The sequence below is a fragment of the Salmo salar genome, chromosome ssa22, assembly GCF_905237065.1.
Source record: "Salmo salar chromosome ssa22, Ssal_v3.1, whole genome shotgun sequence".
In the NCBI taxonomy this organism is placed as follows: domain Eukaryota; kingdom Metazoa; phylum Chordata; class Actinopteri; order Salmoniformes; family Salmonidae; genus Salmo; species Salmo salar.
The window spans coordinates 57,908,804-58,047,252 of NC_059463.1; the positions used below are offsets into that span (position 1 = coordinate 57,908,804).

Here is a 138,449-nt window from a genome sequence, read left to right on the forward strand (position 1 = left end):
TCTCCTTCCACATCCCTTTATATATAGACTCCTATGGATTCTCCTTCCACATCCCTTTATATATAGACTCCTATGGATTCTCCTTCCACATCCCTTTATATATAGACTCCTATGGATTCTCCTTCCACATCCCTTTATATATAGACTCCTATGGATTCTCCTTCCACATCCCTTTATATATAGACTCCTATGGATTCTCCTTCCACATCCCTTTATATATAGACTCCTATGGATTCTCCTTCCACATCCCTTTATATATAGACTCCTATGGATTCTCCTTCCACATCCCTTTATATATAGACTCCTATGGATTCTCCTTCCACATCCCTTTATATATAGACTCCTATGGATTCTCCTTCCACATCCCTTTATATATAGACTCCTATGGATTCTCCTTCCACATCCCTTTATATATAGACTCCTATGGATTCTCCTTCCACATCCCTTTATATATAGACTCCTATGGATTCTCCTTCCACATCCCTTTATATATAGACTCCTATGGATTCTCCTTCCACATCCCTTTATATATAGACTCCTATGGATTCTCCTTCCACATCCCTTTATATATAGACTCCTATGGATTCTCCTTCCACATCCCTTTATATATAGACTCCTATGGATTCTCCTTCCACATCCCTTTATATATAGACTCCTATGGATTCTCCTTCCACATCCCTTTATATATAGACTCCTATGGATTCTCCTTCCACATCCCTTTATATATAGACTCCTATGGATTCTCCTTCCACATCCCTTTATATATAGACTCCTATGGATTCTCCTTCCACATCCCTTTATATATAGACTCCTATGGATTCTCCTTCCACATCCCTTTATATATAGACTCCTATGGATTCTCCTTCCACATCCCTTTATATATAGACTCCTATGGATTCTCCTTCCACATCCCTTTATATATAGACTCCTATGGATTCTCCTTCCACATCCCTTTATATATAGACTCCTATGGATTCTCCTTCCACATCCCTTTATATATAGACTCCTATGGATTCTCCTTCCACATCCCTTTATATATAGACTCCTATGGATTCTCCTTCCACATCCCTTTATATATAGACTCCTATGGATTCTCCTTCCACATCCCTTTATATATAGACTCCTATGGATTCTCCTTCCACATCCCTTTATATATAGACTCCTATGGATTCTCCTTCCACATCCCTTTATATATAGACTCCTATGGATTCTCCTTCCACATCCCTTTATATATAGACTCCTATGGATTCTCCTTCCACATCCCTTTATATATAGACTCCTATGGATTCTCCTTCCACATCCCTTTATATATAGACTCCTATGGATTCTCCTTCCACATCCCTTTATATATAGACTCCTATGGATTCTCCTTCCACATCCCTTTATATATAGACTCCTATGGATTCTCCTTCCACATCCCTTTATATATAGACTCCTATGGATTCTCCTTCCACATCCCTTTATATATAGACTCCTATGGATTCTCCTTCCACATCCCTTTATATATAGACTCCTATGGATTCTCCTTCCACATCCCTTTATATATAGACTCCTATGGATTCTCCTTCCACATCCCTTTATATATAGACTCCTATGGATTCTCCTTCCACATCCCTTTATATATAGACTCCTATGGATTCTCCTTCCACATCCCTTTATATATAGACTCCTATGGATTCTCCTTCCACATCCCTTTATATATAGACTCCTATGGATTCTCCTTCCACATCCCTTTATATATAGACTCCTATGGATTCTCCTTCCACATCCCTTTATATATAGACTCCTATGGATTCTCCTTCCACATCCCTTTATATATAGACTCCTATGGATTCTCCTTCCACATCCCTTTATATATAGACTCCTATGGATTCTCCTTCCACATCCCTTTATATATAGACTCCTATGGATTCTCCTTCCACATCCCTTTATATATAGACTCCTATGGATTCTCCTTCCACATCCCTTTATATATAGACTCCTATGGATTCTCCTTCCACATCCCTTTATATATAGACTCCTATGGATTCTCCTTCCACATCCCTTTATATATAGACTCCTATGGATTCTCCTTCCACATCCCTTTATATATAGACTCCTATGGATTCTCCTTCCACATCCCTTTATATATAGACTCCTATGGATTCTCCTTCCACATCCCTTTATATATAGACTCCTATGGATTCTCCTTCCACATCCCTTTATATATAGACTCCTATGGATTCTCCTTCCACATCCCTTTATATATAGACTCCTATGGATTCTCCTTCCACATCCCTTTATATATAGACTCCTATGGATTCTCCTTCCACATCCCTTTATATATAGACTCCTATGGATTCTCCTTCCACATCCCTTTATATATAGACTCCTATGGATTCTCCTTCCACATCCCTTTATATATAGACTCCTATGGATTCTCCTTCCACATCCCTTTATATATAGACTCCTATGGATTCTCCTTCCACATCCCTTTATATATAGACTCCTATGGATTCTCCTTCCACATCCCTTTATATATAGACTCCTATGGATTCTCCTTCCACATCCCTTTATATATAGACTCCTATGGATTCTCCTTCCACATCCCTTTATATATAGACTCCTATGGATTCTCCTTCCACATCCCTTTATATATAGACTCCTATGGATTCTCCTTCCACATCCCTTTATATATAGACTCCTATGGATTCTCCTTCCACATCCCTTTATATATAGACTCCTATGGATTCTCCTTCCACATCCCTTTATATATAGACTCCTATGGATTCTCCTTCCACATCCCTTTATATATAGACTCCTATGGATTCTCCTTCCACATCCCTTTATATATAGACTCCTATGGATTCTCCTTCCACATCCCTTTATATATAGACTCCTATGGATTCTCCTTCCACATCCCTTTATATATAGACTCCTATGGATTCTCCTTCCACATCCCTTTATATATAGACTCCTATGGATTCTCCTTCCACATCCCTTTATATATAGACTCCTATGGATTCTCCTTCCACATCCCTTTATATATAGACTCCTATGGATTCTCTTCCCCTCTTGTATTACTTTTATATTATTATTCCTTTTTTTTTATCTTTGGGTGAGTTCAAAATGGCACACTAATTCCCTTCATAGTGCCATACTTTTAACCTAAGACCCATAGGGCTCAGGTCAAAAGTTGTGCACTATTATATAGCGGGAATAGGGTGCCATTTCGAATGGATACTTTGTCTCTGACACAGCACAAGTTTTGTGGTTTGTTTCGCTGTGGTGCAAACCAACAGATTTTATTTTTCTTTAGTAGACATTAATTTAACACAAATGCCCACTTTTTAAAAAAAGGTTAAAACAAATAAACAAAATCCCGTTTTTTGGAAGATAGTGAGCTGCTTTGAAAATATATTTATTTTGGCATCTTGAAATAGTTTTTTCCCCTTCCATCTAAAAACTACTTTGTCCCTCCAAAGCATTTTTTTTTTTCCTGGGTTAATCAACCTGAACAATGTATTGTTGGACAATAACACATTACAAAGCCCTGCCAAGCAGACTGATAAAGAGACCCCCCCTTCCCAACAGGTGGAAAAACAATTATCATATTTTTCCATATTAATTAGAGTTTGAAGAAAAGGTCTTGAATAAATACGAATGAATTTGGAACTCTGGGGGTAAGAAAACAACAACAATTTTTAACAGTTGTGACGAGGAGAAGTGTGACTTTTGCGGGAGTCTAAATTTTCTCCATAATGCCAAAAAGAATACACATAGAATTGGTTCTAGAATTGGTTCTAGAATCAGAATAGAATCCTCATGCATGTAGTAGATAGATAGAACTCTAAACCAATAGAAAACCAGTAATTCTACAGTGTCTGTTTTTCAACATTGGATAGTATGTGTTGAAATTGAGTATTTAAAAAAAATAATAATTACAGTTCTGGCCACATCCAAGTCAGTTCATGTGCTTGTGTAGCAGTAGAGAATATTAGTTAGACGTAAAGATACGATATTAATAGCATCCTAGTGCTTTGTAGTCAGAGTAGAGTAGCAAAGTGTTCCTGGTAACTTTCCCCAAATCCCCAGAAGTCCTGATAAGCAGGAAATCCAGAACCAGCCTATTTCATCCTCTGAGTCTGGGAATCTTCCAACTGGGATGTGGAAAACCTGTGAATTTTGAAACCCTGTCAAAGAAAATAAACTAAGACGAGACCTGCAATCGTGCCAGAGCAGAGAAGAAGAAAATAAAAAGAATCCACATTGAAAGAAAATATGTATCAAAGTGACTTATGGCTACAGTGCACCATTGTTCAACCAATCTACACAGAGAGAGAGAGACATCCTAACAAACTGAGTGACACTAGACTAACAGGTGAGTGGGCTGGGGGAGGACAGAGAGAGGACAGAGGAGAAGAAGAGGGTGAGAGTGGTGAAGAAGTGGAGTCTCTCTACTATCATTCTGCTACATGTGCTAAGATGGAGGACAAGGGTTCACTGTGTATCGGTGGTGAGAGAGAGTAGCAGACCTGGGTTCAAATACGAAAAATCTTTCAAATGCTTTTTCTTTAGCGTGCTTGCCTGGAGGGCCAGGTCATAGGCGGGATTTGCAGTTTTGAGACTATTCTATATTGGTTACATTTTGCCAGGCAATAGGGTGCAATTTCAGACATACCCCTGGGTTTTTATTTTTCAATTACAACCCTGCTAAAAGTATTTGAAATGATTTGAATACTATTTGAAGCCAGGTCTCTAGTCTGGCCCTTGACGTGACTTAACCGCCCCCCAAAAAGAAAACTAGAAGTATAAAAATAAGAAAGAAATAGGCTTTCAATACACCTTCTACAGCGCAAATTAAAACGGATTATAAAATGAGAGCAAGGCTTAGTTTGTAAAACAAAGGGGGGCGTCAATGTGTCTGGACTAAAGGATATGTGTTATACAGTGTCCGAATGGTATACCTGGGCTGGGACGGGCCTAACTACCCGACTCTGGTAGAGGGAGGGAAAAATAAACAAAGAAAAAAACGTTGAAATAATATTATATCCACCTCATTTTCGAACGCTTTTTAAACATGGAAGCCAAACGCTGAAACTATGGATACAACTTCCTCAACATTATAATTTATATCATCATTTTATAAAAATAAAAAAATCCCTGCATTACCATGTTCCTGTTAGCTGACACACCATTTTACCGTCCTGCTAATGTGCCTGGGACCTTTTAGGCTAAACTGCCGAGAACAAACCCATAACTGCTCCAAATGGTTTCCCCAATCAGGCAGGCCAGATGCAGTTATTTCCTAATGAATATGCATTCAAAAAAACAGCAGGCTTTTGAAGAGTTATTCAAATGACATAGGCTATTCAGTGTAGTTTTACAACCAAAACTAGTTTACTACTCACATGAAACTGGATATTCACTGCAGTATTAAGCCTTACACTGAGCTTATGAATTATTGGCTAATATGCATACGCTTCTAATTTAGGGTCCAGGCTACATCTGGAGCCTGTCGGTCTTCAATACGGAGAGAGAAAAAAAATGGATGAAATGTATGCATTCACTACTGTAAGTCGCTCTGGATAAGAGCGTCTGCTAAATGACTAAAATGTCAAATGTAAAAATTGTTGTGTGGCGTAATGATGCACCTGTCCTCTCCGCTGCCACGGCTATTCCTCTATTCGAAGTCCCAGGAAAAAAAGCCAGACAACAAAAGCTTGTTGCTCACTTATTTCCTTTAGCCTACTGATAGCCTATTGGAGGAGAGATTGCACCCTTGTTTGCTGAATGTAAAACAGCATTAAAACGGGCGGAGTGTAGTGAAAAGGAGAAGCTGCATACTTTCCTACAGTAGGCATATCTCAACACAGGGCTTCGTCCTGACAAAAAAATAGGTCTAACACCATACGCGTGGCCTGTTAATGTACCTTTCTGGACGAATAGACCCAGACGGTTACGTAAAAATGACCTAGGCTGTTATTTCGGACAGGAAACAAAACAGGAAGTGTGAGCGGTTATTCAAATGAGCCTACATCACTACAGCCTATGGACAAAGAAATGTATAAAACCGGTGTTCTCACTAGATAACAATAATACATTCCTCATGGCACTGTTGTTGTTGTAGCACAGGTAGAATAATATTATTGTCTGAAGATGTAGGACTGATCAATAGTGAAGCTTTACGAGTCGGGGACCACAGAGCACAGCCTGGAGGAACGAACCGTACGCGTCTGCCCTTTCATCATCTGTTCACTTATTTTTCTTGCACTTTGGCAGGTTAATATCTAGCTAACATTTTCCTTCTTCCTTCAGATACAAATCACTAGCCTCACTCTTCCAGAAGTACATGTGCGCAACAGGCTATAGGCTACGCAAGCCTCTCCGCAATACGCCATGCCTCTTCTCGTGAAATGCCAGGAAAAGCTGTCGCTTTTGTAGCCTATAGGACATTTATTTCGATGCGTTTTTATTCTAGACCTAATAGCCTATTTGGGGAAAGAAATAGCCTTGATCTTGCTAATTGCTGAATGTAAAACAGGCCTAGAGCATATAAAATGGTGAGGAAAGTTGAAGAGAGACCGTGGCATTGGTGGGATCACTTTTGGCCACGTGATAACATTGCTCTGTACTGATGCATTGCAAATAGTTGCACAGGACAAACAGAGATGAGAACACAGGAAGACTCTTTCCCCCCCCCCCACACACACACACACACACAAAAAAATGGAAACCACTTGAGCAATGAGGCAATGACATGCTGTAAAAGATGTGCAGACTAAACAGCGTTTGTTGTTGAAATGCTACATTTAAATACGAGTTAATATATTGTTTTTCCATTAGGCGGACATGTACATTGAAGTCGCCTATTATTTGCGGTTCTCACTATGACAAACACACCCTGAAAGCACTGAAAGGTCTTGTGTTACCACTTTATTAATAGCGGCGTGCAGTAGGATACGTTGATCAGTTGATTGACAGGTGTAGGACTGTAAAACGATAAAACAAACTTCCCTCTAGCTTGGATGCTCACCAACGTTTTATAGTTATGTAGTCTATAGTTTATCATAGTTATTGGCTTGGTGGATGGCCCGGGCCTTAACTCTGCCACAACAGAACCATCCTACCGGTAGATCTAGCTAACGTCGTTATCACAACAGAACTAGCCTACCGGTAGGTCTAGCTAACATTATTATCACAACAGAACTAGTCTACCGGTAGGTCAAGCTAACGTCGTTATCACAACAGAACTAGCCGTACCGGTAGGTCAAGCTAACGTCGTTATCACAACAGAACTAGCCTACCGGTAGATCTAGCTAACATTAGCAAACTCAAATTCAATAATATAACATTACACTTGTTTACTTGACTTTTATTCTCTTTGACTCAAATAAATTACTCTGGCAAGTTTGCCACTGGCGCACAGCAGTAGGGAAGTAAAGTGGAAGTCGAATCAATCACTTCCGTCGTTTGGCTGTGCCCGTGGCAACGTTCGAAAATGAGTTGGATACCTTTAAATTAAACAGTCGGTGGCTCTATTAGAACGGAATAAGCAAGATACTAACTGTAAAAAGCAACATAATAAAACTGTGACCTGTTGATAAATTAGATGACCACGTTGAGACACAAGAGCTGTGCTGTATTTCAATTGAAGCCTGAAGGCTGGGGCCTAGTCCCTATGTAGTGCACTACCTTTGACCAGGGATACCCATAGGGCTCTGGTCTTAAAGTAGTGCACTACATTAGGGTATAAGGGTGCCAATTTCAGAGGTACCCTGGGTTTTATTTATTTTTCAACCTCTTATCAAGGAGGGAAAATAATTGATTAACCCTTGCTTTCTTTACAGTAACGCTTTCAGGACAAACATCAGCCTGTAAGCAAAGCTGCTCATCTATTAAACCCCTGATAGGACTACAGCTGTATGGAGACTAGGGACTACAGCTGTATGGAGACTAGCTGTATGGAGACTAGCTGTATGGAAACTAGGGACTACAGCTGTATGGAGACTAGGGACTACAGCTGTATGGAGACTAGGGACTCCAGCTGTATGGAGACTAGGGACTACAGCTGTATGGAGACTAGCTGTATGGAGACTAGCTGTATGGAAACTAGGGACTACAGCTGTATGGAGACTAGGGACTACAGCTGTATGGAGACTAGGGACTACAGCTGTATGGAGACTAGGAACTACAGCTGTATGGAGACTAGGACTACAGCTGTATGGAGACTAGGGACTACAGCTGTATGGAGACTAGGGACTACAGCTGTATGGAGACTAGGGACTACAGCTGTATGGAGACTAGGGACTACAGCTGTATGGAGACTAGGGACTACAGCTGTATGGAGACTAGGGACTACAGCTGTATGGAGACTAGGGACTACAGCTGTATAGAGACTAGGACTACAGCTGTATGGAGACTAGGACTACAGCTGTATGGAGACTAGGGACTACAGCTGTATGGAGACTAGGGACTACAGCTGTATGGAGACTAGGGACTACAGCTGTATGGAGACTAGGGACTACAGCTGTATGGAGACTAGGGACTACAGCTGTATGGAGACTAGGGACTACAGCTGTATGGAGACTAGGGACTACAGCTGTATGGAGACTAGGACTACAGCTGTATAGAGACTAGGACTACAGCTGTATAGAGACTAGGACTACAGCTGTATAGAGACTTCCCTTCCCCAAGACCCCCCCACTGTCCTTTTACACATATTGACGTATACACAATTCAGTCTCTGTACCAGTCCCACAGCAGAGACAGTCTCTGTACCAGTCCCACAGCAGACACAGGGGCTATGTCCCAAATGGTACCCATCCACTTTATAGTGCACTACTTTTGACCAGAGCACTATGGGTTTCCCTGTGGGCCCAGGTCAAAAGTAGTGCACTATAAAGGGAATAGGATGCCATTTGGGCCTGAGAAAGGACCTGGACTTGCCCTGAGCAGTGGCTTCACTACCTTCAAAAACCAAACCTATCCTGTGCCTTTTCTTCAATGCAATACTTCAGTTGGCCACTCAGTGGCGACAAAACCCACAAGGCAGACATTGCCCTTTTTATGTTTCTCTCAGAGGAATGGCAGCCATTTCTGTCCAGGAGGGTTGATAGGATACACACACGGCTGTAGATGCTCCCAGTCAGAAAGGAGTGACATTTACAGTCCAAGGTCACGGCCTTTCACCTTTACTGTCAGACAGTAGCATAGACATACCCCGGCCTTCCATCCATTCCATCACTGCTCCATCAGGTCCGCCTTACTGCAGATCGCTGCTCCATCAGGTCCTCCTTATTACATATCGCTGCTCCATCAGGTCCTCCTTACTACAGATCGCTGCTCCATCAGGTCCTCCTTACTACAGATCGCTGCTCCATCAGGTCCTCCTTATTACAGATCGCTGCTCCATCAGGTCCTCCTTATTACAGATCGCTGCTCCATCAGGTCCTCCTTATTACAGATCGCTGCTCCATCAGGTCCTCCTTACTACAGATCGCTGCTCCATCAGGTCCTCCTTACTACAGATCGCTGCTCCATCAGGTCCTCCTTACTACAGATCACTGCTCCATCAGGTCCTCCTTACTACAGATCACTGCTCCATCAGGTCCTCCTTACTACAGATCACTGCTCCATCAGGTCCTCCTTACTACAGATCACTGCTCCATCAGGTCCTCCTTACTACAGATCACTGCTCCATCAGGTCCTCCTTACTACAGATCACTGCTCCATCAGGTCCTCCTTACTACAGATCACTGCTCCATCAGGTCCTCCTTACTACAGATCACTGCTCCATCAGGTCCTCCTTACTACAGATCACTGCTCCATCAGGTCCTCCTTACTACAGATCACTGCTCCATCAGGTCCTCCTTACTACAGATCACTGCTCCATCAGGTCCTTACTACAGATCACTGCTCCATCAGGTCCTCCTTACTACAGATCACTGCTCCATCAGGTCCTCCTTACTACAGATCACTGCTCCATCAGGTCCTCCTTACTACAGATCACTGCTCCATCAGGTCCTCCTTACTACAGATCACTGCTCCATCAGGTCCTCCTTACTACAGATCACTGCTCCATCAGGTCCTCCTTATTACAGATCACTGCTCCATCAGGTCCTCCTTACTACAGATCACTGCTCCATCAGGTCCTCCTTACTACAGATCACTGCTCCATCAGGTCCTCCTTACTACAGATCACTGCTCCATCAGGTCCTCCTTATTACAGATCACTGCTCCATCAGGTCCTTCTTATTACAGATAATGTGCTTTTCTTGCTCCAAAACAGAATCATTGAGGACAGGGTAGTGGGTAGTAGCACTGAGGGAGAGGAGGAAATCTGAAGATGTGTCAGTTAGTCTTCTCCTGAACCACCATCATCATCTGTACATCCCAAACGGCACCCTATTCCCTACATAGTACACTACTTTTGACCAGATCCTTATAGGAGTAAGGTTTCCCTTTTTTGGATGCACCCTGGGATTTATTTTAAAAAATTATAATAATTCAAGAGAAAGACGCGTTAGCACCCTATGGGCCCTGTTCAAAAGTAGTGTACTACATAATGAATAGGGGCTACCATCCATTTGAGACACGGCCAATTCGTCAGTCCCAGGTTCGGCTACTACAGGTTCTCCTCTCGGAGGCCCTCTAGGATCTTGATGAGGCTCTCCAATCCAAACACGTAGCCCCGATCCGGCCCGTCGTGCACCGTCTGGTCGTCGCGGAAACCTTTGAAGGTGCTGTGGGCAAAGTCTATCATGCGGACGTCCACACTGATGCTCGGGCTAGAGGGGGGTGGTAGTGGGGGAGCGTGGGGGTCTGAGGGCTGGAGAGGCTCCTGGTGGAGCTGCTGTGGCTGTAGAGGGGCTGTGACAGGGGTGGGGGGGAAATCTGGTGGAGGTGGTAGGGCCTGGGGCAGCTGGAGAGGGGCTTCTGTCAGTCCATGGGCCCCTTGGAGGACTACGCCTTGGAGCCTCACTCCTAACCCTGGTCCTTGGAGCCCCACTCCTAACCCTGGTCCTTGGAGCCCCACTCCTAACCCTGTTCCTTGGACACCTTGGAGCCCCACTCCTAACCCTGTTCCTTGGACACCTTGGAGCCCCACTCCTAACCCTGGTCCTTGGACACCTTGGAGCCCCACTCCTAACCCTGGTCCTTGGAGCCCCACTCCTAACCCTGGTCCTTGGAGCCCCACTCCTAACCCTGGTCCTTGGACACCTTGGAGCCTCACTCCTAACCCTGGTCCTTACCTTGGAGCCCCACTCCTAACCCTGTTCCTTGGAGCCCCACTCCTAACCCTGTTCCTTGGAGCCCCACACCTAACCCTGTTCCTTGGAGCCCCACTCCTAACCCTGGTCCTTGGAGCCCCACTCCTAACCCTGGTCCTTGGACACCTTGGAGGACTCCGCCTTGGAGCCCCACTCCTAACCCTGTTCCTTGGAGCCCCACTCCTAACCCTGGTCCTTGGCTCCCTGGGTTGACTGTCACCTCCTTCTCCGAGGGCAGCTCAGCTGCTGGTTGCGGTGCTGGTGTTTTTTGGTTTTCCAAGGGCTCTGCCGGGGCCTGTGGTGGTGATGCTGCTTTCTGCTGCCAGGTCTCCTGTGGTGCTTTCTGCCAGACGTAGGCCAGCTCAGGCTCCTTCCCCTCATAGATGATGAGCAGGGAGGATGAGTAGAAGCGGTAGGTGGTCTGTCTCTCCAGAATGGCCTTCAGGCTGCGTAGTTTGCACAGCATGGGCTCAAACAGGTCCTTCCTGAGCGACGCCCCGTTGTGCAGGTATTGGTGGAGGGCGTGGCGGAAGCCCTCGATGGACAGGCTGCGGCCGTAGTACTTGTTCCTGCACAGATAGTGGCCCGTATCCATCTGGTACACCTGGACCATAGAGAGAACAGAGGTTACACCTGGACCATAGAAGAGAGAACAGAGGTTACACCTGGACCATAGAGAGAACAGAGGTTACACCTGGACCATAGAGAGAACAGAGGTTACACCTGGACCATAGAGAGAACAGAGGTTACACCTGGACCATAGAGAGAAGAGAGGTTACACCTGGACCATAGAGAGAACAGAGGTTACACCTGGACCATAGAGAGAACAGAGGTTACACCTGGACCATAGAACAGAGAGAACAGAGGTTACACCTGGACCACAGAGAGAACAGAGGTTACACCTGGACCACAGAGAGAACAGAGGTTACACCTGGACCATAGAGAGAACAGAGGTTACACCTGGACCATAGAACAGAGAGAACAGAGGTTACACCTGGACCATAGGACAGAGAGAACAGAGGTTACACCTGGACCATAGAACAGAGAGAACAGAGGTTACACCTGGACCATAGAACAGAGAGAACAGAGATTACACCTGGACCATAGAGAGAACAGAGGTTACACCTGGACCATAGAGAGAACAGAGGTTACACCTGGACCACAGAGAGAACAGAGGTTACACCTGGACCATAGAGAGAACAGAGGTTACACCTGGACCATAGAGAGAACAGAGGTTACACCTGGACCACAGAGAGAACAGAGGTTACACCTGGACCACAGAGAGAACAGAGGTTACACCTGGACCATAGAGAGAACAGAGGTTACACCTGGACCATAGAGAGAACAGAGGTTACACCTGGACCATAGAGAGAACAGAGGTTACACCTGGACCATAGAGAGAACAGAGGTTACACCTGGACCATAGAACAGAGAGATTAGAGGTTACACCTGGACCATAGAAAGATTAGAGGTTACACCTGGACCATAGAGAGATTAGAGGTTACACCTGGTACTACACAACACACAGAGGCTCCTTCCCAAATTACACCCTATTCCCTACATAATGCTCTGGCCAATAGTAGTAGTGCACAATGTAGGGACTAGGATGCCATTGGGATGCAGCCAGAGAGTGCAGAGGTTAGACCTGTAGCATTAAAACAGTCATTGTGATTTACGTTAGAGAGAGAACCAAACCCATACGTAAGGGAGGAGGCCATGTGAACCTGGACGTTGGGATCAATGCTGGGGCTATTGTCCCTGCTCGTGTACCAGCGCATCATACATTGTAAACAAGACAACCACGCCGTCCGTCCCCCTCCTGTAATTCACGGTGTACCTCTCAACGTGTGTGTTGGGATCGAGGTCAGAAGGTGAATTTCAGAATAAAAGTATCTAGTAATTGTCCCAGTCGTCTCTTATTTGTAACTTGATAGGATATTCAGAACCTCTTCGGTTCTGCTCAGTTTACCGCTGTGGGATCTCTCTGTGTCAGCACAGGTGTGTTAGTATGTCTTCATATTGATCCGACTGAGTAAGGGATCTATGACGCAGTAGCTACTGTGTAAGCAATCTACCTACCTCATCCCCATATTGTTTTTATTTACTTACCAGTATCACTACTTACACACCATCATCTGCTCATCTATCACTCCAGTGTTAATCTGCTAAATTGTAATTACTTCGCTACTATTGGACTATTTATTGCCTCATCTCCTCACGCCATTTGCACACACTGTATATAGACTTTATTTTTTTTTTCTATTGTGTTATTGCCTATGTTTTGTTTATGTGTAACTCTGTGTTGTTGTCTGTGTCGAACTGCGTTGCTTTATTCTTGGCCAGGTCGCAGTTGTAAACGAGAACTTGTTCTCAAATGTTCTACCTGGTTAAATAAAAGGTGAAATAAAATAATACAAGTAAATAAACTGATACCCAAAGAGAACATAGAAGGTGGAAGGAAGCAGTGTATTGGGCATGTATTCTAAGTGGTAGCGTATGCTGGTATGTTTTCTGTTGTCTTGGCTAGATCGCCCGTTGCAAAAAGAGAGCGTTAAAAACTTTCAGGTGAAATAAAGTTTGAAGAAGAAAAAAATATAAAAATAAAAACCACCATAGAAAAACTTTGGGCTCACCTGCATCCCACAGACACGTACCCCCAGGGTGGCGGAGGTGCTCTGCTCACACTTCTGCATCTGTCTGGCTGCTTTCTCCTCCGAGGCATCGTCCCCGTGCTGCCGCGTGCCCATCTTCAGGTCCAGGATGCACGGGTAGCTGAAGTGGTGAACCACGTTCTCCAGGAGCAGAAACTCTGGGAGGGGTGAGAGGTCAAGGAGACAACACTCTATTCGAAGGTTAATTATCTAAACGTTAAAAAAAAAGTAACTCAAGGAAGTCCCTCTCTCTCTCGTCGGGGACTCACACCCTGCCTGTGACTGCAAATCAGTGGCAACCTCAGTCCGATAGGTCAATACATCTTTACTCTTCAAGGTTAAGAGCTTGGATTCTTGAGTGGGAGACCAGGATTCAGATCCCACCAGTTACACAGGGGAAGTGTCAGATTAAAAATGAAGTCAAAGTCTCACTTAATTTGATTCAATAGTACTCTTGTAATAGTTTAGTTGGTTTAACACAGCATTTCATAGTTTAGTTGGTATAACAGAGCATAGCCCATCATGGATTCATCTTCCTGTGTTCATAGCTTACTGTATAAAGAGCCTGTAGATGAGTAACTAAAGTATTTTCTGAGATATTACACACACACACAGACACACACACACACACACTAGCTAATAGAGTTAAAAGGACATGGAGGGGGTGGAGTTGAGTCCAAATAACAGAGCAATAACAAACACTATTCCCTGGCTGGATTCCCCCTTGTTAAATCTGTCATATTTAGGTGTACTGAATAGAGCCAAATATAACAAACGTCGGTGGCCTATAGAGTAGAAAGACATTTGGGAGGAGATCAAGTTGAGACGAGGCAACCTGGGGCGGCAGGTAGCCTAGTGGTTAGAGTGTTGGACTAGTAACCGAAAGGTTGCTGGATCGAATCCCCGAGCCGACAAGGTAAAAATCTGTCATTCTGCCCCTGAACAAGGCAATTAACCCACTGTTCCCCGGTAGGCCGTCATTGAAAATAAGGATTTGTTCTTAACTGACTTGCCTGGTTAAATATAATTTAAAAAATGAAGCGCCAAACACCCAGCTGGCATCCCAGAGAGTTAAGCTGTAGATGAGTTTAATACTGTAGACTCATACCACCCACATACCACCCAGCTGCCTGTCTTTACCTAGATCACAGCCTTACAGCCAACAGTCTTCCACTCCACTACATCACAGCCAACAGTCTTCCACTCCACTACATCACAGCCAACAGTCTTCCACTCCACTACAGCCAACAGTCTTCCACTCCACTACATCACAGCCAACAGTCTTCCACTCCACTACATCACAGCCAACAGTCTTCCACTCCACTACATCACAGCCAACAGTCTTCCACTCCACTACACACAGCCAACAGTCTTCCACTCCACTAATCACAGCCAACAGTCTTCCACTCCACTACATCACAGCCAACAGTCTTCCACTCCACTACATCACAGCCAACAGTCTTCCACTCCACTACATCACAGCCAACAGTCTTCCACTCCACTACATCACAGCCAACAGTCTTCCACTACACTACATCACAGCCAACAGTCTTCCACTCCACTACATCACAGCCAACAGTCTTCCACTACACTACATCACAGCCAACAGTCTTCCACTACACTCCACCACAGCCAACAGTCTTCCACTCCACTACATCACAGCCAACAGTCTTCCACTCCACTACATCACAGCCAACAGTCTTCCACTCCACTACACTACAGCCAACAGTCTTCCACTACACTCCACTACAGCCAACAGTCTTCCACTACACTCCACTACAGCCAACAGTCTTCCACTCCACTACAGCCAACAGTCTTCCACTACACTCCACTACAGCCAACAGTCTTCCACTACACTACAGCCAACAGTCTTCCACTACACTACAGCCAACAGTCTTCCACTACACTACAGCCAACAGTCTTCCACTACACTACAGCCAACAGTCTTCCACTCCATCACAGCCAACAGTCTTCCACTCCACTACAGCCAACAGTCTTCCACTACACTACAGCCAACAGTCTTCCACTCCACTACAGCCAACAGTCTTCCACTCCACTACAGCCAACAGTCTTCCACTCCACTACAGCCAACAGTCTTCCACTCCACTACAGCCAACAGTCTTCCACTCCACCACAGCCAACAGTCTTCCACTCCACCACAGCCAACAGTCTTCCACTCCACTACAGCCAACAGTCTTCCACTCCACTACAGCCAACAGTCTTCCACCACACTACAGCCAACAGTCTTCCACCCCACTACAGCCAACAGTCTTCCACTCCACTACAGCCAACAGTCTTCCACTCCACTACAGCCAACAGTCTTCCACTCCACTACAGCCAACAGTCTTCCACTCCACTACAGCCAACAGTCTTCCACTCCACTACAGCCAACAGTCTTCCACTCCACTACAGCCAACAGTCTTCCACTCCACTACAGCCAACAGTCTTCCACTCCACTACAGCCAACAGTCTTCCACTCCACTACAGCCAACAGTCTTCCACTCCACTACAGCCAACAGTCTTCCACTCCACTACAGCCAACAGTCTTCCACTCCACTACAGCCAACAGTCTTCCACTCCACTACAGCCAACAGTCTTCCACTCCACTACAGCCAACAGTCTTCCACTCCACTACAGCCAACAGTCTTCCACTCCACTACAGCCAACAGTCTTCCACTCCACTACAGCCAACAGTCTTCCACTCCACTACAGCCAACAGTCTTCCACTCCACTACAGCCAACAGTCTTCCACTCCACTACAGCCAACAGTCTTCCACTCCACTACAGCCAACAGTCTTCCACTCCACTACAGCCAACAGTCTTCCACTCCACTACAGCCAACAGTCTTCCACTCCACTACAGCCAACAGTCTTCCACTCCACTACAGCCAACAGTCTTCCACTCCACTACAGCCAACAGTCTTCCACTCCACTACAGCCAACAGTCTTCCACTCCACTACAGCCAACAGTCTTCCACTCCACTACAGCCAACAGTCTTCCACTCCACTACAGCCAACAGTCTTCCACTACACTACAGCCAACAGTCTTCCACTCCACTACAGCCAACAGTCTTCCACTACACTACAGCCAACAGTCTTCCACTCCACTACAGCCAACAGTCTTCCACTCCACTACAGCCAACAGTCTTCCACTCCACTACAGCCAACAGTCTTCCACTACACTACAGCCAACAGTCTTCCACTACACTACAGCCAACAGTCTTCCACTCCACTACAGCCAACAGTCTTCCACTACATCACAGCCAACAGTCTTCCACTCCACTACAGCCAACAGTCTTCCACTCCACTACAGCCAACAGTCTTCCACTCCACTACAGCCAACAGTCTTCCACTACATCACAGCCAACAGTCTTCCACTCCACTACAGCCAACAGTCTTCCACTCCACTACAGCCAACAGTCTTCCACTACACTACAGCCAACAGTCTTCCACTACACTACAGCCAACAGTCTTCCACTCCACTACAGCCAACAGTCTTCCACTCCACTACAGCCAACAGTCTTCCACTACACTACAGCCAACAGTCTTCCACTCCACTACAGCCAACAGTCTTCCACTCCACTACAGCCAACAGTCTTCCACTACATCACAGCCTTGTGCTACTCTGTAGTAAAGTTGTTCTGGTCTAGAATTGTTCAGCATGCTTTAAACCCCAGGCATATGTGTCATCATAGCGATCATTCTATAGGTCTAAATTAAACTTCCTTGGTGATTGGGCCAGAGGACTACATCTGGATCGACAAAACAGATGGCCTGGTAAGACATGGACATTTAACTCCACTTTCAACCACTTTTGAGAACCGAAAAAAACAAACAAAAAAAAACAATTCAAACAGTCAATCCCTTTAGGTTTCTTAACGTTTGAAGTCAAATAAAACCATTTAACATGTAGGAGTCAAGTCTCAGTTCAATTTCATTTTTAATCTCTTTTTCCTCTCTGTTTTAATTTATTTTGCACACTGAGCAAGAAGAATGTGTGAGCACAGTGGAAAGTCTAATCTACCCCCTGTCGTCTCTAGTTTCTGCTGCCGCTGTACATGTGAGAGAGACTCAGGACAGTGTTTAACATGGGGGCTCACGTCAGCTAAGAATTTCAAACAAAAGACAGTCAGGTACACAGTGAACTTGAACTAAGCGCCTAAACAATCAACCACCCACTCACTCACTCGCAGGCCATCGTAGAAACAGGACACTTCCAAAATGGCACCCTATTACCCTACATAGTGCAACTACTTTTGACCAGGAACCATAGGGCTCTGGTCAAAAGTAGTGCACTACGTAGGGAAATAGGGTGCATTTGGGACAAACACACAGAGACTAAAGTTGAGGAATTCCCCAGATTGTTAAGTACAACATGATATTATCTTGTGATAATATTTGGTTCCTGCGGTGTGGTGGTCAGTGAAAAACCTGACACTACATTGACAGTTGGGAAAGAAGGGTGCAGCTCTCGAGAAGTGCCCTTGGTGTGCTTTCCACATTTCGGGAAGCACCTCAAACTCCAGGCTTGTGTCCCAAACGGAACCCTATTGACTATAGAGAGACCAGCGTTCCATTTGGGACAAGAGGTCGGTCTGGGCCCTGCCTTTTCCCACGGCCTACTTCGACAGGTCTGTTAAGGACAGCAGTGTTGTAACCCTACTCGTGGAGTCAGATGGTGTTTGTTTAACTTGACCAGGTCATTGGTCAACTCCCCTGTTAGCACTTTCCCTCTGTTTATTCTTCCATTGCCGTCTATCCTTATCTTTTCCCCCTCACCCTGTCTGCTTAAGGTAAGTGTGAATAGATAACTAAATTAACTAATCAATGAGGGAAATGATCAGTCTCAGTTCCAGGTACCTAATCATGGAAAGTTTAACTTAACCCAGTTAGCATGTCCCCTCTGTTTATCTACCATCTAACACCGTCTATCTATCCGGTTAGGCAACAACATGGAAACAGGAGACTGATGGCTCCTCATTGATTGGTTGAGTCAGTCCCAGACACCTCAACATGAGGACCGTAGTGATCAATATGGAAAACATAACCTCATTATCAAGAGCATTGAGCAAATTGTGCATCCTGTTCCTGAATAAGTAGAAACATCTTCCTGGTACGTGATTCTGCTGAGCTTCCAAACGGCTGTCTGATTTGTCTTACTATACTAACTAAGAACTCAGCAGATATGACAAAGCATTGACAGATCAATAGACGGCTAAATAGGTTTTGATGCCGAGTGACGCAGCGGTCTAAGGCCCTGTATCTCAGTGCAAGAGGAGTCACTACAGTCCCTGGTTTGAAACCAGGCTGTATCACATCCGGGCCGTGATTGGGAGTCCCCATAGGGTGGCGCACAATTGGCCCAGTATCGTCCGGGTTCGGCCGTCATTGTAAATAAGAATTAGTTCTTAACTGACTTGCCTAGTTAAATAAATAAAAGGGATACTGTAGAGCTTCCTGTCCTTGGACTCTGATCTCATGCGACTGAGCTGCTGCCTGTGACAGCGGAGGCTCCAGGGGTTATGGCTGATCTTCTCTGAGCCCAGGCCGCTGTTATTATCCAGCATCTGGAAGGGAATATCACTGTAGATCTGGAGATCTAGACGAGGACTCTTCAGTTCCTGGAGACTGGGTGGGGGGGACAATAAAAACACACAGGACAACAGGGTTAACACAGGAGAGAGCGCTGGTTAACTACAGCGCCACATGGCAGTGTGGATCTGGAGCCGCAGGTTAACTAACAGGTTAACTACAGCACCACAACATGTCGGTGTGGATATGGAGCCGCAGGTTAACTAACAGGTTAACTAACAGGTTAACTACAGCACCACAACATGTCAGTGTGGATCTGGAGCACCAGGTTAACTAACAGGTTAACTAACAGGTTAACTACAGCACCACAACATGTCAGTGTGGATCTGGAGCACCAGGGGCCTCATGTAGAAACGATGCCTATCTACAAAAATAGACCACCCCCCCCCCCCCCAAAACATGCAAAAGTTGTCATTTATAAAAACTGAATAGATGTGAGAATGTGCTTCACTTCCTGCTAACTCTAGACCGTGTGTACGCTCGGTGTCTAGCGGTTGAAGCATTGCATTGCAAGCAGGCCGTAGATTAGTATTTGGTGCAGACGGGGGATATATGACGACATGCCTATTCATAACTACAACAACAACGACAGGTAAATATAATAACATGTAATCATTGCAAAAAATAGTTAGAAATATGAATCTATTTCCTATTTCATTTCCATGATCATTTCAGAATAAATTGATCACTTTTTCTAACTGATGGTTCATACTGGTGTAGTAGTCTACAGGCCTACAATGTCCTCGTTTCGTTGGACCCATTTTACAGTAGTAAATAGAACAACTACACTGAACAAAAATATAAACTCAACATGCAAATGTTGGACCCGTGTTTCATGAGCTGAAATAAAAGATCCCAGAAATGTTCAATACGCAGAAAAAACAAATTTCTCTCAAATGTTCAGCACGAATGTGTTTACATCCCTGTTGGTGACCATTTCTCCTTTGGCAAGATAATCCATCCACCTGACAGGTGTGGCATATCAAGAAGCTGATTAAACAGCATGATTAAACATCATTACACAGGTGCACCTTGTGCTGGGGACAATAAAAGGCCACTAAAATGTGCAGTTTTATCGCAACACAATGCCACAGATGTCGCAAGTTTTGAGGGAGCGTGCAATTGGCATAGTGACTGCAGGAATTCCACCCCAGCTGTTGCCAGATAACTTAATGTTCATTTCTCTCAGCGGGCCTGTCCTACAGGGCGTCTCAGCGGGCCTGTCCTACACGGGCGTCTCAGCGGGCCTGTCCTACAGGGCGTCTCAGCGGGCCTGTCCTACAGGGCGTCTCAGCGGGCCTGTCCTACAGGGCGTCTCAGCGGGCCTGTCCTACAGGGCGTCTCAGCGGGCCTGTCCTACACGGGCGTCTCAGCGGGCCTGTCCTACAGGGCGTCTCAGCGGGCCTGTCCTACAGGGCGTCTCAGCGGGCCTGTCCTACACGGCGTCTCAGCGGGCCTGTCCTACAGGGCGTCTCAGCGGGCCTGTCCTACAGGGCGTCTCAGCGGGCCTGTCCTACAGGGCGTCTCAGCGGGCCTGTCCTACAGGGCGTCTCAGCGGGCCTGTCCTACACGGCGTCTCAGCGGGCCTGTCCTACAGGGCGTCTCAGCCGGCCTGTCCTACAGGGCGTCTCAGCGGGCCTGTCCTACAGGGCGTCTCAGCCGGCCTGTCCTACAGGGCGTCTCAGCCGGCCTGTCCTACAGGGCGTCTCAGCCGGCCTGTCCTACAGGGCGTCTCAGCGGGACTGTCCTACAGGGCGTCTCAGCGGGCCTGTCCTACAGGGCGTCTCAGCGGGCCTGTCCTACAGGGCGTCTCAGCGGGCCTGTCCTACAGGGCGTCTCAGCGGGCCTGTCCTACAGGGCGTCTCAGCGGGCCTGTCCTACAGGGCGTCTCAGCGGGCCTGTCCTACACGGCGTCTCAGCGGGCCTGTCCTACACGGCGTCTCAGCGGGCCTGTCCTACACGGCGTCTCAGCGGGCCTGTCCTACACGGCGTCTCAGCGGGCCTGTCCTACACGGCGTCTCAGCGGGCCTGTCCTACACGGCGTCTCAGCGGGCCTGTCCTACACGGCGTCTCAGCGGGCCTGTCCTACACGGCGTCTCAGCGGGCCTGTCCTACATGTCTCTCCCTTCTGTGTGTAGCTCCTGAACAACACACAGGAACACAGGTTAACAACTAACGCAGTCCACCAAAACACAAACCCAGGGGCATCACAACATATTCAACTTAGTTAGCCAACCTACATTATTCCCATATGAACAAATCAAGCAACTGGTTCCTACTCACTTCTCAGTGCTGTCACTCTCGTGCGGTAGCCTTTCCTCTTTGATCTCAGAGGTGGAGCGGTGGAGGCTGCGTCGGGAGTGTTTCCTCCGGGGTTGGTCCCTCTCCGGTAGGTCCTCGTGGTCCAGGATCTCGCTCTCCACGTACGGGTACGCCACCAGGTTGATGTATCCGTCAATATCCCCCTCAAAACACACCAAAACCATGCCTAGAAAGAGGTTGGGTGGGTAATTTACACAATTACATTTGAAATATTTCTGTATATACTACAATGTTTAAATTTTGAAAAATTAAATTGGAAAATCTGGTGAAAATCTAAAATGTGTACGGAATAAAAATAAGCCTGTGTGAAATATTTTGATGATAATAAGAGAAAGACTGATGAGATATAATGTGCTGTCAGAAACCTGAACCTAGAGGAAAATACCACCAAGTGTGTAAGATAAGCAGGGAAAGGGAAACGATATGGGTTCAGGTTTATAGGAGATAGAGGTGAATGTCATCTCATCTGGCCAGGCAGTCTGTCACAACAGTCAGGGTTAGGGAGAGGTTGAGAGGGAACAGGAGAGGTAGAGACACACACAGAGACAGAGAGAGACAGAGACAGAGACAGAGACAGAGACAGAGAGAGAGAGAGAGACAGAGAGAGACAGAGAGAGAGAGAGAGAGAGAGAGAGAGAGAGAGAGAGAGAGAGAGAGACAGAGAGAGAGACAGAGAGAGAGACAGAGAGAGAGACAGAAGACAGAGAGACACAGAGAGAGACAGACAGAGAGACAGACAGAGAGACACAGAGAGAGACACAGAGAGAGACACAGAGAGAGAGACAGAGAGAGAGAGAGAGACAGAGAGAGACAGAGAGAGACAGAGAGACAGAGAGACAGAGAGACAGAGAGACAGAGACACACACAGAGAGAGAGAGCGAGAGAGAGACAGAAATAGGACTCATCTATCTCCTCTTTGATTCATTCTAGAGTGGTAGAGAATGTCTAGGTGAAAGATTACAGTAGAGAGAGACAGGCAAGGTGGGGACAGAGTGGGTAAATGATGCAAGCCACTCAGAGAGAGAGAGAGAGACAGAGGAGGGCGAGGTAGGGAAAGGTAGGGTGGGGGCATTTCCTGAAACTTTCTGAAGAGATAATGAGAATGCCCGTCTGTGGGTGTGGGGTGCGAGCGTCGACCGCTTTGTGTAGCCGTTAGCGATGATGCTAATGAAAACAGTCTTCTGGTTGATGGAAAGTCTTTCCCAAAAAACGTCTCTATTAAATTGTAGTTCAGACGTAGCCTTGTCAGTTTTACAAACTCTACCAACACGTGGTCTACAAAAACACAGCTAGGGCAGGGAAGGATGGGGTACGGCAGACCGGGGTAGGGTTGGGGTGGAGTAGGGAAGGGTGGGGTACGGCAGACCGGGGTAGGGTTGGGGTGGAGTAGGGAAGGATGGCAGACCGGGGGTAGGCTAGGGGGAGTAGGGAAGGGTGGGGTACGGCAGACCGGTAGGCTAGGGGGAGTAGGGAAGGGTGGGGTACGGCAGACCCGGTAGGCTAGGGGGAGTAGGGAAGGGTGGGACGGCAGACCGGGGTAGGCTAGGGGGAGTAGGGAAGGGTGGTACGGCAGACCCGGGGTAGGCTAGGGGGAGTAGGGAAGGGTGGGACGGCAGACCGGGGTAGGGTTGGGGGGAGTAGGGAAGGGTGGGGTACGGCAGACCGGGGTAGGCTAGGGGGGGAGTAGGGAAGGATGGGGTACGGCAGACCGGGGTAGGGCGAGGCATGGCGGGGTAGGGCGAGGCAGGGCGGGGTAGGGCGAGGCAGGGCTGGGTAGTGCGGGGTAGGGCGAGGCAGGGCGGGGCAGGTGTGGGGAAGTATCAGGTTGGACGGGGAAAGGCAGCAATGGGTAAATGCTTTTAGATAGCCTCTGCTCTCCTGCTGACTCTTGATAGATAGAATGCATAGATGGATGATTGGATGCATAGATGGATGGATGATGGATGATAGATAGGTGGAGGATGGGTAGATGGATGATAGATAGGTGGATGATGGATGGATGATAGATAGGTGGATGATGGATGATGGATGGGTGGATGGATGGATGATGGATTGATGGATGGGTGGATGATAGATAGGTGGAGGATGGATGGGTGGATGATAGATAGGTGGAGGATGGATGGATGGATGATAGATAGGTGGAGGATGGATGGATGGATGATAGATAGGTGGAGGATGGATGGATGGATGATAGATAGGTGGAGGATGGATGGATGGATGATAGATAGGTGGAGGATGATGGATGGATGATAGATAGGTGGATGGATGATGGATGGATGATAGATAGGTGGAGGATGGATGGATGGATGATAGATAGGTGGATGATGGATGGATGGATGATAGATAGGTGGATGATGGATGGATGGATGATAGATAGGTGGAGGATGGATGGATGGATGATAGATAGGTGGATGATGGATGGATGGATGATAGATAGGTGGAGGATGGATGGATGGATGATAGATAGGTGGAGGATGGATGGATGGATGATAGATAGGTGGAGGATGGATGGATGGATGATAGATAGGTGGAGGATGGATGGATGGATGATAGATAGGTGGAGGATGGATGGATGGATGATAGATAGGTGGAGGATGGATGGATGGATGATAGATAGGTGGAGGATGGATGGATGGATGATAGATAGGTGGAGGATGGATGGATGGATGATAGATAGGTGGAGGATGGATGGATGGATGATAGATAGGTGGAGGATGGATGGATGGATGATAGATAGGTGGAGGATGGATGGATGGATGATAGATAGGTGGAGGATGGATGGATGGATGATAGATAGGTGGAGGATGGATGGATGGATGATAGATAGGTGGAGGATGGATGGATGGATGATAGATAGGTGGAGGATGGATGGATGGATGATAGATAGGTGGAGGATGGATGGATGGATGATAGATAGGTGGAGGATGGATGGATGATAGATAGGTGGAGGATGGATGGATGATAGATAGGTGGAGGATGGATGGATGATAGATAGGTGGAGGATGGATGGATGATAGATAGGTGGATGATGGATGGATGATAGATAGGTGGATGATGGATGGATGATAGATAGGTGGATGATGGATGGATGATAGATAGGTGGATGATGGATGGATGATAGATAGGTGGATGATGGATGGATGATAGATAGGTGGATGATGGATGGATGATAGATAGGTGGATGATGGATGGATGATAGATAGGTGGATGATGGATGGATGATAGATAGGTGGATGATGGATGGATGATAGATAGGTGGATGATGGATGGATGATGGATGATGGATGGATGATGGATGGATGATGGATGATAGATAGATGGATGATGGATGGATGATAGATAGGTGGATGATGGATGGATGATGGATGATGGATGGATGATGGATGATGGATGATAGATAGATGGATGATGGATGATAGATAGGTGGATGATGGATGATGGATGATAGATAGGTGGATGATGGATGGATGGATGGATGGATGATGGATGATGGATGGATGATGGATGGGTGGATGATGGATGGATGGATGGATGATGGATGGGTGGATGATGGATGGATGGATGATGGATAGGTGGATGATGGATGGATGGATGATGGATAGGTGGATGATGGATGGATGATGGATAGGTGGATGATGGATGGATGGATGATGGATAGGTGGATGATGGATGGATGATGGATGGATGATGGATAGGTGGATAGGTGGATGATGGATAGGTGGATGATGGATGATAGATAGGTGGAGGATGGATGGATGGATGATAGATAGGTGGAGGATGGATGGATGATAGATAGGTGGAGGATGGATGGATGATAGATAGGTGGAGGATGGATGGATGATAGATAGGTGGAGGATGGATGGATGATAGATAGGTGGATGATGGATGGATGATAGATAGTGGATGATGGATGGATGATAGATGGTGATGGATGGTGGATGGATGATAGATAGGTGGATGGATGATAGATGGTGGATGGATGATAGATAGGTGGATGATGGATGGATGATAGATAGGTGGATGATGGATGGATGATAGATAGGTGGATGATGGATGGATGATAGATAGGTGGATGATGGATGGATGATAGATAGGTGGATGATGGATGGATGATAGATAGGTGGATGATGGATGGATGATGGATGATGGATGGATGATGGATGGATGATGGATGATAGATAGATGGATGATGGATGGATGATAGATAGGTGGATGATGGATGGATGATGGATGATGGATGGATGATGGATGATGGATGATAGATAGATGGATGATGGATGATAGATAGGTGGATGATGGATGATGGATGATAGATAGGTGGATGATGGATGGATGGATGGATGGATGATGGATGATGGATGGATGATGGATGGGTGGATGATGGATGGATGGATGATGGATGGGTGGATGATGGATGGATGGATGATGGATAGGTGGATGATGGATGGATGGATGATGGATAGGTGGATGATGGATGGATGATGGATAGGTGGATGATGGATGGATGGATGATGGATAGGTGGATGATGGATGGATGATGGATGGATGATGGATAGGTGGATGATGGATAGGTGGATGATGGATGATAGATAGGTGGATGATGGATGGATGGATGATGGATGGATGATGGATAGGTGGATGATGGATGGATGATGGATAGGTGGATGATGGATAGGTGGATGATGGATGGATGATGGATAGGTGGATGATGGATGGATGATGGATAGGTGGATGATGGATAGGTGGATGATGGATGGATGATGGATAGGTGGATGATGGATAGGTGGATGATGGATGGATGATGGATAGGTGGATGATGGATAGGTGGATGATGGATAGGTGGATGATGGATAGGTGGATGATGGATGGATGGATGATGGATAGGTGGATGATGGATGGATGGATGATGGATAGGTGGATGATGGATGGATGGATGATGGATAGGTGGATGATGGATGGATGGATGATGGATAGGTGGATGATGGATGGATGGATGATGGATAGGTGGATGATGGATAGGTGGATGATGGATGGATGGATGATGGATAGATGATGGATAGGTGGATGATGGATGGATGATGATGGATGATGGATAGACAGATGGATGGATAATGAATGGATAGACGGATGGATGATGGATGGATAGACGGATGGATGATGGATGACGGATGGATTATGGATGGATAGACAGATGGATGACGGATGAATGGATAGATGGATGGAAAGACAGATGGATGATGGAAAGACGGATGGATGATGGATGAATAGATAGATGATGGGTGGATGATGGATGGATAGACGGATGGATGGATGATGGATGGATAGACAGATGGGTGATGGATGGATAGACAGATGGGTGATGGATGGATAGACAGATGGATGATGGATGGATAGACAGATGGGTGATGGATGGATAGACAGATGGGTGATGGATGGATAGACAGATGGGTGATGGATATAGACAGATGGATGATGGATGGATAGACAGATGGGTGATGGATGGATAGACAGACAGATGGGTGATGGATGGATAGATAGATGATGGGTGGATGATGGATGGATGATGGATAGATAGATGATGGGTGGATGATGGATAGATAGATGATGGGTGGATGGATGATGGATAGATGATGGGTGGATGATGGATAGATGATGGGTGGATGATGGATAGATGGATGATGGATAGATGATGGGTGGATGATGGATAGATAGATGATGGGTGGATGATGGATAGATAGACAGCAGCTAAGGCTTTAGACTCTCAGATCCCTCCTAGATGATGTCACCAGCCGACCAGGACTCAACACCACCAGCCAATGGAGACAGAGCTGATGTCAGGGGAGGACCATGTGTGCCTACGTGTGTAAGTGAGACACAGCCAGAGAGCGGAACAGAAAACGTGATTATGTGAGCACTGCAGTGTAACTGTGCTCCTGAAACAGAGAGCTAATTCTGTCAGGGATCAGTTTAATGACCATTAAATATTCAGCCTGTGTGTGTGTGTGTGTGTGTGTGTGTGTGTGTGTGTGTGTGTGTGTGTGTGTGTGTGTGTTCAGAGCTCTTACACACAGACTGGTTCAATCCCAGGTGAGCCCCTGGCATGAGCACATATTCAAAAATCTTCACCTTTTACAACATAACAAACAAGATGACATGGACAGATGGGACCTGATCCCAGTTCAGCACTACCACATAACAAACAAGATGACATGGACAAGATGGGACCTGATCCCAGTTCAGCACTACCACATAACAAACAAGATGACATGGACAAGATGGGACCTGATCACAGTTCAGCACTACCACATAACAAACAAGATGACATGGACAAGATGGGACCTGATCACAGTTCAGCACTACCACATAACAAACAAGATGACATGGACAAGATGGGACCTGATCACAGTTCAGCACACCTATTTTGAGACCTTTTATGAATATGGGCCCATCTTCTCTTTCATGCAACAGCAGCTAACTGAGCTCAGCAGCACTGAATAAGGCCATGTTGATCCAACACAGGGGGTTCCCATAGGGCCATGTTGATCCAACACAGGGGGTTCCCATACTTTTTTTGGCCCACGACCCCATTTTGATATCTGAAAATTCTCGCGACTCCAAACATGTGAAAATAATTATGTCAAGGATTCAGACCCCTTCACTTTTTCCTCATGTCGTTACAGCCTTATTCTACAATAGATTCCTTTTCCCCTCATCAATCTACACACAATACCCCATAATGACAAAGCAAGTGTTTATGAAAGATAACAGAAATACCTTATTTACATAAGTATTCAGACCCTTTGCTGTGAGACTCGAAATTGAGCTCAGATGCATTCTGTTTTCATTGGTCACCTTTGAGATGTTTCTAGAACTTGATTGCAGTGTACCTGTAGTAAACTCAATTGATTGGACATGATTTGGAAAGGCACACACCTGTCTATTTAATGTCCCACAGTTGACAGTGCATGTTAGAGCAAAAGCCAAGCCATGAGGTTGAAGGAATTGTCCGTAGAGCTCCGAGACAGGATTGTGTCGAGGCACAGATCTGGGGAAGGGTACCAAAAAATGTCTGCAGCATTGAAGGTCCCCAAGAACACAGTGGCCTCCATCATTCTTAAATGGAAGTTTGGAGCAACCAAGACTCTTCCTAGAGCTGGCCGCCCGGCCAAACTGAGCAATCGGGGGAGAAGGGCCTTGGTCAGGGAGGTGTCCAAGAACCCGATGGTCACTCAAAGCACCAGAGTTCCTCTGTGGACATGGGAGAACCTTCCAGAAGGACAACCATCTCTGCAGCACTCCACCAATCAGGCCTTTATGGTAGAGTGGCCAAACGGAAGCCACTTCTCAGTGAAAGGCACATGACAGCCAGCTTGTAGTTTGCCAAAAGGCACCTGAAGACTCTCAGACCATGAAAAAGAAGATTCTATGGTCTGATGAAACTAAGATTGAATTCTTTGGCCTGAATGCTAAGCATCACGTCTGGAGGAAACCTTGCAACATCCCTACGGTAAAGCATGGAGGTGGCAGCATCATGCTGTAGGGATGTTTTCAGTGGCATTGACTGGGAGACTAATCAGGATCGAGGGAAAGATGAATGGAGCAAAGTACTGAGAGATCCTTGATGAAAATCTGCTCCAGAGCACTCAGGATCTCAGACTGGGGCGAAGGTTCACCTTCCAAAAGGACAACGGCCCTAATCACGCAGCCAAGAAAACGCAGGAGTGGCTTCGGGACAAGTCTCTGAATGTCCTTGTTGCCCAATCAGAGCCCGGACTTGAACCCGATCAAACATCTCTGGAGAGACCTGAAAATAGCTGTGCAGCGATGCTCCCCATCCAACCTGACAGAGCTTGAGAGAATCTGCAGAGAAGAATGGGAGAAACTCCCCAAATACAAATGTGCCAAGCTTGTGGCGTCATAGTCAAGAAGACTCCAGACTGTAATCGCTGCCAAAGATGCTTCAACAAAGTACTGAGTAAAGGGTCTGAATACTTACGTAAATGTGAGATTTCAGTCGTTTTTATTTTTATAAATATGCAAAAAATTCTAAAAACCTGGTTTTGCGTCATCATTATGGGGTATCATGTGTAGATTGAGGCTGTAACGTTTCCAAATGCACTGTAGTTAACGGCCATTGTTTACTTTGTATTTGGGGCTATGGCAGTCAATTGTAAAACATTCTAACAGTATTTCTGATTGTCTTCTCAACTCACCATCACATACTTTAAAATGTTGGGCTGTGACAGTCAATTGAAAATGAGTCTGACAATGCATCTTATCTCACCTCCACTAATGAGATGGGTGTGCTTGACGCATGTCAGGGGGTGTGGTCGATAGCGCACACCTCATCTCTGCTCTCAAATCCAACCTGGATGGATATTTGGTTTTAATGCAGACAAGAGCACTCAACAGGACCACGTAGACCTAACTCAGCAGGAGGACCACGATGCCCTAACTCAACAGGAGGACCACGATGCCCTAACTCAACAGGAGGACCACGATGCCCTAACTCAACAGGAGGACCACGATGCCCTAACTCAACAGGAGGACCACGTGGACCTAACTCAGCAGGAGGACCACGATGCCCTAACTCAACAGGAGGACCACGATGCCCTAACTCAACAGGAGGACCACGTGGACCTAACTCAACAGGAGGACCACGATGCCCTAACTCAACAGGAGGACCACGTGGACCTAACTCAACAGGAGGACCACGTGGACCTAACTCAACAGGAGGACCACGATGCCCTAACTCAACAGGAGGACCACGTAGACCTAACTCAGCAGGAGGACCACGTGGACCTAACTCAGCAGGAGGACCACGATGCCCTAACTCAGCAGGAGGACCACGATGCCCTAACTCAACAGGAGGACCACGTGGACCTAACTCAACAGGAGGACCACGTGGACCTAACTCAGCAGGAGGACCACGTGGACCTAACTCAACAGGAGGACCACGTGGACCTAACTCAACAGGAGGACCACGTGGACCTAACTCAGCAGGAGGACCACGTGGACCTAACTCAACAGGAGGACCACGATGACCTAACTCAACAGGAGGACCACGATGCCCTAACTCAACAGGACCACGATGCCCTAACTCAACAGGAGGACCACGTGGACCTAACTCAACAGGAGGACCACGATGCCCTAACTCAGCAGGAGGACCACGATGCCCTAACTCAACAGGAGGACCACGATGCCCTAACTCAGCAGGAGGACCACGATGCCCTAACTCAACAGGAGGACCACGATGCCCTAACTCAACAGGAGGACCACGATGCCCTAACTCAACAGGAGGACCACGATGCCCTAACTCAACAGGAGGACCACGATGCCCTAACTCAACAGGAGGACCACGATGCCCTAACTCAACAGGAGGACCACGATGCCCTAACTCAACAGGAGGACCACGATGCCCTAACTCAACAGGAGGACCACGTGGACCTAACTCAACAGGAGGACCACGTGGACCTAACTCAACAGGAGGACCACGTGGACCTAACTCAACAGGAGGACCACGTAGACCTAACTCAACAGGAGGACCACGTGGACCTAACTCAACAGGAGGACCACGATGCCCTAACTCAACAGGAGGACCACGTGGACCTAACTCAGCAGGAGGACCACGATGCCCTAACTCAGCAGGAGGACCACGATGCCCTAACTCAGCAGGAGGACCACGATGCCCTAACTCAACAGGAGGACCACGTGGACCTAACTCAACAGGAGGACCACGTGGACCTAACTCAACAGGAGGACCACGTGGACCTAACTCAACAGGAGGACCACGTGGACCTAACTCAACAGGAGGACCACGATGCCCTAACTCAACAGGAGGACCACGATGCCCTAACTCAGCAGGAGGACCACGATGCCCTAACTCAACAGGAGGACCACGTGGACCTAACTCAACAGGAGGACCACGTGGACCTAACTCAACAGGAGGACCACGTGGACCTAACTCAGCAGGAGGACCACGATGCCCTAACTCAGCAGGAGGACCACGCGGACCTAACTCAGCAGGAGGACCACGATGCCCTAACTCAACAGGACCACGTGGACCTAACTCAACAGGAGGACCACGATGCCCTAACTCAACAGGAGGACCACGATGCCCTAACTCAACAGGAGGACCACGATGCCCTAACTCAGCAGGAGGACCACGATGCCCTAACTCAGCAGGAGGACCACGATGCCCTAACTCAACAGGAGGACCACGATGCCCTAACTCAGCAGGAGGACCACGTGGACCTAACTCAACAGGACCACGATGCCCTAACTCAATAGGACCACGTTGACAGTGTTTTCCATTAGCACCGTCAGTTACCTCATCAGCCGGTTAGACTCATTTTCAGACAGCTACTTTTCCACTTCATATTAACTAGGTTACTTTTCATTTAAAAGTTTAAATTCGCCAGTCTGATTGCCCGGGGGAAGTAGAAAAAAATTGTTAGACAAGACGAATATAGATTTAAGTTAAGTAAAAAAAAAAGTTAAAAAAACAATTAGGCCAGTCCCATCAGAATTGGATCAGGGTCCTCCAGATGTAATGTTTTACACACTGTCCTCCCAATCTCAGAGTAGAATTATTGTAGACCTGCATTGATAGGCACAAGCAGTTTTTCAAATCATGCCATTTTTTTGGGGGGGGTGGGAAATCAAACAGAGCATATTTGTTGAAATTCATTGCTAGTTAGTGAGTTATTTGTCCAGTTATAGCTCATTTTTGGTCAGCAATGAAAATCCTGGGAAAGTGATGTTGTGTGCATCACCTGTGTGTGCCTGTGGCCCATAGCCAGAGGCGAGAGATATTACACAGCAGGTAAAATAATGAAAAACACAACAGACTAACTAGAAAGCCAATTCCAAACATATTGTGTAGTTTGGCTGTTTCTCGCTAGTTAACTATTTAGTGTGTATTAAAGGTCAATGTCATGTGCCATGTCCTAAAATAACATGTGAATAAGTGTAAATGGCCAGGTACAGGTGCACAGTTAATGAAACCAATGGTGCATTCTCCAGTCGTACAACCAGTTCTCAAGCGCTCATAATTGGCTAGGATTCTTCTCTATTCCAAACTGGCCATGGTCATTCTGACAAAGCCTAATTAATAAGTAACTCCTATACGGTCAAGATCTCCCCTGAACAGGGAATATTTTTTACCTTACAAATAGATAAATATCTTAGTTCGCTACCTCGCCCACCTTAGTCATTTGATCCATGGTTCATTGAATGGGGGGAATTATTTTATTAAAGACAAAAACTATTTGCTTTTAATTGCATTGTTGCAGGACGGCCAACCATCCTCTTGGAGAGATACTGGGTGGGCAGGACGGCCAACCATCCTCCTGGAGAGATACTGGGTGGGCAGGACGGCCAACCATCCTCCTGGAGAGATACTGGGTGGGCAGGACGGCCAACCATCCTCCTGGAGAGATACTGGGTGGGCAGGACGGCCAACCATCCTCTTGGAGAGATACTGGGTGGGCAGGACGGCCAACCATCCTCCTGGAGAGATACTGGGTGGGCAGGACGGCCAACCATCCTCCTGGAGAAATACTGGGTGGGCAGGATGGCCAACCATCCTCCTGGAGAGATACTGGGTGGGCAGGATGGCCAACCATCCTCCTGGAGAGATACTGGGTGGGCAGGATGGCCAACCATCCTCCTTTGAGAGATACTGGGTGGGCAGGACGGCCAACCATCCTCCTGGAGAGATACTGGGTGGGCAGGACGGCCAACCATCCTCCTGGAGAGATACTGGGTGGGCAGGATGGCCAACCATCCTCCTGGAGAGATACTGGGTGAGCAGGATGGCCAACCATCCTCCTGGAGAGATACTGGGTGGGCAGGATGGCCAACCATCCTCCTGGAGAGATACTGGGCGGGCAGGATGGCCAACCATCCTCCTGGAGAGATACTGGGTGGGCAGGATGGCCAACCATCCTCCTGGAGAAATACTGGGTGGGCAGGATGGCCAACCATCCTCCTGGAGAGATACTGGGTGGGCAGGATAACCAACCATCCTCCTGGATAGCTTTTACTCCAGTCCTGCTCTAACACCTCCACATTGTAAAAAAAACAGCTGTTCAATAGGACCTTAATAAGCTGAGTCTCTGTCAGCTTATGGTGTCAGCAGATGTAGGAGGGTTGATGGACCACGTCTTACGCAGTATTTTACTCTGTGGGTGTTAAGTGCCTTGCTGAAGGCTTCAACGGCAGGAGATGGTGTATAATACATGGGATCAGAGACCAGCAGACTTCTAATGTCAATAACAGTGATCATAATATAGGTTATTTTGTGATGTGGTTTCTTGCGTCATACAACACAATTTTCAGTCACCTTTTTGGCCCATGGTGTTAACAGACCTTTATTTTTTAGGGGACAAGTGACTTGAGCTTTCGGACAAGTAAAAAAATAAATAAAAAATCTGTCCTACTTGTCCAAAGGAGAAGTGGCAAAAAAATGTGAATGTCAAGCCCTGATATGCATATTATTGATAGGATAGGTGTCTGTCAGTCACAAAGTGAGCGATGACAGATAAACGCAGTCTGCTGTCCTGCCTCCAGGTACAAATTGTGTGCGCTGTGTTTGGTTGCAGTCTAATTTCTTTACACGGAGGGAGAGAGCATGATGCTGGTGAATTTGCACATCCCATGTAATGTAATAACAATGAGTTGAAATCCACTTAAACTAATTATTGTTTTCTGGCACATTCATTTATTTTATTTTTCGTGTGTTTCACGACAACTGAACAGCAGGTGTTGACTAGTTTATAAAAGGTGTCTAAACTGGCTGAATAAAGTCAATCTCCTATATCCCTTTCCCATTCATAAATCATGCAATGTGGTCAATGGTTTCGCATTGGGACAAGTTAACCAAAGGATTTTTTAGGTTTCCTTTCCTAGGATTTCAGGGCCCTGCCAGACAGTGATGAGAGTTAGAGTGAGTGACTCGTCTCGTCAGTCAGTCAGTGCATGACCACACACACGGTACCCCTGCCTTCCCCCCCAGAGCCAACACCAGACCAGAGCCAGACCAGAGCCAGCACCACAGACCACAGCCAGCACCACAGACCACAGCCAACAGCCAGACCAGAGCCAGCACCACACCAGAGCCAGACCAGAGCCAGACCAGAGCCAGAACAGAGCCAGAACCACAGACCACAGCCAGACAAGAGCCAGCACCACAGACCACAGCCAGACAAGAGCCAGCACCACAGACCACAGCCAGACCAGAGCCAGCACCACAGACCACAGCCAGACCAGAGCCAGCACCACAGACCACAGCCAGACAAGAGCCAGCACCACAGACCACAGCCAGACCAGAGCCAGCACCACAGACCACAGCCAGACAAGAGCCAGCACCACAGACCACAGCCAGACAAGAGCCAGCACCACAGACCACAGCCAGACAAGAGCCAGCACCACAGACCACAGCCAGACAAGAGCCAGCACCACAGACCACAGCCAGACCAGAGCCAGCACCACAGACCAGAGCCAGCACCACAGACCACAGCCAGACAAGAGCCAGCACCACAGACCACAGCCAGACCAGAGCCAGCACCACAGCCAGACCAGAGCCAGCACCACAGACCACAGCCAGCACCACAGACCACAGCCAACAGCCAGACCAGAGCCAGCACCACAGACCACAGCCAGCACCACAGACCACAGCCAACAGCCAGACCAGAGCCAGCACCACAGACCACAGCCAGACAAGAGCCAGCACCACAGACCACAGCCAGACCACAGCCAGCACCACAGACCAGAGCCAGACCAGAGCCAGCACCAGAGCCACATCTTTCCACTGCAGTGCTTTTATTAGCTGTCTAACTCAATATGATTGATTAGACCTAATGATGCCATCCCAACATCCCAAACACAGATGGCTGGGGAGACAGGCATGCTGCTCTACATGCGTTATAACACTGGGATTTACTCAGGATTTAGAAACATGAAGAAAAATATCCTCATAAGTTAGTCCCACATGCACGTACAGTATATTACGTTCAACAATATACTGAAAGATTAGCCAAATCAAAGATGGTATATTTTCAATATTCAAAATCACAATACTACTCATTATTACAGAGCAAAACGGTAAAGCTTCTTATGACACAAACGTCTGCTTTGTAGCACCTACAGATTAAACATTATGGAGTCTTAAAGGAAGCCTGGGTAAGCCCAAAATGTAATATGCAACCTTTCATCAATTATGCTTCAACATACAAAATGTAGTATCTATATCTATCTATCTATCTATCTATCTATCTATCTCAACAACAATCCCTGCTCCAAGTCTATGGATTCATTTTGTGAATATCCCAAAGAATCACATGGTCCTGTTTTGTTCTAGTTAGCCGTCTTCTGGTAGATATATAGACAGCCTGGCTAATGTTAATGTCTGATATTCTAGTTATAACATCCTGTTTCCTCTCTCAGATAGAGAACTCTGTGTACTGTCAGACATGCCAAGAAAAGGCCACACCCACACAGTGACAACAGGAGAATCAGATCAAAGCCTATGAGAACTCCTGGTCTGTCCTACTTTTGGCAGGGTGTGACAAACAGTGTTTTTCCCAGGAGACTTAGTGACAGTATGCGTCAAGGTCCACAGGGTCTCTCTCTCTCTCTCTGAAGGCTGCAGGGGAAAGCCTCTGAGTGGGTGACGAGGACAGGAAACTAGGCTGTCTGTGTGACACTTCCAAGAGAACACCCTCAGGGACAATGTTGGTTAAGAATCAGACCTCATTGTCTTCTGTCCGCAACGTTTCCGCCTGCACTGAGGGTGTGAGGGACCCTAGGAGGAGTAGGAGTGGAGGGACCCTAGGAGTAGAGGGACCCTAGGAGTAGAGGGACCCTAGGAGTAGAGGGACCCTAGGAGTAGAGGGACCCTAGGAGTGGAGGGACCCTAGGAGTAGGAGTGGAGGGACCCTAGGAGTAGTAGTGGAGGGACCCTAGGGGTAGGAGTGGAGGGACCCTAGGAGGGGCAGGAATGGAAGGGTAGGAGTGGAGGGACCCTAGGAAGGGTAGGAATGGAGGGACCCTAGGAGGGGTAGGAGCGGAGGGACCCTAGGAGGGGTAGGAGCGGAGGGACCCTAGGAGGGGTAGGAGCGGAGGGACCCTAGGAGGGGTAGGAGCGGAGGGACCCTAGGAGGGGTAGGAGCGGAGGGACCCTAGGAGTAGAGGGACCCTAGGAGGAGTAGGAGTAGAGGGACCCTAGGAGGAGTAGGAATGGAGGGACCCTAGGAAGGGTAGGAATGGAGGGACCCTAGGAAGGGTAGGAATGGAGGGACCCTAGGAAGGGTAGAAATGGAAGGGTAGGAATGTAGGGACCCTAGGAAGGGTAGGAATGGAGGGACCCTAGGAAGGGTAGGAATGGAGGGACCCTAGGAAGGGTAGGAATGGAGGGACCCTAGGAAGGGTAGGAATTGAAGGGTAGGAGTGGAGGGGTAGGAGTGGAGGGACCCTAGGAAGGGTAGGAATGGAAGGGCAGGAGCGGAGGGACCCTAGGAGGGGCAGGAGCGGAGGGACCCTAGGAGGGGCAGGAGCGGAGGGACCCTAGGAGGGGCAGGAGCGGAGGGACCCTAGGAGGGGCAGGAGTGGGAGGGACCCTAGGAGGGGCAGGAGGGGAGGGACCCTAGGAGGGGCAGGAGTGGGAGGGACCCTAGGAGGGGCAGGAGCGGGAGGGACCCTAGGAGGGGCAGGAGTGATGCCATCTGACTGTAATACCTATGCCAGTGTGATTTTGGCCGTTTTGCGTGGCACAACACGTGAGCACTCCCTGAACTGTTGCACCTCTGTCAGCGTGTGATGAAGCACAGTGCTTTTCATGGCACTACGCAGGGACGCTCCGGTTCTCTCTCTCTCAAGTCACTTTCATCATCCAAACAGTGGGACATTCATTTGACATTGGAACATTCCTCCCACCTTTTGTACTGGGTCAGAATGAATGAATGGATGAACAGATGGATGGATGAACAGATGGATGGATGAACAGATGAACAGATGGATGGATGAACAGATGGATGGATGAACAGATGGATGGATTAACAGATGGATGGATGGATGAATGAACGGATGAACGGATGGATGAACAGATGGATAGATGGATGAACGAATGGATGGATGAATGAATGGACGGACGGATGAATGGATGGACGAATGGATGATCAGATGGATGATCAGATGGATGAACAGATGGATGGATGAACAGATGGATGGATGAACAGATGAATGGATGAACAGATGAACGGATGAACAGATGAACTGGATGAACAGATGAACAGGATGAACAGATGGATGGATGAACAGATGGATGGATGAACAGATGGATGGATGAACAGATGGATGGATGAACAGATGGATGGATGAACAGATGGATGGATGAACAGATGGATGGATGGATGAATGGATGGATGAACAGATGGATGGATGGATGGATGAACGGCGTGTGTTTAACTAAGAGCATGTCAGGTAACATTACACTACCAGTGCTTGGTTCTGAGGTGTGTGTGTGTGTGTGTGTGTGTGTGTGTGTGTGTGTTCCTCCTCTTACCTTTATATTCTGGTGTAAACTCCTTCATCTCAGGAGGCAGCGACTCGTAGAAGCGTTGCTCCCGGCTGATGAGGGGTTTACACACAGTGTGGTCGTCGTAACGCATCATACTGGTGTGCCCGCCCACCTGGTGTACGAAGGGCTCTAGTGGTACCCCCCCACACCCCCGTCCCCCCTGGCCCAGCCCCCCTAGGCCTAACCCTGCCTGGCTCGCTCCGTGCTTCCCCGTTGCTGCTTCCATGGTGTGGGGAAGGCACATGGCGTTGGAGGGCCTGGCGGGGGTGGCGGGGGCATGGGCGAGCAGGCCGGGCGAGCGCGGGGTGCAGGGAGGCAGCTGGGAACGCACGCTGCCTCCGGGAGGGGGAGGAGCCAGCCCGCCAGCCGCAACCCAAAGGGACCAATCAGATCCCGGCTCCTCGATGAAGAGCACCGGGCGATGAAGTCACACCTTCGACAGCCACCTGAGAGATGGGAGGCAGGGTGGGGAAAGAATGAAAGAGAACAACGTCAGTCAGAATTGTTCATTATTCAGGCCTTATTAGGGGTGTGACGTTTAAACACATTTGGGATCGTTAACATTTATCACTCACGAGAGAGCGCGAGAGAGCGAGCGAGCGAGCGAGAGAGAGAGCGGGAGAGAGAGAGAGAGAGAGAGCGGGAGAGAGAGAGAGAGCGGGAGAGAGAGAGAGAGAGAGAGAGAGAGAGAGGGGGAGAGAGCGGGAGAGAGAGCGGGAGGAGAGAGAGAGCGGGAGAGAGAGAGAGAGCGGGAGAGAGAGAGAGAGCGGGAGAGAGAGAGAGAGAGCGGGAGAGAGAGAGAGAGCGGGAGAGAGAGAGAGAGAGAGCGGGAGAGAGAGAGAGAGGAGAGAGAGAGAGCGGGAGAGAGAGAAAGCGGGGAGAGAGAGAGAGAAAGCGGGAGAGAGAGAGAAAGCGGGAGAGAGAGAGAGAGAGCGGGGAGAGAGAGAGAGAAGCGGGAGAGAGAGAGAGAGAAAGCGGGAGAGAGAGAGAGAGCGGGAGAGAGAGAAAGCGAGAAGCGGGGAGAGAGAGAAGCGGGAGAAAGCGGGAGAGAAAGCGGAGAGGCGGGAGAAGGGGAAGCGGAGAGAAAGCAGGAGAAGAGAGAGAGAAAGCGGGGAGAGAGAGAGAGCGGGAGAGAGAGAGAAGCGGGAGAGAGAGCGAGAGAGAGAGCGGGAGAGAGAGAGAGAGCGGAGAGAGAGAGAGAAGCGGGAGAGAGAGAGAGAGCGAGAGAGCGGGAGAGAGAGAGGAGCGGGAGAGAGAGAGAGCGGGAGAGAGAGAGAGCGGGAGAGAGAGAGAGAAAGCGGGAGAGAGAGAGAGAGAAGCGGGAGAGAGAGAGAGAGCGGGAGAGAGCGAGAGAGCGGGAGAGAGAAGCGAGAAAGCGGGGAGAGAGAGAGAGAAGCGGGGAGAAGCGAGAGAAGCGGGAGAGAGAGAAAGAAGCGGGAGAGAGAGAGAGAGAGCGGGAGAGAGAGAGAGAGAAGCGAGAGAGCGGGAGAGAGAGAGGAGAGAGAGAGCGGGAGAGAGAGAGCGGGACGGGAGAGAGAGAGCGGGACGGGAGAGAGAGAGCGGGACGGGAGAGAGAGAGCGGGACGGGAGAGAGAGAGCGGGGAGAGAGAGAGAGAGAGCGGGAGAGAGAGAGAGAGAGCGGGAGAGAGAGAGAGAGAGAGCGGGAGAGAGAGAGAGAGAGCGGGAGAGAGAGAGAGAGAGAGAGGGAGAGAGAGAGAGCGGGAGAGAGAGAGAGAGAGCGGGAGAGAGAGAGAGAGAGAGAGAGAGAGAGAGGAGAGAGAGAGCGGGAGAGGGAGAGAGAGAGAGCGGGAGAGAGATAGAGAGCGAAAGGGTTAATTGAGTGAGTGAAGTAGCCGTACGCAGAACAGCATTTCCCATCCCAGGGCTCAGACAGCATGCATCCTAACTGATTCACTATATAGTGCACTACTTTGACAAGAGCCCATAAGACACTATATAGGGAATAGGGGGCCATTTGGGAACGCAGCCATACATCTCCCCCCCAACAACAACAACAAGCACAGCACACACGTCAAGGCCACATGTCCTGGAAAATATATTTCCTCATAAAGTCCAACTACCTAGTAAAATATAACTATAATAATGCTGGGGTGCTTACATTTGTCCTGTTACACACTTGTACACGTGTTTTAATGGAAATGTCTTTCTTGCGTATCCCAACTCTCCCTGAGAAAAGCGTAGGGAGTGGGGTCACGGCCAGGGTCACCAATGTCCCGTGCCCCCAATTAGGGTTAAGTTCCTTGCTCAAGGGCACAGCGACAGATTTTTTTTCAGCTTGTCGGCACCGGGATTCAAACCCACGACCTTTCGGTTACTGGCCCCATATTATTATGTACGTCTCAGTGTAGGTCTAGGCTTAGCTAGCCTCTGTAAGTAGGGGGTTAGTCGCGTTCCAGATATACTTTTCCTCAGATCTTTAGTAGCAGGAGTGTTGTAGAATTCAGGGTCAGATCACATCGACGTGATAAACAACGACGTTAGGACAAAGGAGTCTGCAGTGTCTCAGTATAGGCCAAGCTAAGAGAGAGAGACACACACCGAAGTCTTCCAGCGGAAAACAAATGTATGGATCTGTAGGTTAATCTGCAGAAAGCCAATCAGACTCCTTATCCACGTAACAGAACAAACAGATAGCTCACCTGACTCACCGACCTACTGGATTATTAATCTGACAGACAGGTGATGCCTTTTCCATTCCACAGTAGAAGCTTTCCAAATATAGGCTAATCAATTGTTAAAACGACATAGGGTCTGATTTCCAGAGAGCATCTTGACTGGCTGCATCACCGCCTGGTATGACAACTGCTCGGCATCTGACCACAAGGCGCTACAGAGGGTAGTGCATACGGCCCAGTACATCACTGGGGCAGAGCTTCCTGCCACCCAGCACCTCTAATACCAGGCGGTGTCAGAGGAAGTCCCAAAACATTTCAAAGACACTAGCCACCCAAGTCATATAGTGTTTTCTCTGCTACTGCACAGCAAGCAGTACCAGTGCACCAAGTCTGGAACCAACAGGACCCTGAACAAGCCTTAAGACTGCCAAACGGTTAGCCAAACGGTTAGCCAAACAGTTAGCCAAACAGTTAGCCAAACAGTTAGCCAAACAGTTAGCCAAACAGTTAGCCAAACAGTTAGCCAAACAGTTAGCCAAACAGTTAGCCAAACAGTTAGCCAAACAGTTAGCCAAACAGTTAGCCAAACAGTTAGCCAAACAGTTAGCCAAACAGTTAGCCAAACAGTTAGCCAAACAGTTAGCCAAACAGTTAGCCAAACAGTTAGCCAAACAGTTAGCCAAACAGTTAGCCAAACAGTTAGCCAATAGCTACCCGGAATATTGGCATTGACCCTTGCTGCGAAAACTTTTTTTTGACTCATCACATAATGCTGCTCTTATTGTTTATTATGATGCGTTTTATCTTTTTATTATTTATCTTTTCTGTCTCTCTGCATTGTTGGGAAGAACCTGTAAGTAAGAATATCACTGTTAGTCTACACCTTGTTGTTTACAAAGCATGTTAATAATACAATTTGATACAGGAGTAGGCGAGGAGGCGTAGTCTGGGAAAACTGGCCCATAACAGTGAGATAACGACAACTGGCCCATATCAGCAGTGAGATAACGACAACTGGCCCATATCAGCAGTGCGATAACGACAACTGGCCCATATCAGCAGTGCGATAACGACAACTGGCCCATATCAGCAGTGAGATAATGTCTACTGGCCCATAGCAGCAGTGAGATAATGTCTACTGGCCCATAGCAGCAGTGAGATAATGTCTACTGGCCCATAGCAGCAGTGACAGAATGACTACTGGCCCATAGCAGCAGTGACAGAATGACTACTGGCCCATAGCAGCAGTGACAGAATGACTACTGGCCCATAGCAGCAGTGACAGAATGACTACTGGCCCATAGCAGCAGTGACAGAATGACTACTGGCCCATAGCAGCAGTGACAGAATGACTACTGGCCCATAGCAGCAGTGACAGAATGACTACTGGCCCATAGCAGCAGTGACAGAATGACTACTGGCCCATAGCAGTGACAGAATGACTACTGGCCCATAGCAGTGACAGAATGTCTACTGGCCCATAGCAGTGACAGAATGACTACTGGCCCATAGCAGTGACAGAATGACTACTGGCCCATAGCAGTGACAGAATGACTACTGGCCCATAGCAGTGAGATAATGACGACTGGCCCATAGCAGTGAGAGAATGACGACTGGCCCATAGCAGTGAGAGAATGACGACTGGCCCATAGCAGTGAGAGAATGACGACTGGCCCATAGCAGTGAGAGAATGACGACTGGCCCATAGCAGTGAGGTAATAACTACTGGCCCATAGCAGTGAGAGAATGACTACTGGCCCATAGCAGTGAGGTAATAACTACTGGCCCATAGCAGTGAGATGATAACTACTGGCCCATAGCAGTGAGATGATAACTACTGGCCCATAGCAGTGAGATGATAACTACTGGCCCATAGCAGTGACAGAATGACAAAGTGCTGGTCTAACAGAACAAGACAAGAGCATGTAGCCATGTTTTACTACAGGCTGACAGACCATCCAAAAGACAACGGATTGCAAATAGTTAAGACATTATGATGCACTTTTTTTGTTGCCACTATCAGTTCTAAGAGTTGTGAGCTAATATATTTGAAAAGTAGGCATAACCCTCTAATGTTAATGTAACTACATTAGGTGGGTGGGTGGGGGGCGGGGTACAGTGTGGGTGGGTGGCAGGGTACAGTGTGGGTGGGTGGGTGGGTGGGTGGGTGGCGGGGTACAGTATGGGTGGGTATGTACAGTGCGGGTGGGTGGTGGGTACAGTGTGTATGGGTGGGTGGGTGGGTACAGTGTGTGTGGTGGGTAGCTGGCCGCTAGACTAACTTAACCAACCTAAAAACAGGGTTAATTTAGTGACAGTCAGTGACTGACATAAAGAGGAAAAATTGCTGACAAACAACCACATTTAGAAATTGCACCTTGTGTATTCAACTATTCTACCTGGCAACAGACGTTGAAATCAAGTGGCCTACCTGAAAAAGAAGATGCTTATTTCTCCGAATGAGAACGAGTTGCCAATTCCTTAAACAAATGCATAGTTTTATGTTCCTTGCACATCTATAAAAACACAGACTAGACAGCTAGCACATCAATCTGTGGCTAAAATGATGCTGGCAGAACGCGTTATCGCAAGGTCGCGGGTGCGACAAACTGAACATACATTTTCCACAATAATGTTCATTGATACTCCCGTCTTAGTACGGTCTGCTCTGTTATACCTTTTGAGAGTTAAGACATAAAGGGTACAAAAAGGTTTAAATGGATACTTCGTGATTTTGGCAGTGAGGTCCTTTACTTCCCCTGAGTCAGATTAATTTGTGGATACTATTTTTATGTCTCTGCATGCAGTTTCTATATATATATATATATTTATATATTTTTCTGCTTATCTAAGCATACCTCCTGAGCTGTCTGTATCCTCCTGACTAGTGGTTCTAAAAAATAAAAAATAAAATGCTTTTCAGCAGTATTCAGTACATTTAGTTATTGCTTTGCTTTTCTAAAGTCTACCAACCTACAGTCTATCCATCTATGGCTCTGGCTGGTCAACAACAAGTGACATCATTTTGTCCGATTTGACCTCGGCCCTTTCGGCTTAATTTGCATCACCTTGAAGGCATGTGAGCCTTGGCGAGCGGCAGCGGCGACAGCAATGCGGGAAAGTCTGAACTAAATTTACAACATTTAAAAGGACTAATGTCAGAGTGCGAAGGATTTAACACGGCCCACAAATAGACACCGACAGCTTCTGTCAGTTTACATTATACTACTACAGAGATATACATTCTACTTATAGAACTGGATCCTGCCTACATATATATATATTTTATTTAACCTTTATTTAACTAGGTGAGTCAGTTAAGAACAAATTCTTATTCTCCATGCATGCAGACAAAAAACGGATTCCAAAAATGGATCTTGACAGCGTCTGTCAGTTTACATAGATCCACCCAGTTTAGTACTTACAGAACTGTACAAGGCTACATGGTCCAGGGTCCATAAGTAAAGCACTATGCATTTCTCCATGTAGGACACCTGACAGTCAATTCACACTGTACTTATAAACAACCATCGCCATAGCTACATGTATACGTAAAAGATCTGAGATTATGACAGCTAGGGCCACCCTGGTAGATCAGAGATTATGACAGCTAGGGCCACCCTGGTAGATCAGAGATTATGACAGCTAGGGCCACCCTGGTAGATCAGAGATTATGACAGCTAGGGCCACCCTGGTAGAGCAGAGATTATGACAGCTAGGGCCACCCTGGTAGATCAGAGATTATGACAGGTAATCTAGACATACTAAAGGAAAGTGGAAAGTGACCACGTGACAGTCTTGTTGTAGACCACTGGGTACATCCCAAATGGCACCCTATTCCCTTTTTTTTGTGCACTACTTTTGAACAGGGTAGTCTGGTTAAAAGTAGTGAACTATATAGGGAACAGAATGCCATTTGTGACAGAGCCACAAACAGCTGAGGAAGGAGATAACAAGCACTGGCTGTCTGCTTCAGAAGGGTTAACAGAGACTACACATCACAGTGATTCCATTACACCCTGGGTTGGAAAGTAGGTCCCGAATGCTCACCAGGCATGAAAGCAGAAGACATATTTTTAAATGACTGTTCTTATTGGACAAGTTCAGGCAGTAGGGACCCTACAGACATAGTTCAGTTGAAGTCGGAAGTTTACATAAGCTTAGGTTGGAGTCATTAAATCTCGTTTTTCAACCACTCCACAAATTTCTTGTTAACAAACTATACTTTTGGCAAGTCGGTTAGGACATCTACTTTGTGCATGACACAACAAATTTTTCCAGTATTTGTTTACAGACAGATTATATCACATATAATTCACTGTATCACAATTCCAGTGGGTCAGAAGTTTACATACGCTAAGTTGACTGTGCCTTTAAACAGCTTGGAAAATTCCAGAAAATGATGTCATGGCTTTAGAAGCTTCTGATAGGCTAATTGACTTCATTTGAGTCAATTGGAGGTGTACCTGTGGATGTATTTCAAGGCCTACCTTCAAACTCAGTGCCTCTTTGCTTGACATCATGGGGAAAATCAACAGAAATCAGCTAAAACCTCAGAAAAAACTGTAGACCTCCACAAGTCTGTTCGTCCATGGGAGCAATTTCCAAACGCCTGAAGGTACCACATTCATCTGCAGGACCTTGTGAAGATGCTGGAGGAAACAGGTACAAAAGTATATATATCCACAGTAAAATGAGTACTATATCGACATAACCTGAAAGGCCGCTCAGCAAGGAAGAAGCCACTTCTCCAAAACCGCCATAAAAAAGCCAGACTACGGTTTGCAACTGCACATGGGAGCAAAGATCGTACTTTTTGGAGAAATGTCCTCTGGTCTGATGAAACAAAAATAGAACTGTTTGGCCATAATGACCATTGTTATGTTTGGAGGAAAAAGGGGGAGGCTTGCAAGCTGAAGAACACCATCCTAACCGTGAAGCACGGGGGTGGCAGCATCATGTTGTGGGGGTGCTTTGATGCAGGAGGGACTGGTGCACTTCACAAAACAGATAGCATCATGAGGTTGGAAAATTATGTGGATATATTGAAGCAACATCTCAAGACATCAGTCAGGAAGTTAAAGATTGGTCGCAAATGGGTCTTCCAAATGGACAATGACCCCAAGCATACTTCCAAAGTTGTGGCAAGATGGCTTAAGGACAACAAATGTCAAGGTATTGGAGTGGCCATCACAAAGCCCTAAAGTCAATCCTACAGAAAATTTGTGGGCAGAACTGAAACAGCACATGACAATTTGAAAAATAAGCTAAAGGAGTTTTTTGAGAGAGAATAAAGATGACTTTCGAGTAGTAAGACATGTATAAAAGCAACAGATACCATTAATATGAAGGGGCTAGAAGAGTCTTATATGGTGAGCTACTGAGTGGCCAGGACAGGCAAGCCCCATACTATTGTGGAGGACTTAATTCTTCCAGCTGCCGCAGATATGGCTGGGACAACGCTGGGGGGAAAGCCAAAAAACATTACAGACAATGCCTTCATCAAACAACACTATTTCACGACACATCATTGACCTGGCAGGAGATGTTTTGAAACAATTACTGCTTCGCATACAAGCCAGTGAATTATATGTGTTACAGCTGGATGAGTCGACAGAGGTGGCGGGCCTGGCACAGCTCCTGGTATATGTCCGTTACGTTTATGGGGGGTCAAATAAGGAAGACATCCTCTTCTGCAAACCAGGACAACATGAGAGGATATTTGTCTAAGTACTGGACAGCTTTGTGACATCAAATGGACTTTGGTGGTAAAGATGTGTTGGCATCTGTACTGATGGCGCAAGTCAAGACAGGGCGACATAGTGGAGTGGTAACGCGCAAGCAAGCAGTTGCTCCCGACGCCACTTGGGTCCACTGCAGCATCCACCGAGAGGCTCTTGCTGCCAAGGGAATGCCTGACAGCTTGAAATACGTTTTGGACACTACAGTGAAAATGGTTAAGTTGGTTAAAGCAAGGCCCCTGAACTCGTGTATTTTCTGCATTATGCAATGATATGGGCAGCGACCATGTAACGCTTTTACAACATACAGAAGTGCGCTGGTTATCAAGGAGCAAAGTATTAACACATTTTTTTGGAGAGAGACAAGTAACGTTTTCTTTACTAACCATAATTTACACTTGTCTGACGACGAGTTTCTCACACGACTGGCCTATCTGGGTGATGTTTTTTCTCGCCTGAATGATCTGAATCTAGGATTACAGGGACTCTCCGCAACCATATTCAATGTGCGGGACAAAAGTGAGGCTTTGATTAAGAAGTTGGAGCTCTTTTCTGTCTGCATTAACAAGGAAAACACACAGGTCTTTCCACCATTGTATGATTTTTTTGTGTGCAAATTAACTCAAGCTTACGGACAATGTCAAACGTGATATAGCGAAGCACATGAGTGAGCATGGTGCGCAATTACACAGGTACTTTCCTGAAACGGACGACACAAACTGGATTCGTTATCCCTTTCATGCCCTGTCCACTTACCGATATTGAAACAAGAGAGCCTCATTGAAATTGCAACAAGAGGTTCTGTGAAAATTTAAAAATCAGAAGCTACTGACAGATTTCTGGATTGGGCTGTGCTCAGAGTATCCTGCCTTGGCAAATCACGCTGTTAAGACACAGATGCACTTTGCAACCACGTACCTATGTGAGAGTGGATTATCGGCACTCACTAGCATGAAAACTAAATACAGGAACAGACAGTGTGTTTAAAATGATTTAAGACTGAGACTCTCTCCAATACAACATTGCAGTTATGTGCATCCTTTCAAGCACACCCTTCTCATTAACCTGTGGTGAGTTATTCACAATTTTTCGATTAACAAATAAGGTTTTATATGCAAGATGGTTAAATAAAAGAGCAAAATTGACTATTATTTGTGCCCTGGTCCTATAAGAGCTCTGTCACTTCCCACATGCCGGGTTGTGACAAAAACTCACCCATTCTTATGTTTAATAAATGTAGTGTATAGTGTGTGTGTGTGGCAGGCTTTCAATGATGGCAAAAAAACACATTTGAGAGTGTGCTGACCCTGGTGCTAGAGGGTGTACGCAGCTGGAGTTTGAATATTTGAAGGGGTACGGGACTATAAAAACTTTGGGAACCACTGGTCTACAGCTTATCATGAGGTATTCTAACTCAGGCGTGCAAAAATGTCAGACTTCCTTAATGACAGACTGCTCACCCCTTCTCCCTTTGTCTTACCCGAGTCTGCCGTCCGGTCTTAACGACGCATAGAAAACCCAGCGAGATTTACTGTATATATTATCATCAATGTCGTCATTCAGCCACGGCTCTGAGAAACATAGGATATTACAGTTTTTCAGGTCCCGTTGATAGAATACTCTAGATTGGGGCTCATCCAGGTTGTTCTGAATGCACGTTTACCAATAGAACAAAAAAAAAGGGCAATGGCGGTCTATTTGTTCGCCGACAGTCTCGTCAGGATGCCGTCTCACCGGGCCTTTTTTACCGCCGCGTCCTCTTCCGATTCCCGGGGATTACGGCCTGGTCCGCAGAACGTCCAGATCTGCCGACTCGTTGAAGTAGAAACGTTGATCCAAATTCGAGGTTAGTGATTGTTGTTCTAATGTCCAGAAGCGGTTTTCGGTCATAGGAAATAACATTATTTTGGGGGGGGGGTGATTGGTCAGGAGCTGGTAAAACAAGTTGCTATCCACTGCAGCGCTGAATCTTCTTCAGCTGACAGTGGCATCATAAAAAAATTCACCCATAAAGTGATATCAGCAAATGGAGATTCCAGAGATATCATGGTGATGCCGTCCATCCAGCAGTGTGTCGCTGACGTCTTTGCACCAGGTTTCCATGTGAGACAACAGATTGTCAACTCAACACGAGAGCAGCTTGGCCCCAGTGCCAGTCTTCCCACCGCAAACCACTCTCTCCCTACACACTGCTAACCATGTATCCCAAATGGCACCCTTTTTCCCCCCTTTGGACCAGAGCCCTATTCCCGAAACAGAGCCCTGGTCAAAAGTAGTACACTATTAAAAAAAAAAGGGAATAGGGAACCATTATGGGACGCAACCAAAAAGAGTAGTAATTTGTTGCCAAGAGCACTCAGTGTTAATATCAACAGGAAATAGAGCTTATCAAAATGTAATCCGTAACACCTCAACTCACCGATTTACATGTGTTTAATTATATATTTTTGCTTTAAAAATATTCAAAAAAAAAAATGGTTTTGACAGGAATCGGCAATGTGTTGAGATGCACATAAGGTTCATTAGTAGGGGAGTAGAGAGACTTGAGTTGTCGTCTTTAATGAGATGACCTGATTACACTAATAACACCACATAACAACCCCCAGTCCCTCGCCTCACCCCCCCCCCCGACACAAGAGACACCCTACCCTATTACCTTCCCTTTCTCCCTCCTAGACACAAGACACCCTATTGGTCTCCCCCCCCCCCCCAAATCTCTTCCAGTCTAACCCCTCCCCAGAGTCCCACTGTCAAGGGTTGTGACCTAAAAGTAGAGCGCTGTGAGATAAAGTATCTCACATTCCAACTCAGCTGGACTTGGACCACAACACCAGATAGAAAAGAAAACAGTTCTTATGTCTGGGAGGCAGAGGGAACAACTAATACTGCGCTGGACACACACACACACACACGATGGCCATTTGAAATTCTATTTTACTATTCAAATAATATCATGACATTCTTTCGAATATCCGGATAAAAAAATTTTTTTTAAAGAATTGTTATCGACTCACGACAAATCAGAATAACGCAAATGCACATGGCAGGAGGTAAAACAGCGGGCTCTTCTCTGGTAGTTTGGCTAGCAGCAAAAGACAAGTCTGATTTTTGCCATGATAGAACTAAATTCTGTTACAATAAGGTTTCCTGGTAAGTGCATTTATCGGTGTCAGGTATTGTGGAAGCTCTGTTAGGTCAGCACCTGCCATTGCTATTTGAAGTGTGGTGGGGGGATACCGATGTCAGGGCAGACCGGAGAGCTGAATGCTCAAAGCACAGTAATAAAAACTAAATCTCTTAAAGTTTGTTGTTTATTATTAGGTAGAAAATGATCATTACATTTTCTCAAAAAAATGAACGCACTCACTAAAGTAATGGAAATACTAACATCCATTCAGATATTCAATGAACAGTGCCGATCCCTAGGTCGCGCACGAAAAACACACACTCAAAATGCGTGCACACACACTTCAAACTCGTCAACACAGCCACTGTGACAGAGATAACAGCCAGTGACCATGACCACTACAGAAACCAATGGCTAAGATAAGTGATGAGACAAACGAACAATTCTGCTTAAAAGTTTAAACTGCCATTTATTTATTTTTATATCATAAAAATTCCTCATCGATTCCCAAAGTAGAATAATGTAGGACAGCTAGGACCGGAATATGAAGTTATATCTACCACAAACCTTCACAGACAAAAAAAACGCAGCTACAGCAACATGTTTAATAGCAACTATTGATCACTTTTCAAATTAAAACAATTACAGCATCAAAAAGCAATTTGTACCTTTACAGAAAATAGAATTCTCCTCCAGCATAGAATGTTCTGTTGTTTCCCTGACAACAATACACCTTGCTGATTGGTGTGCTGCGGTGTAATTTATAATGTTAATTTTTATGGTATGGTAGCTAGATGTGCTTTCTTTCTTTATAAATGTCTTGCAGCAAGCAGCCTGCTCACAGCCACTCGAGATTCTTTGACAGCTCTGGTCGCCTAGTGATGGAAGTTAATCCTGTTTCCCGAGCTGCGATACTTTACAGACAAGTGAAATGTTGTTCATATATCTCCAGAGAATGCCCTGGCGTAGCCTACCCTAACAGACAGACAAACATGCAGTAGCCGAGGTGCTTTCAAAGGGTCCACATCCCATCATAACTCTCGAAAGGTGTCATCGGTACAGGTAGCCCTGCTGTAATGTCATATTATGAGACAAAAAAACCACCCCACCCACTCAGCAACAAAGAGTAGCTCGTGCGAAGCAAGACTGGCCTGGAGATACCTCTGTGTCCCGGCGACATGAATAAACTAGGATATTCTACAGGCAAACAGACTGAAGACACACAGCTGCATCATTAGCAAAGAGAAAGAGCAGAAAGGCCAGCACCAGGAAGAGAGAGGGGCAGGCAGAACTATGCACATTTGTCTAAGTAATCTGTATCTCGCAATGTCTTGTCTTGCATGCCTCGCAAATTCACCACAGTAGCCTCTTCTTCTCTGGCTTTATTTAAATTACACAAATTTCTCCAGACCTTTATAGTCATATACAGTGCATTTGGAAAGTATTCAGACCCCTTGACATTTCCACATTGTGTCACATTCCAGCCTTATTCTAAAATGGATTAAATGAAATCTAAACACACTACCCCCATAATGACAAAGCAAAAACAGTTCATTTTTATTTTTAGCAAATGTATTAAACATAAAACTAAAATATTACATTTACATATGTATGAAGCACCTTTGGCAGCAATTACAGCCTCGAGTCTTCTTGGGTATCACACTACAAGCTTGGCACACCTGCATTTGGGGGGTATTTCCCATTCTTCTCTGCAGATCCTCAAGCTCTGTCAGGTTGGATGGGGAGCATCGCTGAACAGCTATTTTCAGGTCTCTCCAGAGATGTTCGATCGGGTTCAAGTCCGGGCTCTGGCTGGGCCACTCAAGGACATTTAGAGACTTGTCCTGAAGCCACTCCTGTGTTATTTTGGCTGTGTGCTTAGGGTCGCTCTGGAGCAAGTTTTCATCAAGGATCTTTCTGTACTTTGCTCCGTTCATCTTTGCCTCAATCCTGACTAGTCTCCCAGTCCCTGCCTCTAAAAAACATCCCTACAGCATGATGCTGCCACCACCATGCTTCACCGTAGGGATGGTGCCAGGTTTCCTCCAGATGTGATGCCTGGCATTCAGGCCAAAGAGTTCAATCTTGGTTTCATCAGACCAGAGAATCTTTAACTGAGGAGTGGCTTTGGTCTGGCCACTAAGATAAAGGCCTGATTGGTGGAGCGCTGCAGAGATGGTTGTCCTTCTGGAACGTTCTCCCATCTCCACAGAGAAACTCTGGAGCTCTGTCAGAGTGACCATCAAGTTCTTGGTCACCTCCCTGACCAAGGCCTTTCTCCCCCAATTACTCAGTTTGGCTGGGCGGCCATCTTAGCAAGAGTTCCATTTAAGAATGATGGATGCCACTTTATTTTTAATACATCTGCAGAAATGTCTAAACCTGTTATCGCTTTGTCATTATGGGGTATTGTGTGTAGATTGATGGGGAAAAAAATACATATTTAGTCCATTTTAGAATAAGGCTGTAACGTAACAAAATATTGGAAAAAGTCAAAGGGTCTGAATAATTTCCGAATACACTGTAGTCTAGTTAGGCTATACACAGAAAATAATATGTTTGGCGATACCTGCACTGTGATTTGAATTATGTGGCGGGGGGAAAAAAAACGTTTTTGGGTTAAGGATCCCAACTTGGTTAAAACGTTTAAACATATACACCCCTAGCTAAGATCCTGAAAAAAACAGTGACAGGATGAAATCCCTCCAAATGTCTTGTTTGGAAACCACTTGCGTTTCTCTGCTCATTAGCAACGGAGGCTTTCAGAGTGTAGCCTAGCGACGGAGGCTTTCAGAGCGTAGCCTAGCGACGGAGGCTTTCAGAGCGTAGCCTAGCGACGGAGGCTTTCAGAGCGTAGCCTAGCGACGGAGGCTTTCAGAGCGTAGCCTAGCGACGGAGGCTTTCAGAGTGTAGCCTAGCGACGGAGGCATTCAGAGTGTAGCCTAGCGACGGAGGCATTCAGAGTGTTGTGATAGAGCTCTCGAGACTGAAGGAAAGGCTTTGTCTATGTGCCAAATGGCACCCTATTCCCTAGTACATAGAGCACTACGTTTGACTTGATCCCTATGTGTCTTATAGCACCCTATTCCCTATTTGGGATGCATAGAGAATATGACCACTCCACATACAGCCCAGCCAGGAGATCTCCTCTTGTAAAAATAAAAATGCTCAGACAGCAACTCTCGAAAGACAATACCGGAGAAGTGGACTTTAATAGCACGTATAATATTGTTTAAACACTTGTCTTCCAAGAGTTGCCACTCTGGGATGAATAAAGTTCAGGCTATTGGATTGAACAGACATTTTCTCTTTTAAAGATCTCTCCTCTGGTGAGTATGCTTTCCCTCCCCCCCAGAGATGTCTTCTCCTCCTCTGGTCAGTATGGTTTCCCTCCCCCCCAGAGATGTCTTCTCCTCCTCTGGTCAGTATTGTTTCCCTCCCCCCCAGAGATGTCTTCTCCTCCTCTGGTCAGTATGGTTTCCCTCCCCCAGAGATGTCTTCTCCTCCTCTGGTCAGTATGGTTTCCCTCCCCAGAGATGTCTTCTCCTCCTCTGGTCAGTATGGTTTCCCTCCCCCCAGAGATGTCTTCTCCTCCTCTGGTCAGTATGGTTTCCCTCCCCCCAGAGATGTCTTCTCCTCCTCTGGTCAGTATTGTTTCCCTCCCCCAGAGATGTCTTCTCCTCCTCTGGTCAGTATTGTTTCCCTCCCCAGAGATGTCTTCTCCTCCTCTGGTCAGTATGGTTTCCCTCCCCAGAGATGTCTTCTCCTCCTCTGGTCAGTATGGTTTCCCTCCCCCAGAGATGTCTTCTCCTCCTCTGGTCAGTATTGTTTCCCTCCCCAGAGATGTCTTCTCCTCCTCTGGTCAGTATGGTTTCCCTCCCCAGAGATGTCTTCTCCTCCTCTGGTCAGTATTGTTTCCCTCCCCAGAGATGTCTTCTCCTCCTCTGGTCAGTATGGTTTCCCTCCCCAGAGATGTCTTCTCCTCCTCTGGTCAGTATTGTTTCCCTCCCCCCAGAGATGTCTTCTCCTCCTCTGGTCAGTATGGTTTCCCTCCCCCCCAGAGATGTCTTCTCCTCCTCTGGTCAGTATTGTTTCCCTCCCCAGAGATGTCTTCTCCTCCTCTGGTCAGTATGGTTTCCCTCCCCCCCAGAGATGTCTTCTCCTCCTCTGGTCAGTATTGTTTCCCTCCCCAGAGATGTCTTCTCCTCCTCTGGTCAGTATTGTTTCCCTCCCCAGAGATGTCTTCTCCTCCTCTGGTCAGTATGGTTTCCCTCCCCCCCAGAGATGTCTTCTCCTCCTCTGGTCAGTATTGTTTCCCTCCCCAGAGATGTCTTCTCCTCTGGTCAGTATTGTTTCCCTCCCCAGAGATGTCTTCTCCTCCTCTGGTCAGTATGGTTTCCCTCCCCAGAGATGTCTTCTCCTCTGGTCAGTATTGTTTCCCTCCCCAGAGATGTCTTCTCCTCCTCTGGTCAGTATGGTTTCCCTCCCCAGAGATGTCTTCTCCTCCTCTGGTCAGTATTGTTTCCCTCCCCAGAGATGTCTTCTCCTCCTCTGGTCAGTATGGTTTCCCTCCCCCAGAGATGTCTTCTCCTCCTCTGGTCAGTATGGTTTCCCTCCCCCCAGAGATGTCTTCTCCTCCTCTGGTCAGTATTGTTTCCCTCCCCCCAGAGATGTCTTCTCCTCCTCTTGTCAGTATTGTTTCCCTCCCCCAGAGATGTCTTCTCCTCCTCTGGTCAGTATTGTTTCCCTCCCCAGAGATGTCTTCTCCTCCTCTGGTCAGTATTGTTTTCCCCCCAGAGATGTCTTCTCCTCCTCTGGTCAGTATGGTTTCCCTCCCCCAGAGATGTCTTCTCCTCCTCTGGTCAGTATGGTTTCCCTCCCCCCAGAGATGTCTTCTCCTCCTCTGGTCAGTATGGTTTCCCCCCTCCCCCCAGAGATGTCTTCTCCTCCTCTGGTCAGTATGGTTTCCCTCCCCCCAGAGATGTCTTCTCCTCCTCTGGTCAGTATTGTTTCCCCCCCAGAGATGTCTTCTCCTCCTCTGGTCAGTATGGTTTCCCTCCCCCAGAGATGTCTTCTCCTCCTCTGGTCAGTATGGTTTCCCTCCCCCCCAGAGATGTCTTCTCCTCCTCTGGTCAGTATTGTTTTCCCCCCAGAGATGTCTTCTCCTCCTCTGGTCAGTATGGTTTCCCTCCCCAGAGATGTCTTCTCCCCCTCTGGTCAGTATTGTTTCCCTCCCCAGAGATGTCTTCTCCTCCTCTGGTCAGTATTGTTTCCCTCCCCAGAGATGTCTTCTCCTCCTCTGGTCAGTATGGTTTCCCTCCCCCCAGAGATGTCTTCTCCTCCTCTGGTCAGTATTGTTTTCCCCCCAGAGATGTCTTCTCCTCCTCTGGTCAGTATTGTTTCCCTCCCCAGAGATGTCTTCTCCTCCTCTGGTCAGTATGGTTTCCCTCCCCCAGAGATGTCTTCTCCTCCTCTGGTCAGTATTGTTTTCCCCCCCAGAGATGTCTTCTCCTCCTCTGGTCAGTATTGTTTTCCCCCAGAGATGTCTTCACCTGTAGACTGTAAAGGTTGTAGCCAGGGTCACAGGGTAGACACAGACAGAGTGTGTGTGTCCAAAATGGCACCCTATTCCCCATGGGTCCTTGTCGAAATGAGTGCACTATATAGGGAATAGGGTGCTATTTGGCACGTATCCAGAGAATTGGCCACTTAAAAAAGGTTTATAGAGGAAGCTCATTAGTTAGTTAGAGCTGCGGTCAATACGGTTTACTGATCATGGTACTGTTGTTGCAGTGTGGCAATCCTAACACACTGCTCTGAGGAGGGAACCAAAGAAACCACAGAAAGGGAAATACACTATGAGGAGAGGATGAGGAGGGAAGAGAGAGAGCAGAGGGGAATGAGTGAGAGACTAACGTTATGAGAAGGAGGAGAAAGGAGGAGGAATAAGAGAGAAAGAGAAAGCGAGAGAGAAGGAATGAGTCTGTTTATGTTAGGAGAAGAGGAATAGAGAAGCAGAGAAATACTGGTTTACATTAGGAGAAGGGAATGGGAGGACTGCTCTAGCAGGATTACCACAGGGCTCTCAGAGAGAGCAGAGATGAGTCATCAGACAGACAGTCGAGCAGAAGAACACGGAGAGAGGGATGAGAGAAGAATAAGAGTAGAGTGTACCCACTGTACACTGTATTGCAATGCAGTTGAGACATCATAAGCTACTTCTGATTGGAAATAGCCCCTTTTTCCAGCCTATATGATTAGCTAGCGTTTTGAATTGAGTCCTACGTCCACGCAGCTCTGGTGAACAGTGCTGAGCTTCGTAAGAGAGATTAGGTAACGTGAATATTGCTTGTGTCCGTAACGTTGAATGCATTTCCGGTGACCATCAGCTAGTACTGTTCTGTCCCCTCCCAAAAAGTTATTACTTCTCCTCAAAGTCAACTACAGTGTTGTGTTACAGTCCAAATTGAAAATGTATAAAATATATATTTTTTTTTGGGGGGGGGTCACTGGCCTAAACACAATACTCAATGTCAAAACGAAATGATGTTAACAATTTTTTACTAGTGAATAAAAACAAAATATAAAGCTGAAATGTCTTTAGTCAATAAGTATTCAACACCTTCTGTTATGACAAGCGTAAATAAGTTCAGGAGTAAACATGTGCTTAACAAGTAATTTAAGTTGCATGTCATGGACTCAGTATGTGCAAGTGTTTAACGACTAGCTCCTCTGTACCCAACACATACAGATAACTGTAAGGTCCTTCAGTCGAGCAGTGAATTTCAAACACAGATTCAACCACAAAGACCAGAGAGGTTTTCCAATGCCTCGCAAAGAAAGGCACCTATTGGCAGATGGGTCAAAATAAAATAAAAAGCAGACATCGAATATCTCTGAGTATGGTGAAGTTCTTAATTACACTTTGGATAGTTTATCAATACACTCATTCACTACAAACATACAGAAGTCCTTCCAAACTCAGTTCCCGGGGAGGAAGGAAACTTAAGATGGATCAACAACAGTGTAGTTACTCCACAATACTAACCTACACTGAACCAAAATATAAATGAAACATGCAACAATTTCAAAGATTTTATTAAGTTACAGTTCATATAAAGAACTCAGTCAATTTAAATCAATTCATTAGGCCCTAACCTATGGGTTTCACATAACTGGGAATACAGATATGCATCTATTGGTCACAGAAACCTTTAAAAAAAGGTAGGGGCGTGGATCAGAAAACAAGTCTATCTGGTGACCACCATTTGCCTCATGCAGCGCGACATCTCCTTCAGATAGAGTTGATCAGGCTGTTGATTGTAGCCTGTGGAATGTTGTCCCACTCGTCCTCAATGGCTGTGCGGACTTGCTAGATATTGGCGGGAACTAGAACACACCATCGTACATGTCGATCCAGAGCATCCCAAACATGCTCAATGGGTGACAGGTCTGGTGAGTGTGCAGGCCATGGAAGAACTGGGACATTTTCAGCTTCAAAGAATTGTGTACAGATCCTTGCGACATGAGGTTGTGCATTATCATGCTGAAATGGCACGACAATGGGCCTCAGGATCTCGTCACGGTATCTCTGTGCATTCAAATTGCCATCGATAAAATGCAATTGTGTTCATTGTCCGTAGCTTATGCCTGCCCATACCATAACCCCACCGCCACCATGGGGCACTCTTTTCACAATGTTGACATCAGCAAAACGCTCACCCACACAACACCATACACGTGGTCTGCGGTTGTGAGGGCTGTTGGACGTACTGCCAAATGATCTAAAACGATGTTGGAGGCGGCTTATGGTAGAGAATTCTGCAGTCAGCATTGCACGCTCATTCAAAACTTGAGACATCTGTGGCATTGTGTTGTGTGACAAAACTGCACATTTTAGAGTGGCCTTTTATTGTCCCCAGCACAAGATGCACCTGGGAATGACCATGCTGTTTAATCAGCTTCTTGATATGCTAAATCGGTCAGGTGGATGGATTATCTTGCCAAAGGAGAAATGCTCACCAACAGGGATGTAAACAAATGTGTGCACAAAATTTCTGAGAAATAAGCATTTTTTTTGTATGGGACATTTCTGGGAAATTGTATTTCAGCTCATGAAAGACGGGACCAACACTTCACATGTTGCGTTGATATTTATGTTCAATATACAATGACAGAGTGAAAAGAAAGAGCCCTGTACAGAATACAAATACTCTAAAACATGCATCCTGTTTGCAATAATGCACTAAACTAAAAGTACAAAAATAAATGGCAAAGAAATAAATATTTGTCCTGAATACAAAGCGTTATATTTGGGGCAAATCCAACACAACACATAACTGAGTACCACTTCATATTTTCAAGCATTTTAGTGGCTGCATCATGTTATGGGTATGCTTGTCATCGGCAAGGACTAGGGAGTTTTTTTATTTTTTTATAAAAAGAAACGTAATAGAATTAAGCACAGGCAAAATCCTAGAGGAAAACCTGGTTCAGTCTGCTTTCCACCAGACATGGGGAGATGAATTCACCTTTCAGCAGGACAATATCCTAAAACACAAGGTCAAAATCTACACTGGAGTTACTTACCATGATGACAGTGAACGTTCCATAGCCGTTGATAAGTGCTAATTAACCATTCTGCGTTGTGCTGTTATTTCTGATTTTAAAAACATAAATATGTCCAGTGAAGGCAGATATGCAATTAATTGACACCAAAAAGATGTGGATACACATTGTCCTAAACGCAAATCAATAAAAAAAAGGTCTTAAATTCTCTGCTCTGTTTTGCTTGTTTACAGCAGGTCATTTCACAGAAAATTGTCAGAGATGTTAAATTCTCTGCTCCGTTTTGCTTGTTTACAGCAGGTCATTTCATAGAGAATTGTCAGAGATGATAAATTCTCTGCTCCGATTTGCTTGTTTACAGCAGGTCATTTCACAGAAAATTGTCAGAGATGTTAAATTCTCTGCTCTGTTTTGCTTGTTTACAGCAGGTCATTTCACAGAAAATTGTCAGAGATGATAAATTCTCTGCTCTGATTTGCTTGTTTTACAGCAGGTCATTTCATAGAGAACTGTCGGAGGCACTCTAGTATTGTTACATCCTCATCATTTGGAGAATGAAAGCGATAATACCGTTGTAAAACCTGGCTGAACTCTGAACATACGACTCTGCTTCTACTTATTTCATTGACAGGAGGACTGCGGTGTTGTCAGCAACCAATCGTCGTGTCTGAGATAGGAAATAAATGGATATTCCTTTCGCACACAATGGAACGGAGCATTTACATACAGCCTGTAGTGTACACTTCATTACATTTAATACAGCCTGTAGTGTACACTTCATTACATTTAATACAGTCTGTAGTGTACACTTCATTACAGACTGTAGTGTACACTTCATTACAGCCTATAGTGTACACTTCATTACATTTAATACAGCCTGTAGTGTACACTTCATAACATTTAATACAGCCTGTAGTGTACACTTCATAACATTTAATACAGACTGTAGTGTACACTTCATTACAGCCTATAGTGTACACTTCATTACATTTAATACAGCCTGTAGTGTACAGTTCATAACATTTAATACAGCCTATAGTGTACAGATCATAACATTTAATACAGCCTGTAGTGTACACTTCATAACATTTAATACAGCCTGTAGTGTACACTTCATTACAGCCTGTAGTGTACAGATCATAACATTTAATACAGCCTGTAGTGTACACTTCATTACAGCCTGTAGTGTACACTTCATTACAGCCTGTAGTGTACACTTCATTACAGCCTGTAGTGTACACTTCATTACAGCCTGTAGTGTACACTTCATTACAGCCTGTAGTGTACAGATCATAACATTTAAGCGCTTGAGCAATGATATTGGTTTTTAATGGAAAACACAAAAATGACAATGAAGGCTTGTTGGGTAACTAAAAGATGACCGAGATTGATAACAGCTGCGTGTAGCCTAACCCTTGGTGTGTGTGTGTGTGTGTGTGTGTGTGTGTGTGTGTGTGTGTGTGAGAGATATCTTGTCTGGATGAGTGGTTGACACCGGAATGTGGACAATGTGTTCCTGCATTAGGTCGCTAGCAGCTGGGTTAGTAGTGAGAGAAGCTAAACGACTGAAGATTCAGGAAAAGACATCACCCAGTCTGTCCACGACAGTACCATGGGTTGATTGGGCTCTCTCGCTCGCTCTCTCAACAAATCTTTCCTTGATTCCTCACATCTGCTCTCCTCATCACCTCCTCTTCAAGGAGAAGTTCCCTCTCCTCCAATAACGTTTTAAAGAAGGAGATGTCGAGAAGAGAGGACCTGAGGAATTGAGGAATGAGTCATTGAAACAGATCCATGAACTTGATCAGACAGGGACCACATAGGGGTTCCCGAGTGGTGCAGAGGTCTAAGGCACTGCATCTCAGTGCAAGAGGCGTCACTACAGTCCCTGGTTTGAATCCGGGCTGTATCACAACCGGCCCGTGATCGGGTGTCCCATAGGGAGGCGCACAATTGACCCAGTGTCGTCCAGTTAAAAGGGATGGTTTGGCCGGCGTAGGTCGTCATTGTAAAATAAGAATTAGTTCTTAACTGACTTGACGAGTTAAATAAATAAAAATATACACTTCTCTCCCACAGTCCACAGAGTAAACAATGCTAGTCTCAAGAGTGTTGTCAACACAGTACACACACGTCTCAGGGGTCAACACAGTATAACACACACACACACACACACACACACGTCTCAGGGGTCAACACAGTACACACACACACACACGTCTCAGGGGTCAACACAGTACACACACACACACACACACGTCTCAGGGGTCAACACAGTACACACACACACACACGTCTCAGGGGTCAACACAGTACACACACACACACACACGTCTCAGAGGTCAACACAGTACACACACACGTCTCAGAGGTCAACACAGTACACACACACACACACACACACGTCTCAGGGGTCAACACAGTACACACACACACACACACACGTCTCAGAGGTCAACACAGTACACACACACACACACACACACACACACGTCTCAGGGGTGTTGGTCAGTAAACTGTGTTCTCAGGGGTGTTTAAAGAGTAAAATAGACGTGTGTGTGTGTGTGTGTGTGTGTGTGTGTGTGTGTGTGTGTGTGCTGTGGCCACATCTGACTCTGGAAGGAATCACTTTATCAAGAGACAAATATTTGCTCAAAACCAGTTGTTGTCCTGTCCCCCCCCTGCCCCCCAGCAGAATAGCTTGACCTTTTAGGAACTGGAAAAAGAAGAATGACTTGGACATAATTTCATCCACTGTATTTCTGTTCACAGGACTGCAGTATTCAACTCACACTGATACGCGGTAAAGAGATCAATGGAATTAGACTGAAACAATGGAAAAAGCCACACGTCCCCCTGCACACGTTCAACTAGCGCCACCCATTTCTATAAGGCTCACTACGCTACCAATTTAATATCAACGCGAGTTAGCATTTTTTTCCTCTCTTCCTTAACCCCCACCAAAAAAAGGACAACTTCTAAAATGTTACGCAGCAGAATCTGATTTTAGTAAACCACATTGTGGGCCTGTTAGGACACATAAATCATGACAGATTTTTTAGGAATATCCACTTGGTTCGATCAGATTTCATGACAGCGTCCATGCGCTATCCACCGCTGTGTGTCCATAGAGCTCTTTACCACAGGTATACTAACACTGAATGACAAACACTGACCTCAAACATCAAGACCTACGGTGATACTGGTGAAACTACACAATCGTGACCAACATCCGATATAAATATAAACACAGAGTAGGCTACAGGTGAATCAAATCACAACATTGACTACAAAGAAGCCTGGTAAACATGAATATGAATATCCCCCCCACTATCAAACACGTTAGACTTCCTGGGTACCACCAACTTAGCTCCTCGAGCTTTGTTTTGAAATCGTTAGCCTATAGCACTATATGCCTGGCCTAATACATTATCACAGCATATTGTCTATATGCCTGGCCTAATACATTATCACAGCATATTGTCTATATGCCTGGCCTAATACATTATCACAGCATATTGTCTATATGCCTGGCCTAATACATTATCACAGCATATTGTCTATATGCCTGGCCTAATACATTATCACAGCATATTGTCTATATGCCTGGCCTAATACATTATCACAGCATATTGTCTATATGCCTGGCCTAAAACATTATCACAGCATATTGTCTATATGCCTGGTCTAATACATTATCACAGCATATTGTCTATATGCCTGGTCTAATACATTATCACAGCATATTGTCTATATGCCTGGCCTAATACATTATCACAGCATATTGTCTATATGCCTGGTCTAATACATTATCACAGCATATTGTCTATATGCCTGGCCTAATACATTATCACAGCATATTGTCTATATGCCTGGCCTAATACATTATCACAGCATATTGTCTATATGCCTGGTCTAATACATAATCACAGCATATTGTCTATATGCCTGGTCTAATACATTATCACAGCATATTGTCTATATGCCTGGTCTAATACATTATCACAGCATATTGTCTATATGCCTGGCCTAATACATTATCACAGCATATTGTCTATATGCCTGGCCTAATACATAATCACAGCATATTGTCTATATGCCTGGTCTAATACATTATCACAGCATATTGTCTATATGCCTGGTCTAATACATCACAGCATATTGTCTATATGCCTGGTCTAATACATTATCACAGCATATTGTCTATATGCCTGGTCTAATACATTATCACAGCATATTGTCTATATGCCTGGCCTGATAATATTGTTCTTCTCAGAACATGTTATATTACAAAACAGATCAGATGTAGAATTTGCAAGGCACAGCTGAGAATAAATTGAAATAATTTTCAATTAATTTGCTTTTATATTTTACTGGACTGATGGTAACTCAGGGGGAGAGAAAAAAAAACTAGTTCAAATCATGACGTCAGTGATCTTCAAGTCAGAGGTCTAGAAAGATGCCAGAGAGACTTGGAATCCCGAGTTAGATGACCGTTCACAATGATTTTTCCCAGTCAGATCATTCCCCCCCCAGAGTTCCCAGTTGTCATAAATGCACTGAAGTCAGAGATTTTTCGAGTTCCCAGTGGTTTCGAACATGGCATTAGTCTCAGCGGAGGGAGGGAGGGAGAGAACAGCAGAGATGCCACTTCTCACGGTACCTGCTCTCTCGTTCCTTTCCTCCAGTGAGACTAACCAGAGAGCGGACACCATCTTCTACCTGATGGCGAATCGCGAGTCGCACCGCATCTGCCTCATGCAAAACAAATCTGTTGTTCCTATGACCAGAGAAAGTGAAATATTCCTCAATATTAAAATAGACACGACGAGCTGCTAATAATAATAATAATAAAAACGCAGGCCTATCGATACACTTAGCTACTCATTCATTGCAGCTGCAGCGCGAGTGGGAGTAGAGAGAAGGCGTTTTATGTTTTGCGAGTATCAAAAACTTTGCTGAGGCCGGGGTTGTGAAATCTCCGTAGGCACGGTGGCCGGCGCAATAGACTCACTCGATGTAACCACAGATCTCCCAGAACTTTTCAGGGAACACTTTGCTTACCCTGGGTACAGGGCTTCTGAATCAAGTGTACCTACCTCCAACAGGGCAACACAAAAAATAAATAAATACAAAAAGGAGAGCAAGCCTTTATCATTCGTTGACATTTCTACAGAAATATTTGTGGGTTAACTGCCTTGTTCAGGGGGCAGAACGACAGATTTTTACCTTGTCAGCTCGGGGATTCGATCTTGCAACCTTTCGGTTACTAGTCCAACGCTCTAACCACTAGGCTACGCTGCCACCCCATCATCAACAACAACAACATGAAAAGGGAGAAGAGCAAAGGTTTCGTTCGTTCACACACAACAACAACAACAACAACAAAAAGCATTCATGTGTGCCTCTTAAGATTTTCCGTCCGATGTGGTTGGATCCTCGTGTGGCTGCTAAGCTCCATCTAAGCACTTACATCATCACGGGTCAGGACGGATGAGGGAGGCTCCATGTCATTAGACTGCAACATAGAGATGAAAAGATACCTCACCTCCAAACCTTGCAATAGGATCTTCTTTGTCAGCATGGGCAGCGTGCAATTGAGCTCCACATTTAAAATAGTCCATTTTTTTTGTAGGGCAACGCAGCCCCCTAGGCGACTCTTATTGTCTACTCAGGAATTTTGTCACATTTCTGTGTAGCAGAGGTTCAGTTGTGCTAACATCCTGAAGGTCTGGTATCTGATTGGAAGTTGACCAATAGCGTAGCTGTTGAGTGAACAACTCATATTCTGAATCCATTAAGTCAGATGCTGTGGTGAGAGAGACTGTCATTCTCCCCGTCTCCCCAAAGAGCTATGGACCATCTCTCTCCTGCTCGGATCATGTCTAGATACTTCACTTAAAAAAAGCCCACACCAGTAGAATGCTGACCCCGTGATGTTGCACAACGATTTAAGTCAATAAGTCATTGTTTTAGTTAAAGTATGATATATTTGGTCTTAAAGTGACAAACCCGAAGCACCAGCTTTGTGCAAACTCAATGATGTGTCATTTCCTATTAAATTACCTGCCACTGATATTTTGAGACTAGGGCTGGGTTTCAGGGCTGGGTTTCAGGGCTGGGTTTCATTTAAAATGGGTGGTACACCCAACAGAATGGCATTGTTTATTAATCAGAAACACCTGCCAAGTTCACAAGTCACAGCTAAACAGTATAATAGGTCATCTTTGGCTACAGCAAAGATGGTGTATAAATGAAGATGGTGTAATCAGGACGTTCACCATTGAAAATAAAATCCATTCCGGTCTACTTAAGGGGGTGTGTCTCCCATAGACTCCAATGCATTAGCAGCTGGATCTGATCTACTTTGTTAATGGACGGTCATTGAACCAGAAAAAAGGAAAAAAAAAGTGATTGGGGTGTCGCGCTTCTCCTTCAGTCTCTGGCAGCCTGCGTCATTCTTCGGAGGTGGAAACTAAACAATTTCCCCTTTCGAACAGGAATTGAGGCTCCCGAGGGGCGCAGTTACAGTCCCTGGTTCGAATCCAGGCTGTATCACATCCGGCCGTGATTGGGAGTCCCTTAGGGCAGCGCACAATTGGCCCAGCACCGTCCGGGTATACCCGGGGTAGGCCGTCATTGTAAGTAAGAACTTGTTCTTAACTGACTTGCCTAGTTAAATAAAAGGTTAAATAAAAAATTATAATAATAACAACAATTACCTCGAAATAGGAGTGATATTGCTCTCTGGTGAGGGCCTTTAATGTTTTGTTAATGTCAGTATTGTCTTGTAACTTAATATTTATGCCGTATGTGAATCCATGAAATATAAATGCCTTTACAATTCAATTTTCAGACCTTTATCGATAGCCAATTCCTGTAACTCAACTATAGTCTCTGGCATATTGACAAATCTGCTTTATGGAGTCAGAAACATTTTGATAGACTTTGTTTACTGTTAATCGCATTATGGGTAGCATGTGAGTTATAAATAATATGCATATCAAGTATTACCCCACTATAAATCATACTTTTTTTTTTTCTTTGGTCTTCATAAATAGTCCCACCGAATTAACTACTTCAAAAATGGTTTAAAGTACTCAGCGGCAAAACAAAAACAGGCTTTGGTCCAAGTGTGCCCTCTATCCAACTCTATGGACTACAGTAACATCCAGGTCAAGATTATCAGCTATTTCTATCAGTAGTCCGTTAGAGACGCAGGCAAGCCATGCAAAAAAAGGCCACAGTGAACCTCAGAACAGCCAAGGACTTCCAGGAAAACCATGTCTGCAAGGTAAGGTTGTACCTTGGGATTTCCTGTAATTTTGCAACCCTACTCCAAATGCCTCAGTATTCTAACCATAGATAGACATCACATAGGGTATAGCACAGACGACGATACGTCAATGATTGATTCTACCACGTAACAGTTCGCAGCCTTTCCACCATAGAAATGGAATATAAGGGATTATCTTAATTATCTCCCCTACTGGCCACGGCGGAGGCTACCTCCCCTACTGGCCACGGCGGAGGCTACCTCCCCTACTGGCCACGGCGGAGGCTACCTCCCCTACTGGCCACGGCGGAGGCCACCTCCCCTACTGGCCACGGCGGAGGCCACCTCCCCTACTGGCCACGGCGGAGGCTACCTCCCCTACTGGCCACGGCGGAGGCCACCTCCCCTACTGGCCACGGCGGAGGCTACCTCCCCTACTGGCCACGGCGGAGGCCACCTCCCCTACTGGCCACGGCGGAGGCTACCTCCCCTACTGGCCACGGCGGAGGCTACCTCCCCTACTGGCCACGGCGGAGGCTACCTCCCCTACTGGCCACGGCGGAGGCTACCTCCCCTACTGGCCACGGCGGAGGCTACCTCCCCTACTGGCCACGGCGGAGGACATCTCCCCTACTGGCCACGGCGGAGGACATCTCCCCTACTGGCCACGGCGGAGGCTACATCTCCCCTACTGGCCACGGCGGAGGACATCTCCCCTACTGGCCACGGCGGAGGACATCTCCCCTACTGGCCACGGCGGAGGCTACCTCCCCTACTGGCCACGGCGGAGGCACCTCCCCTACTGGCCACGGCGGAGGCTACCTCCCCTACTGGCCACGGCGGAGGCTACCTCCCCTACTGGCCACGGCGGAGGCTACCTCCCCTACTGGCCACGGCGGAGGCTACCTCCCCTACTGGCCACGGCGGAGGCTACCTCCCCTACTGGCCACGGCGGAGGCTACCTCCCCTACTGGCCACGGCGGAGGATATCTCCTACTGGTCATCACAACAGATATCTAGGCAGAAATCCAACATTTCCCCTGTGAGAGATATTGGCTAACCTAAACCCTCGATTCAAGCTACAGGCATGGGAGATAAAACGAATGTAGATCTATTCGAATGTGTGAAGCTCTGAGTAGCTGTTATGTATTGTAGCAGAGATATTTCTCCATTTCATTTTTCAGTACATTTGCAAAAATCTCTAGAAACATGTTTTTACTATTGTCATTACGGGTAGGGTAGTGTGTGTGTGTAGATGGGCGAAAGAAAAAAAACATTTAATCCATTTTGAATTCAGACTAACTAAACGTGGAATAAGTCAAGGAGTATGAATACTTTACAAAGACATACATATATACACACACATACATATATACACACACACACATATATATATACATACACACTGAGTGTCCAAAACATTAGGAACAACCGTCCTAATATTGAGTGCCCCCCCCTCTTTTGTCATCAGAACAGCCTCAACATGTCCGGGCATGGACTCTACAAGCTGTCGAAAGCCGTTCCACAGGGATGCTGGCCCATGTTGACTCCAATGCATCCCACAGTTGTGTCAAGTTAGCTGAATGTCCTTTGGGTGGTGGATCATTCTTGATACACATGGGAAAGCTTTGAGCGTGAAAATCCCAGCAGCGGTACAGTTCTTGACAGGTTCAAACCCGGTATGCCTGGCACCTACTACCCTGTTCAAAGGCAATTAAATCTTTTGTCTTGCCCATTCACCCTCTGAATGGCACACATACACAATCCATGTCTCAACTGTCTCATGGCTTAAAAAAAAGCCTTCTTTAACCTGTCTCCTCCCTTTCATATACACTGATTAAAAGTGGCCACCAGCTGGGGAACCCTGGTTTAAAGAGTTTAAAATCTACTTTTCCAGGCTGTTTAGGCTTCATAGTAACAAGGTCTACCAACGTGATTATATCAAGGAGTATGTCATTAACACAGGTCTAGCCTACAGCTACACTATGACACACTGATATTGAAAATGACTTAGTTTGCTTGATTCCCCAAATGGCACCCAATTCCCTATAGGCCCTGGTCTAAAGTAGTGCACCCTATTCCCTATGGGGCCTGGTTAAAAGTAGTCCACTGTATAGGGAATAGGTTGTCACTTGGGACAGACCCAATGACTCAAAGCCAAAAAGACATGAGCACTAACCTCAGCTGGGAACTGGGGTGAGTGGGTGGGAGTTGCAAAGTGCAAAGATTAAATACTAAATACAGACAAATACATATAAATTGTAAATAACATTGTAAAACATGGTTTAAATGACATCTTTCTAACTGCAAGCAAATCATCATAGCATGTCCCACCAAAAAGAGCAGGACCCAATACGTACCAACCATAGAGTAGGAATGCTGATCTAGGTTCAGGATCTATACCAACAACAACAACAAAAATAAGTCTGAACTGATCCTAGATCAGAACTCCTACTCAGACAATGAATACAAGCCCATAACTATACCCTCAGCCAGTTTTAAATCACCAAAACAAATACTTACCCTTTCAAGTACATTAGTATTCTATACAGCCTCTATCAGCAACAGAATCCACAAATCCAGAATAAAAATCAAGAAAGCGTACAAGTATTATATAGAGACATTATTGGACGGAACTCGGTTCCATCTCATGTTGCTCAAGTGAACAGCAAACCTGGTTTAAAAAAATACAATTAAGAAAACCAGATGAAGCAACACTTCACCGCACACAACACCTCTCCCCTATTTGACCTAGATAGTTTGTGTGTATTGATATGAAGGCTACGTGTGCCTTTTTTAAATTGATATAGTTCTGTCCTTGAGCTATTCTTGTCTATTGATGTTCTGTATTGTCATGTTTTAATGTTTTGTGTGGAGCCCAGGAAGAGTATCTGCTGCTTTAGTAACAGCTAATGGGGATCCCTAATAAAATACCACAATACCAAAGACTGTGTTATATAAAAAGAGACTTATAAAGACACACAACCTCAGACAGACTGAACTTGTCTTCTCTAATCAAAGACTACAAAAGAGAAAGAAGTTAAAATGTCAAGATTACACAGTAACAAACACACGGCAACTACAAACACACGCACGCGGCAACTACAAACACACGCACGCGGCAACTACAAACACACGCACGCGGCAACTACAAACACACGCACGCGGCAACTACAAACACACGCACACACGGCAACTACAGACACGCGGCAACTACAAACACACGCACACGGCAACTACAGACGCACGCGGCAACTACAAACACACTGCAACTACAGACGCACGCGGCAACTACAAACACACGCACGCAGCAACTACAAACACACGCACGCGGCAACTACAAACACACGCACGCGGCAACTACAAACACACGCACGCGGCAACTACAGACGCACGCGGCAACTACAAACACGCGGCAACTACAAACACGCGGCAACTACAAACACACGCACACGCGGCAACTACAAACACGCGGCAACTACAAACACGCGGCAACTACAAACACGCGGCAACTACAAACACGCGGCAACTACAGACGCACGCGGCAACTACAGACGCACGCGGCAACTACAAACACACACAATTAGGCAACGACACACCACACACTAGGCAACCGCGCACGGCAAGCGCACGCACGGCAACCTGAAGCGCGCACGCACGGCATCCGCACGCACGCACGGCATCTGAACGCACGGCATCCGCACGCACGGCATCTGAACGCACGGCAACCGTGCAATTAATAACTTCACCGTGCTCAAAGGGATATTCAATTGTTGCTTTTTTTCACCTATCTACTAGAGGTCGACAGATTAATCGGAATGGCCGATTAATTAGGGCCGATTTCAAGTTTTCATAACAATCGGTATTTTTGGACACCGATTTGCATATATATATATATATATATATATATATATATATATATATATATATATTTTTATACACCTTTATTTAACTAGGCAAGTCAGTTAATAACACATTCTTATTTTCAATGATGGCCTAGGAACGGTGGGTTAACTGCCTTGTTCAGGGGCAGAACGACAGATTTTTACCTTGTCAGCTCGGGGATTCATTTTTGCAACCTTCCGGTTACTAGTCCAATGCTCCAACCACCTGCCTTACATTGCACTCCACGAGGAGCCTGCATGGCAGGCTGACTACCTGTTACACGAGGGCAGCAAGAAGTTTGTGTTTGAAATTCACTGCTCGACTGAGGGACCTTACAGATAATTGTATGTGTGGGGTACAGAGATGAGGTAGTCATTCAAAAACCATGTTAAATACTATTATTGAATACAGAGTGAGTATGTAACTTCTTAAGCACATTTTTACTCTTTAAATTATTTAGGCTTGCCATAACAAAGGGGTTGAATACTTATTGACTTAAGACATTTCAGCTTTTATTTTTTTTTATTAAAGTTGTAAAAAACGTACAGAAAACATAATTCCACTTTGACATTATGGGAAATTGTGTGTAGTAGGCCAGTGGCAAAAGAAAATCTCAACATAGTCCATTTAAATTCAGGCTGTAAGAACAAAAATACGGGAAAAGTCAAAGGGTGTGAATACTGTCTGTAGTCAAAATTGTTGATATAATTAACAGAATACTCCATGACATGAATAGTAGATGGTAGTATGTCAAACGCGTCGACAAGGGGACAAGGGTGATGCAACTTACCAGTGAAAATAACCCCGAGGTGGGTGGAGAAGAAGAAGAGAAGGCGCAAGGCAGAACTAGACAGCTGTTAATCCCCAATGCCCTTCACTATGAACTGATCACACTGAACAAAAAAAAAAAAGACTGCACTCACACAGGTATTTTCTTTTATGGGCGTAGGTGGTGGGCGTAGCAGGCGGCGTGACAGAGATTACATTTACATTACATTTTAGATTACATTTACATTACATTTTAGAGGACCGAGGATCAATGGAGACACTCAAGTTTTTTTTTTTTTTAATCGTGTATCTTTTGAAACATTCACAAATAGTAAATGGCCTCTAAACCTTCCAGCTGCCTACTGAACCCTATTCCAACTAAACTACTGAAAGAGATGGGCCCTCGTATGTATAACATAATAAATGTCTCCCTATCTACCAGATGTGTACCAAACGTACTAAAAGCGTCAGCAACAAAGCCTCTACTGAAATAGTATTTTGTTAATAAAAAAAATAATTTAATTTTTTTTTTTTTTAATGTACGGCCTATCGAATTTCTCATTCCTCTCAAAAATGTAAGAAAAAGTTGTTGCTAGGCAACTCACTGCCTTTCTGAAGACAGATAATGTCTACTAAACGCTCCAGTCCTCATAGCACTGAGATCGCACTCGTGAAGGTGGTAAATTACCTTTTAATGACGTCAGACCAAGCCTTTGTGTTTGTCCTCCTGCTAATTGACCTACCGCTTTCTACACCATCGATCACCAGATTCTTTTGGAGAGATTGGAAACCCAAATTGGTCTACATGGACATGTTCTTGCCTGGTTTAGATCTTATCGGTCAAAAAGATGTCAGTTCATCTCTGTGGATGGTTTGTCCTCTGACAAATCAATGGTAAGTTTAAGTGTTCCTCAAGGTTCCATTCTAGGACCCCTATTGTTTTCACTATATATGCTACCTCTTAGTGGTCATTCGGAAATACAATGTCAACTTTCACTGCCATGCAGACGACACACAGCTGTACATTTCAATTAAACATAGTCAAGCACCTAAATTGCCTACCTTGGAAGCCTGCGTTTCAGACATAAGGAAGTGGATGGTGGCAAATGTTTTTAAGTTGAAACTTGGAGAAAACAGAGATGCTAACTCTAGGTCTCAAGAAACAAAGAGATCTGCTGTTTGACAATGATAGTTGTACAGTCAGCTCAAATATAAACTGAAGGACTTCTGCATTACTCTGGACCCCGATCTCTCTTTTGACAAACATATCAAAAATATTTAAAGAGCAGCATTTTTCCAGCTTTGTAACAGTGCAAAAAAAATCTGACACTTTTTGGCAGAAAATCTAATCCATGCCTTTGTAACTAGATTAGACTACTGTAATGCTTTACTCTCCGGCTACCCGGATAAAACACGAAATAATCTTCAGTTAGTGCTAAACACGGCTGCTAGAATCTTGACTAGAACCAAAACATTTGATCATATTACTCCAGTGCTAGTCTCTCTACACTGGCTTCCTGTTAAGGCCAGGACTGATTTCAAGGTTTTACTGCTAACCTACAAAGCATTACATGGGCTTGCTCCTAGCTATCTTTCCGATTTGGTCCTGCCGTACATACCTACACGTACGCTATGGTCACAAGACGCAGGCCTCCTTATTGTTCCTAGAATTTCTGAGCAAACAGCTGGAGGCAGGGCTTTCTCCTATAGAAATACATTTTTATGGAATGGTCTACCTATCAATGTGAGAGACGCAGACTCAGTTTCAACCTTTAAGTCTTTGCTGAAGACTCATCTCTTCAGTAGGTCCTATGATTGAGCGTGGTCCTACCCAGGGGACCGAAGGTGAACGACAAGGCACTGGAGTGACCAACCACCCTTGCGGTCTCCGCCTGGCCGGTTCCCTTATCTCCACTGGGATTCTGACCCTATTATAAAGGGGGCTGAGTCACTAGAATGCTCACGCTCTCCAACGCCATCCCCTGGGAGGGGTGCATCACGTCGTACCAGGCTTTTTCTTGTTTCCTACACTCAACCTAAATGGATTGAGTCACTGGCGTGATCTTCATTCCTGTCCACTGACTTGGCTGTCACCATCCCCAGTCCACCCGGTCGTGCTGCTGATCCAGTTTCTGTTGTTAGGCTGCAGCTATGGAATCCTGACCACCTTGTCCCAGACCTGCTTTTACGACTCACACCCCCCACCCGGCACCTGCTGTCTCGACCTCTGAATGCTCGGCTATGAAAAGCCAACTGACATTTACTCTACCCTGTTGCACCCTCTACAACCACTGTGATTATTACTTCACCCTGCTGGTCTTCTATGAACATTTGAAAAAAACGATCTGGCCTTAACGGCCACGTACTCTTATAATCTCCACCCAACACACAGAACCTGGTTCCTCTCTAGGTTTCTTTCTAGATTCCAGGCTTTTCAAGGAAGTTTTTTTTCTCTCCTAGCCACTGTGCTTCTACATCTGCATTGCTTGCTCTCTGGTGTTTTAGGCTGGGTTTCTATATAAGTACTTTGTGACAACTGCTGATGTAAAAAGGGCTTAATAAATAAAATGTGATGGTTTGAGGCCTCCATAAAAAAAAAAAGTAAGCATATTTCCTGCAATTACACACATTTTACCATGCAGCTGAGAGAAAATGTTGCAGTTCATTTCCTGCGATTCTATGCATTTGGCCAAGGCTAATTGGATTTTATTTTGCTCAAACAATAACAAAATCAGTACTGCTAAATTAATTGTTTTGGGAAATTTCAATTCTCCCTGTCTAGTTTTTATTCATTTTGGTGACTGTTGTTCTCTTTTGGTGGTTATGTTCTCAAAGATACTATAATTGAAAAAAATATATTAGGTCCATTATCTTTTCTACATCTGGTTTGTTGTAATTATTTTTTTATTTTTTTTTTTTTCACACACTTGGGTTTTTCCAAGAAAACGCTTAGGCGGCCAGCCCAAGGATTACAACTGCAGAAAATCCCTGTTAAAAGGAGACAGCACTTTGTCTCTAGTCGCAAGAAAATCAGCCAACCATTCACACAACAACAACACACTTTCTTCATATATAGATGAATCTTTACTACGTCACATTATTTCCCCATGACAACCACGATAATCTGACACTGCTTTGCTTGATCACATTACCATTAAAAAAAATTTAAAAAAATGTTTTTAAAAAAAGCATTCTCCTCCGACGGTCGGTGTCAGTGCAACGGAGATGAAACATACCGTAGCCTACAATGAATAGGATTCCAAACTACGACCTCCGTCTATCCCAAACATGGAATTATAACAGAGCTTCAAAATATCCTGTTTAAAGAGAAGACTGACACCACTGTGGCTCAAACTAGGAATGAAGGGACTATCAACTAGCATTGAAAAGATACAACTGAAGAAAAGTAGCTACATAAGTCTACCCTTTACCTGCTCATTCTGACATCTTCCTTGTGATGAGAGAAGTACAGTAGTATCCAGCCTTAGTGTTTTCCTTCTCTTCCTGTTGTCTCAGTCAGAGCTCGCTAGCCATGTTGTGCTGTGCTAGTCCTATAAGAGAGACTGACTGGCTGGCACTCAGCTCAACAGACCGACCGACGCGTAGGGCTCAAAGAGGGAGGGATTAAAGCCTTAAGTGTTTGGCATAAACTTTCTTCCTGTTCATTTTCGGGGGGTTTTTGTCACTTTTATATTTTTTTTCTTCCAGGGAATCATTGAAGTACAGTCATACTTCGCCCTCTGGTTCAAGCCCCACTCCAAATCAGTTCAAAACAAGCGACAGTCCCCTCTAAAATTGAAGCCACGTTTCAGGACCCAACAGAACAGAAGGGCGACAGCTGAGAGAGAGAGCGAGCGAGAGACAGGAGGCGCAGGAGAGAGAGAGAGAGAGAGAGAGCAAGAGGTGACCCTAATAAGCCTCTTTAGTGTGGTGATAGAACAGGTCCAGGACAGGATTCCTTCTGTTCATATTGTGGAGTAACTACAATGTTGGACCTGGACCTAACAAACTGGCTAGTGTCTTCACTGACATGTCAACCTGTCCCTGACTCAGTCTGTAATACCATCATGTTGTTTCAAGCAGACCACCATAGTGCCTGTGCCCAAGAACATTAAGGTAACCTGCCTAAATGACTACCGACCCGTAGCACTCACATCTGCAGCCATGAAGGAAGTGCTTTAAAAGGCTGGTCATGGGTCACATCAACACCATTATCCCAGAAACCCTAGACCCACTCCAATTTGTATACCGCCCCAACAGATCCAGATGATGCAATCTATATTGCACTCCACACTGCCCTTTCCCACCTGGACAAAAGGAACACCTATGTGAGAGTGCTATTCGTTGACTACAGCTCAGCATTCAACACTGTAGTGCCCACAAAGCTCATCACTAAGCTAAGGACCCTGGGACTAAACATCTCCCTCTGCAACTGGATCCTGGACTTCCTGACGGGCCGCCCCCAGGTGGTAAGAGTAGGTAACAACACATCCGCCACACTGATCCTCAATACGAGGGCCTTTCAGGTTGGGCTGGGCGATATGGCCAAAACATCTCATGGTATTCAATTTTTTTTTTTTTAAATCACGGTATGAAGGTAATTTATGTTTTTAAATTATAACATTTCTAAATTTACTTTATAAATAGTGCATGACCTCAGGGTGGCAACACATACATTCAGTCATTTCAAATGGATCTTTCTCCATTCTGATTGTTTTATACTGCTCAATTCAACCGGTATTTCCATACATTTTCTGCATTTGCTGCACTCAATTTGAGATAATTGTCACACTGCCATGTTGGGCTGTTAGGAATAAACCTTATTTTGAACCAAACGATAGCGATTTGACTTATGATTTAGAGCAAAACACTTAGGTGAAAGGTGAAATGTTGGAATCATGGAAATAAAATGATTATTCTAATTCTATAGTTAGAATATGATAGTAGGCACTTTGAATAGTGTTGTTTGACATGAAAACGAATTAAAAAATGCCAGGGTGGAGTTAGTGATTTTTTTTAGGAACCCAACACTTAGGGTAGGAACCAAAGTGTTGATAATTGTTTCCTAGGCGACCCTATAATCTTTGGCTACATTGTCTGTTTTCTCTTAGCTACTTCATGTAGCTAACATATTAATGCTTCTGGTATTCCTCCTTGATTTAGAAGGTACTATTGGACAAACAACAAGCTGATTTTGGTCTATACCATCACTGGTATTAATCAGGCTGTATAACTAATTATGTTTGCCCTGACTCAGTACATTAGCTAGCTACCTAGCGATTAGCATTAGCAGCTAACAAGATTTAGGCACCAACTTGCTAAGAAAAAGACAAAACTAGCTGTTTGCAGATGTAAGCAACACAAACAAATAGTGACATTATAGAACACTACTGGATTTATATGCAGAAGCAAATTGAAAACAGCATTGTTGCCATCAACATTGTTGCCATCAACATTGTTGCATGTGCTGCATTGACCATGCAGACTGAAAGCGGCATGGAGAGAGAACGAGAGAGCGAGAGATGACTCACGTAGCGAAGTAAACTATAAAAATGGACGTTACACACGACGTATCACATTTAATAAAATCGTAAAATACGGTATACCGCCCAGCCCTACCCTCAGGGGTGCATGCTCAGTCCCCTCCTGTACTCCCTGTTCACTCATGACTGCATGGCCAGGCACGACTCCAACACCATCAAGGTTTGCCGATGACAACAGTGGTAGGCCTGATCACCGACAACGATGAGACAGCCTATAGGGAGGTCAGAGACCTGGCCGTGCGGTGCCAGGTCAACAACCTCATCCCTCAAAGTGATCAAGACAAAAGCAGATGATAGTGGACTACAGGAAAAGGAGGACCGAGCATGGCCCCCATTCTCATCGACGGGGCTGTAGTGGAGCAGGTTGAGAGCTTCAAGTTCCTTGGTGTCCACATCACCAACATGGTCCACGCACACCAAGACAGTCATGAAGAGGGCACGACAAAACCTATTCCCCCTCAGGAGACTGAAAAGACTTGGCATGTGTCCTCAGATCCTCAAAAGGTTCTACAGCTGCACCATCGAGAACATCCTGACTGTTTGCATCACTGCCTGGTATGGCAACTGTTCAGCTTCCGACCACAAGGCACTACAGAGTGTAGTGCGTATGGGCTAAGCTTCCTGCCATCCAGGACCTCTATACCAGGTGGTGTCAGAGGAAAGCCCTAAAAATTGTCAAAGACTCCAGCCACCCTAGTCATAGACTGTTCTCTCTGCTACCACACGGTAAGCGGTACCGGAGCACCAAGTCTAGGTCCAAAAGGCTTCTTAGCAGCTTCTACCTCCAAGCAGTAAGACTTCTGTACAGCTAATCAAATAGCTACCCAGACCCCTCATTTACACTGCTGCTACTCTCTGTTTATAATCTACGCATAGTCACTTTAACTCGACCTACATGTACATATTACCTCAACTAACCGGTGCCCCCCCACATTGACTCTGTACTGGTACCCCCTGTATATATCCTCGCTATTGTTATTTTACTGCTGCTGTTAAACTGTTACTTTTATTTCCTATTTTTTACTCAACACTTTTCTTCAAGCATTGTTGGTTAAGGGCTTGTAAGCAAGCATTTCACTGTAAGGTCTACACCTGTTGTATTCGGCGCATGTGACTAATAGGATGATGTTGCTGATCCATCCTCAGTTTTCTCCTATCACAGCCATCAAACTCTGTAACTGTTTTAATTAAAGTCATCATGGGCTTCATGGTGAAATTCCTGAGCAGTTTCCTTCCTCTCCGGCAACTGAGTTAGGAAGGACGCCTGTATCTTTGTAGTGACTTGGTGTATTGACACATCATCCAAAGTGTAATTAATATCTTCACCATGCTCAAAGGGATATTCAATGTTTTTCTGTTGTTGTGTAAAAAAAAAAAAAAAAAAAACATCTGCCAATAGTAATAATTCTTTGCGAGACATTGGAAAACCTCCCCGGTCTTTGTGGTTGAATCTGTGTTTGAAATTCACTGCCGACTCAGGGACCTTAAAGGTCAATTGTATGTGTGGTATACAAAGATAAGGTAGTCATTCAAAAATCCTGTTAAACATTATTGCACAAAGAGTGAGTCCACGCAACTTATTATGTGACTTGTTAAGCAAATGTTTACTCCTGAACTTAATTTAGGTTTGCCATAACAAAAGAGGTTGAATACATATTGACTAAAAGACATTTCAGCTTTTCATTCTGTATTCATTGGTAAAAATGTCTAAATACATAATTCCACTTCAACATTATGGGCTATTGTGTGTAGTAGGCCTGTGACCAAAAAAATTATGTATTTTATCAATTTGAAATTCAAGCAACAAAATGTGGAAAAAGTCAAGGGGTGTGAAGTTACTGTATGTAAAAGAGAAAATGGTCATTTCTGTGTAGGAAACCTTTGTTTCATTTAAGTAGGCAAGTCAGCTAATAACAAATTCTTATTTACAATGACGGCCTACCCCAGCCAAACCTGAACGACGCTGGGTCAATTGCGCGCCGCCCTATTGGACTCCCAATCACGGCCGGATGTGATGCAGCCTGGATTCGAAACCAGGGACTGTAGCGACACCTCTTGCACTGAGATGCAGTGCCTTAGACCGTTGCGCCACTCGGGAACCCTTATTCCAATCACTACGGAAATTAACAAGATCATTGACTTGGAGGGAATTTGGATAGAAAAATATGATGTGCTTCTTTATCACTCCTCTGCAGAAAGACATCAGAGTAGTGGAATGGGGTGTTGGACATCATGTGGGTCCAATGAGGCAAACCATTACCACATATTTTGTGAATGCACTAAGCTTGTTCCATATTGGCAGGACGTGCAAAGACGCATGGAAGACATATTTAAGGTTGATGTCCCATGCAGAGGGGAGGTTCTGTATTCAGGGGCCTACAGGTTAGAGCGTTGGGCCAGTAACTGAAAGGTTGCTGGATCGAATCCCGGAGCTGACAAGGTAAAAAAAAAAAAAGAATCTGTCGTTCTGCCCCCTGAACAAGGCAGTTAACCCACTGTTCCCCGGTAGCCTGTCATTGTAAATAAGAATTTGTTCTTAACTGACTTGCCTAGTTAAATAAAAGGTTACATTTTTTTTATATTTTGGACTCAGGGACCACGCTTGATTGGGAATACTCCTAATAGCAAGTAACAAAGCCCTAATCACAGTTAGAATCAAAGGCGTCCGTGGTAGATGACTGGATAACATGTGATCTGTGATGGAGAGGCTGACCTTTTCTCTGAGACTACAGGAAAAAAAATGTATTCATAGTGACTGTCAAAATGGATTGAGTATATAACATCTGATTTTGTTTAATGGTCAAAGTGGAAAAATCTGGTACTGTAATACAATCCATCTGTTCACCTGTTAATAGTTACTGTATAAAAAAATAAAAAAAATAAAAAAATGGAGAGAAAAATATTGGAAAATTGAGAACAAAGACCTTTGATCTATGACACTGCATTCCTGAGACTCACTGCATGTCTTACTTTTTTTGTTTTATACTTTTTAACTTGTGTGCTGTGCTCTCTTTGTCTTTATGCTTTTCATTGTAGACATCTTGCATATTCAGACTTAAATGGAGGCAACTATATGTACATTCTATATTTGGACTTGGTGATGTGGAGTGGCCCTGAGGGGCTGTGTTGCATGAGTAGACTTTCTCATGGACAACAACTATGGCTTGGTGTGAGAGAAGTCTCAATGAAATGGAACTTGTGTCTGAATCTTATTTTGTTCCCCCGCTTCTCTCGAGTCAGTACGGGAGTTGCAGCGAAGAGACAAGACTGTAACTACTACCACGAAATTGGGGAGAAAAAAGGGTAAAAAAAAAAATGTTTTATAAAATAAAAAAATAAACCTTTAAGAAAAAAACACACACACACACACACACACACACATACATACATATTTAGGCTAGAGGTGGAGGTTTTGAATGAACATGTGTAATAGCTGGGTGGAGGTAGGCCTATTGAATGGGCATGTAGATTAACTCCTGAAGACGCTTGTTAAAACAGCTTTATAAAAAGAAATGCTTAATCAACACCTTCTCACATTCACAGACATGTCATAACTTACAACATGCAAGTCTGCAAAAGTATATTGCTTTTGCTGACCGAATGTTTATTACGCAATTGTTGTCTTTCTACCAGCATAAAATGTAGTTTCGTCAGTGGCGTGTGATTTCTCTATATGGGATTATGCTTTTGAAGAAAGAGAGCTGTGCAGAGTGACAGACACCAAACAGTTAAAACAGCACAATACTGAGGCCTTTTCCCTCCCCAAGACATCAACCATAATGGGTTAGGCCCCCTAGCCTTCAGCGATATCCTTCAACAACAGCTATGTCTAATAACATGGCTACGGAATGCCACTCAAACATCCCCCCCATCAACTTCAGCACTCCAGGGAGGTCAGCCAGCACACAGGAGCCAGAGAGACGGGCTAGGTGGGTGACCTCCAGAGGGGAATGTATAGGGACGCTGCATGTGGAAAAATAACATTTGGCACAGAGACACATTCAACAGGTGACACATGCTAATTGATGGGGCACAGCCCGACAGTGGGGCAGGCAGCAACTCTAGGATGTCCCGGTGGGACAGGCCACAGAATGACACACTGATGATATTAGTACAGATACACTGTGGACATGCCAGGACCAACTGGCTTTTCAAAACTCACAGCTGGATTTGATCCTAATATGTGATCACATAAATCATTCAACTGATACCCCCCTACCACATTCATAGATGCTAACTGCTTTAGCGCCTACTGATGATGGTGTCTTCTGACCGGGGGGAGTTTTGTTAAGAGCCCGGACACTTACTCTAATCATTAACATGCATCGCTTGTGGTACATTTTTAGAAACATAAGGAACGTATCTTTACAAAAACAAAAAAGTTAAATTACTACACACCTTTATTAGTGTTCAGACACAGTTTATCTCCATGTCAGAAAAGACAGACAGAAGACATATGCAGCCACCTGTGCTAATTATAAAACAATCAAATTTATTTATAAAGCCCTTTTTACATCAGCCGATATCTCAAAGTGCTGTACAGAAACCCAGCCTAAAACCCCCCAAAACAGCAAGCAATGCAGGTGTAGAAGCACGGTGGCTAGGAAAAACTCCCTAGAAAGACCAGAACCTAGGAAGAAACCTAGAGAGGAACCGGGCTATGAGGGGTGGCCAGTCCTCTTCTGGCTGTACCGGGTGGAGATTATAACAGAACATGGCCAAGATGTTCAAATGTTCATAGATGACCAGCAGGGTCAGATAATAATAATCACAGTGGTTATAGAGGGATGCAACAGGTCAGCACCTCAGGAGTAAATGTCAGTTGGCTTTTCATAGCTATCTAGCGTGCTCCGAACACCTGTGTGTAAACCCAACTGAGGAGTTCATGTAGTTTGTCAACTGGAGGCACATACAGCTTGTGGATATGTGTAAAACTGCTCTAAAAACGTTAAAAACACAGCGTCGGAATTGTAGTTGACATGGAGCCAAATGTGGGACGAATGTAACCGCTGAAAACACCACATAACAGAGTAGGGTTTTCGATAACTAATATCCCTTTACCACATCCTCAGAGACACTAAATACATGGGTAGAAAATGGGAAAGATAAGCACATGAATGAATATATGATAGGCCTATATGTAATAAATATCTACGAGTACGTACACACTGAGCGTTATTTTGACAATACAATCCTTGATATTTAAATACATGAGGCAGATAAAGTCACCATGTGAGTGTTACATTGACCATAGGTTTTCACAGCTGAATGCCGACCTAACATGTTTTCATTGCACGATGGAGGATTTGAGTCTGAGCAGTTATTTACTGCCATAACACACACAAAAAATGGTTTATGTTTTTCAAAAAGGTTCTATCACAGGATGGATAGCTACAGCAAACATTATAACATTCATGTTTATATCAGTCATTGCCGTATCAACAACCAACACTGGCAAAAATCCAGATTGTAACGTTTGCTGATTACATTGTACGAGGAGTATAACGTTAGCTTGCCAGTTAGCCCACAAGAATATGTAAGTTAGGTATGCTTAATCCAATAAAGACTTTAGCTCAGCTAAATAAACATATTTGACTATATAGGTAGCTAAAAAGCGTTTTTGGCAATGCTCGCCAACTAGTTTTACAACTACGCTAACGTTACACATTATACCAATGTTAGCTAACGTTGTTTACTTACCGGGTTTGTGAATCCTCCGTTTGACAGATGAAAAGCAAATTTGTGAAAATCCCAAATCGGAGGGCAAACAGGACAGACCCCTGCCTACCGTGCCCGAACCGAAATAACCTTAGCTAGCTAACGCGTTAGCAGATAACTTGTAGCCTGTGTGACTGCATTTTAGCTAGCGAACGTTGACTTAAATCGGTGTAGTTAATGTTCGCTACAAGTCAACATAGCTAACTAGCTAGGACGTGTTTGCAACCTGAGAAAGGGTATTCAGGTGGTAGGTACTTCTGTAACCTTAGCTAACGCTAGCTAAATGTCTGACTAAAACACACGATAACCGGGCTAGCTAGTTAGCAACGACTCGGTTTAGCACAATAGCTAATTCGAGTCCCTCAGTTCAGGTAACAATATATGTGTGTCACTCTCCCGTCTAAAATAACGGCATATATTATGACGACATTTTGTGACGGTTTTGGTCTTCGGCAACGGTTTTGTCGGATGTTCGTGCAGACGACATTTTTCTTCTTCTTCTGGAGGCAAGCCGAAGTTTCTATAGCCATAGTCAACGCCCCTTCGTCGGTGATTGGTTAAATTGTAGGACTGACGCTAACAAAGAGATTTATAACTAATCCAAGATCGTTCATATGTGTCGTTTAAAGCGGTAGTTTATGAAGCATAGTGGGCAGAACAAGTAAGGAGGTGGGCAAAGCCAAGCGCGAGATTCTATTGGCGCGTTGTATCATATATTTGCATATTTTCGTTAGGGAACGCCTCTTCTGTATAGTAAGCTTGTGCACAAACTCTATTTGACCTTGCACTCCTTCTAAACATCGCAATTTTTTACAACTTTGGAAAAACGTAAATTCTATAAAATTCAATGCATTGTGTTCGTAGTTTTGGGAACAGAAAAATATAGGGAATTCTGGGCCCAGATTCACAAAACCTTATTAAGAAGAAGTCTTCTTAACATGGCATTTTTTCCTTAACTATAGACTTAAGAATGAAATTAAGCAAAGTTGCTATTCCTCAAAAAGGTTATTGGAAAATGTATTGCGCTATTTCTCATGTTTCTCCTTAATAAGCAAAAAGTTAAGAAGATATTAGATTCTTAAAAATAAAGTTATTGTAAATGTTCTTAAATCCAAGATAAACTCTGAGCGGTGAGAAAATAAGCTCAATGAAAGCAATAGGACATGTTTAATTCACTCACAAACTTCATCTGAAAGTTTCGATATTGATGACTTTTAAACCCAAAAACATGTTTTAGAACAGTCATCTCAGAAGGAAATAATCTAACATGATCATCATTGCTAGCCAGATAGCTAGCTAAATTGGTTGCCTTAGCAACAAACATCTTAAGAAGATTCATAAGAAGATATTTGTGAAGTTTCCATGAAAATCATAAAATCTTAAAGATATTGTTGAGGAATTGCACTTACTATCTTACGAATTTCTTGTTTTTTCTTTCTTTCTTAAAAAGATTCTTAAGTTTTTGTGTGAATCTGGGCCCAGATGTTTAAATCGATGAGAAAATTTGTAGAATGTCGGCCCAGTTTCACCTCGTTCCATCCTCTCCCATTACCCCGCAACTGGACTCCATTCAGCCCTAAACTCAGTGTAGAGCCTCGAGTAAATTTGTTGAAGACGAATGTTTTGAATGGACAACAGTAATATCAAAAACTGGAACAAAAACAAAATTGTCTAAAATTGGAGTGGAGGACACGTGTGTAAATGACAATGAATCGTTTCTTGTTGGGATGCGTTTGTTGAGTAAGGATGCGCATGTGGGAAAAACGTTTATGGTGTAGAAAATGGTGACGTCTGGGCTTGGAAAAGTAGAGTCTGTCAGAGTGACCAGGAGTGGTCTTATTTTCATTAATTGTATTTCTGAAGAACAGAGGAATATTGCAGTTGGTCTCAAAAGAATCCGGACGATAGAAGTTTTGTGTTTTGAACTTCGGAGTAGAGCACCTGTCAAAGGAGTCATCTCAGGGTGACGAAGGATGTTCAGGTTGAATCCCTGAAGAGAATTCCTTGTGTGGTTGGTGCCTGGCCTCTGATCCGCTGGGTGAATGGAGGAAATTAAGAAAGTCCGTTGGTCTTGGTTATGTAAGATATGCCATAAAAGCTTTGTCCCCAAACCACTGCAGTGTAAGAATTGTAAAGGATTTGCCCATGTTTCAAGTGTGTGCAGATTTTTTTATTTAAATGTAACCTTTATTTAAGTAGGCAAGTCAGTTAAGAACAAATTCTTATTTACAATGACGGCCTTTCCCAGCCAAATCAGGATGCCAAACCCACCGCCCTATGGGACTCCCAATCACAACCGGATGTGACACAGCCTGGATTCAAACCAGAGACTGTAGTGGACACCTCTTGAACTGAGATGCAGTGCCTTAGACCGCTGTGCCACTTGGGAGCCCAATGAACAGAGTACACTGAAGAACAGTGTGTAGAAGGACGACAGTGTTGTAATTATGGTGGGGATCATGATCCTGAGTTCCTGGAGTGCCCTGTAAGGGTGAAGGAAATTGAGTTGGCAAAAGTTAGAGCAGTCAATCAAATCTCCTATACGGGGTGATCAAAATAATTGAGAAAACAAATGATGCTAGTAAAGAAATGGAGGTGGTTTTTGTTGCGTTCATTGCCACAGTCTTTACAACTTCTTGATCAAACATCATTTTGTCAGAGAAAGAAAATCATGAGCTTCCGAAATTGGTAACACTGAAGTCAAAGTTCGGTAGGAAGGGCCAGCAAGCTAAAATGAGTGAATCGTTTGAGCAGAGTTGAGTAGCTATGCCAGACCTTCTCAACTCTGCTCGAACACTTGCAGCATTATAGCTAGCTAGTCTATGGTAGTCTCGGTTAATGATATTAGATATGTTTTTCTTTGATCGTTGTGTTTGGTTTGGATATGTGTACTAAATAGCCCTCTACTTTTCTTTATTTTACAAAACACAAACACCATCGAATGGAGACACCAGTTTTTTTTTTCTGTCACCCAGCACTGCCTGTTCACCAACCCACAGCACTTACTGGTCATCATCCATCTCCTACACTGAGCTGCAGTACAGAATGGAAAACCATCTCCATGCAGGCCCTGGGAAGCCCTATCCTGGGCCCATCTCCAAGACCTACTCCACTTGCTTGCTCCTCAGTGATGCCACAGAGCAGCAGCAGTAGTAGCAGGGGTGTGAGAAAGGGAGGAAAGAGCTGCAGACTCAGCCCTTGACACATCACTGGCAAAGACATTGCAAACGATTGAAGACAGATCTCAAAAATCTGGAGAACGTCATGCACTGAGCCAGCAGCTTGTCCCAGAGGTAAAACATTTGAAACTCTCCTAATTTACTCTGATCCCATTCCCCCTCTTCCCTCCTCACATACTTCTCTCCACAGACTCTCCTCTAATCCCCCCCTCTTCCTCTTCCTCCTCACCATGCATACTGCTCTCCACAGACACTCCTCTAACCCCCTCCGCCCCGGCATCTGTAGCTGATTTCATACATAAACTATCGCCAAAACTCTGGGAGGAATTCTATCACCAGTTGCACGATTTCATTCATGACTTCAAGAAGAGGACAAGGACCAAACGACTGGGACTATAGTGAAATTAACAAATTGTTCTATTGTTCAGACATCTCAGGAGTCACACTAGACTGAATAAAACATTTTTTTTTTTCATAAAAAGGTTCAATGTGTTTCCATCGCATTTTCAACTGTACCAATAGTTTTGTAAAAACAAACTGTTGCGTTAAATGGCAAATATGCCTACTCTGGTCTTGGCACGTACACTCTAGCCAACAACTGGCAGATACAGTGTGGCTAGGCTAGTCTACATGAGATTATTAAGGATACAACTAAAGAGTGAGAATATTTGTATTTGTCAAATGGCAGTCAAGCATCAATCATTTATTGGAAAGAAGCATCAACTTGATCGTCTGGTACGTTCACCACCCTGTGAAGTTCATCATCATTTATTTCATCTGTAGACTAATAAACTGCATGGTTTCCCCTGAGTCATATAGCGTGACTCCAAGTTTAATTCAATTTGATGGTTATTGCATGATTAGGCCTTCCCTGTGGCTCAGTTGGTAGAGCATGGTGTGTGCAACGCCAGGGTTGTGGGTTCAATTCCCACGGGGGGGCAGTACAAAAAAAAAATGCATGAAATGGATTGCATTCACTACTGTAAGTTGCTCTGGACGAGAGTGTCTGCTAAATGACTAAAATGTGAAAAAATAAAACGAAAATGTAATTTCTGACACAAAGAAAATCCTATATAGAAGTACCAGTCAAACGTTTGGACAAACCTACTCTTTCAAAAGGTTTTTCTTTATTTGTACATTGTAGAATAATTGTGAAGACATCAAAACTACGAAATATCACATATGGAATCATGTAGTATCCAAGAATATATCTTTTTTATTTGAGATTCTTCAAAGTAGCCACCCTTTGCCTTGATGACAGCTTTGCACACGCTTGGCATTCTCTCAACCAGCTTCATGAGCTAGTCACCTGGAATGCATTTCAATTAACAGGTGTGCCTTACTAAAAGTTAATTTGTGGATTTCTTTTCCCTTTTTAATGCGTTTGAGCTAATCAGTTGTGTTGTGACGAGGTAGGGGTGATATACAGAAGATAATATGGACTTACCAAATCATGCTATGACAAGAACAGCTCAAATAATTTCATTTATTTAACAAGGCAAGTCAGTTACGAGCAAATTCATATTTACAATGACGGCCTACCCCGGACCAATTGTCCACCGCCCTATGGGACTCCGTGTCACGTCCTGACCATAGAAAGCTGTTCTTTTCTGCCTTTATCAACATCCACGTCATTGGCGCCCGGGGAGGAGTTGTTGGGGGGTTAACCACCTTGCCCAGGGGTAGAATGACAGATTTTTACCTTGTTGGCTCGGGGGATTCAATCCAGCAACCTTTCGGTTACAGGCCCAACGCTCTAACAACTAGGCAACTACATTGTAGTTGCTCTAACTACATTGTTTATCTATTATGATTAGATGTTTAAGTTCTGTTATTTTTCCATTTTCTTTCTCTGTATTGTTGGAAAGGGCCAGTAAGCATTTGAGTTACTCCACACCTGTTTCCGAAGCATGTGACAAATAAAATTTGAACTATTGTCAATTTCAGCCAAAAATGTAAGATTTTTGATGAAATTAAGCCACCTTTTCACTGTTATTTTCACTGAGACTGTTATTGGTGTGTAATGTATATTGCTGTTACAGTTTGTCCCTTCTCCGTCCTCCTCCAGGCTGAGTGGACTGATCAGCTGCGTGACTCCTTCACTGCCGTAGCCGTGGTGTTCAAAATCAGACTTAAACGAACTTGTCAAAAATGTAACGCATTGAATGGAGGGAAGGTAGCATAGAAATCACCACCCTGCTGCCAATGTTGGTCGCAATTACCCAACAACGAACACATGAATGTTAACAGTGTATGCTTTCGTCAAGTATATTATAATAATCTGCTATGAATTCCTCACTGTTATTGTGAAAAAGATTTTATCCTAAAAAGACTGAATTATTGCATATCTTTTAGAGCTACCAATGTATTGCTCATCACTGTCAAATCCATATTTCTGTCAAGACTGCAGGTAACAAATGTAAGCAGAGTTCAAACTAACAAACTCTGTATTTCTAGTTGCATTCCTCCTTCTCCCCACATTTATCCTATAGCCCTCCTGCCATCTCTCATGTAGTGTGACTGAGACATTCAGATAGCTGGAAAAACCTTCACTATCGGTTGATAATCAAATATTTCAGTACAATCATGTCATAAACGTCGTAATGATCGGACCAAACTGCAGCGGGGATGTGAATCATCTTCTTGATTTATTAAAGACATGAACACTGACCAAAAGCACAACGAAAACCAGTCCTGAACAGTACAATGACTATACATGGAACAACCACCCACAAACACAAGAGAAAATAAACCCACTTAAATATGGCCTCCAATTAGAAGCAACGACAACCAGCTGCTTCTAATTGGAGGTCGTTCCCAAAACTAACATAGAAATAGACAAACTAGAAAACCCACATAGAAATAGAAAAGATAAACCAAAAACCCTGAAACGCACTAAACAAAACAAACCCCTGCCACGTCCTGACCAAACTACAATAACCCCTTTTACTGGTCAGGACAAGACAAATCAAGTTCATTCCAAAAGTTTCTTGAAGTGGGGCAGCCTGTTGTATACAATGAGAACTGGGCCATGTTGACCCATTTGCCTGTCATTATAATATAGGCATCACAGGAGGAGGGCTCATAATGTCTGGAACGGAGCAAATGGAATGGCATCCAACACCTGGAAACCATGTGTTTCATACCAATTCCACTGATGTCGCGCCAGTCATTACCACAAGCCCATTCTGCCAAATTACAGTGCCACCAACCTCCTGTGCTACATATACGTTTAAAAAGGGGTTGATTTACAATCTTTGGGGAAGACGGGTATTGGTGAGCCTAACATGAAATCAACACTAACCCCAATAATGTGTAATTACTCTGTTACAAGCAATTTGTCTCTGGGTTTTAGTACCGTAATGTTTCACCACCTTCCTACAATCAGGGTGTAGGACAGTCTTTGCCAGTGACAACCAATAAGGGCTTCATTCTGATCTACTAGGCCCTCCGCACCACCAACTCCCCCTGAAGTACTACAACCATATCCTAGCCACAATTCAGTAGAGGTCTTCGTTGAGGTGCACAGCTGCAAGTTGTGTCCTCTATGACTGGAAAAGGCCCAGAAGATCCAACATGCACCAGGAAATCATTTAAGAAGCAAATAGAGTTTCTCTTGGACAAATTCAGGTTGGTTTCTCCCCATTTTGTTCCGTTTGTGTCACGTTCACTGTCCTCAAACTCCCTGTCATAGATCAGCCATGGGGCAGTGTGCCGGTAATTCCACATACTTCATTGAAGACAACCAAACAAAAACAGAAAGAACCGTGACCCCACTGTGGCGCACACACACAAAACACTCACAGAAATAATAATTACCCACAAACACAGGTGGGAGGGAAGGCTGCCTAAGTATGATTCCCAATCAGAGACAATGATAGACAGCTGCCTCTGATTGGAAACCATACTCGGCCAATCAAAGGAAAAAACACAACATAGAAATATAACCCATAGAATGCCCACCCCATGTCACACCCTGACCTAACCAAACAGAGAAAAGCGTCTCTCTCAGGTCAGGGCGTGACAGTTTGCTTCTGTTTAATAAACGTTTTACAACACAATCAGTGTAATGAATACGCCCCTGGTTTGAATCCCAATATTGTGTTCATCTTTTTCACAGCCCTTTAAGTAATCAGAGTTTAAAGACATTGACTGTTACTAATTCCATGCCGGTGACTTATCAGAGCCTGAGAGTCTCTAGGGAGGTACCATAAACCTGCCTCTCAAACTCTCTGTGACCTGATAGGTTGATAGGAAGGTTACTGGGGGGCCGGACATCTGCCCATCCTCTTGACTCTGCAGGTCACACAATACTTGCAGTCAATGGTGTAAAGTACTTCAGTAAAAATACTTTAAAGTACTACTTAAGTAGTTTTATTGGGGTATCTGTACTTCACTATTCACATTTTTTGCCTACTTTTACTTCACTACATTCCAAAAGAAAATAAATGTACTTTTTACTCCATACATTTTCCCTGACACCCAAAAGTACTCGTTACATGTTGACAGGAAAATGGTCCAATTTACACACTTATCAAGAGAACATCCCTGGTCATCCCTACTGCCTTTGATCTGGAGGACTCACTAAACACAAATGCTTTGTTTGTAAATGATGTCCGAGTGTTGGAGTGTGCCCCTGGCTATCCGTAAATTAAAAAATAATTTTAAAAAAATGGTGCTGTCTGGTTTGCTTAATATAAGGAATTTGAAATGGTTTTTACTTTTCCTTTTGATACTTAAGCACATTTGAGCAATTCAATTTACTTTTAGACTATTACTCAATTAGTATTTTACTGGGTGATTTTCATTTTTACTGGAGCCATTTTCTATTAAGGTATCTTTACTTTTCCTCAAGTATAAAAATTGAGTACTTTTTCCACCACTGCCCGTTGCTGACAGGTCCCGGCAATATCCAGCAACTTTGCGCAGCCATTGAAGAGGAGTGGGACAACATTCCACAGGCCACAATCAACAGCCTGATCAGCTCTATGTGAAGGAGATGTGTCGCGCTGCATGAAGCAAATGGTGGTCACACCAGATACTGATTGGTTTTCTGATCCAGGCCCCTACATTTTTTAAAGGTATATGTGACCAATAGATGCATGTCTGCATTCCCTGTCATGTGCAATCCATAGATTAGGGCCGAATGAATTTATATGAACTGTAACCAGGAAAAATTAAACTGAGAAATCTATTTAGGAAAATATAAAACTATTTTGGGAAAAGAGATGTTATACGGCCCCTTTAGAGTTGTTTATTAACCATTATTTTACCAGGTATATTGACAGAAACATAGTTCCCTACTTTCTATTGTACACTAAGGACCAGGGGAAGAGTTGACAACATTGTGCACTACTTTCTATTGTACACTAAGGACCAGGGGAAGAGTTGACAAGATAGTGCACTACTTTTTCTTGTACATTAAGGAGCAGAGGAAGAGAAGAATGTTGGTATTTGAAAGCTGGTTAAAATGTTAAAGACACCTGGTATAAGCCATAATCAAGGGGTATATAGCATTTGAATTGATTTATTTTTTAGCTGACAGTGGCTTGAACGAGTTACATAATAACACAGTCGTGTCCCTCCTCACCTAGGTCCTTACAAAAGTAAGTCTGTACGGCCCTCTCTGTGACTCATGTATAGGGCCCTGGTTCAAATCCTGTTCACGTGACATGAGAAACCAAAACACAGGGCCCTCTACATGAGTCACAGAGAGGGCAGTTCATACTTACTTTTGTAAGTATTAATTGAGAACCCAGATGAGGAGGGAAACAATATTGTTGGTCGTCAGGTCATGTAGCATCAGTGAGGCACTACCGTATATATACAAAAGTATTGTATGCTGTTAAATTTTCCCTTTACTGGAGCTAAGGGGCTTAGCCCGAACCTTGAAAAAAAGCCTCCGATTATTATTCCTCCTCCGCCAAACTTTACAGTTGGCACTGTGCATTGGAGCAGGTAGTGTTCTCCTGGCATCCGCCAAACGGACTGGCAGATGGTGAAGCGTGATCCATCACCCCAGAGAACTCTTGGCATTGCGTTTGGTGATCTTTGGCTTGTGTGCGGCTGCTCGGCCATGGAAACTCATTTCATGAAGATCCCGATGAACAGTTCTTGTGTTGACGTTGCTTCCAGAGGCAGTTTGGAACTCGGTAGTGAGTGATGCAACAGAGGACAGATACTTTTTATGCGCTTCAACACTAGTCGTTTTTATTTTTTATTTAACTAGGAAAGTCAGTTAAGAACAAATTATTATTTAAAATGACGGCCTACACCGGCCAAACCCGGACCATGCTGGGCCAGTTGTGCGCTGCCCTATGGGACTCCCAATCACGGCCGGTTGTGATACAGCCTGGCCAAGCACTTCGTGGCTGAGCCATTGTTGCTCCTAGACTTACAGTCAACCGGGGCAGCTCTATCAGTGCAGAAATTCGACAAACTAACTTGTTGGAAAAGTGGCATCCTATGACAGTGCCACGTTGAAAGTCACTGAGCTCTTCACTAAGGCCATTCTACTGCCAATGTTTGTCTATGGAGATTGCATGGCGGTGTGCTCGATTTTATACACCTGTCAGCAACGGGTGTGGCTGAAATAACCAGAAACCACTAATTTGAAGGGGTGTTCACATATATTTGGTCATGTAGTGTACATGAAAATATATTATTCAGGTTCTCCACGGCTGAAGCAAGCTGACTGTGTTGCATCCAAGCATATTTTACGTCCTTTGAATTCTCAATGGTGTTGATCCTGTGTCTCCAGTCATTGCGGACTTCTGCCAGGGAGTCCTGGATGTCCTTCCCGTCCCCCAGGGCATTGTGTAGCTGATGGAGGCCTGGACAAACCCCATCTAACTGGGAGTGGATTGCAGCCTGGAGAGTGGAGACAGATAATTGTAAATGGTTTAGATAGGGGTTTTACATTAAGCAAAGGGCAGTACAGATTCACAGAATACAGTCAATGTGAAAGCTAATCAAATTATTTTCAGCCTTCAGTCCTGCTTACATTAAAAATCCAGATCTAACTGGGTGATCAACAAATCAAGGGATTTATGTCAGTTACTAGGTCTTTAGCAGGTGAATGATTCATTTTCTAATGATTATGTTAGAAATCTATGGCTCCATACATAATCAAGCAAACTATTGTTTGAACAACAGTAGGATAATACTGCCAAAGGACCAGGTTAGACGAACCTCATGGTTTCAGGCTATTAAGCCACGACGATGATGATGTAAAGCTTTGGGCTGCGGTTACTCGATACATTTCTGTGTTCTTAGTACTTCATCACCGGTAAATCGCTCACACTTGTGTATCTAACTAACTATGTGTATTGCATAAATATTGCTAGTTAGCTTGTAGTAAGGACTAGTGAGCTGTATCCGACCAAGTTACAGCTGTAATATTATTCTGCATTTGGAAATTTATGCAAATCTGGAGATTCCACCAAATTGGTGTTGACGTCAACATAGACTACTTTGGGCATTTTGGTAGGTTTGTCTCCCCAGGTGGTCTCCAGGAAGTTGAAAGGACATACAGGCAAGCCGATAAGAATAAACTTTTGTAAATACCTCGACCGTTCAAGGGCAGGCACAGAATGGACGTAGTTACTTGACATATCTAAAACTAGATGATTAGATCGATAGTAATTTATTTCGTTAGCCAGCCAGCTAACGTCAGCTAATTGGCAACAAAAATAATTACTAGGGGTAAACAAACGGTGGCGTAAGTATGCGACAGCTTCTCTGTCAGTGTTAGTACGTCGCGTAACAGATTAGTGGCACATGTAAATCACTTGTTGTTGTAACAGCCAAGTTGGCAATTTTAATAACGAAACGTGAGGCTGCTGAAAACGTTTATTGAAATGACAAAAAAAAAGCGTCACTTTGCTTAGGATACCACCAAAGTTAGGCTAATTACCCCACCCATGTTAAGTCACGCCTCGACGTCTATTTATGTCGCTGATGAATTGCGTCATCGGTCGCTGTCTTAAAATCGTCACTGTCAGTTTTTCCCCTCAAATTAATGCTGTGTTCAAAACAACTGGGAACTCAAATCTCCGACTTCAGTGTGTTAAAAAAAAAACTGGGAACTCGGGAAAAAAAAGAGCTCCGACTGGGGGAAAATCGATTTCAACAGTCATCAAACTCGGGAATCGGGCTTATTTGTTCTTTCTAGAGTTCCGACTTTTCGATTTGAAGTTGACTGACGTCAAGATTTTACCTCATATTCTTCCGAGTTCGTATTTGGTTTGAATGCAGCAACTTTTTCCAAGTAAAAACTGCATAGCGATTTTATCGTATACCTCGATCTGGCGAAACGTCAAGATGTTTCAGAGATTACAAATATTTCTGGAGTGACTGATGCCCATCAGATGAAATATGTGGTGAATGAAGAAAAAGTGAAGTCTAGTTGTCCTTTTGTTTCTGATATGGATTCACTTCCTACTCAAGTGTAGCTGGGATATATAAACTGCAGAGTCAGAGCATGTATGTGACCCAATCAAATTTGATTTGACAGACTCATTCTTCCAATCATGAAGTCTGTAGAAATTGCGCCAGAAAGTGTGCTTGTCGCGCCTCCTCGTCACCGCTGGATGGACAGTGCGGGGTGGTCAGTAGCTGGAGTCCGTTTTCAACGACATGAAGTCTGGGTCTGAGCCTCTCATTCACTCGGACAGGAGAACGACACGCAGAAGCATGGAATTGGATATTTATTTCCAGGAATACACAGACCATGCAGCACAGACAGAAAACAATGGGGGATACATGTCAACAGGTAACGTAATTGTTTAGAAAATTACTAGCATTTTTCATGTTTCATTTATTCACTATGTCCCTAATGATGAAAGTGAATTATATTTCAATATATATTTTTTTTTAAATGGTCAGAAATGTTCTGTGTTTCCATTAGTACCCATTTCAAACCAACATGTTTTGCCGCCTTTTAAAAAAAAACATATAAATATATATCTCTCTCAGGCTTCTTATTGGTGCAAACCCAGTACTGATTTTGAACGGGCTAGAAGCATACTTCATCAAATTCATGGTTTCACCCAAATTATGGTCTAAATCGCAATATTTGGTTAAAAACTAAAACGCTATTAGATGTTTTGACCATATCCTGCAGCGCTACCGTCTGGGAGGAGGGGGGGTGTCTGCTAAATATGTGTATGCGACAAAATAACATTTAATTTCAGCTACATCACAAATGCCATCTAGTGATTAATTTGAGCATGACAGGAGTGAAGTTGTGGAATTATAGCTAAAAAAAAGATTGGTTCACGGACTAGGAAATTGTGACTTTTTATCTTAATTAACTTTTTTGTTAACATTTTGTATCAAAACATGTATGTCTGCTATCTGTCGATTTGTGTAGGAGATAAGCATTGTCTCCGGGGGTTTAGAGCAGAATAACATCCTGTACAAGTCTATGGGGATGTCAAAGTACAGCTTTTGATCCAGAAGATGCAGCCTTTCACCTGGTAACCAGTCCCCAGCGGAGACCCTTTCCCCTGCTGCTGGGGGAAGAGGGCCAGGGACGGGGTCGCCGACTGTGACATGTTGCGAAGCATTTGTGAATTTACATATTATGTTGCATTTGTTTCAACCAATGCAGTGTGTGTGTGTGTGTGTGTGTGTGTGTGTGTGTGTGTGTGTGTGTGTGTGTGATAGTAACTTTACAATATGATTTATGTTTGAATTCATTTTACACACAGATCCTGTCACGGTGTCTTCACAACGATTCAACTTGGACATTAAGCTCCACCCTGAGTCTCCACCCTACCACAACAGACCTCTGGTAACCAGCGCAGGACAGTCACTAAACAGAAGAAAATAGACCGAAACTCTTGTGTGCATTAATGCATACGACCCTGGATACTGTTTCAGCAAACTGAAGTCTTAGGCTGTTCAGTGGACACTAGATGGGGTAGATCATTACATTGATTGTTTTTATTAATGTGTTTCTATTTTTGTAAGCTGCACTGACATTCTGTTTTCTGGATTGTAAACTGCTTTAAGTGCACTGTTGTGGCACATGTTTTCATATGTGTAAATAAAACCAATCTATATATTTGCCCATTTGTGTTTTAGACATTATCCATCACAGTTTGTAATACTGAACAACTATTGCTGCTGTATGTAGATATTAACTGTACATAGAAAATACATGGGTAATAAATATATAGAAATTAACTACATACATATTAAAACCTCCTAAAGGATCAGTGTCCCTATATCGGGATGGTTGTTGCTAATGTGACTAGAATTTTTAACCTTTTATTTAACTAGGCTAGTCAGTTAAGAACAAATTCTTATTTTCAATGACGGCCTAGGAACAGTGGGTTAACTGCCTTGTTCAGGGGCAGAACGACAGATTTTTACCTTGTCAGCTCAGGGATTTGATCTTGCAACCTTTTGGTTACAAATCCAATGCTCTAACCACTAGGCTACCTAGTAATCTTGTACTGATTTGTCATCCTGAGGGTCCCAGAGATAAAAATGTAGTATAGTTTTATAAAATACATTTTTATAATCATATATAGGAACTGGGTATTACGGTTTGAAGCCCTGCTGTCTTTGGCCCCACAACTACCCCACCTGGCCATCTAGATGTATGAAGGTTTGTGTTTTTTTTTCTGTAAGGAAGCTAATCATCCTTCATGTATGACCTTCCTGGGAGTGTGTAAACTAAAAACATATATTACCATATCATTTTTGTACCTTCTCTATAGTTATGTACATGAAAATGTACCAATTTTGCACATTTGGGAATACTCCTGGCAGACATGATACAAACTATATTGTAGTAATGTAATGCTTCACTGAATCAGTCAAACTTTGCACACACACACTGCTGTTGGCCAAAATCTAAATTGCGCCTGAACTCGTGATTTTATGGCCTTTCTCTTGCATTTCAAAGATGGTGTTTTCGAAATGTTGTTTTTGTTCCATGTTTTTTTTTTTGTATTATCTTTTACCAGATCTATTGTGTTATATTCTCCTACATTCATTTCACATTTCCACAAACTTCAAAGTGTTTCCTTTCAAATGGTATCAAGAATATGCATATCCTTGCTTCAGGTCCTGAGCTACAGGCAGTTAGATTTGGGTCTGTCATTTTAGGGGCAAATTGGAAAAAAAGGCTCCGATCCTTAAGAGGATATTATTAACTAAATAGATATTAACTGTACATAGAAAATAACTACATAGATATTATACTGTACATAGAAAATAACTACATAGATATTATACTGTACATAGAAAATAACTACATAGATATTATACTGTACATAGAAAATAACTACATAGATATTATACTGTACATAGCAAATAACTACATAGATATTATACTGTACATAGAAAATAACTACATAGATATTATACTGTACATAGAAAATAACTACATAGATATTATACTGTACATAGAAAATAACTAAATAGATATTAACTGTACATAGAAAATAACTAAATAGATATTAACTGTACATAGAAAATAACTACATAGATATTATACTGTACATAGAAAATAACTAAATAGATATTAACTGTACATAGAAAATAACTACATAGATATTAACTGTACATAGAAAATAACTACATAGATATTAACTGTACATAGAAAATAACTACATAGATATTAACTGTACATAGAAAATAACTAAATAGATATTAACTGTACATAGAAAATAACTACATAGATATTATACTGTACATAGAAAATAACTAAATAGATATTAACTGTACATAGAAAATAACTACATAGATATTATACTGTACATAGAAAATAACTACATAGATATTATACTGTACATAGAAAATAACTACATAGATATTATACTATACATAGAAAATAACTACATAGATATTATACTGTACATAGAAAATAACTACATAGATATTATACTATACATAGAAAATAACTACATAGATATTATACTGTACATAGAAAATAACTACATAGATATTATACTATACATAGAAAATAACTACATAGATATTATACTGTACATAGAAAATAACTACATAGATATTATACTATACATAGAAAATAACTACATAGATATTATACTATACATAGATAATAACTACATAGATATTATACTGTACATAGAAAATAACTACATAGATATTATACTATACATAGAAAATAACTACATAGATATTAACTACATAGAAAATAACTACATAGATATTATACTATACATAGAAAATAACTACATAGATATTATACTGTACATAGAAAATAACTACATAGATATTATACTATACATAGAAAATAACTACATAGATATTATACTGTACATAGAAAATAACTACATAGATATTATACTGTACATAGAAAATAACTACATAGATATTATACTGTACATAGAAAATAACTACATAGATATTATACTGTACATAGAAAATAACTACATAGATATTATACTGTACATAGAAAATATATATATAGATATTATACTGTACATAGAAAATAACTACATAGATATTAACTACATAGATATTAACTGTACGTAGATATTAACTACATAGATATTAACTGTACATAGAAAATAACTACATTTACGTCATTTAGCAGACGCTCTTATCCAGAGCGACTTACAAATTGGTGCATTCACCTTATGATATCCAGTGGAGGATTACTTTATCCTATCCCAGGTATTCCTTAAAGAGGTGGGGTTTCAGGCGTCTACGGAAGGTGGTGATTGACTCCGCTGTCCTGGCGTCGTGATGGAGCTTGTTCCACCATTGGGGTGCCAGAGCAGCGAACAGTTTTGACTGGGCTGAGCGGGAACTGTGCTTCCTCAGAGGTAGGGAGGCGAGCAGGCCAGAGGTGGATGAATGCAGTGCCCTTCTTTGGGTGTAGGGACTGATCAGAGCCTGAAGGTACGGAGGTGCCGTTCCCCTCACAGCTCCGTAGGCAAGCACCATGGTCTTGTAACTACATATACTGAACAAAAATATAAACTCAACATGCAACAATTATCAAGATTTTACTGAGTTATAGTTCATATAAGGAAATCAGTAAATTAAAATAAATTCATTTGGTCCTAATCTATGGATTTCACATGACTGGGAACACAGATGAGCATCTGTGGATCACAGATACCTTTAAAAAAACTAAGTAGGGGCGTGGATCAGAAAACCAGTCAGTATCTGGTGTGACCACCATTTGACACATCTCCTTCACGTATAGCTGATCAGGCTGTTGATTGTGACCTGTGGAATATTGCCCCACTCCTCTTCAATGGCTGTGCGAAGTTTCTGGATATTGGCAGGAACTGGAACATGCTCTCGTACACTTAGATCCAGAGCATCCCAAACGTGCTCAATGGGTGACATGTCTGGTGAGTATGCAGGCCACGGAAGAACAGGGACATTTTCAGCTTCAAGGAATTGTGTACAGATCCTTACGACATGAGGTTGTGCATTATCATGCTGAAATGTCATGACATTGGGCCTCAGGATCTCGTCACTATCTCTGTGCGTTCAAATTGCCATCAATAAAATGCAATTGTGTTTGTTGTACATAGCTTATGCTTGCCCATACAATAACACCATCGCCACCATTTGGCACTCTGTTCACAACTTTGACATCAGCAAAACGCTCACCCACACAATGCCATAAACATGGTCTGCGGTTGTGCGGCTGGTTGGACTTACTGCCAAATTCTCTAAAACAACGTTAGAGGCGGCTTATGGTAGAGAAATTAACATAAAATTCTCTGGCAACAGCTCTGGTGGACATTCCTGCAGTCAGCATGTCAATTGCACGCTGCTTTAAAACTTGAGACAACTGTGGCATTGTGTTGTGTGACAAAACTGTACATTTTAAAGTGGCCTTTTATTGTCCCCAGCACAAGGTGCACCTGTGTAATGATCATGATCATGCTGTTTAATCAGATTCTTGATATGCCACACCTGTCAGGTGGATGGATTATCTTGGCTCACTAACAGGGATGTAAACAAATAACGTAATAAGCTGGAACATTTGTAGGATCTTTTATTTCAGCTGACTTTGCATGTTGTGTTCATATTTTTGTTCAGTGTAGATATTAACTACATAGATATTAACTCTACATAGATATTAACTACATGGATATTAACTCTACATAGATATTAACTACATAGATATTAACTACATGGATATTAACTACATGAATATTAACTCTACATAGATATTAACTACATAGATATTAACTACATGGATATTAACTCTACATAGATATTAACTACATGGATATTAACTCTACATAGATATTAACTACATGGATATTAACGACATGGATATTAACTCTACATAGATATTAACTACATGGATATTAACTCTACATAGATATTAACTCTACATAGATATTAACTACATGGATATTAACTCTACATAGATATTAACTGAATATATATTAACTACATGGATATTAACTACATAGATATTAACTAATATTAAAGATATTAACTCTACATAGATATTAACTACATAGATATTAACTACATAGATATTAACTGAATAGATGTTAACTACATGGATATTAACTCTACATAGATATTAACTACATAGATATTAACTACATGATATTAACTACATAGATATTACCTACATAGATATTAACTACATAGATATTAACTACATGGATATTAACTACATGGATATTAATTCTACATGGATATTAACTACATAGATATTAACTACATAGATAAACTCTACATAGATATTAACTACATGGATATTAACTCTACATGGATATTAACTACATGGATATTAACTACATGGATATTAACTACATGGATATTAACTACATGGATATTAACTACATAGATATTAACTACATAGATATTAACTACATGGATATTAACTCTACATAGATAATACTAGATAGATATTAACTACATGGATATTAACTCTACATAAATATTCACTACATAGATATTCACTACATAGATATTAGCTACAGTTTAAGTCAGAAGTTTACATACACCTTAGCCAAATACATTTAAACTCAGTTTTTCACAATTCCTGAAATGTAATCCTAGTACAAATTCCCTGTTTTAGGCCAGTTAGGTTCACCACTTTATTTTAAGAATGGGAAATGTCAGAATAATAGTAGAGAGAATGATTTATTTCAGCTTTTATTTCTTTCATCACGTTCCCAGTGGGTCAGAAGTTTACATACACTCAATTAGTATTTGGTAGCATTGCCTTTAAATTGTTTAACTTGGGTCAAACGTTTCGGGTAGCCTTCCACAAGCTTCCCACAATAAGTTGGGTGAATTTTGGCCCATTCCTCCAGACAGAGCTGGTGTAACTGAGTCAGGTTTGTAGGCCTCCTTGCTCGCACACGCTTTTTCAGTTTTGCCCACAAATTTTCTATAGGATTGAGGTCAGGGCTTTGTGATGGCCACTCCAATACCTTGACTTTGTTGTCCTTAAGACATTTGGAAGTATGCTTGGGGTCATTGTCCATTTGGAAGACCCATTTGCGACCAATCTTTAACTTCCTGACTGATGTCTTGAGATGTTGCTTCAATATATCCACATCATTTTCCCTTCCTCATAATGCCATCTATTTTGTGAAGTGCACCAGTCCCTCCTGCAGCAAAGCACCCCCCCAACATGATGCTGCCACCCCTGTGCTTCACGGTTGGGATGGTGTCCTTCAGCTTGCAAGCATCCCCCTTTTTTCTTCCAACATAACAATGGTCATTATGGTCAAACAGTTCTATTTTTGTTTCATCAGACCAGAGGACATTTCTCCAAAAAGTACGATCTTTGTCCCCATGTGCAGTTGCAAACTGTAGTCTGGCTTTTTTATGGCGGTTTTGGAGCAGTGGTTTCTTCCTTGCTGAGCGGCCTTTCAGGTTATGTCGATATAGGACTCGTTTTACTGTGGATATAGATACTTTTGTACCTGTTACCTCCAACATCTTCATAAGGTCCTTTGCTGTTGTTCTGGGATTGATCTGCACTTTTCGCACCAAAGTACGTTCATCTCTAGGAGACAGAACGCGTCTCCTTCCTGAGCGGTATGATGGCTGCGCGGTCCCATGGTGTTTGTACTTGCGTACTATTGTTTGTACAGATGAATGTGGTTCCTTCAGGCTTTTGGAAATTGCTCCCAAGGATGAACCAGACTTGTGGAGGTCTACCATTTTTTTCTGAGGTCTTGGCTCATTTCTTTTGATTTTCCCATGATGTCAAGCAAAGAGGCACTGAGTTTGAAGGTAGGCCTTGAAATACATCCACAGGTACACCTCCAATTGACTCAAATGATGTCAATTAGCCTATCAGAAGCGTCTAAAGCCATGACATCATTTTCTGGAATTTTCCAAGCTGTTTAAAGGCACAGTCAACTTAGTGTATGTAAACTTCTGACAGACTGGAATTGTGATACAGTGAATTATAAGTGAAATAATCTGTCTTTAAACAATTGTTGGAAAAATTACTTGTGTCATTGTAACGGCTGTGAAATGGAGTAGACCAAGGCGCAGCGTGGTTAGTGCTCATCATGTATTTATTTGATCTGAACACTGAAACAAAGAAACGACAGCCAAACAGTTCTGTCAGGTAAGTAATACTAAAACAGAAATTAACCACCCACAAAACCCAAAGGAAAACAGGGCTACCTAAGTATAGCTCCCAATCAGCGACAACGATGTACAGCTGTCCCTGATTGAGAGCCATACCAGGCCAAAACATAGAAAAAAAGGACATAGAATGCCCACCCTAGTCACACCCTGGCCTAACCAAAATAGAGAATATAACCCTCTATGGCCAGGACGTGACAGTCATGCACAAAGTAGATGTCCTAACCGACTTGCCAAAACTATAGTTATTTAACAAGGAATTTGTGGAGTGGTTGAAAAACGAGTTTTAATGACTCCAACCTAAGAGTGTGTAAACTTCCCACTACAACTGTACCTGGATATTCACTATACATAGATATTAACTGCCTAGATATTCACTGTACATAGATATTAACTGCCTAGATATTCACTGTACATAGATATTAAATGCCTCCACAGAGTCCCCACCTCACATCAGATGGGATGTGAGTGTATAGAAACAAAATATCATTATTTGGAGTGAAAACTTCACAAGAATATATAGTTGTTTGATGATATATATCAGACCTTTAATGTCATATGAGGAAACTGTTGGTTCACTTTTTGTTCTAAATGGAGCCGCCCGACTCTGTCCGGGATATCTTTAATATTTAATCATATTTAACTTTAAGCATCAGCTGTCAGAGCAGCTTACCGATCGCTGCAGCTGTACACAGCCCATCTGTAAATAGCTCATCCAACTACCTCATCCCCATATTTGATTTTGTTTTTCTTCTGTTTTGCAGCCAGTATTTCTACTTGCACGTCCTCATCTGCACATCTATCACTCCAGTGTTAATTGCTAAATTGTAATTACTATTATGGCCTATTTATTGCCTTATCTCCTTACTTCATTTGCACACACTGTATACAGATTTTTCTATTGTGTTATTGAGTGTATGTTTATTTATCCCATGTTTAACTCTGTGTTGTTGTTTTTGTCACACTGCTTTGCTTTATCTTGGCCACGTCACAGTTGTAAATAAGAACTTGTTCTCAACTGGCCTACCTGGTTAAATAAAGGTGAAATAAATTAAAAAACAAAATTTAAAAAAATCATGCATTTGCATGGAAAAGGGGGTCTGCAAGGTTTGTTCTTAATAGTTGTGAGAAAGTTTTTAAAGGTAGCATGATACACTACATGACCAAAAGTATGTGGACACATGCTCGTTGAACATCTCATTCCAAAATCATGGGGATTAATATGGAGTTGGTCCCCCTCTTTACTGTTATAACTGCCTCCACTCTTCTGGGAAGACTTTCCACTAGATGTTGGAACATTGCTGAGGTGGACTTGCTTCCATTCAGCCACAAGAGCATTAGTGAAGACAGGCACTGATGTTGGGCGATTAGGCCTGGCTCACAGTTGGCGTTCCAATTCATCCCAAAGGTGTTCGATGGGGTTGTGGTCGGGGCTCTGTGCTGGCCAGTCAAGTTCTCCCACACCGATCTCAACAAACCATTTCTGTATGGACCTCACTTTGTGCACAGGGGAATTGTCATGCTGAAACAGGAAGGGGCCTTAACCAAACCATTGCCACCAAGTTGGAAGCACAGAATCATCTAGAATGTCATTGTATGCTGTAGTGTTAAGCTTTCCCTTCACTGGAACTAAGGGGCCCAAACCATTATTCCTCCTCCACCAAACTTTACAGTTGGCACTGTGCATTGGGGCAGGTAGTGTTCTCCTGGCATCCACCAAACCCAGATTTACATTTTAGTCATTTAGCAGACGCTCTTATCCAGAGCAACTTACAGTTGTGAATGCATACATTTCATATAATTATTTTCCTGTGCTGGCCCCCCGTGGGAATCAAACCCACAACCCCTGGCGTTGCAAACACCATGATCTACCAACTGAGCCACAGGGAAGGCTGATTTGTCTGTCAGACTGCCAGATGGTGAAGCGTTTCCACTGCTCCAGAATCCAATGGCGGCGCATGGTGATCTTAGGCTTGTGTGCGGCTGCTCTGCCATGGAAATCCATTTCATGAAGCTCCCGACGAACAGTTCTTGTGCTGATGTTGCTTCCAGAGGCATTTTGGATCTCGGTAGTGAGTGTTGCAACCGATGACAGACTATTTTTAGGCGCTATAGCACTAGGCGGTCCGGTTCTGTGAGCTTGTGTGGCCAATAACAGCACTTACAGTTTACCGGAGCAGCTCTAGCAGAGCAGAAATTTGACGAACTGACTTGTTGGAAAGGTGATATCCTATGACTGTGCCACGTTGAAAGTCACTGAGCTCTTCAGTACGGGCCATTCTACTGCCAATGTTTGTTTATGGAGATTGCATGGCTGTGTGCTCGATGTTATACACCTGTCTGCAACGGGTGTGGCTGAAATAGAATCCACTAATTTGAAGGGGTGTCCACATACTTTTGTGCCTCACTGATGCTAGATGACCTGACGACCAACAATATTGTTTCCCTCCTCATCTGGGTTCTCCATTAATACTTACAAAAGTAAGTATGAACTGCCCTCTCTGTGACTCATGTAGAGGGCCCTGTGTTTTGGTTTCTCATGTCACGTGAACAGGATTTGAACCAGGGCCCTATACATGAGTCACAGAGAGGGCCGTACAGACTTACTTTTGTAAGGACCTAGGTGAGGAGGGACACGACTGTGTTATTATGTAACTCGTTCAAGCCACTGTCAGCTAAAAAAATGAATTAATTCAAATGCTATATACCCCTTGATTATGGCTTATACCAGGGGTCTTTAACATTTTCTAGCATGAGAGCTACTTTAAAACAATGAAACTGTCCCGCTCAGACCTAGGAGAGCTGTGTTTTCTCTGTTTAGCTAGGTCAGGGTGTGATAGGTGGGTGGGTATTCTATGTTTTGTGATCTACGTTTTGGCTGGGTATGGTTTCCAATCAGAGGCAGCTGTCATTCGTTGTCTCTGATTGGAAACCATACTTAGGCAGCCTGTTTTTCCCTTGTGTTTTTGTGGGATCTTGTTTTTGGGCAGCTGTGTGTGAGCAGCCCCAGAACGTCACGTTTGTTTCAGTTTCACCTGTTTCTTGTTTCGCTTCGGGTTCACGAATAAAATATGTGGAACTACCGGCACGCTGCGCCTTGGCTGATTTATGACAGGGAATTTGAGGATAGCAATCATGACAGAAACATGTCGCATGCTTTTTAGGAGCATTCTTCACCTCTCCTCTACAACTCTTCCCCTGGTCCTTAGTGTACAAGAGAAAGTAGGGAACTATGTTTCTGTCAATATACCTGGTAAAATAATGGTTAATAAACAACTACATTTTTTTCCCCAAAAAAATATTTTATGTTTTCTCAGTTTTATTTTTCCTGGTTTGAGATTTTTTGTTTGTTTTTCACTCTCAAAGTTTTATTGAACAAAAATATAATAACAACATAGAAAAATGTTAGAGATTTTTCTGAGTTACAGTTCATATAAATTCATTAGGCCCTAAAGGTGGGGGCTTGGATCAGAAAATCAGTCAGTATCTGGTGTGACCACCATTTGCCTCATGCAGCGCGACACATCTCCTTCGCATAGAGTTGATCAGGCTGTTGATTGTGGCCTGAGGAATGTTGTCCCACTCCTCTTCAATGGCTGCGCAAAGTTGCTGGATCTTGCCGGGACCCGTCAGCAACGGGCAGTGGTGGAAAAAATACTCCATTTTTATACTTGAGTAAAAGTTAAGATACCTTAATAGAAAATGACTCAAGTAAAAGGGAAAATCACCCAGTAAAATACTACTTAAGTAAAAGTAAAAAAAAATGGTTTTAAATTTACTTAAGTATCAATAGTAAATGGAATTGCTCAAATGTACTTAAGTATCAAAAGTAAAAGTAAAAACCATTTCACATTCCTTACATTAAGCAAAACTGACAGCACAATCTTTCAGATTTTTTTTATTGAAGGATAGCCAGGAGCACATTCCAACACATAATTTACAAACAAAGCATTTGTGTTTAGTGAGTCCGCCAGAGCAGAGGCAGTAGAGATGAACAGAGATGTTCTCTTGATAAGTGTGTGAATTGCACCATTTTCCTGTCAAATTTTAACAAGTACTTTTGGGTGTCAGGGGAAATGTATGGAGTAAAAAAGTACATTTATTTTCTTTTGTAATGTAGTGACGCAAAACTCAAAGTTGGCAAAAATATAAATAGCAAAGTAAAGTACAGATACCCCCAAAAAACTACTTAAGTAGTACTTGAAAGTATTTTTACTGAAGTACTTTACACCACTGGCAATGGGTGTGGCTGAAATAACTGAATCCACTCATTTGAAGAGGTGTTGTCATGGAAATATTTGGTCAATCATATTTCAGAAATACCGGAGCCTGTGAGTTCAATTAGACTTTTAATTACTTCATAACAAAAGCCGAGCTGGCTCATGAATACAACTGCCTTCTAGTATTCTCAGTGTTCTAACTGAACTATTTTATATCGCTGTCTAATTCCTGAAGGTTGTAAAGTTCCAGTTCAAAGAAATAGAGTCTCAGCCTGCGATAGATCAATTCTTTATTCAGAGAGCGCCCTGCCCTTCAAGTGCAGAGCGAATTTTTTATACACACACACACACACACACACAAGTTCAAATCTTAAACTACGCCTTGCTCAGACAGTTACTTTTCCACTACACACATACATTGTTTATCCTATTCTGCAACATGTTTCATCATTTTCTGCAAGCCTAACTGTAACGGCTGTCTTCGTGAAGAGAGGACCAAGGCGCAGCGGGTTGCGTGCTCATCATTATATTTATTTTAAATAAAGACTGTGAACACGGGAAAGACAAGCAACGACAGGAACCAGTTTAGCAGGCTATACACGTAACAGCAGTGCTACAGACAACTACCCACAAATAACAAACAAAACACATCCCTAATTATAGGACTCTCAATCAAAGGCAACTACAAACACCTGCCTCCAATTGAAAGTCCAACACCCAATTACCTAACATAGAAAATACTAAACTAGAAAGAACATAGAAATACAAAAACATAGAACATAACCCAAAACCCGGAAATAATAAATCAAACACCCTACTAAACAAACCACCACCCCGAACCACATAAAACAAATACCCCCTGCCACGTCCTGACCAAACCACAATCACAAATAACCCCTATTACTGGTCAGGACGTGACACTAACAATGTTATTGGTTTCACAGTAGCACAGCTTGTCTATCGATTGCTCCTCCTATCCTTTGTTTCACACTTACGCCCTGCTTCCATAGCTAAACAGGAACAAAAAAATGTCCTGGTTCTAATTCTGACTAAAACTACACGCATCAGATTATAGTTTTATGATTCTAATACATTTCACACAGTTATACAGTTTCAGGGTGAAATATCTTAGTCATTACTTTAAACATACAAATTCTTCTATCATCTTGGCGCACACGTTTTATACATTTGTCCTCCTCACGTCATCCTCATAGTAACTCCTCTTAATGGCTCATCACCTGTGGCATTTAGCCACCGTTATCTCATTGCCTTCGTATTAGAACATGGAACCTGTAGAGCCACAGAAATACTTTCATGCATGTAGGACCATAGCAACAGACCTTTTTATTTTATTTTGATTTTATTATTGTGACTATTTTTTTTTTACTTGTTCACATGATTAAGCATGTATTTAATATAGCAATAATGACATTAACTTATTTAGTGAGCTGTCTTTTAGCCAAGATATGAAATGTAATCATAAATGACTGTAGCGCATAAGACACACACAACAAATCAAAGTTTATTTGTCACGTGTGCTGAATACAACAGGTGTAGTAGACCTTACAGTGAAATGCTGAATACAACAGGTGTAGTAGACCTTACAGTGAAATGCTGAATACAACAAGTGTAGTAGACCTCACAGTGAAATGCTGAATACAACAGGTGTAGTAGACCTCACAGTGAAATGCTGAATACAACAGGTGTAGTAGACCTCACAGTGAAATGCTGAATACAACAGGTGTAGTAGACCTCACAGTGAAATGCTGAATACAACAGGTGTAGTAGACCTTACAGTGAAATGCTGAATACAACAGGTGTAGTAGACCTTACAGTGAAATGCTGAATACAACAGGTGTAGTAGACCTTACAGTGAAATGCTGAATACAACAGGTGTAGTAGACCTTACAGTGAAATGCTGAATACAACAGGTGTAGTAGACCTTACAGTGAAATGCTTACTTACAGGCTCTAACCAATAGTGCAAAAAAGGTGTTAGGTGAACAATAGGTAGGTAAAGAAATAAAACAACAGTAAAAAGACAGGCTATAAAAGTAGCGAGGCTACGTACAGACACGGTGAGCCAGGCTGATTGAGGTAGTATGTAGATATGGTTAAAGTGACTATGCATATATGATAAACAGAGAGTAGCAGCAGCGTAAAAGAGGGGTTGGCAGGTGGTGGGTGGGACACAATGCAGATAGCCCGGTTAGCCAATGTGTTGGTCGGCCCAATTGAGGTAGTATGTACATATGAACATGAATGTATAGCTAAAGTGACTATGCACATACGATAAACAGAGAGTAGCAGCAGTGTAAAAAGAGGGGTTGGGGGGGGGGGCACAATGCAAATAGTCTGGGTAACCATTTGGTTAGCTGTTCAGGAGTCTTATGGCTTGGGGGTAAAAACGGTTGAGAAGCCTTTTTGTCCTAGACTTGGCACTGAGGTACCGCTTGCCATGCGGTAGTAGAGAGAACAGTCTATGACTGGGGTGGCTGGGGTCTATGACTGGGGTGGCTGGGGTCTATGACTGGGGTCTATGGCTGGGGTGGCTGGGGTCTTTGACTGGGGTGGCTGGGGTCTATGACTGGGGTGGCTGGGGTCTATGACTGGGGTGGCTGGGGTCTATGACTGGGGTGGCTGGGGTCTATGACTGGGGTGGCTGGGGTCTATGACTGGGGTGGCTGGGGTCTTTTGACCATGTTTAGGGCAGTTCCATGATGACTGAAAACACAACCTTGGGATGAACGAGTGACACATTTCCAGGCAAGAGAGATTTCCATTTGAAATGAATTCATTCTTCCCTCGCCCTGCAAGTGTACACTCGTCAGACGTCATGATACGTAATCAGAAGTGTCCACTTCATTTGAGGGCTGAGGGGAGAGGGTATGTCTTTTAAGCGTTTGGAATGCAGCCCTGCACTTTTTGGTACTCAGTCTTTAAAAAAAAAAATAATATTAACACATATCAACAAAAAAGAGGAACAGTCACATGCAAACAAGCATACTAACAAACTATTTACATTGCCAGGAATCCTAAACAAACAAATCATATTCATTAATAATACAACAACTTTTAATTGCCTTTTTGTTTTTCATTTTAGTTAAAGTATTGCCATATTGTTTAAATTCATTTATAAAGTGGAAAAAAAATTAGGTTTTGTATTAGACCATTTGCATTTGTGAAAATGAAATGTACCTAGTGTTATTAGCAGTTGAATTAAATATACTACATCTTTATCTACGTCAGAATTTCTGAAATAAATCATTATATCTAAACCATTAAATAGTCCAACCGGTCCTATTTGTTTTGTAACAAAATTCTGTATGTCAATCCAAAACATTCTGCTATAAATACAGGTAAAAAACACATGCAATATGGTCACGTCCTCCATTCCACAGAAATCACATTTATAGTCAATATTCAGCTTGATTCTTTCCAAATCATATTTCACAGGATAAATTCTATGTAACATTTTAAATGAAACTTCCTTTACCTTGTTACTGATACAATATTTGTTAGCAATTTTCCATGTTTTGCCCCATTGTATATCACCATAGATATTTGACCAAAATAATCTTGCTGAGGGAATTGTAGTATAACAAACAATATTCCTAATCTGTTTATTACTACATTTATCTTTGATATTACTATTGCCAATGAATATATTTTCATGTAAATCTATGTTACTTACATCAACCACAGAGGAATTTAAAAGAGATACAACCCCCCTTGGAATCACATCAAAAACAATTGCATATTATTTCGGGGTAATTGGAATTTTAAACTTATCAAGAAATTCCCCATATGAGAGTAGATATCCATCCTCATTCAGTAACTGACCAACCAAAATAATGTTATTCTCAAACCAGTTAAGAAAAAAGAAAATAACTTATTTTTAAATTATATATCTTTGTTGTTCCATAGAAAGTATCTGTGAGGGGAAAACATTGTGTTTATACGCTAACATCCAAGCTATGGAATTTGGCCAATTTTACTGGGGTTTTATCAACATCAAAATTACATCGATGCAAAAATTCTAAACCACCATCAGAGTGAAATAAATACTTAGGGAAGACATTCCAAATACTGTTCTGGTTCTTAACATACTTCAGAATCCAAATAATTTAAAAAGTATTATTTAGAGTATTGAAATCTAAAACCTCAAGAGCTCCTTGTTCTTGGGTATTAGTGAGAATATCTTTCCGTATATAGTGAGGCTTGTTCCTCCAAATAAAATTATAAAGAATCTTATCTAAGTCCTTTACAATTTTAGGGGATAATTCAAGTGATAATGAGACAAACTGATCTGGATAAACCCTTCATCTTTGGACAATAAAACCCGACCGTATGACAAAATCTCTCTCAGCAACCAGAGGTTCAATTTCTTCTTTGTTTTCTCAATAATGGGGTTAAAGTTTAATTCACACCTTTGTTTTTCATCCTTGCATATAACAATTCCAAGATAAGTAACCTTATCTTTAATTGGGATTCCATATACTTCCTGTAAAACACAATCCTTGAGTGGAAATAAGACTGACTTATTGATATTAATTTTCAAACCTGAAACTAAGGAAAAGTGTTCAATACAGGAAACTGCTTTAGAAACCTCATTCCTGTCTCTCAAAAATATGGTGGTATCATCAGCCAGTTGACATAGTTTAAATTCTTTGCCAAGTGCTGAAACACCTTGAAAATACCCTTTCTTGATATGAAGAGCCATAATTTGAGTAACAAATAAAAATGGACTAACTGGGCAGCCCTGCCGAATGCCACGGCCAATATCAAATCTTTGGGATGTCCCGTGAGGTAATTTTACAGAGCTAGTAGAACCACTATATAAAGTTTGGACTGCTTTAAAAAAAAAGTCACCAAACCCCAAAAGAAAACATTTGTAGAGCACATATGTTCTGCGAATCGTCTCCTCTTTCTCTCATAGTGCATCAAAATGCCGGATGTATTGCAATGTACTGAACAAGACTGGTTAGTCGCACCAATGCACCTGTCTCGTCAATTAACATTCAAACATTAACCCAGGGGCCTGCCAGGGCATGAATATAATTCCTGAGTCTCCACCCTGAGTCTTCACCTTGTCACAACAGACTTGTGACCAGAAAGACTTCTCCCAGAAACCCAGGGGCCTCATTGATCAATATTTACTATCGGTACGTGGGTAAAATCACTTGGATAGCCAACAAAGCCATATTACAACTTATTGTTAACTCTATAACCCATATGTTCATACACTACCGTGATATACAGTACCAGTCAAGTTTGGTCACATCTACTCATTGCAGGGTTTTTCTTAATACATTTTTTTACTAATTTCTACATTGTATAATAGTGAAGACATCAAAACTATGAAATAACACATATGGAATCATGTGGTAACCAAAAAAAATGTGTTTAACAAATCAAAATCTATTTTATCTTTGAGATTCTTCAAAGTAGACACCCTTTGCCTTGATGACAGCTTTGCACACTGTATATATTTTTGATACTTCCAGGGGTCTTACAATTCAAAATCAAATTTCAAAATGATACTTAGACATGGCTTTAGACTGTTTATTGCCAAAAATAAGGGGCCTTTGTTGTTCAGCAGTCTGTACTGAAATGTAGCCTAACTGTTGCATAAACAATCCGTGATGGAGGAGAAATGTTTACACGTTATGATAAAGAAGTATGTATAAATAATAGCCAAAGTGTTCAAACGAAATTCTGTATTAAACTATCGAAATGTCTGAATGTCAATGTCTGATGAATGCATTCTATCTTCATAAATCCAACGCATCAAAGGAACATTGTCCGTGAATCAAAACCAACATTTAGGCAGCTTTATGAAAGGAAATATACATACTAAAGCCACTAAAAGCAGGCTATTAAGTCACAACAAGCCCGACTTCAAATATCGACAAAAACAAAATAATACCCTGCGCATTAAACTGCTGACCACGAATGTAAAAACTTTATACCCCCCCCCCCCAAAAAAAATTCATTGAAATAAACGGCATGAAATCAAAGGAATGACTTACAATCATCAGACTCATACATGCTCATTTAGTTCTCTCTGGGAACAGAGGGCTGAACATAAATCTAGCTTCTGCTGTTTTAGAGCAGAACAGTCATCCTCAGCGGCTGACGTGGGTCTTTCTCCACTAGTCTTGTGGAGCTGTGCTTGACCTGAAGGTGCGTCTTTGATATTTAAAGTTGAGTTCTTCGCATCTGACATGCACTTACCACCGAGGCCCAGTTTGCATTTTATTATTATTAAAAAAAAACATTTTAAAGTAAATATTTGCTTATTTGAAAAATTTACGTTTTAAGTTACTTGCTGCCACAAAAAAGTACTTTGAGTACTCTAAGCTGTTACTTTGTAAATGCATTACCCCCAACTGATTTATGAGAGTCTCATCTTTCCACATAGAAGGGTTAGGTAATAATTTGTATACCAAACCGTTCAGATGCTACAGATGTTTTAGTGAGAGGACATCGATTTTTCGGGATGTCTCCTGGTCTGACTCACACCGCTGTAGCTCTACCAGATACGGAATGTCGACATCAGCCGATGCAGTGGATTGACACGCTGCACATGCATCAAAACAACAGCAGCTCTCTCTATCTTAAACAGACAGGTTTTTATGGGGAATTGTTTTATTATGCTAATTGGATTGGCGTAATGCGCAGACATCGACTTTAGTTAAAACCACTACAATGACAAGACACGTGCACAGATAGGGGTCTAGAAGTGCTACCCTCCTCCAGTGAAAATACCCCAACAAATAAGATTGATCTATTTTAGATATTGGCGACCAAAAACTGGACATATGTGCCGTTTTTAGACATGAACACCTGTTCCCTAAATGTCTCTGCAAGGTCCTGACAAAGAGGATTCCACCAAAACATTTCCTGGAAGAAAAAAAAACATGGTGTGTGTGTAGTGGCTTCCTTTCCTCTTTACCATAGCCACTGCCCAAGCCTGAAGCGGGGTTGTTTGGTACGCATACAGTCCACACTCAAGGTTTCCAAAAAGCCAAACATTCAATGTGATCCAGGGATATGGTGCAACAAAAATGTTTATTCTTCTTATATCTAACAGGAAAATGAATATCCAATCAACTTAAAACATAGGTTACTTGATATGGAAAATACACAATATGACCTGTCTGTATGTCTGTATGGTCAAAAAACTATACCGCTCCCGCGTCTAGCAAGGACTCCTCCCCCAAAGGCCCAACTTCCTGCTTTTATCCTAACACACTTACTGCAGTACAATGAATGGGCAAGAGGGGGGGACAAAACTAAGTTACACTAACAACAAATGAATACATCTCAATCAGGTAAATATAAATCATAAAGGTACGTACCTAATATTTCATCATATACATTCATATTTACACAAATATACATGGAGCTCTGAATGTTCTGTCTTTTATACAAATATGTCCAAATAGGCTCTAACATACCGGCCCCTAATTGTTGACTGCACTGAATGGACAACAATTACTTAATATTCAAACGTAGAGCCAATACACAAAACATTCTATACCAGAGCACTATTACAGTTCATAGCTATATACAAATATACAAGGTGCCATATAGGAAAATAGTCCGTAGATCTCAGTCTGAGTTGAAGTGTTCAGGTGTTCAACTTCCAAAAATGTCAAGAGTATGACGTCCAAAAAATGTATGACTACGACATCAAAGAATGTAAGAGTACAACATCAACGAATCAGAGGTGCACGTGATTCAAAGATGGAGCACTGTGTGTGTGTGTGTGTGTGTGTGTCTCACTACGCTGCCTCCAGGAGCAGACAGAGTTTATTGATAGGTCTCTGTAAGATATTGGTCTTGGTCTTAACCAAGACGCTCCGGACAAGACCTTTGGCCCCTGGCAAAGCCTCCACCACACGCCCCATTAGCCAAGAGTTCCTAGGGGCGGTGTCGGCGACGATGACCACAAGGTCACCAGGACTAAAGTTTCTCTTAGTTTTGTTCCACTTGTTCCGTTCCTGTATAAGTGGAAGATACTCCCTGATCCATCTCTTCCAGAAGAGGTCAGTAATATATTGTACTTGCTTCCATCTCCTTCGTGAGTATAGGTCGCTTCTCTGGAATAGTCCTGGTGGCAGGACTGGCTTTGCTTTCAGATGAAGCAGATGGTTCGGAGTCAGGGGTTCTAGATCATTAGGGTCATTTGTTACAGTTGTGATTGGTCTGTTGTTCATGATTGCCTCAACTTCACACAAGGCTGTCTGCAAAGCCTCATCATCCAGTACTTGCTCTTTAAGGACTGAATAGAGGATCTTTTTTACTAGTCTGATCAACCTCTCCCATACCCCGCCATGGTGGGCTCCAGAGGGAGGATTGAATGACCATGTCACTCCTTCCTTCAGTAATTCATTTTGAATCTTGTTGTGATCCAGCTCTTTCAGAGCTTCTCCGAGCTCTCTGTGTGTTCCAACAAAGTTGGTGCCATTGTCTGTTCTGATACTTGTGACTGGGCCCCTTCGACAGATGAACCTGCGCAGGGCATTGATGCAGGAATCAGTATCCAGATAACTAGCAACTTCTAGATGGACAGCTCGACTCACAAGGCAAGTAAAGATCACACCATACCGCTTCACATGAACGCGGCCTCGCTTCACCTCTATGGGGCCGAAGTAATCTATGCCCACATGGGTGAAAGGCGGCAAATCAGGTGACACCCGATCTTGTGGAAGGTCGGCCATCTTCTGTTCTCCAGCTCTAGCTTGCATCCGCCTGCAGAAGACACAGCTCTTAAGGATCTTCCTTGCTAAGGAGTTGGCACAGGGTATCCAATATCGCTGGCGAAGTCTAGAAAGCATGTGCCCTCTCCCAGAGTGGCCAACCTGCTCATGGATGTGGAGTAAGATCAGTCTGGAGATGTAGGAGTCTTTGGGTAGGATCATAGGATTCTTTAGTTCCGTAGGCATAGCAGCTTTGCTTAACCTTCCTCCCAATCTCAGAATGCCATTGTCAACAATTGGATCAAGCTTACAGATTGAGCCATTTCTCTTGGCACATTGTTTTCCTTTCACAACTAGTGCAATTTCTTGTTTATAGTGCTGTAGTTGCTCAAATCGAATGATGGCCTTTTCTGCTTCATCTAGGTCATCCACAGACAGACTTTCTTTTCCAAATGTCAGTTTGAACTTGTCAATTTGTTCCTTCAGTGAGTTTGTCAGACTCTGATCTGAACCTGGATCAGTTTGTGTGAGAACTTTCCTTTTCTGGCTTAACTGTATAAGAAGTCTCTTCAGTTTCAGCATCCAGGCAACTGCTTTCTTCAAGCTGTTCCATGTTGAATAGTACTCGATCAGTTTGCTGGTCGGACTCTTTTCTTCCACACATGTACTGTTTACGATGACGTCTTTTCTCACCTCTGGATCATCTGAAGGGATGGAGCCAAGCTCCTCGGGGACTTCTGGCCATTGTGTTTGTTTTCTCCAGGAATTCTGGTCCTTTGCGCCATCTCTTTGAGTTCAGGAAAATTTCAACATGTAATCCTCTTGAAGCATCATCGGCTGGGTTGTGTTTGGAGTTCAAATACCTCCACTGTTTTGCTTTCGATAGGTCACGGATCATAGCAACCCTATTAGCCACAAAGGTATGGAATCTCTTGGTATCGTTGCGGATGTATTTTAGCACAGACTGGCTGTCTGTCCAGAAAGTTTACTCCTCAAGTTCAATCTGGAGCTCCAACCTTAACATCCTGTCCACTCTCACTGCCAATGTTGCTGCAGCAAGTTCCAGCCTGGGGATCGTCATCTGCTTGAGTGGAGTGACCCTTGATTTCCCCAGTATGAATGCAATGTGGACCTTTCCCATACCGTTTGTGAACCTAAGGTAGCTTGCCGTGCCATAACCTTGCTCACTTGCGTCACCGAAGTGATGCAGCTGTGCGGTCTTGACTTGACCAAAGTTCTCAGGCATCATACACCTGTCTATCTGGAATCTAGAAAGCTGGTCTAGCTCTGAGAGCCATCTCTTCCATGAAATAGAGTGTTCTTTGGGGATGACTTCGTCCCATCCACACTTTAGCTTGCAGAGCACTTGAAGAATTTGCTTTGCCTTTAATACGAATGGTGCGAGGAAACCTAATGGATCATAAACAGAGCTGACAGTAGAGAGAATACCTCTTCTTGTAAGGGGTCTGTTCTTGACAATGACTCGGAAGGTAAACACATCTCTTTCAATGTTCCATCGGATTCCAAGTGCCCTTTCAACAGGCAGCTTTTCTCTGTCCAGGTCCAGTTCTTTTATCTGCTTGGCTTTGTGTTCATCAGGGATAGAAGTCAGCACAGCACGGCTGTTGCCGACCCACTTGGTCAATTTGAACCCACCCTGAGAGCACACATCCCTGAGGTTTTTGTGAGAGCTATGGCTTGTTCTTCTGTGGCCACTGACTTGAGGCAGTCATCAACGTAGAAGTTGGACTTCACTGTTTGAATCACCTCTTCATCGTACCTCTCACAGTTGTCTTCTGCAGTCTTTCGTAGTGCAAAATTTGCACAACTTGGAGACGATATAGCACCGAAAAGATGTACTGTCATTCTGTACTCCTCCAATCTTTTGTTAGTGTCACCATCCGGCCACCATAGGAATCGCAGGAAGTCCAAGTCATCTTCGTGGACACGTACTTGATGGAACATTCCTTCGATGTCTGCCATCATGGCAATGTGCTCTTGCCGAAATCTTAGCAAGACTCCTATAAGCGTGTTTGCCAGGTCAGGGCCTTGAAGGAGTTCACTGTTAAGAGATGTACCTTTATAGGATGATGAACAGTCAAACACCACTCGTATTGTTCCTTTGCGCTTATGGTGAACGCCATGGTGTGGTATGTACCATACCTTGCCTTTCTCTCTGAGAAGCCGTTCTTGTGGTACCTTCTCGGCATAACCTTTTGTTATCATCTCTTCCATGAAGCCTTTGTACTCTGCAGCGTAACCTTCATCCTTCTTAAACTTCCTTATGATATTTAGAGCCCGCTGCTTTGCCATGTCACGATTGTTCGGCAGGACTACCTGTTTGTTGCGAAAGGGCAACGGTAAGTAATAGTGATGGTCTTTGAGGGTTATGGAGCTTGATACTATCTCCATAAACTTACGATCCTCAGCTGACATCTCACGCTTCTCTTCATACTCTCTCTCAGGGAAGTCATGGTTGTATTGATTTACAAGAAGAACCCCCAGGTCGGCCATTGAGATACGATTGGCCATCACCGTAGGACATCCAGATTCTTCTGCCATGGTACAATTGTTAAGAGGACCGTTCATCACCCATCCAAAGATGGTTTTCACTGCATACGGTCCGTTGCCTTGGCTATTTATGATTTGCCAGGGTTCCATTGCCTTTGGAGCATTTACGCCAATCAGGAGTTCGACGTCGGCATCAATTTCCTTCAACTGAACCCCTTTCAGGTATGGCCACCTTTTGAGATCTTTCTGAGTGGGAATGTTCTCTCTTGTCACTGGGATCTTATTTTGGGTGTAGACCTTTGGTAATGCAAGAAATGTGTTGCCTTCCACGTTGCCAATCTCTAATCCAGATATCTCAAAGCTCTTGGTAGGACTCTCCTGCCCCATTGTGCGTAGCAGAATTTCAGTCTCACTGCATTTAGCATTCAGCTGCCTCATGAGTCTCTCCGTACAAAATGTTGCCGAGCTACCAGAATCGAGAAACGCATAGGTTAACACAGACTTGCTTCCATTTGCCACATTTACTTGAACTGGCACAATTGCAAGTGCACAATCTGTACCGGCCCCGGTATCGTCACCAGCTTCCAGTGAGACAAGAGCACTGCTGACAGTCTCCTCCCGCTTTACTGCTACACCACTCATATCTGCCTTTTGAGATCTAAATCTCTCTCTTCCTTCAATGTGCAGGATAGTGGGGTGCTTTCTTTGACAGCTCTGACAGGTCATCCTTCTTTTACATTCTTTGCTTAAGTGTCCTCTCATCAAACAGCCAAAACAAAGGCCTTTTGATCTCAGAAACTCAACCTTGGATTCGTGTGGCTGTGCCTTCACCTGTTGGCAGTCGACCAATAAATGCTCTCCAGCACAAAATACGCATGAGGTACTGGGAGCGTCAGAAGGATAGGTGCCTGGTCTCCTTACTTTTAATGTTTGTTCTTTTAGAGGTTTTTCAGAGTCACAATCTGCCACTACAGCTACTGCAGTGGCAAAGCTGCTTCCCCTACTCTTGGACTTGAACTGCTGTTTAAAGTCAGCTTCTGTTCTGGTTTTTAAAAACTTTTTTGTTGAACAGGGGATCTTGAATATCTCCATACAACGGATCCTGCAGTATTTTGGCCTGTTTTTCCATGAACGTCACAAGGTCACTGAACTGGGCCCTCAGGTGTCTTCTCTCTAAAATATCACATGCCGTAGACCTCCATTTTTCCCTTAGTTTGTAGGGAAGTTTTGACATGATCAACTTTATGTTGGAGGGAAGATTAAGCTCTTCCATGTTCTGTAGGTCTTGCATAGCATTACAGCAACCTCTAAGATAGAGTGCATAGCCACCCAGTCCCTTTCCATCATCCGGTTTGATGTTTGTCCAGTTCCAAGCTTTTTCCATGTAAGCAGTGGTGACTTTGATTTCATTGCCAAAGTGTTCCTTTAACAACCTCTTAGCCTCTGCATAGCCTCTTCTGGCTTCCATATGCAGACAACTACGTACCAGATCCTTGGGCTGACCAGTGGTGTACTGTTCCAGGTAATAGAGCCTATCCTGGTGACTGCTCGTCTTATCTTCTATACCATGTTCAAATGCACGCATGAATGGCCTAAAGTTTAGAGGATCACCGTCAAACATAGGTATCTCCCTAACAGGGAGTGTGGCCTGTTTGTGCTGTAGTACAAGGAGGTCAGCAATTTCATTCTGCCTTTGCATGACAGTAGAGAGGTTATCATGGCTGGCATTATCGCTGATACCTGCAGTGTTGATTCTGTGTTGATTGCTAGACCTTGCTGTTGGCTGCTGAAGGGTGTGGTTCATGACTGTTTTCTGAATAGGTTTTGATGGCTTTGTTGTCGGTTGTTGTAAAACCCTTTGTAGTGGGGTATTTGGAACTGCACCTAATGCAGCAAACTCAACAGGTGATGTTTCAGGTTCCACATAGACCTCAGGTACCTGGTTCTCAAAATAAGAGTTCATTCCATCTTCTTGGCTTAGTAAATGGGCTGCCACGGCATGGGATTGAGAAGTTGACTCAACACTCTCCAGGACCTTCAGTTTGGCATTATATGCTGCTATGTCCGTTTCCAGTGCCATTTTCTCCATCCTAACATTCAGTTGAGCTTTCTCCAGTTCCAGTGCATGCTTGTCCTGTAATGATGCTTGGCGAGCTAGTAGAGCTGCTCGTTCTGCCTCAGCTTTTAGGCGTGCAGACGACACTGAGGAAGCCGTCTTAGAATACTTTGTTTTACTTGATGTTTTTGACACATTGGAAATGCTGTCGTGTGGTTCAATGAGCGTTTGTGGCTCAACTTCAGCTTTTTTCCATATTTCCACCTCTTTCAGGAAATGTTCATAAGTTCTCATTCTTGGTTGATAATAGTTAATGCTCTCCTGTTCCTGCTCCTCCTCTGTGACCAGCTCTAGCACAGATTCATGAGCATTCTTAAAGTCATTGAGAACAGCATCAAATGCTTCAAGACTCTCATTCACAGTTTCAATGTTTCCTCCATCAACAAGAAGGACTTTTATTTCATTCATTTTGCGTGTACACGCTCCAAGTATGCCTCTCCGGGCTGCATATAGTGAATTTAAATGATCCTCTGCCCTCTCCAGTGGAGTCTTATTTGGGATTTCATCCTCCATCATTCACTTTTAGTTCACTCAATTTACAATGACACAGTTGTTGGTTTGATTGTTAAACGTAATGCCCCTTTAGACCTCCTTTAATGCTTTAAAACAGTCATCCATTTCAGCATATTGACCCATTTTGAATTGAACATGTGCAAGTTAGGCTTTTTAGTTGCGTTTTAAACATTTCATCCCTTTATACGTTTTGTCCCTTTAATGAAGTTTGAACACGCAGTATCATTCGTTGCGTGGATGCATTGCATTTCCACGTTAGGCCAAATATTAGACATATGATTAGGTTACATTGTGCATAGGATCTCAGTGTTTCCCAAACTTAAACATCTTAATTGTTTTCACAGCGCTGTGTTTTGAATTCCATTCCCAAGTTTATCAAACATTCCAATTATAAGCACATTTGCGCTTCCATAATATGCATGATCAAACGATCGCATTGAACAGGGCAGCTCATTCATTCGCAGTGGTTACTCACGGCTGGCGAATTCTAGGAGTTCAAGTCCTTCCAAGCGAGCTGTCCTTATGGTACGAATGCAATTACAAGTAGAATAATATCCAGTGTGTGTCCAAAACCGGAGATTTCCTTCCGATAGCAATCCTTCACGGAGTTTTTTGACTTGAATGTAGTGGCTTCCTTTCCTCTTTACCATAGCCACTGCCCAAGCCTGAAGCGGGGTTGTTTGGTACGCATACAGTCCACACTCAAGGTTTCCAAAAAGCCAAACATTCAATGTGATCCAGGGATATGGTGCAACAAAAATATTTATTCTTCTTATATCTAACAGGAAAATGAATATCCAATCAACTTAAAACATAGGTTACTTGATATGGAAAATACACAATATGACCTGTCTGTATGGTCAAAAAACTATACCGCTCCCGCGTCTAGCAAGGACTCCTCCCCCCAAAGGCCCAACTTCCTGCTTTTATCCTAACACACTTACTGCAGTACAATGAATGGGCAAGAGGGGGGGGACAAAACTAAGTTACACTAACAACAAATGAATACATCTCAAACAGGTAAATATAAATCATAAAGGTACGTACCTAATATTTCATCATATACATTCATATTTACACAAATATACATGGAGCTCTGAATGTTCTGTCTTTTATACAAATATGTCCAAATAGGCTCTAACAGTGTGAATTCTCCACAAGTGATGACAACTCTTCTGTAGAAGAGGGCTAAAAGTGTTTTTGTACTTCCATGGAACTTACCTGCGTCACCTGAGAGTGGAGGAGGTGAGAGACCGCCCCTTATGAAATAATACTTTTTTTCACCTCCCCAGTGGCTTAAAAGGAGAGCACACACAGGGAGACAATGTTACAAGACTATTATTCTCTCTCACACACATTCACAGATAAAGTTTAGCCATCATATAGTTGGTTCCTGGGCTGTAAACCTACCAAGTAAGTAAAATCTTTCCTCTTATTGATAAGGATGAAAGGAAAACATATTGTCTAAGTGTGATAACTATGAATGTTAGAGTTGTGTGGTTTTAAAAAACAAATTCTTCATGTCTTCTCAGAAAAACCTGCCAGCCTGTTGATTTGAGAGATATCATTAGATATGTTTATATAGTGTCCGTGATTGAAGTCATTTAAACATCCTGATGTCTATTGCAGCTTCCTGATCCATGCTCCAAGGGACAGATCTAGGATCAGCTCACCCTCGTCAAAACCAAACCAGGACCTTAATAATCCACAAAGGTAGAAAACTGACCTTAGACCAGCATTTAAACCCCATGTCTTTCTGCCCAGACACTGCTCTCCATCCAGAGTTCTCAGCTGTCCACCCGTCTATCCATCCATTCATCCCTCCACACCCCAGCCAACCAGCCATGGGTCTGATGAGTGAAGACATGAATTGCTGCGTCTGCTTCCAACCCTACTCTCGCAGGGAGAATATCCCTCGTGTGCTCCACTGCGAACACACCTTCTGTGGGCCGTGCTTGGAGGCGATCTCCAGGCTCCATAGTGGCCTACTCACCGTGTGCTGCCCTCTGTGCCGCTGGATCACCTGTTGCCGGGCCAGCCTACCCATTGCTGGTTCTCTGTTTGTTAACACTGAGATCTGGGACCAGATAGCAGGCAGACAACAGGAAGAGGAGGAGAAGGAGGCGTGGATAGGAGATAACAGACAGACACAGACCTCCACACAGTACAAATGGTGAGTACTCCAGGCTAAGATGGATAGCTGCTATGTAGATGGATTTAGAAACCTCTAGAAACCTTCCACTGGTCTCTGTTAATGGATGGTTGTTGTTGTCTGATCTTTCTCCAGTCTCTCTTTCTCTCTCTCTCTCTCTCTTTCTCTCTCTCTCTCTCTCTCTCTCTCTCGCTCTCTCTCTCTCTCTCTCTCTCTCTCTCTCTCTGTCTAACTCATTCTTCTCTCTCTCGCTCTCTGTCTAACTCAATCTTCTCTCTCGCTCTCTCTCTCTCTCTCTCTGAATCTTGTTTTTTGTCTTACTGTGATGGTATTACTTTAGGTTTCACTTATGATGATCGTATCAGTTTTGTTATTGGGTTGATGCTCAGGATAGGAGGTAATTCAAGAGTCTGTTGAACATTACTAGATTGTAATTCTCTCCCTCTTTCTGCTCTGGTCCTCTCTTCTAGCTCTTCATTGGACCATTCTGGTGTGAGGATCAAGCTACAGAGTTTCTGGAGGAGAATGAGGCACAATGGTCAGAGAGCACTAAAAGAAGGGAAGAAATTAAGGTCTTGCTTGTGTTTTGATAGATGATGTCACCAGGGGCGAAAATCTGATATCAACTTTGGAGGGGACAATTACATTACATTTTCTCAAGAGCAATTCCTGAGGGGGACACCAAAAGTAGTGCTGTAACACATAGCCTACATTGTAATATGGTAAATGTATATTGAGGAACCAAAGAAATAAGGTGTTTGCCGTACTCCTAACTACCGGTACCCAAAACTACACAACTACTTACAACAGCAATACCATTGCCTTTAACAAATCTTAGTTCAGTCACCAGTTTAAGTTGAGAGTGGGGGTATCCATGGCATTTTCCAATTATGTTCCTATTTTACAAGTCAAAAAAATGGAGAACATTTCATAATGTTGCCAAACAAAGACTCAACAAACTTACCTGAGACTCCGTCTCTGCCAGTCTGTCCCTGCATATCTGTCCCCAACTCTGCTGTCTGTGTGCCATCTGTCGCCTGCTCTGCCTAATGACATCATTGTGAAACATTTCCATTAGAATTTCATTTCTTTCTTATGAACATTTTATCAACTAGTCTTTGAGATATTAGGCTACTAGGGTTCTTATTTTGCGTTTTGGCCATTTTTCTACCTGGCTGGCTGGCTACACACACACACACAGGGTGTAGGTTATTTACAGTAGGAGATGTGCTTCTATCATCTTATCTTTTATCATTCTATTTGGGCTTCGATCTAAAAGGTAGCTAGCAAATGTGAAACGGATTAAAATGACAAGAGTTGACAGCTGTATGAGTTCACCATTTACACAACATATGCTGCAACCTTTTGTAATTTTAATAGTTTGTTTCATATTGGCTGGCTTCCAACAATAGCTGAATTTGCAAAGCAAGCGAGCACCAATTCCGTTTCAGTGGTGTTTGCTATAATCTTTGCTACCCGGGTTAAATAAAATAAATAAATAAAAGTTCCCTTGCGACAATTTAGCTTTTGCAACGAGACCATTAAATATATTTAAGACAATGGTAGAAGAGAGTGTAGTTCTGTTCAGTTTGGACTTCAGTTTATCGCTAACCTTATCACAGGGACTTTGAAGCACTAATTTACATCATCTGCATGCTGATCTCGGAATAAATTGACGATAGCAAAGATTCCATCTTTAACGAGGCCACATAAATGGAATAGGTACTAGCTAGCTTAATAGTTAATATTTGCGCGCTAGCTCTGCATATTCAGCTAGTGTGTGTGCGCGATTGACTGGATTAACCTCACGTCAGTTACGTTCATTGAGTGCCTTTCAGACAGTAGACACGACCTCTCTGTTACCTTGCCAACTAAGGAACTGGCAGTGGATCAAACCATTGTGAGGAAAAGGGTGGGGGGGTCGCAATCGTTTGAAACTTAAAAACGCGCTATTAAGTGCCTATAATCAGCACAATTGCTTTCATTGCGTATTATTAATATTATTTAAATTACATAGTTATGTTTCAGTGATATATTGGGGGGGACAAATCATATTTTTCCCAGGATGGGGGGGTTGTGTCCCCCCCGTCCCCCCCAGGATTTCCGCCCCTGGATGTCACTGTAGTCTAGGATAGGAAGCAGCAGTTGGCTTACCAAGGTCTTTTAAAAAAATATATTTTATACAATATACTGTCTACAATCTTTATAATTGATTTATTTCAGTAAAGAGAAGTGGGATTTGTTTATCCTTAGTTTACTGTTTATTTAATCAAAACAAATATGTAACCTTCATTTAAACATGTAGTCATTTTCAAACCTAGTTCTCTTTTTCAAATGAGCCCTGTAATATTATTGTACTTTTCGGTTTGAAATGAATATTTTTGTACTCAAGTGATAATTATTGCTATCATTGTAAAATAAATTAATCTGCTTTAAAATAACTGTCTTCTAGTTGTGAAATCACTCTCTGATGCAATCAATTCTCTCTCTCTCATCCCTCTCTCTCTCTGGTTTGAGGAACTATTATTGTAGTAACAGCAAAATAAGCAAACGTTATTAGAGCCGTAAATATGGTGTAATGCGCAACAATATCATATAATTACGTTACATTCGCTGCCATGTCATTCTTACGCCACTGTGGTAAGAAAGCTTGTATCTGTCACGTCCTGGCCAGTATAAGGTTAATTGGTATTGTAGTTTGGTCAGGACGTGGCAGAGGGTATTCGTTTTATGTGGTTCGGGGTGGTGTGTTTGTTGAAGGGGCATTTGATTTAAGTATTCCGGGGTTTTTGGGCACTGTTTGGTTTTCATGTATTCTATGTTTAGTCTAGTGTGTCTGTTTCTATGTTGGGTTAATTGGGGTTGGGACTCTCAGTTGAAGGCAGGTGTTGTCTATTTGCCTTTGACTGAGAGTCCCATATATTAGGGTGTGTTTGTTATTTGTGGGAGATTGTTCTGTGTTTAGCCTTGTGCTTTGCAGACTGTCAGTTTATCCTTCGTTTTCTTGTTTGTTGTTTTTGTGTTCGTTTTGATTTAATTAAATGTTCAAAATGAACAACCGCACACCTGCTGCGTTTTGGTCTACCTTTTCAGACGACGATTTCGCAATATCGTCAGAAGACGAAGATAAGTGTGACAGTATCCATGGTGCGACAGCTCTTAGTGTAATTACTGTATAGACAATTCAGAGTTTAGGATTTATAAAGGACGTGGTTTGCTCGGTTAAAAAAAACAGTCAGGAGCCTGCTGCGATAATTGTGCACATTTTCATAATTTTCGCCCTAATTATTAATTTACAAAGTATACGGGACGGGACTATTATTCTGAAGGATTATAAAATTCCGTGACTCTGGACCGGAGATGCAGGAGAACCAGCTGATTCTTGAGAAGGGAAAGTGAAAGCGGGATACTTAAAGGTGATGACAGAAGGTTGGAGCACAGACGGAGCAATAAGACAGTCATTTCACTGCATGTCAAACATGTCAAACATCAAACAAAATGTCAAACATCTGATTGGCGTTTCCTCTCACTGTTTCCAAAATTACAATCTCTCTCTAGTTTAAAAAGACTGATTTTTATGGGGATTTTTTTCATTATGCCAATTAGATTTCTAAGGGGCATCAACTCTGGTTAAAACCACTACAATGACAAGACACGTGCACAGATAGGGGTCTAGAAGTGCTACCCTCCTCCAGTGAAAATGCCCCAACAAATAAGATTGATCTATTTTAGATATTGGCGACCAAAAACTGGACATGTGCCGTTTTTAGACATGAACACCTGTTCCCTAAATGTCTCTGCAAGGTCCTGACAAAGAGGATTCCACCAAAACATTTCCTGGAAGAAAAAAAAACATGGTGTGAATTCTCCACAAGTGATGACAACTCTTCTGTAGAAGAGGGCTAAAAGTGTTTTTGTACTTCCATGGAACTTACCTGCGTCACCTGAGTGGAGGAGGTGAGAGACCGCCCCTTATGAAATAATACTTTTTTTCACCTCCCTAGTGGCTTAAAAGGAGAGCACACACAGGGAGACAATGTTACAAGACTATTATTCTCTCTCACACACATTCACAGATAAAGTTTAGCCATCATATAGTTGGTTCCTGGGCTGTAAACCTGCCAAGTAAGTAAAATCTTTCCTCTTATTGATAAGGATGAAAGGAAAACATATTGTCTAAGTGTGATAACAATGAATGCTTTTCTACTTCTAATGAACTAACCTCCCAATGAACTAACCTGCCAATGAACTAACCTGCCAATGAACTAACCTGCCAATGAACTAACCTGCAAATGAACTAACCTGCCAATGAATTAACCTGCCAATGAATTAACCTGCCAATGAACTAACCTGCCAATGAACTAACCTGCCAATGAACTAACCTGCCAATGAATTAACCTGCCAATGAACTAACCTGCCAATGAACTAACCTGCCAATGAATTAACCTGCGTAACCTGAAAGTGGAGGAGGTGAGAGACCGCCCCTTATGAAATAAGAAAACAAGGTTTTTCTTCACCTCCCCAGTGGCTTAAACACACAGGTAGACAGTATTGCAGGGGGTTCCCATAGGGCCATGTGGATCCAACACAGGGGGTTCCCATAGGGCCATGTGGATCCAACACAGAGGGTTCCCATAGGGCCATGTGGATCCAACACAGGGGGTTCCCATAGGGCCATGTTGATCCAACACAGAGGGTTCCCATAGGGCCATGTGGATCCAACACAGGGGGTTCCCATAGGGCCATTTTGATCCAACACAGGGGGTTCCCATAGGGCCATGTTGATCCAACACAGGGGGTTCCCATAGGGCCATGTGGATCCAACACAGGGGGTTCCCATAGGGCCATGTGGATCCAACACAGGGGGTTCCCATAGGGCCATGTGGATCCAACACAGGGGGTTCCCAAACTTTTTTGCCCCACGACCCCATTTTGATATCTGAAAATTCTCGTGACCCCAACCATGTGAAGAAATTTGGTAATTAAATGCCAAGTTTAACTTTTTGTATTTGGGGCTATGGTAGTCAATTGTAAAACATTCTAACAGTATTTCTGCTTGTCTTCACAACTCACCATCACATACTTTAAAATGTCGGGCTGTGACAGTCAATTGAAAATGATTTTGACACAATGCATCTTATCTCACCTCCACTAATGAGATGGGTGTGCTTGACGCATGTCAGGGGGTGTGGTCGATAGCCCACACCTCATCTCTGCTCTCAAATCCAACCTGGATGGATATTTGGTTTTAATGCAGACAAGAGCACTGAATCCAGCTTCACACAGATATGAGCCGGTGAAGGGTATCCTACCATGAGTTATATGCTGCTTTCAAGACAACTGGGAACTCTGAAAAATATGAGGTCAAATCATGACATCAGTGATCTTTAGGTCGGAAAGTCGGAGCTCTAGAAAAGGGGCCCCGAGTTCCTGAGTTGGAATTCCGAGTTGTATGACCATTCAAAACGGTTTTTCCCAGTTGGAGCTCGTTTCTTTTCGAGTCCCCAGTTGTCTTGAACGCACTGAAGTTGGAAGTCTGAGATTTCCGAGTTCTCAGTTCTTTTGAACGCAGCAGTAATGCTCAGAGGGAGAAGGCAGGGCAGGAACCAAAACTCCTCCATAGTGGTTCAATCTTCTTCCATTTAAGAATGATGGAGGCCACTGTGTTCTTGGGGACCTTCAATGCTGCAGACATTTCCTGGTACCCTTCCCCAGATCTGTTCCTCGACATAATCCTGTCTCGGAGCTCTACGGACAATTCCTTCGACCTCATGGCTTGGTTTTTGTGCTGACATGCACTGTCAACTGTGGGACCTTGTTATAGAGATGTGTGTAACTTTTAATGCATTGGGTTATTAAACTACACAGCGCAAACAGAGCGGAAATCTGACAAAATAGGCATCATTGCGAGTGCTGTGTGATGTGAACTGTGACTGAAGGAGTGGGATGGTTATTTTATTTATTTATATATATATATGATGTCGGGTCCCCTCCCCCCATCTTAAAGAATCAGAAGAAAAAGAGATCCGAAAGAGATCCGTGACCTGGAAGTGGATGGAGTAGACAGGTGGGTGTTTGAAAGGGTCAAAGTGGGATCCGTTTCAGGAGCTGAATGAGCAGGTTATGACTCAGATTCAGATGAGAGGGGATGTGGATAGTATGAGTAACTGGGTGAGAACAGCGTTAGTGGGGGGAAGCTACTGAGGCTATACCTAAGAGTTCAGGGAGGAGGAGGAGGAGGAGGAGGAGGAGGAGGAACAGGGTGTTTAGAGTACTGAAAAGGACACATAACTTCCAACACCTGATTCAGTATAAACAGGCCCTGGATCTGGTGAGGAGAACTATCCCTCAGTCTGATTCAGTATCAACAGGCCCAGGATCTGGTGAGGAGAACTATCCCTCAGTCTGATTCAGTATCAACAGGCCCAGGATCTGGTGAGGAGAACTATCCCTCAGTCTGATTCAGTATAAACAGGCCCAGGCCCTGGTGAGGAGAACTATCCCTCAGTCTGATTCAGTATAAACAGGCCCTGGTGAGGAGAACTATCCCTCAGTCTGATTCAGTATAAACAGGCCCTGGAGAGGAGAACTATCCCTCAGTCTGATTCAGTATAAACAGGCCCTGGTGAGGAGAACTATCCCTCAGTCTGATTCAGTATCAACAGGCCCAGGCCCTGGTGAGGAGAACTATCCCTCAGTCTGATTCATAAAACAGCCAGGCCCTGGAGAGGAGAACTATCCCTCAGTCTGATTCAGTATAAACAGGCCCAGGCCCTGGAGAGGAGAACTATCCCTCAGTCTGATTCAGTATAAACAGGCCCAGGCCCTGGAGAGGAAACAAAGAGGCCCAGGCCCTGAGGGAGAACATCCTCAGTCTGATTCAGTATAAACAGGCCCAGGCCCTGGTGAGGAGAACTATCCCTCAGTCTGATTCAGTATAAACAGGCCCAGGATCTGGTGAGGAGAACTATCCGTCAGGCAAAGAGGTCTCATGTGGCTCAGTTGGTAGAGCATGGTGTTTGCAACGCCAGGGTTGTGGGTTCGATTCCCACGGGGGACCAGTACGGGGGAAAAAATGTATGAAATGTATGCATTCACTACTGTAAGTCGCTCTGGATAAGAGCGTCTGCTAAAAATGTCTAAAATGCAAAAAAAAATAAAATGTGGAGTCGGTTCTGTGATGCCATTGGAAGGGCGACACCTGTGGGGGATGACTAAGAGGATGAGTGGGGTCAGAAGGGAGTGGGATTATCCAGTGTTGACGAGTGAGAAGGATGTGGCAGTAACAGATGAGGAGAAGGTAGAGATGATGGCCAAAGCGTTTGTAGAAGTGCATAGCTCTGCGTTATTTGTCAGAGGAGGTGTAGAGGGGGAGAGAAGAAACAAGAGAGGAGCATCCTGGAGTGCTGGATAGGAGAGAGGATGTAAATGATGTGTTCAATGCACCATTTACCATGGCAGAGGTGAAACGGGCAATAGGTAGATGAGGAAAGATGAGGTGGGCTGTGTTATGTTATGTTGGCCCATCTTAGTGATGGTTTTGGTGTTGTACAACAGAGTGTGGGAGGAGGGGAAACTACCAGACAGCTGGAAGGAGACAGTAGTGCCACCAATCCACTACCAGGCAGCTGGAAGGAGACAGTAGTGCCACCAATCCACTACCAGGCAGCTGGAAGGAGACAGTAGTGCCACCAATCCACTACCAGGCAGCTGGAAGGAGACAGTAGTGCCACCAATCCACTACCAGGCAGCTGGAAGGAGACAGTAGTGCCACCAATCCACTACCAGGCAGCTGGAAGGAGACAGTAGTGCCACCAATCCACTACCAGGCAGCTGGAAGGAGACAGTAGTGCCACCAATCCACTACCAGGCAGCTGGAAGGAGACAGTAGTGCCACCAATCCACTACCAGGCAGCTGGAAGGAGACAGTAGTGCCACCAATCCACTACCAGGCAGCTGGAAGGAGACAGTAGTGCCACCAATCCGGAAGCCAGGGAAGGACCCAACGAGGCCAACAAGCTATCGGCCAATCGGCTATCGGCTTTAACATCACATGTATGTAAGATTATGGAACGTATGATTACGGAGAGGCTAACTTACTTCCTGGAGAGCAGGGGGCTAGTATCGCCACGTCAGAGTGGATTCAGGAAGGGTAGGGGAACTATGGACCCAGTGCTCTGTTAGAAGCAGAGGTCAGGAAGGATAGAGGAACTATGGACCCAGTACTCTGCTAGGAGCAGAGGTCAGGAAGGATAGAGGAACTATGGACCCAGTACTCTGTTAGAAGCAGAGGTCAGGAAGGATAGAGGAACTATGGACCCAGTACTCTGCTAGGAGCAGAGGTCAGGAAGGATAGAGGAACTATGGACCCAGTACTCTGCTAGGAGCAGAGGTCAGGAAGGATAGAGGAACTATGGACCCAGTACTCTGCTAGGAGCAGAGGTCAGGAAGGGGAACTATGGACCCAGTGCTCTGCTAGAAGCAGAGGTCAGGAAGGATAGAGGAACTATGGACCCAGTACTCTGCTAGGAGCAGAGGTCAGGAAGGATAGAGGAACTATGGACCCAGTACTATGTTAGAAGCAGAGGTCAGGAAGGATAGAGGAACTATGGACCCAGTACTCTGCTAGAAGCAGAGGTCAGGAAGGATAGAGGACCTATGGACCCAGTACTCTGTTAGAAGCAGAGGTCAGGAAGGGGAACTATGGACCCAGTACTCTGTTAGAAGGTCAGGAAGGGGAACTATGGACCCAGTACTCTGTTAGAAGCAGAGGTCAGGAAGGATAGAGGAACTATGGACCCAGTACTCTGCTAGAAGCAGAGGTCAGGAAGGATAGAGGAACTATGGACCCAGTACTCTGCTAGAAGCAGAGGTCAGGAAGGGGAACTAAGGACCCAGTACTCTGTTAGAAGCAGAGGTCAGGAAGGATAGAGGAACTATGGACCCAGTACTCTGTTAGAAGCAGAGGTCAGGAAGGATAGAGGAACTATGGACCCAGTACTCTGTTAGAAGCAGAGGTCAGGAAGGATAGAGGGACTATGGACCCAGTACTCTGTTAGAAGGTCAGGAAGGGGAACTATGGACCCAGTACTCTGTTAGAAGCAGAGGTCAGGTAGGATAGAGGAACTATGGACCCAGTACTCTGTTAGAAGCAGAGGTCAGGAAGGGGAACTATGGACCCAGTACTCTGTTAGAAGCAGAGGTCAGGAAGGATAGAGGAACTATGGACCCAGTACTCTGCTAGGAGCAGAGGTCAGGAAGGATAGAGGAACGATGGACCCAGTACTCTGTTAGAAGCAGAGGTCAGGAAGGGGAACTATGGACCCAGTACTCTGCTAGAAGCAAAGGTCAGGAAGAGGAACTATGGACCCAGTACTCTGTTAGAAGCAGAGGTCAGGAAGGGGAACTATGGACCCAGTACTCTGTTAGAAGGTCAGGAAGGGGAACTATGGACCCAGTACTCTGTTAGAAGCAGAGGTCGGGAAGGATAGAGGAACTATGGACCCAGTACTCTGCTAGAAGCAGAGGTCAGGAAGGGGAACTATGGACCCAGTACTCTGTCAGAAGCAGAGGACAGGAAGGGGAACTATGGACCCAGTACTCTGTTAGAAGCAGAGGTCAGGAAGGATAGAGGAACTATGGACCCAGTGCTCTGTTAGAAGCAGAGGTCAGGAAGGATAGAGGAACTATGGACCCAGTACTCTGTTAGAAGCAGAGGTCAGGAAGGATAGAGGAACTATGGACCCAGTACTCTGCTAGGAGCAGAGGTCAGGAAGAGGAACTATGGACCCAGTACTCTGATAGAAGCAGAGGTCAGGAAGGATAGAGGAACTATGGACCCAGTACTCTGCTAGGAGCAGAGGTCAGGAAGGGGAACTATGGACCCAGTACTCTGCTAGAAGCAGAGGTCAGGAAGGGGAACTATGGACCCAGTACTCTTCTAGAAGCAGAGGTCAGGAAGGATAGAGGAACTATGGACCCAGTGCTCTGCCAGAAGCAGAGGTCAGGAAGAGGAACTATGGACCCAGTACTCTGTTAGAAGCAGAGGTCAGGAAGGATAGAGGAACTATGGACCCAGTACTCTGTTAGAAGCAGAGGTCAGGAAGGATAGAGGAACTATGGACCCAGTACTCTGTTAGAAGCAGAGGTCAGGAAGGGGAACTATGGACCCAGTACTCTGTTAGAAGCAGAGGTCAGGAAGGATAGAGGAACTATGGACCCAGTACTCTGTTAGAAGCAGAGGTCAGGAAGGATAGAGGAACTATGGACCCAGTACTCTGTTAGAAGCAGAGGTCAGGAAGGATAGAGGAACTATGGACCCAGTACTCTGTTAGAAGCAGAGGTCAGGAAGGGGAACTATGGACCCAGTACTCTTCTAGAAGCAGAGGTCAGGAAGGATAGAGGAACTATGGACCCAGTACTCTGCTAGAAGCAGAGGTCAGGAAGGGGAACTATGGACCCAGTACTCTGTTAGAAGCAGAGGTCAGGAAGGATAGAGGAACTATGGACCCAGTACTCTGCTAGAAGCAGAGGTCAGGAAGGGGAACTATGGACCCAGTACTCTGTTAGAAGCAGAGGTCAGGAAGGATAGAGGAACTATGGACCCAGTACTCTGTTAGAAGCAGAGGTCAGGAAGGGGAACTATGGACCCAGTACTCTTCTAGAAGCAGAGGTCAGGAAGGATAGAGGAACTATGGACCCAGTACTCTGTTAGAAGCAGAGGTCAGGAAGGATAGAGGAACTATGGACCCAGTACTCTGTTAGAAGCAGAGGTCAGGAAGGATAGAGGAACTATGGACCCAGTACTCTGCTAGGAGCAGAGGTCAGGAAGGATAGAGGAACTATGGACCCAGTACTCTGTTAGAAGCAGAGGTCAGGAAGGATAGAGGAACTATGGACCCAGTACTCTGCTAGAAGCAGAGGTCAGGAAGGATAGAGGACCTATGGACCCAGTACTATGTTAGAAGCAGAGGTCAGGAAGGGGAACTATGGACCCAGTACTCTGTTAGAAGGTCAGGAAGGGGAACTATGGACCCAGTACTCTGTTAGAAGCAGAGGTCAGGAAGGATAGAGGAACTATGGACCCAGTACTCTGCTAGAAGCAGAGGTCAGGAAGGATAGAGGAACTATGGACCCAGTACTCTGCTAGAAGCAGAGGTCAGGAAGGGGAACTAAGGACCCAGTACTCTGTTAGAAGCAGAGGTCAGGAAGGATAGAGGAACTATGGACCCAGTACTCTGTTAGAAGCAGAGGTCAGGAAGGATAGAGGAACTATGGACCCAGTACTCTGTTAGAAGCAGAGGTCAGGAAGGATAGAGGGACTATGGACCCAGTACTCTGTTAGAAGGTCAGGAAGGGGAACTATGGACCCAGTACTCTGTTAGAAGCAGAGGTCAGGTAGGATAGAGGAACTATGGACCCAGTACTCTGTTAGAAGCAGAGGTCAGGAAGGGGAACTATGGACCCAGTACTCTGTTAGAAGCAGAGGTCAGGAAGGATAGAGGAACTATGGACCCAGTACTCTGCTAGGAGCAGAGGTCAGGAAGGATAGAGGAACGATGGACCCAGTACTCTGTTAGAAGCAGAGGTCAGGAAGGGGAACTATGGACCCAGTACTCTGCTAGAAGCAAAGGTCAGGAAGAGGAACTATGGACCCAGTACTCTGTTAGAAGCAGAGGTCAGGAAGGGGAACTATGGACCCAGTACTCTGTTAGAAGGTCAGGAAGGGGAACTATGGACCCAGTACTCTGTTAGAAGCAGAGGTCGGGAAGGATAGAGGAACTACGGACCCAGTACTCTGCTAGAAGCAGAGGTCAGGAAGGGGAACTATGGACCCAGTACTCTGTCAGAAGCAGAGGACAGGAAGGGGAACTATGGACCCAGTACTCTGTTAGAAGCAGAGGTCAGGAAGGATAGAGGAACTATGGACCCAGTGCTCTGTTAGAAGCAGAGGTCAGGAAGGATAGAGGAACTATGGACCCAGTACTCTGTTAGAAGCAGAGGTCAGGAAGGATAGAGGAACTATGGACCCAGTACTCTGCTAGGAGCAGAGGTCAGGAAGGGGAACTATGGACCCAGTACTCTGCTAGAAGCAGAGGTCAGGAAGGAAGAGGAACTATGGACCCAGTACTCTGCTAGAAGCAGAGGTCAGGAAGGATAGAGGAACTATGGACCCAGTGCTCTGCCAGAAGCAGAGGTCAGGAAGAGGAACTATGGACCCAGTACTCTGTTAGAAGCAGAGGTCAGGAAGGATAGAGGAACTATGGACCCAGTACTCTGTTAGAAGCAGAGGTCAGGAAGGATAGAGGAACTATGGACCCAGTACTCTGTTAGAAGCAGAGGTCAGGAAGGGGAACTATGGACCCAGTACTCTGTTAGAAGCAGAGGTCAGGAAGGATAGAGGAACTATGGACCCAGTACTCTGTTAGAAGCAGAGGTCAGGAAGGATAGAGGAACTATGGACCCAGTACTCTGTTAGAAGCAGAGGTCAGGAAGGATAGAGGAACTATGGACCCAGTACTCTGTTAGAAGCAGAGGTCAGGAAGGGGAACTATGGACCCAGTACTCTTCTAGAAGCAGAGGTCAGGAAGGATAGAGGAACTATGGACCCAGTACTCTGCTAGAAGCAGAGGTCAGGAAGGGGAACTATGGACCCAGTACTCTGTTAGAAGCAGAGGTCAGGAAGGATAGAGGAACTATGGACCCAGTACTCTGCTAGAAGCAGAGGTCAGGAAGGGGAACTATGGACCCAGTACTCTGTTAGAAGCAGAGGTCAGGAAGGATAGAGGAACTATGGACCCAGTACTCTGTTAGAAGCAGAGGTCAGGAAGGGGAACTATGGACCCAGTACTCTTCTAGAAGCAGAGGTCAGGAAGGATAGAGGAACTATGGACCCAGTACTCTGCTAGAAGCAGAGGTCAGGAAGGGGAACTATGGACCCAGTACTCTGTTAGAAGCAGAGGTCAGGAAGGATAGAGGAACTATGGACCCAGTACTCTGCTAGAAGCAGAGGTCAGGAAGGGGAACTATGGACCCAGTACTCTGTTAGAAGCAGAGGTCAGGAAGGAGAGGAACTATGGACCCAGTACTCTGCTAGAAGAGGTCAGGAAGGGGAACTATGGACCCAGTACTCTGTTAGAAGCAGAGGTCAGGAAGGATAGAGGAACTATGGACCCAGTTCTCTGCTAGAAGCAGAGGTCAGGAAGGATAGAGGACCTATGGACCCAGTACTCTGCTAGAAGCAGAGGTCAGGAAGGGGAACTAAGGACCCAGTACTCTGTTAGAAGCGAGGTCAGGAAGGATAGAGGAACTATGGACCCAGTACTCTGTTAGAAGCAGAGGTCAGGAAGGATAGAGGAACTATGGACCCAGTACTCTGTTAGAAGCAGAGGTCAGGAAGGATAGAGGGACTATGGACCCAGTACTCTGTTAGAAGGTCAGGAAGGGGAACTATGGACCCAGTACTCTGTTAGAAGCAGAGGTCAGGTAGGATAGAGGAACTATGGACCCAGTACTCTGTTAGAAGCAGAGGTCAGGAAGGGGAACTATGGACCCAGTACTCTGTTAGAAGCAGAGGTCAGGAACGATAGAGGAACTATGGACCCAGTACTCTGCTAGGAGCAGAGGTCAGGAAGGATAGAGGAACGATGGACCCAGTACTCTGTTAGAAGCAGAGGTCAGGAAGGGGAACTATGGACCCAGTACTCTGCTAGAAGCAAAGGTCAGGAAGAGGAACAATGGACCCAGTACTCTGTTAGAAGCAGAGGTCAGGAAGGGGAACTATGGACCCAGTACTCTGTTAGAAGGTCAGGAAGGGGAACTATGGACCCAGTACTCTGTTAGAAGCAGAGGTCGGGAAGGATAGAGGAACTATGGACCCAGTACTCTGCTAGAAGCAGAGGTCAGGAAGGGGAACTATGGACCCAGTACTCTGTCAGAAGCAGAGGACAGGAAGGGGAACTATGGACCCAGTACTCTGTTAGAAGCAGAGGTCAGGAAGGATAGAGGAACTATGGACCCAGTGCTCTGTTAGAAGCAGAGGTCAGGAAGGATAGAGGAACTATGGACCCAGTACTCTTCTAGAAGCAGAGGTCAGGAAGGATAGAGGAACTATGGACCCAGTACTCTGCTAGGAGCAGAGGTCAGGAAGGGGAACTATGGACCCAGTACTCTGTTAGAAGGTCAGGAAGGGGAAATATGGACCCAGTACTCTGTTAGAAGCAGAGGTCAGGAAGGATAGAGGAACTATGGACCCAGTACTCTGCTAGAAGCAGAGGTCAGGAAGGGGAACTATGGACCCAGTACTCTGTTAGAAGCAGAGGTCAGGAAGGATGGAGGAACTATGGACCCAGTACTCTGTTAGAAGCAGAGGTCAGGAAGGGGAACTATGGACCCAGTACTCTTCTAGAAGCAGAGGTCAGGAAGGATAGACTATACCCTCGGGAGAGGAACTATGGACCCAGTACTCTGTTAGAAGCAGAGGTCAGGAAGGATAGAGGAACTATGGACCCAGTACTCTGCTAGAAGCAGAGGTCAGGAAGGGGAACTATGGACCCAGTACTCTGTTAGAAGCAGAGGTCAGGAAGGATAGAGGAACTATGGACCCAGTACTCTGTTAGAAGCAGAGGTCAGGAAGGGGAACTATGGACCCAGTACTCTGTTAGAAGCAGAGGTCAGGAAGGATAGAGGAACTATGGACCCAGTACTCTGCTAGAAGCAGAGGTCAGGAAGGATAGAGGAACTATGGACCCAGTACTCTGTTAGAAGCAGAGGTCAGGAAGGATAGAGGAACTATGGACCCAGTACTCTGTTAGAAGCAGAGGTCAGGAAGGATAGAGGAACTATGGACCCAGTACTCTGTTAGAAGCAGAGGTCAGGAAGGGGAACTATGGACCCAGTACTCTGTTAGTAGCAGAGGTCAGGAAGGCTCAGGTGAACAAGGAGACTGTTGTAGCTGTATTTGTTTTGATGTGGAGAAGGCGTATGATATGTTATGGAAGGAGGGATTGTTAATCAAGCTTTATATTATGGGTGTAGGAGGAAGAACATATAACTGGATAAAGGATTTCCTGTTTGGAAGGTCTATCCAGGTGAGGGTGGAGAAGTCACTATCAGGCAGCTACCTGGTGGATAACGGTACACCACAGGGGAGTGTGAGTTCGTCCTCTGTTGTTCTCAACCATGATCAATGATATTTACTCTCAGGTACAGCCGGATATTGGGAGGGCGTTATTTGCAGATGATGGGACCTTATGGAAGAGAGGAAGAAATGTGCCATACAAAGTCAGGAAGGTACAGGAAGCAATTGTTGAGGTGGGTATTAATGTGGGGATTCAGGTTCTCTGTAGAGAAAACTCCGTGTTCTTTAGCAGGAGGAAGGTGGGAGATGAGGTACGCTTGATGTTATATGGGAGAAACTTGGAGAGGGGAGGCCTTCAGGTTCCTTGGGGTAAACTTTGACACTAGACTGACCTGTGCAGAACACAGAGTGGTGGGAAAGAGTAAGAAGGTACTAAATGTCATGCGCTGTCTGACGGGGAAGGAGTGGGGGGGGGGGCTGGGAGTTCCTCATTCAGGACCATGTATGTTGCATTGATCCAATCTGAAATAGACTATGGCAGTATAGCATATGGTTCGGCAGCCCGGACCTCATTGGGAAGGCTAGATGTTATACAGGGGCAAGGACTCAGAATATGTAGTGGGGCGTTTCGGACCGCCCCAGTGGCTGCACTACAGCTGGAGATGGGCGATATGCCATTGCAGATTAGGAGACAGCAGCTGGCAATGAATTATTTGGTCAACCTACAAGGTGCCACTTCCTGCGAAAGGGATTTTACAGGCATGCTGGGAACATGAGCGAAGACAGAACATGACACTCTATGGAAGGGAGTTTCGTCCAATGGTAGCTATTCCTGTCAATCCAGCATGGCTACTCCTGCCACCGGGAGTTGATCTAGAAGTGTTGGAGAGACTACAGAAAGATAGGCAGGGTGTTGATCCATCTGATTTGTTTAAGAGACGTCTGGATACTGCGTATCAGGATTTTGTGGCCATTTACACAGATGGTTTGTAAGATCAAAGGACAGGACATACCGGGTCAGCATTTGTAGTGCAGGAATATCGGGTGGAAGTCTGGAAACGTACTACAGATCATCTGGTTGTATATACGGTGGAGATGATGGCCATACTGTTGGCCTTGCAGTGGGGGGTGGAAGTCAAGCCAGATAGAGTAGTTCTTTGCTCTGGTTCATGTGCAGTGTTGATGAGTCTCCAGTCCTTTAGGTCATGTAGCGGATGAGACCTGCTTTATGAGGTGCTACAAACCCATGGAAGGATTAAACAGATACGATTGACTTGGGTCCCAGCCCATGTGGGGGTGGAGGGAAGGAGGCAGTTGATGTACTGGCTAAACAAGCACTTAGAAGTAGGTATGTTGATGTACAGTGATGGTGCAGGGATGGCAGGAGCAGGTTAGAAGCCTGATATGGACAGTGATGGTGCAGAGATGGCAGGAGCAGGTTAAAAGCCTGATATGGACAGTGATGGTGCAGAGATGGCAGGAGCAGGTTAAAAACCTGATATGGACAGTGATGGTGCAGAGATGGCAGGAGCAGGTTAAAAGCCTGATATGGACAGTGATGGTGTAGAGATGGCAGGAGCAGGTTAAAAGCCTGATATGGACAGTGATGGTGTAGAGATGGCAGGAGCAGGTTAAAAGCCTGATATGGACAGTGATGGTGTAGAGATGGCAGGAGCAGGTTAAAAGCCTGATATGGACAGTGATGGTGTAGAGATGGCAGGAGCAGGTTAAAAG

General features: G+C 44.1%; 2 protein-coding genes and 1 long non-coding RNA gene across 8 annotated transcripts; 2 read left to right on the forward strand and 1 right to left on the reverse strand.

Annotated features, from left to right (window-relative positions):
* Nucleotides 1-6,900: 6,900 nt before the first annotated feature.
* ip6k1 (inositol hexakisphosphate kinase 1) lies at nt 6,901-82,284 on the reverse strand. Of its 6 annotated transcripts, none has more exons than XR_006761411.1 (7): nt 81,640-82,265; nt 38,381-38,841; nt 21,778-21,982; nt 19,349-19,530; nt 13,886-14,061; nt 11,077-11,856; nt 6,901-11,040 (listed from the first exon to the last, which is right to left on the reverse strand). XR_006761411.1 is itself a non-coding variant. In XM_045705754.1 (7 exons), the coding sequence occupies exons 2-7, from the start codon at nt 38,637-38,639 to the stop codon at nt 10,607-10,609; spliced, it is 1,278 nt and encodes a 425-aa protein (XP_045561710.1). In that variant the 5' UTR covers nt 38,640-38,841; nt 81,640-82,284; the 3' UTR covers nt 6,901-10,606. The 6 variants fall into 6 exon arrangements, 3 of the variants coding, with proteins under 3 accessions (XP_045561710.1, XP_014023805.2, XP_014023806.2); XR_006761413.1 differs by having other exon boundaries at nt 6,901-10,977; nt 11,041-11,856; XR_006761412.1 differs by having other exon boundaries at nt 6,901-11,004; nt 11,041-11,856.
* Nucleotides 82,285-93,278: 10,994 nt separating this feature from the next.
* Nucleotides 93,279-94,911, forward strand: LOC106583769 (uncharacterized). Its single transcript, XR_001323604.2, has 2 exons — nt 93,279-93,609; nt 94,550-94,911. It is a non-coding gene; the product is annotated as an uncharacterized lncRNA (long non-coding RNA).
* Nucleotides 94,912-120,779: 25,868 nt separating this feature from the next.
* On the forward strand, nt 120,780-122,495 carry LOC106583765 (RING finger protein 208-like). The gene is made up of 3 exons (XM_014168324.2): nt 120,780-120,897; nt 121,114-121,657; nt 122,107-122,495. Exons 2-3 carry the CDS (start codon nt 121,125-121,127, stop codon nt 122,231-122,233), a joined length of 660 nt encoding a protein of 219 aa, XP_014023799.2. The 5' UTR covers nt 120,780-120,897; nt 121,114-121,124; the 3' UTR covers nt 122,234-122,495.
* Nucleotides 122,496-138,449: the final 15,954 nt, after the last annotated feature.

Bases quoted from the DNA above. Each gene is read 5' to 3' on its own strand.
- LOC106583765 (XM_014168324.2), top strand. From the start codon at position 121,125: ATGCTCCAAGGGACAGATCTAGGATCAGCTCACCCTCGTCAAAACCAA. The intron at 121,658-122,106 runs GTGAGTACTCCA...CCTCTCTTCTAG, and splicing joins ACCTCCACACAGTACAAATG to CTCTTCATTGGACCATTCTG.
- ip6k1 (XM_014168330.2), bottom strand. From the start codon at position 38,639: ATGTGCCTTCCCCACACCATGGAAGCAGCAACGGGGAAGCACGGAGCG. The intron at 19,531-21,777 runs GTGAGTAGGAAC...CCCCCCACCCAG, and splicing joins GAGAGTGACAGCACTGAGAA to TCTCCAGGAACTGAAGAGTC. The intron at 14,062-19,348 runs GTATCCCTTTTA...CACCCCTCCCAG, and splicing joins CAAGGACAGGAAGCTCTACA to AGTTTCTGCTCCTGGAGAAC.